General features: G+C 37.7%; 2 protein-coding genes across 2 annotated transcripts; one reads left to right on the top strand and one right to left on the bottom strand.

Moving 5' to 3' along the window:
- The first annotated feature begins 13,228 nt into the window (after positions 1 to 13,228).
- LOC117322607 (transmembrane 9 superfamily member 3-like) lies at positions 13,229 to 29,130 on the top strand. The gene is given in 16 exon segments (XM_033877549.1): positions 13,229 to 13,434; positions 15,073 to 15,168; positions 15,170 to 15,269; positions 15,577 to 15,699; positions 16,360 to 16,520; positions 18,057 to 18,134; positions 18,600 to 18,731; positions 19,169 to 19,335; positions 20,999 to 21,093; positions 24,224 to 24,354; positions 24,737 to 24,876; positions 25,595 to 25,663; positions 26,073 to 26,219; positions 26,388 to 26,471; positions 26,890 to 26,966; positions 27,327 to 29,130. Coding segments are annotated over 16 exon segments (1,758 nt in total). The 5' UTR covers positions 13,229 to 13,344; the 3' UTR covers positions 27,395 to 29,130.
- A 2,149-nt stretch (positions 29,131 to 31,279) lies between these two features.
- Positions 31,280 to 112,370, bottom strand: LOC117322619 (tolloid-like protein 2). Its single transcript, XM_033877561.1, has 18 exons — positions 111,752 to 112,370; positions 93,128 to 93,410; positions 82,321 to 82,532; positions 79,061 to 79,181; positions 68,973 to 69,151; positions 65,704 to 65,931; positions 55,482 to 55,691; positions 44,351 to 44,464; positions 43,934 to 44,079; positions 40,355 to 40,550; positions 39,348 to 39,470; positions 38,886 to 39,046; positions 38,433 to 38,616; positions 37,755 to 37,880; positions 35,372 to 35,713; positions 34,879 to 35,056; positions 33,929 to 34,001; positions 31,280 to 33,693 (listed from the first exon to the last, which is right to left on the bottom strand). The coding sequence occupies exons 1-18, from the start codon at positions 111,918 to 111,920 to the stop codon at positions 33,538 to 33,540; spliced, it is 3,201 nt and encodes a 1,066-aa protein (XP_033733452.1). The 5' UTR covers positions 111,921 to 112,370; the 3' UTR covers positions 31,280 to 33,537.
- Between the last annotated feature and the right edge of the window lie 838 nt (positions 112,371 to 113,208).

Raw genomic sequence — 113,208 nt, forward strand, 5'->3', positions numbered from 1 at the left:
ATATTTAAAAAAAAGTGAGATAACACCATATAATAGATATTAGATAAAGGGATTGACTAACAGGTTGGGAGTGATTGTGGCTTCTGTGTATGTCTTGGGAATTTGTAACATTCTACTTTTTAATCGAGATTATTTTTACGAACGAGAAAGTTTTTTTATCAGTTTATAATGAAACCTTTTATCATGTACCGTATTTTCTCTTTTACTCCCCCAATAATCATCACGCTAGGGTATGTTTTATGCCTGTGATGTACAGCTCTAAGCTGTGAAGTTCATGTAAGTGTATGTTTTTGCCCCCAAATTCTATGTTGACATATATTATATCCCTCGTCAACAACTAAGAAATAAATGTGACAAAGTTATATTTACACAGCTGCAAGTTATTTGATGTTTTAACATGCACATTATTTTCATTTATATCAAATATTGCTTATAACATTCACAATAACAAACTACTATACCAAATGGAACTTAAACATACAATAATATAGTTCAAACACTAATTACATTCAGTCATGATTTTGAAGTTAAAAAAATCAGTATTTGAAAGAAGTGAATCATCCACACTGAAATTAAAGTGAATGTCTTTTATATGCGTTTGATCGGAAACAAATGCACAGATTAAACACTGATCGGACCATACTGTGAATGAGGAAGAAAACAGCTCACATCCTTAAGTCATTCTTTGAAGTATATGAAAGCTATTTTATCAGAAATTTGATTTTAACAGCTTCGATGATATATTGCATATAATTTATCCTAATAAACAAAATATTCGGGATTGTGAACATGTCTAGCTATTTGATATCAATGAACAATGAAAAAAGGTGACGAGGATAAGTCTTAGAAACACAGAAACATATTTAAACGGAGACATTGTAAAAACTGTATATTTTTAAAATATATCTTATCCATATTCAGTATTGTTTCAAGAATGCACCGACATTTCAGGTACAAGATATAAATCAATTTAGTCCTTATCTGCTTGAAATTGTTCTTTCTCACATGATATATCAAATGAAGAAGTAATAAATATGCATTTTACACGTGTGTATAAGAGGTGAAAGACTAGTCTCGTTTACAGTTACTGTGTATTTTGTGTATTCTATATCTATAAATAGGGATATATATTTTGTCCTGCCCTAATCTGAATTTGGTACGAACAACATCATCGCAAAAAAAAACAATAAATAAGTTATAGAATAGTTATCTTTCCCTAAGGTGTGACAATGACATTTCATCTTTAGTGGTAAGATCTTCTTTGTCTTTGCCTTACTCGAGGCAAAACTCCAGTGCTATGATATACCTATCAATATAAGTATATATATCTACATATAATATCCTCAGTGGCCATCATCCAGTTTATTAATAAGCTTTGGGTTAAAGACTCAACCTTGATATGAACTGAATACAAGATGAATTGACCCCTTTACCAGGGTGGGTGGGTTGGAAAAAAATATTCTCCTTGTTCTCTTCCTACAATTAATTCCGAGCTTATGTCCTCTACCTCAATTCTACTGTGAAACAGTCTCAGGATGGTGAAGTTGACTATCACGTCAATTTCGCATTTTGCGATAACCACCGATGATCTGTACCAATGTTCAGTGCCTATCATTCTCCAGCATCCAGTTCATTAATAAGTTTTGGGTTAAAAACTCTGTCTAAATACTCCTGAATTAATACTCTCAACCATAACTTTCCGTGATAACCTCTCCCAATACTAAAAAAAATAATCTATTATACAATTTTAAATAGAAACAATTTTATTTTCAATATTCAAAGTAGCAATCGTATTCACCTCAAACAGTACCAGATTAGATAACACCTTCTTGCTATTAATTTGGTATTTCATCTATTTCAATTGAATTATCATTACTTAAGTTTTTTTCTATTCATTTAGATAAACAATCAGTATTACCCCTTCGGACAGTCATGTAATTTGACCAGGTCTGCCCCACTGTTTTTGTAAACCGGAAGAAATCTAGTAATTCCTTCACTGGGCAAACAATTTTATCTTCATATGCTTTTATCACAAAAGTATTGAACCTACACTTATTTCCACACAACGTCTTCCCATATGTATGGTGAAAAACCAAGCCTGATTCGTTATCAAGGACTTTTGTCTCCTGAGTAAACAGTAACTGAAAGATCACTAGCCCTATCTCCTGCAACCAATTTCAGCTTATATAAAGCTTGGTCTCTGTACAGCATATATTAGTTACGTCTTGATATATCCATCCTGTCTAATTCTCTTTATAAATAAGTATATAGTTTTTACCTCTCTCAAAAACATTGGCTTTGCTTGTTTCGGGAGAATGTGAGCCTTCGCCTGTTCCTCCTGAACAAACTTCAAGTCTGTGTACTGATATTCCCCGTCGGATTCAGATATCGAAGAGAGATTTTCCCCGTCGGAATTTTTTCCTGTCATTATAATTAGCCAATTAAGGTACTTTATAGCTGTAATCCAAACAAATTGTTGATTAATAATAGTTTATTGTAGTCAATGTTTAATGCTAAAACTCTGTCCATCGTGTTTTGATCGCGATTATTGGGTATTTTTGACAAAAATCATATCAAATTCGTCGTTTGAGTAGGGCAGTCGGATAATATTGAGCATCAATCAAACACGGCAAGTTTATGAGATTAACGAATTACTGATATGTATAAAGGAAATAGCGTAGAATTCCGTGGGTATCATCATATTTCCGATAGTATGTCAAAATGCCACGTATCACTATAAAACATACCCCAGCCATGCCCTTACGCCCTTCGGGTAGATACTCCCCGTCGGATTTGTATATACTCCCCGTCGGATTCTTAACTTCCGGTATCACCCGGTGATTGTTGCCCTTGCATTTTACTCATCGTTATGGCCCTCGCGTCCGCAGTGGTCGTAAACTTCCCTCCGCCTACATTTATCCTAATGATGGTCGTATCTCTGGCGATTACGGCATCGTAGAGGATTCGGAATGTAGGGTGAGAAGTTACATCTCATGTGACCTATCATTAACGATGGAGGAAAGTTTGGCACTGTGAACGTGAGAACGAATGTATTAGTTGATAATAGTACTGTTACGAATTTACAGTCTACCAGTCGTAGATTATCTATATATATCATAACATGAGTTGAGTCCGACGTAAATACGTATTTCATAAGAGAAATTTCCGACAACTTTCCTTACCACGCTTTGCCGGTGAGCATGCTGTTCAAAATGGCGAGATTCGTCAACTTAGATTCAGACACAATTCCAGACCAATTATCTTACCTTATATTGTAAACGAAGCATGCCTGAATCCTTCGTGATGTTATTAAGTTACTTATAATTGTGTTATGCATGTAAACCCACCACAAACATATGGAGCGCCGTTTTACTATTTATTCCCATTTGGTGATATAACCTATTCAAATGAGTGATATCACCTTTTCGAATAGGTGATATCACTTAAGAACTTTTTAAAGTGATATCACCTATTCGAATGAGTGATATCACCTATTCGAATAAGTGATATCACCTATTCGTTTCATTAAGTGATATCAACTATTCGAATAGGTGATATCACCAAATGGGAATAAATAGTAAAACGGCGCCCCATAGATATCACCTATTCGAATAGGTGATATCACTGATTGAATAGGTGATATCACCAAATGGGAATAAATAGTAAAACGGTGCCCCATACAAACATGGTTATTCTGCGAAATTCTGTGAGTGAATTCCTCGCTTGTGTACACTTTGGCGGACTTCAGAAGATGACGTCATTGCTCGACGCTGGTTGGCTGATGCAGTCCCAGCGGAAGGAATAAAAGCCGGCCGAGACATCAGCCACCGACTAACTCCGCCGTAGCCGGTCCCAAGCCTGTGTTGAGAAAGGAGGATGGGGAACACCAACTGACAACATCTAACAGTCACCCCGGACTAATGTTCTAACCTAGAGTCGCGAGTAGAGGTTGTAACCTAAATCGAGACTTTAAACCAGCAACATCAACATCAACATCAGCAACCGACTCACTTTCTCTGACCGCTACGAGCAGACAGACGTGTTGATCCAGTTGTACACTTTCATTACAGAATGTCTTCTGTACCACCAAAACGATGGGTACGCATTTATAAATGATACGCTAATCAATATTAGCGATGTTTTGGGTATTTGAGGCTTGGAAAGGTCTGTTGAAGTTAGTGTTTACCTTCGCAACCAAGACTGACGTGATGCATGATGGGATACTCCCAAAAGCAGACGATATAGTTAAAGAAGGAAACAGATAACCAACCAGTCCTTACGTAATCATTACATATACCAAACAATAGTTATCAGCCGATCATAGTTCACGATCCAAGGGAAGTAACTGGAATTAGAAATGGGCAACAACTACTATTTCTTATATTTATAATTAAGTATTCATAACGCCCAAAATATATTACCAGTAACGTGACAGTGGCTAACAGTATCAAAGTTATGTATTGTATCTAAGAGACCTATTATCCGTTTTAATAATAATAAATGTACCACTATTTGTATTTGACGTGTTTGTCAACTTATTTCAATTCCAAGATACTGGACAGGAGCGAACCTAAATTTATGTAACTCCTTCTGTTTCTGTATTTCTACCATAAAGGTTATCTACATAAACTGGGTTGGAAATACGGGAGCAGGGGGCGAAACGTTACAGTACTGTTTGGCGTTTTATTTTGATTCACCTGGTCTTACCCCCTTGCTGAAGCTAAGGAACTGGTGGGTCCTAACATGGACACTGACCCCATAGAATTCTGACAATTTCACGAGGTTATCCGCCTGCTGCTTGCGGAAGACCTGAACAAGGAGATCTCCATATCTTAAGGGCTTGACGGATTTGGCAGTACCAATGCGTCCTTTGATAGTCTTCTGTATGATGATGGGCGATAACGATGATATTTTCCCCTAACCGCCTTTGCTGATACCAGGAGATACTGGGGGGAAGGCATATCAGATTTTTTTTAATTATTATTCTGAAGCCGTTAAGGTTTTGTTATTTAGGTTATTCTTAACATTTAGTTATGGGAGTCCAAACGTGTCCAAGCTCCACATCGGGGTCTCTAAACTGTAAACACAGGGACTCTTTTCTGAAGCGGTAGAAAGTAGGTCAGCTAAGGAAAGATGTTTCTTGAGCTCCAAACACTATCTTCGTTTATTTATAATATAGCGCACGGACCGCAGCGATATTTCAGTGATCTTTTACGTCCATGAATGTGGCTGAATACTGCATGGTTATTTCAAACACCTCTGCACAGTCTGGCCAGTCAGAGCAAATGCTCACATTTCACATTCGCATTTTCTCTTTTACAAAGCAATTTCCCCTGGCAAACTTATGTTGTATAAGCGCTTTTCATGTAAATTTGATCAATTATGAAAGCAAAAATCATAGTCTACAATATAGGAATTAAAATTAGGTTGAAAATAAAATAAGTACTAACACAGAAGTAGGTAAGATTGGAAATAAATCAAGTTTTTCATTCATTTTTACATACAGTGACGTTGTTTAAATTATATAATACTGGACGGTAATTAAAATTTCATCTACTAATCCATTTGTGCACTACAACAGCAGTAAAAAACTAATTTTCGAACATATCTTTCAATTTAATCCATATTTCATCAAATCTTTCAATACATACTTTTTTTTTGAAAAGCAGCTGGTATCTCCAAAACGTAGTTTCCAATTTAAAATCAGTCACTATTTTTATCAAATATTCCTGTTTCTAAAAATTTTGCCAAAGTTGAAAGGAATGTGGACATTCCCAAAAAAGATGTTCTATGGTCTCAACTTCTGTATTACAGATATTACAGGTGTTATTGTCCGAGACTTTAACAGTTTTTAGATAACTATTTAAAGGAAGATTGCGGTGTTGTAGCCAGTATTGAAACCATTGTATTGTTGTATATTTGGTAGTTTGAAAGGGAATATTGTATATTTTTTTCAATCCATATTTTTAAAGGCATCGTGCTGATTCCATTTTTGTTCAATCAAACGTATATAAATGTCCTTACATCCTTTATTATTCTTTAATAAAATGTAAATATGACTTGTACCAATGGTCTTTCTATTGTATTTTCTGCCATTAAGAATACATTTAAATCCTTACATATTTGAGTGACCGACACATACTCTGATAAGCAAAACGTTTTCTGATTCTATACTAAATTTCTGTTTAAAATTGATGAAGGATAGAAATTTATTCTTTTGCTTTAGTAAACATTTCTAGCACCTTTATTAAACCAGTTTCTGTTAAAAAAAGAATTGTTGCCAATACAGAAATTTGGATTATGCTAAATCGGAAGGCTTAGAATTCTTGCGAAGTTTGTATTGTGCTGCTTTTGAAATTTTAACTCATGCCCGAAAAAACATTTTTCCAAAACTCATTATCAGTTCTAAAATGTTTAACAAAGTCAATACCTGTGTTGTCAGGGGTTGGAATAGATATAAACAAATGGTCTAGTTTTGGTATAATGATTGATTTCAATACTACTATCCTACCAAGAGGTGTTAGAATTCTCCGTGACCACTGACTTATGCTGGTCTATATATTTTTCAGAGCTTTAGAATAATTCATTTTAACCCTTTTTTCAAAGTTAACAGAAAAGTCAAGACCGTGTAAATTGAATTTTGTTTTCCCACATTTGAGTTTCCATCTGTGATGGTACACATCTGCACTAATTTTTCCGACCTATCCAAATAACTTCAGCAGCAATAACACAATTTAATCATCGAACATTTAAAAGGGATGGAGATATCATTTACCATTTATGCAAAATATGTTCCCCTTCCCACAAGGATATTTCTGACTAAATTGGGCTCAAATCCATTCATAACTTTACGAGTAGCGATTTAAAGAAATTGCCTCCATTTTAAAGTTCAACCGTTAAATTATCAACTTTAGCAATACAGTCATACGAGTTCATGATCATTATAATATCTTGACACACGACGAGACATTTACAGCCTTATTAATGGGACTAAAAAGTGATATACTGTCAAGATGTAGTTTTTTGGGGGGTTCATAGATGCAGTGACGAATATAGAGTATGTACGGTAGGTCCCTGATAGATGTCAGTAGAATGTTAAGAGTATTTCCGCCATCGGATCCCATGCCTATAGTGCAATCAACAGGTGTTGGTGTTGTCTATGTTTAGGATACAGTAACCCATGTTTATGTTGTCTATGTTTAGGATACAGTAACTCATGTTTGTGTTGTCTATGTTTAGGATACAGTAACTCATGTTTTTGTTCTCTATATTTAGGATACAGTAACTCATGTTTTGGCTCTGTATGTTTAGGATACAGTAACTCATGTGCGTGTTCTCTATGTGTAGAATACAGTAACTCATGTTTGTGTTCTCTATGTTTAGGATACAGTAACTCATGTTTGTGTTCTCTATGTTTAGGATACAGTAACTCATGTTTGTGTTCTCTATGTTTAGGATACAGTAACTCATGTTTGTGTTCTCTATGTTTAGGATACAGTAACTCAATCAGTGGTAATGCCCAAGTATGTGTTCTCTATATTTAGGATACAGTAACTCATGTTTGTGCTAACTATGTTTAGGATACAGTAACTCATGTTTGTGCTCTCTTTGTTTAGGATACAGTAACTCATGTTTGTGTTCTCTATGTTTAGGATACAGTAACTCATGTTTGTGTTCTCTATGTTTAGGATACAGTAACTCAATCAGTGGTAATGCCCATGTTTGTGTTCTCTATATTTAGGATACAGTAGCTCATGTTTGTGTTCTCTATGTTTAGGATACAGTAACTCATGTTTGTGTTCTCTATGTTTAGGATACAGTAACTCATGTTTGTGTTGTCTATGTTTAGAATATAGTAACTCAAGTTTGTGTTCCCTATGTTTAGGATACAGTAACTCATGTTTGTGTTGTCTATGTTTAGGATACAGTAACTCGATACAGTTACCCATGTTTGTGTTCTCTATGTTTAGGATACAGTAACTCATGCTTGTGTTGTCTATGTTCAGGATACAGTAACTCATGTTTGTGTTCTCTATGTTTAGGATACAGTAACTCATGTTTGTGTTCTCTATGTTTAGAATACAGTAACTCATGTTTGTGTTGTCTATGTTTAGGATACAGTAACTCATGTTTGTGTTGTCTATGTTTAGAATACAGTAACTCAAGTTTGTGTTCCCTATGTTTAGGATACAGTAACTCATGTTTGTGTTCTCTATGTTTAGGATACAGTAACTCATGTTTGTGTTCTCTATGTTTAGGATACAGTAACTCATGTTTGTGTTGTCTATGTTTAGGATACAGTAACTCAATCAGCGGTAATGCCCATGCTTGTGTTGTCTATGTTTAGGATACAGTAACTCAAGTTTGTGTTCTCTATGTTTAGGATACAGTAACTCAAGTTTGTGTTCTCTATGTTTAGGATACAGTAACTCATGTTTGTGTTGTCTATGTTTAGGATACAGTAACCCATGTTTGTGTTGTCTATGTTTAGGACACAGTAACTCATGTTTGTGATCTCTATGTTTAGGATACAGTAACTCATGTTTGTGTTCTCTATGTTTAGGATACAGTAACTCAAGTTTGTGTTGTCTATGTTTAGGATACAGTAACCCATGTTTGTGTTCTCTATGTTCAGGATACAGTAACTCATGTTTGTGTTCTCTATGTTTAGGATACAGTAACTCATGTTTGTGTTCTCTATGTTTAGGATACAGTAACTCATGTTTGTGTTCTCTATGTTTAGGATACAGTAACTCATGTTTGTGTTCTCTATGTTTAGGATACAGTAACTCAATCAGTGGTAATGCCCAAGTATGTGTTCTCTATATTTAGGATACAGTAACTCATGTTTGTGCTAACTATGTTTAGGATACAGTAACTCATGTTTGTGCTCTCTTTGTTTAGGATACAGTAACTCATGTTTGTGTTCTCTATGTTTAGGATACAGTAACTCATGTTTGTGTTCTCTATGTTTAGGATACAGTAACTCAATCAGTGGTAATGCCCATGTTTGTGTTCTCTATATTTAGGATACAGTAGCTCATGTTTGTGTTCCATATGTTTAGGATACAGTAACTCATGTTTGTGTTCTCTATGTTTAGGATACAGTAACTCATGTTTGTGTTGTCTATGTTTAGAATACAGTAACTCAAGTTTGTGTTCCCTATGTTTAGGATACAGTAACTCATGTTTGTGTTGTCTATGTTTAGGATACAGTAACTCGATACAGTAACCCATGTTTGTGTTCTCTATGTTTAGGATACAGTAACTCATGCTTGTGTTGTCTATGTTCAGGATACAGTAACTCATGTTTGTGTTCTCTATGTTTAGGATACAGTAACTCATGTTTGTGTTCTCTATGTTTAGAATACAGTAACTCATGTTTGTGTTGTCTATGTTTAGGATACAGTAACTCAATCAGCGGTAATGCCCATGCTTGTGTTGTCTATGTTTAGGATACAGTAACTCAAGTTTGTGTTCTCTATGTTTAGGATACAGTAACTCATGTTTGTGTTCTCTATGTTTAGGATACAGTAACTCATGTTTGTGTTCTCTATGTTTAGGATACAGTAACTCATGTTTGTGTTCTCTATGTTTAGGATACAGTAACTCATGTTTGTGTTCTCTATGTTTAGGATACAGTAACTCAATCAGTGGTAATGCCCAAGTATGTGTTCTCTATATTTAGGATACAGTAACTCATGTTTGTGCTAACTATGTTTAGGATACAGTAACTCATGTTTGTGCTCTCTTTGTTTAGGATACAGTAACTCATGTTTGTGTTCTCTATGTTTAGGATACAGTAACTCATGTTTGTGTTCTCTATGTTTAGGATACAGTAACTCAATCAGTGGTAATGCCCATGTTTGTGTTCTCTATATTTAGGATACAGTAGCTCATGTTTGTGTTCCATATGTTTAGGATACAGTAACTCATGTTTGTGTTCTCTATGTTTAGGATACAGTAACTCATGTTTGTGTTGTCTATGTTTAGGATACAGTAACTCAATGTTTGTGTTCTCTATGTTTAGGATACAGTAACTCATGTTTGTGTTGTCTATGTTTAGGATACAGTAACTCGATACAGTAACTCATGTTTGTGTTCTCTATGTTTAGGATACAGTAACTCATGTTTGTGTTGTCTATGTTTAGGATACAGTAACTCATGTTTGTGTTCTCTATGTTTAGGATACAGTAACTCATGTTTGTGTTCTCTATGTTTAGGATACAGTAACTCATGTTTGTGTTGTCTATGTTTAGGATACAGTAACTCATGTTTGTGTTCTCTATGTTTAGGATACAGTAACTCATGTTTGTGTTTTCTATGTTTAGGATACAGTAACTCATGTTTGTGTTCTCTATGTTTAGGATACAGTAACTCATGTTTGTGTTCTCTATGTTTAGGATACAGTAACTCATGTTTGTGTTGTCTATGTTTAGGATACAGTAACTCAATCAGCGGTAATGCCCATGCTTGTGTTGTCTATGTTTAGGATACAGTAACTCAAGTTTGTGTTCTCTATGTTTAGGATACAGTAACTCAAGTTTGTGTTCTCTATGTTTAGGATACAGTAACTCATGTTTGTGTTCTCTATGTTTAGGATACAGTAACCCATGTTTGTGTTGTCTATGTTTAGGACACAGTAACTCATGTTTGTGATCTCTATGTTTAGGATACAGTAACTCATGTTTGTGTTCTCTATGTTTAGGATACAGTAACTCAAGTTTGTGTTGTCTATGTTTAGGATACAGTAACCCATGTTTGTGTTCTCTATGTTTAGGATACAGTAACTCATGTTTGTGTTCTCTATGTTTAGGATACAGTAACTCATGTTTTTGTTCTCTATGTTTAGGATACAGTAACTCGATACAGTAACCCATGTTTGTGTTCTCTATGTTTAGGATACAGTAACTCATGCTTGTGTTGTCTATGTTCAGGATACAGTAACTCATGTTTGTGTTCTCTATGTTTAGGATACAGTAACTCATGTTTGTGTTCTCTATGTTTAGAATACAGTAACTCATGTTTGTGTTGTCTATGTTTAGGATACAGTAACTCATGTTTGTGTTGTCTATGTTTAGAATACAGTAACTCAAGTTTGTGTTCCCTATGTTTAGGATACAGTAACTCATGTTTGTGTTCTCTATGTTTAGGATACAGTAACTCATGTTTGTGTTGTCTATGTTTAGGATACAGTAACTCATGTTTGTGTTGTCTATGTTTAGGATACAGTAACTCAATCAGCGGTAATGCCCATGCTTGTGTTGTCTATGTTTAGGATACAGTAACTCAAGTTTGTGTTCTCTATGTTTAGGATACAGTAACTCAAGTTTGTGTTCTCTATGTTTAGGATACAGTAACTCATGTTTGTGTTCTCTATGTTTAGGATACAGTAACCCATGTTTGTGTTGTCTATGTTTAGGACACAGTAACTCATGTTTGTGATCTCTATGTTTAGGATACAGTAACTCATGTTTGTGTTCTCTATGTTTAGGATACAGTAACTCAAGTTTGTGTTGTCTATGTTTAGGATACAGTAACCCATGTTTGTGTTCTCTATGTTTAGGATACAGTAACTCATGTTTGTGTTCTCTATGTTTAGGATACAGTAACTCATGTTTTTTTCTTTATGTAATGTGTGAAATAAATATAAGTGGCATCTGCGGGTGCAATAAAAAGGTCTACCCTGTATCGTATAAATCATTTGTTGAGTAGTGTATTGCTGATCATTTAGACCACAGCCCTATTACAGATCTGAAAAATAAATACCTTGAAATCATAATTAAGAAGACCATGCACACAAAAAAAAACAAAAAAACAAAACCAAAGAAAAAAACAAAAAACAAAAAAACAGAAGAAGGAAGAAACTTGATGATGTAATGTCTGTTTGAACTGAAAAGCTCAAAGTAATGAAAAAAACACACTTGAATTTGACCTCTGAAATATGGCGCGGGAAGGATGTCATAATTAAATATGTTTGCCTAGGCGAATAGGTGATATCACTTAATGAAACGAATAGGCGATATCACTCATTCGAATAGGTGATATCACTTAATGAAACGAATAGGTGATATCACTCACTCGAATAGGTGATATCACTTAATGAAACGAATAGGTGATATCACCAATTCGAATAGGTGATATCACTTAAGAATATCTTTAAGTGATATCACCTATTCGAATAGGTGATATCACCTATTCGAATGAGTCATATCACCTATTCGAATTGGTGATATCACATATTCGTTTCATTAAGTGATATCACCTATTCGAATGGGTGATATCACCTATTCGAATTGGTGATATCACCTATTCGAATATGTGATATCACGTATTTGAAAAATGAATTGGTGATATCACCTATTCGAATAGGTGATATCACTGATTGAATAGGTGATATCACCTATTCGAATAGGTGATATCACCAAATGGGAATAAATAGTAAAACGGCGCCCCATACTGGCAGCAATACTGTTAGTCCTTTAAATACATAGAAGATATATATGAAACAGGGAATTCGATTGGTCTGTTATTTAAATCATTTTAATGCGTTAAAACAAAAGCTACGACTTTTAACGCGTTAAACGAATGAAGTCGTTTATCACGTTAAATGCTAGCTAAGTAACAAATTTAACGCGTTAAAATTCCATGAAAACATTTAACGCGTTAAGCTTTAACGCGTTAAAGCTTAACGCGTTAAAACTAGTTTTAACGCGTTAAATGTTATGTTTAACACGTTAAACACATTTAACGCGTTAAAGCTTAACGCGTTAAATGTATCTCGTTTTTGACATGAACGATAGCATACACACTTATTATTTCAGAAAAGGCTGAAACGAAAAATGAAGATAATGATGATGACTGATTGAGGTTGATGACATCATGATCGATGTACAATGTACAGGTGTCAAACTCATAAAAAATAAAATTACCTAAATTTTCTTCCAGGTTAGAACGAATATTCATACCCTGCCTACGTTACACTGCTCTCCGGTAGGGTATCTGACGACTACCATCTGTACTGTAGCCATACCGGTGTCAACTCATAAATAAAATTAACTAGAATCTAAATGTTCTTCATGAACATTGTCAACATCATAACAAAATATGCATAGTACTAAACTTACTAAACTAGATAGTAGAAATCGCGTAAACTTTACTGTAAATATTCTCTCCAGAATATCAAATTGAAGAGTAATCTCCCCTTCATTCTGGTTTTCTCCGTCGATCGGTGTGCGTGACGTGGCCAATGGAGTCTGCCATATTGGCAGTAGAGTCTCAGAAATATCGGTCTAGCATCGATCTCGAATCCAGCTGTAACTGAAGACATCAAAGAGAAAAAAGATGGGCAGTCAATGCCTCAGCCTTTTAGTAATAACATGCATTGTTATTTGTGTCTTTAACTCTGCATTTGGAGATGAACATAACCATCAGGTAAAGCCGCCCTCCTATGAATTTTAGTTTGACGTTGCTGAACCGGCTAAAGAATAAACATAGCCGTATGACAAATAGCTGCCATCACATAATTTCATCATGATATAACAGACGCATACATGTGAACTTGTTCCACAGGATATACTGATGTTGGTTTACTAAAAGTGACAGTTTTGTTATCTGGAAAAATGCATTTTTGTTCGTTTTGCACTTGACAACCAAAAAGAACTGTAGAATATTTTATAAACAAATTCATGTTGATGGCCTGCTCTAGTATATGAAATCGACATGTCTGATTATGAAACTAATCATATCGAAACAATATCCAATCTATTCGATTTTTAAAAGTAATGACATCGATAGCGATCTTCATTAATTTTTAATTTCTGACCAGACATGTTTTGTATCATCCCCCCCCCCCCCCCCCCCCTCCGCGCTCTTACGTTGAAAAACGCCTAGCACCCCCCACCCCTTTTCAATTCCTCACAACTTTCCCACTTCTCTACGCATGTTACCCCCTCCCGTGGATTTTCCCAAGCCCAAGTCCCCCTCCACCCAGGTCTGATCATGCAGACAGGATGCATATTTACAGTGAATGGTGCATTTTAATCCTGCACCTGATATGCAGATAAAGTTGAGAAGAGCTACTGTAGATAGCAGTGATGTTTTACAAATGATCTTTTCCGGGTATAATTTAATTAGAGTTGAAATGCACTCTGTCAGTGGTTTATTTATTGTTTACCAAGTGAGAGACCGAACAAATGAAGCACTTTATTTGATTTAACGTCCTCCACAGAAATATGTTAGTTTTTGACATTTTTTTCATTTTATGTTCACTATCTTAATAACAAATTTAGTAAGTGTGTTGAAGGGACACAAGAATGAGTTTTTTTATGTAAAATTTGTTGTATAAGTGGTTATTAGTCCCCTGCCGTTTGAAAAACGGGGGGGGGGGGGAGGACTTTAGCTTTACCCTCCGTCCATCTGTCTGTCTGTCACATACGCCATCGTCTGGACAACTCCTTCTAAAGTACTACCCTGATCTTAACAAAACTTGGTATACATGATCAGTATAACATGTAGTTGTGCATCCCACATTTTTTTTCTCGAAAAACCATTTAAAAAAAAATTGGAAATAAATACTAAAAATAGGTGCACTTCTAGCTCAGGCAGGGGACTTTGTATTGCTGTTGCTACTAATATTATATAGTGCTGCAGTCGGGGATTGGTTTTATTTTGTTATATACATGAAAATTCTTCCAAACCGAGTTTGATGTATTTGAGTTTTACTGTAATTTGTAAACTTCAGAATCAGAAATATATTGACTCATGATCAGGCCTTTAAAAAAAACCTATTCCCTATAACCATGTCAGCCATATATTTCTGTACCATCCCTAAATTTTTTTGTCATTTTTATGGAAGAACTGTTAATACCAAGATTCTATAATCTTAGTAAATTATATTTAAAAAAAAAAACAATTTTCCTGACCTACCTATTTTTGTGTCATGTTTGTGGAAAAGAATGCATTATCTTACAAACCTCGTCTCACATTTATTCATGCATTATTAGGTGAAGCTTACCTGTACTGGTGTGCTTATGTAAACTTTTTAAAATTTTGTATCTAATCTTGTTTTAGTATGAAGATGGAGAGGAAATTGTGTTATGGATGAACACAGTGGGTCCATACCACAACAGACAGGAGACCTACTCCTTCTTTTCCTTGCCATTCTGTCCAGGGACCGAAAGAAAATATTGGTCATTACCATGAAACCCTTGGAGAGGCATTACAGGGGACAGAACTGGAGTTTAGTGGTCTGGATATTGATTTTAAAGGTATATTCTGGTGTTGATATGTAAGATTTTATGTAAACCACTGTCAACAATAATCTATCAAACACTGATATATGTTTTGATAAAGTTTGTGCTGGCCTCCTCTTCGTCCAGTAATTTGAATATGTCACCCAGTATTGCAATAAAAAGTAAATTTAATTAACAGTTTTCCAGGCTTAAACAACATGTACTTTTTTGTTTGAGAAATGAATATTGTTATAATACCTGTTAGAAAAAGAGGAATTTGGGAGTACAGGAAAAAATTGTATGGTGCTGTGAGGAGCTTATATATTGCATGTATTTATTTCAGGTGACATGAAGAAGACAGAGTACTGCTCTGTTACACTGACTGAAGAGAAATACCAGGCTTTTGTCTATGCTGTCAAAAACCACTATTGGTATCAGATGTACATAGATGATCTACCTATATGGGGTAAAAGCATTTAAATCTGACACTCATGTCCTGGTTGTCGTTTACTTCGAGACATTTTTCATAAAATTATCATTTTGTTTTAACTTAACATTGAAACAAATTCCCAAGCACCTGGGGTCTTTGAATGATTAGTAAGTGTTTATCGAGTAAGTAGAAATTTGTCCAATCTGTCTACAGAACTATTTTTCTTTACAGTAGTCAACACTATCATTTAGAGACGCGCAAGGCTTATATTTATTACAGGAAGAAACTTTTTTTATAAAACTGAATTAACGGTTGTAAGCATTAGTTTACACCTTACAAATATTTTGCACTTTTCAAAAAAAACATTTGGCAAATTTTCAAGTTGTGTTTATTATTCACGTGACCACATTCAACAAGTATGGCAATGTTATTTATGGCAGTGTTAGGCACTCGCACATGCTTATATAGTGTTCACTGTTCTCTACTTAGTTTGTAATATTGAATGTACATGTTCAATATTACATAAGTCATGTGATTAAAATTCTGCTGTACCTGCTGCCTGTTATTAAATAGTCTCTGAACATTGTATTTTGTCACCGTTAGAGATCAATTTATATTTGAGTATTGGTTATATATCTGATAAAATGAAAAAAAATGTACAGCTTTGATAAGTAATGTTATTGTTTTATTTTATAGGAATTGTAGGTGAAATTGATGAAGGAGGTGATGGCTTCTACATCTGGACACATAAAAAGTTTGACCTAGGTCAAAACAATCATCAAATTGTTGATGTTAATCTAACAAGTGAAGCAAAGAAAAAACTTGTACTTAATGAGAAAATATCATTCAGCTATGAGGTACGTAAATATGTTGTACCGCAATCTGACTACTAGGTTAGATTGTGTTTCTTTGTACGGTGAATGACAACTGCTGGGATGATATTTCATTTGAACCCTGATTTCTGATAAACAATGAATTCAGATCATTGACTGAGCAATTTGTCATTTACCACATTTTGTCCATGAATAAGTGTGAATTTAAGGTCAAATAACAACGGATTAAAACAAAATGGCCTGATAACAGTACGATAGAATTAAAGAATGTCGTCCGTAAACGACTTTAGCTGTTGATTGGACATTGAACAATACTGAAATCAAAATGAACTAAACAAAGTAAAATAGAATTGAGACATTTCATATCCCTGTTCATAATAAACAATTGTTTAACTTCACAACAAAATACATATATCTATTGTTACAAGTTAGGAACTGTTTTAGATGCCCTGAAAAAAGTTTGCAATTGGCTTCTTTTTTTTTTACTTTGAGACATAGTGAAAATTAGAAGTGATGATGTAAAATGTGAACCTGCTTTCGGATTTATACAATGAAAGTTCAATATTCTCGACTGCTGTACCTGAATTACATTGCTGTTGAAGATAATTCAGCTAAATTTCAGTAGTTTGCTAGTGATTATGCGATATACATATTTACAATGTCATGAATTAGGAAATGGCTAACTATGATGATACACTTGAACCCTGATTTCTGATATGCAATGAATTCAGATTCTTGACTGAGTGTGGCCATTTCAAAAGCATAATGTAAGTAAGATGCTGATTACTGAAATAATTATATCTCCAAAAGTTATGTCCTTTTTGGGCAGCAGACGGCAAGGCTTTTTTCTGAGGGCTTTTGGGGGCCGATAATGGGCCCCATTCTCGGTCGAAATTATTTCCTTTCTAGGCCAAATTCCCAAAATGAACAGTTTACTGCTGAAAACCTCTTTCCCAATTTATCAATTTTCTTCCCAAAATGAGACATAGGGAGGCATTTAGGGTACTTTTTTTAAGGTTTCCCATTTACAGTTGGTACTTGTTATAAATGCAATGGGATTTCAACTAATCTTGCTGGCAATAATCCTTACACATTGTAGATGTGCATAATCTATAAGAGGTGAATTTGTCTCCCCTTTTAGGAAAGCTATATAAATTGACCCTGAACCTGTGTTAAAATACTAAATTAATTTCATTATTCTACAAAAAACCTCATTAGCAGGTGGTATGAGTTGGCCTGTGGATGACTGTTATAGTTAACCGTAGTAACAGAAAACTTACTAAGCTACTGACTTGATTTCTTTAGATTTTACTGACAAAATTCCTAAAGAAACAATCTTAAAATAAGGCACTTTAAATTTGTTTTTGATAACTTAAGTCACACTTTGAATATAAAAAAGGCTGCATATTAAACATGAACAAACTTTATGTGGTGTGCAGATCAACAGTTATGGCTCTGATGATATTTGGTAACAATTTCATTTCCAGTGAAGGTGACCTCATTATTTAAAACTTGTTAATTGACCTTTTTCGTCATTAATTCTCAACTCTCAACTTTTAGGTGAAATGGCATGATTCCCCTGTTAAATTTGCTGACCGATTTGACAAGTATTTGGATCCAAACTTCTTTCAACATAGGGTAAGTGTTCTCTGTGCTATCTTATTACGTTTGTAAATTTTTTTGTAAATAATTTGTGAGTAGGATAAGATCACAATGTAAATTAAATTTAAGTGCAAGTCCAAAGCTCTTCAATCAGTTTCTCACTAAATCGTCCTCTGGACAGAGATACCTTGGAGTATGAAGGGGTTATTGTATTTATTTAAGACCTATGAACATGGAGATGCAATCACACCACAACCTTACATTCTGATTTAACTACAGCAGATTGTGTAAGATAACACCTCGTTTATTTCCATATATTGTGATATTCATTGGTTATTTTCATGTTCATTAAGACGAAGCCAAATGTATGTTAATTTGTCAATTTATCTTTTCATGTCACTTGACCGATTCCCCTAGTAGCATTGTTATTAAACTGTTTTGAGGCTAAGCGCCTGGTCGCAGCTACATAATGACTCACAGTTTCCCTTGTTTTGTTTATAGATCCACTGGTTCAGTATCTTCAATTCCTTCATGATGGTCATCTTTTTGGTTGGGTTAGTCAGTATGATTCTGATGAGGACTCTAAGGAAGGATTATGCTCGTTACAGTAAGGAAGAGGACTTGGATGATATGGTATATTTAGTTCTGTTTATATATCTAACCATTGTACAAGTTACTGGTTTTAAAACTGTGTAATCAATAATAAATTTATCTCAACTGGTAGTGAGAATCTCTTCGTGTATTACTCCTGTAAATAAAAAAATGATGTATGGTTTCAGAAGAATAGTATTTGAATGACTTGAGATAGAAATTGAATCTTGCACATCAAACTATTAATTGTGTAGCTATATAAGCAAACCAGCATGATTTTTTTTCTATTTCAAAATATTTTATTTTGTCTTAATTGCAACTTCATCACTATTATCATTTTCTGCTCTTCACCAATCATGTATTCTGAGAGCAAAAGCTTTTTGCCACTGTGGTAAAATACTTTATGCTTCTTAGACTTGTATAGTTGAGTAGCAAACTAAGGTGTTGAAAGTTTTGAACACTTTTAACTTGTATTTCAGGAGAAGGATCTAGGAGATGAGTATGGATGGAAGCAAGTCCATGGAGATGTGTTCAGACCAGCCTCTCACTCCATGCTGTTCTCAGCTTTAATTGGATCGGGCTATCACATCTCTTGTGTGGCTCTCTGTGTCATCATCTTTGCTATCCTGGGTGACCTGTATACTGAGTAAGACAATGATTTGATAATATCTACCTGCTTTTAGTTTTGCCATGTCTCCTGAGCCTTTGTTTTTCTGTGAATAGGGTATTAACCCTTACCACACTATCCTGTATTAATATTATGTATCACCGCTGCATTTTTCTTTATCAATTAGTCAGGTACTGACCATAGGCTGGTGTTTTTTTTTCCGGGTACTCCAGCTCAAAAACTTGGCACATCCTTAAATGACCCTGGCTGTTAAAAGGACATCAAACAAACACAAACTTATTGGTTATTAGGGGTGGGACAGTTCATGATTTATTCGGTTCAGTTAAGGTTTTTTTTTCTCTTTGGTTCCATATACATGTATAAATGTAATTTTTGCAATACCATACCCATACAAACAGGGTGTTTTTGTAAGGCAGAGATATGAATCAACCAACATAATAATTCCAAAAATTTTAAATAAAATAACATGTAACAAAAAGAATGAGATTATTAATTAATTTACAGCAGTGTACCAGGCTAGTCCAAATTTTCTGGCGATCTTACTATGTAAATCAGCTTTAGAGGCGATATTAGCATCAGAACCCTTGAGGTTATGTACCAGGATAACAACACTTGAAGCACAATATAATATCTGTTAGTCTTTCATCTATCAAATGAAAACTACAGCTTAAATTTTCATTGTTCATTAGAATAAAATGTTCAATTTCAATTTTTTATTTCAAAGTAAATGCCTCTGTGTTAATGTAGCTGACCAACCTGACTTCAATTTTTTTATTTGTTTGAACATTGACGCAGGGTTTGGACGTTTTCTCCTGGCTGATCTCCTCTTGCACGCCATATTTCCGCTTAAGATGGGATGATATAATAGCTGTAGTGCTGTGCTTATATTTCAAGGGCTTTCCACACATGTTACACACAGATGATTTCTAATTATTTCTACCCTCCCACTCATTTCTGGATCAGCCAGAAGGTCATGATCTCTTGGAACTGTCATTTTAATTTGTCGATCTTTGACAAGATTAACTCGTATATACATCCAAAAATTAAATTAGTCGGATGATTCACTTTCACTGCCAGAATTTATTAACACTACAAGAGTATCTCCCTCATCTTTCTGCGATGAAACCATTCCCGCCATGTTTACAAAACAAATGTTGCGGACTTATCACCTGCTCCATTATCGGTCTTTATCTTGAAAGTTTTACATAAACTCCCTTATAGAAAACAGACGCAAAGAAGACCTAGATTCAGTCGTACTAGAAAAGAATAATTCCAGATGTGTTCCAAATGTTTTTAACCATGAACAGGTGGTACATTCCAGAGGTTACACAAATACGGCATTTGCCATGATTGCCGTGATTAACTGCCAGAGTCAAATGAGTGAATACGGCTTATGCAATTGTAAGCGTGGCAAGGGTTAAGAAATTTACTTTATATTGTCATCGGGAATTTATAGCAGATTGATAATTCTGCTTTCTAACTTAATACTGGAGAGTGCTAACCAGATATGCATGGAGTTGTAGAATCGTGCTACCACAACCAGTCATAGATAACACCAGACGTAATTGGGTCCTTGAACAGTTTAAATTTGTGTTTCCATGCAATTCATGCTGTGCAAATGTCTTTATGTCTGGCATTAAACTGATTTTACATATTCTTATCATTTTTTTCTTGATTTCAGACGAGGTTCTTTGCTAAGTACTGCCATATTTGTTTATGCTGCAACATCACCGGTCAATGGATACTTTGGTGGAAGTCTTTATGCCAGGATGGGAGGTAATCAAGATTTAGCTCCCCTTAACCGTAGCAGGAATTTTCTTACATTTTTTTTTGTCCAGGGTCCAATGAATTGTGAATATTTATACAGTAAAATAAGGGGAAATAAAAATTCATACATTTTTCAGTTTCTGTCAACAAATTTGCTTGAACCTAATTTAGTGTGAGAAAAAAAAGAAAATAGATCAGATAAAATAGACAAATAAAATGACTATTTCTAGATTTTGTGTCTGGATGTTGGTTTCCTTAATTATCAAGCATGGCCAGCAGCATGTTTATCACACTGCCTACTTTTTAGCTCACCACCTGATGATGGTGGACCGTTAATTTCGTCCTTGTGTGGCCCTCATCAGCCCTAAAAAAATTCTTGCACGACTATTTCTGAAAACTTTGTGTAGGTATCAGTACCCCTCTGCCTCTAGTTGTGCTTAATCAGTTTCTAGTCTTATCTGGAAAACAAAATGGCCAAAAGGTGACTCTTGAATTTCCACAATTAAAGTTTGTTGTCGCTATTTCTTGCGTAGTATAGGAAAGATTTTCTCATACTTAATAGCGAGTTTTCCTTGCTCTGTCATTAGCATTACTTTTCAAGTATAGTGTATGATCACAATCGAAAACTCTGTTATTGAAAAATAACCGAAAAATAGTATTTTACATCAATGCAACAGAAATAACTGGATGATATTCTGATGTTTACTTTTGAAATTAAATTTTCAAGGGATTAAAATATTGTTTTAACAACACTTATGAACATTAAAGTTTTTGGAAGTTCCCATCTCTTATCGAGCAAAATTACATTACATCTTGGGGGGGGGGGGATGACCACTTAAGTATGAAGTTTCAGTTGCAAATTGGGAAATTTAGTAAGAAATTCTGAGGGAAAATGAGCGGAATAAGCCATTATTCAGAAATGGAGCAAAGTTCTATTGTAGGAGTTTTTAGCCCACCATCATCAGATGGTGGGCTATTCAAATCGCCCTGCGTCCGTGGTCCCTCCGTCCGTAAACAATTCTTGTTATCGCTATTTCTCAGAAAGTGCTGAAGGGATCTTTCTCAAATTTCATATATAGGTTCCCCTTGGTTCCTAGTTATGCATATTGCATTTTGAGACCGATCGGAAAACAACATGGCCGACAGGCAGCCATCTTGGATTTTGACGAGTGAAGTTTGTTATCGCTATTTCTCAGAAAGCACCAAAGGGATCTTTCTCAAATTTCACATGTAGGTTCCTCTTGGTGCCTAGTTATGCATATTGCATTTTGAGACCAATCGGAAAACAACATGGCCGACAGGCAGCCATCTTGGATTTTGACAATTGAAGTTTGTTATCGCTATTTCTGAGAAAGTATTGAAGGGATATTTCTCAAATTTCCTATGTAGGTTTCCCTAGGTGCCTAGTTATGCATATTGCATTTTGAGACCAATCGGAAAACAACATGGCCGACAGGCAGCCATCTTGGATTTTGACAATTGAAGTTTGTTATCGCTATTTCTCAGAAAATACTGAAGGGATCTTTCTCAAATTTCATATGTAGGTTCCTCTTGGTGCCTAGTTATGCATGTTGCATTTTGAGACCAATCAGAAAACAACATTGCCGAGAGGCAGCCATCTTGGATTTTGACAATTGAAGTTTGTTATCGCTATTTCTCCGAAAGTAATGAAGCGATCATTCTCAAATTTCATATGTAGGTTCCCCTCGGTGCCTAGTGATGCATATTGCATTTTGAGACTAATGGGAAAACAACATGGCCGACAGGCAGCTATCTTGGATTTTGACAATTGAAGTTTGTTATCGCTTTTCTCAGAAAGCACTGAAGGGATCTTTCTCAAATTTCACATGTAGGTTTCTCTTGGTGCTTAGTTATGCATATTGCATTTTGAGACCGATTGGAAAACAAAATGGCCGACAGGCAGCCATCTTGGATTTTGACAATTGAAGTTTGTTATCGCTATTTCTCCGAAAGTACTGAAGGGATCTTTCTCAAATTTCATATGTAGGTTCCCCTCGGTGCCTAGTTATGCATATTGCATTTTGAGACTAATGGGAAAACAACATGGCCGACAGGCAGCCATCTTGGATTTTGACAATTGAAGTTTGTTATCGCTATTTCTCAGAAAGTGCTGAAGGGACCTTTCTCATATTTCATATGTAGGTTCCTCTTGGTGCCTAGTTATGCATATTGCATTTTGAGACCAATCAGAAAACAACATGGCCGACAGGCAGCCATCTTGGATTTTGACAATTGAAGTTTGTTATCGCTATTTCTCAGAAAGTAATGAAGGGATCATAATCAAATTTCAGATGTAGGTTCCCCCTCGGTGCCTGGTTATGCATATTGCATTTTGAGACCAATCGGAAAACAACATGGCCGACAGGCAGCCATCTTTGATTTTGACAATTGAAGTTTGTTATCGCCATTTCTCAGAAAGTAATGAAGGGATCATTCTCAAATTTCATATGTAGGTTCCCCTTGGTGCCTAGTTATGCATATTGCATTTTGGGACCAATAGGAAAACAACATGGCCGACAGGCAGCCATCTTGGATTTTGACAATTGAAGTTTGTTATCGCTATTTCTCAGAAAATACTGAAGGGATCTTTCTCAAATTTCATTTGTAGGTTCCTCTTGGTTTCTTATTATGCATATTGCATTTTGGGACCGATCAGAAAACAACATGGCCGAGAGGCAGCCATCTTTGATTTTGACTATTGAAGTTTGTTATCGCTATTTCTCAGAATTGCTGAAAGGATCTTCCTCAAATTTCATATGTAGGTTCCCCTTGGTTCCTGGTATTGCATTTTTGGACCAATCTGAAAACAACATGGCCGACAGACAGCCATTATCGCTAAATCTTAAATTTGTTATATAGGTTCCCTTTGTTTGAAAAGTACCAGAGGGCTATTAGTAAGACTTAGAGGAAGGGAAAAGTATAGAAAAGATCAATCTGACATGGAACCTATAAAGATCATTCAATGGTGGGCGCCAAGATCCCTCTGGGATCTCTTGTTTGGTTGTAATAAGATGTGTAAGCATTTATGTATGCATTGAATCTGTTTAAAACCATAGTTCTGTATTGAGAGACTTAAAGAAACAACTTGAAAGAATCTGAACAAATCTTTTCATTGCAGGCAAAATATGGATCAAACAGATGCTGGCAAGTGCATTCATGATGCCAACGCTTGTTTGTGGAACAGCTTTCTTCATCAACTTTATTGCAATATACTACCATGCATCAAGAGCTATTCCATTTGGTACCATGGTAAGGAAATTTACTTCAATGGAAATTTGGTAGTTTGAGATTGATTTTTGAATTCTGCATGTGTCAAACTAGTATATGAGAAAACAACTAAAGGTTTTTACCTGGAAAGTTGAGGGTATTATTATTGTAGATTCATAATTGTACTGGTTTAAGTCCCTCAAAATTTTAAAAGGAGCATTGCATGGTATAGGGAATGCCTGTCGAGAGCAATATTGGCCTCAAAATAATGGTTTGAAATGTAAAATGGTATAGTTTGATGTCATTGTAGATACTTTCTGAAGGATGAACAGACTGTAAATAAACTTATTAATTTTTACAACATGTACAGTTACGTGGAGGTAGCACCATCTCTAATCACTGCTTCCTCCTTTCTGTCTTTTAGGTGGCTGTGACTTGTATCTGCATCTTTGTGATACTGCCGCTGACCCTGGTGGGAACAGTGTTAGGGAGGAATCTGGCAGGCCAGCCCAACTATCCCTGTCGTATCAATGCTGTACCACGGCCTATACCTGAGAAAAAGTGGTATGTAAATGATTCTTGATTTGATTATAATGAATACAATACAAATATATGGGGTGGCACACAGCAGAACTTTTTCTAACCTATCAGTTGTCCATTTTCAATTAAAAAATATCATGGTGAGGTTTAAGCAAATTTCACTGTTTTGTTGTTATTCCCTGCAAAATGCGTTTGCGGGGGATATTAAATTGGGCTCTGTCCGTCCGTCCGAGATTCTTTTCCAGGCTATAACTCCATAACCGTTCAACGCAGCTCCTTGAAACTTTCTGTATATAGCAGACTAGTGCCCTAGTGCCTTTTGCTATTGCGGACCTTCCATTTTCGGTATTATTTCTGTCACCATGGAAACTTAGTCAAAAATACCAAATTACTGTTTCCTTTCGTTTCCGGGCTATAACTCCACAACCGCTCAACGCAGCTCCTTGAAACTTTCTGTATATATCAGACTAGTGCCCTAGTTGTGCCTTTCGCTATTGCGAACCTTCCATTTTCGGTATTTTTTCTGTCACCATAGAAACTTAGTCAAAAATACCAAATTACTGTTTCCTTAATAACTGTTACTTTGAGCTTGATATATACATGTATTTGGGTTTTCATACCAACTGCGGGGCGCGGGGGATAATGCCAAGCTTTGCGGCTCCTTGTTTTTTTACACAATCCAAAATCTAAGTGGATAGATTATTAATCTTCATTCTTGTTAATTTCTTGATTATTGTAACAGGTTTATGGAGCCTGCTGTGATAACTGTGCTTGGAGGAATCCTGCCATTCGGCTCTATATTCATCGAGATGTAAGTTTTATTTTACTCTCTTAATAAACACTACATAATTCAAATCTTGGGCTAATATCCAATACATAACTGTTTTAAATATAATGCGTGTCGTTTTCATACACACTTTTAATTTTTCTATCTTTTATGAAACTTGTGTTTGTTTTCATAACTTACACAAAAGTTTAACTTCTGTTTTTATAAATGTTTGAAGTTCCACTCAAAAAGGGTGAAAAAGTTAAACATTCATTCTATTACACCTGATTTCTAATGTGTCGCAGAGTTCCACATTTTCAAAAGCATCAATGGAACATATCTTGTAAGAGTTAAGTTCAGCAAATGTGAGGTAATTTTGTGTAAGGGAGGTAAGGGCCTTTGTTTGTATTGGCATTGTGACTTGGTGACCGACGTAGTTCTGGTTTTCTTGCAGGTACTTCATCTTCACATCCTTTTGGGCCTACAAAATATACTACGTCTATGGATTCATGTTATTGGTGTTTCTTATACTCACTGTTGTAACAGTGTGTGTGACCATTGTTTGTACTTACTTTTTACTGAATGCAGAGGACTACCGCTGGTAAGAACACTCACATTTGAACAAATAGAAAACTTTTTGATGTATATAATAATGTAATATAACTATATAAAAACCTTTTGAAGTATGTGATAATGTAATATAACTATATAGTGCTGAAGGTTAACTGATAAAAAAGTGTTTTAAATAAGGCCTACCTTTCTTTTCTAGGCAATGGACAAGTTTCCTAGCTGCAGCATCAACATCAGGATATGTCTATCTGTACTCATTTTATTACTTTTTCTTTAAAACTAAGTAAGTACTAGCCTGATAATAGATTTTAATTAATTGCCATTAAAGTCTACTGTTGAAGTAAGATAGGAAAGAATATATGCTGAGGATGTGGTAAAATTGTGAACAATGTAGATAACAAAACAGAAAGAGAGTGAGGATAACTGATAAGAGTAATACAGCCTTCAATTATTGTGACTTATTTCTACCTGAAACTTACAAATGCATATGCCTTCTTAAATTTGGAAAAAATGGTTCTATCTTAAGATATGATAGATATTCATAGTTGAAAAAGGCAAATATATCGCAGATATTCATGGTTGAAAAATCCTCCTGATTTTGGCACTTAACAGAGCAAATATATCGCGATATAAGAACATGCTTTTTGTGTATCTATCATGTATTTCATTTGTTGTCCATTGACATGTGAATTTTATTACAGAATGTATGGCTTGTTTCAAACAACGTTTTACTTCGGATATATGGCCCTATTTAGTTTAGCTCTTGGAGTTATGTGTGGTAAGTGTTTTTTCTTGCAATTTGTCGACCAAAGTATCTCTGATACCACAGTATAAAAAAAAACTCGAAAGGAATGTAGAATGTAGTTAAAATTGTGGTTTGTGTGGATAATATTATATTAATACCTAATTAAGATTTCTTGGTGGCACCTAAAAGATGCCTTTGATTAGAATAGATAGAGATATTTGATATGGAAAAGTACTTGTGTAGTAATAAGATAGGTTTTATAGATTTGATAAGCATATGTGGTTGTCCTGCTTGAATCTTGAAATGCCATTTGAGAATCTTGTATAGTTTGAAGCCTGATCATAGAGAGATCATTACAGAAGACTTCAGTATTATCTCATTGACTTATTTCAGGTACATTTGGATACATTGGAACCAGCTTCTTTGTGAGGAAAATCTATTCGACTGTGAAAATTGACTAATTTTGTAGTGATGTTAGAAGGTATATGGCTGGCTGGCCACTTGACCTCACCAACAGCTGATGTGATACAGTGTGTGACTGGTATACCTGACTTGGATGGCTGTGAATAATGATGAGGATCTGACCAACTGTTATGCACTGTTGTGTTGCAGAATGGATGAGTTCAACAATTAGACTGTTCCAAATCTCGGTTTCAACTTTGAGAAGTGATATGTACAGTTATGAGTGATTTTGGTAAATCCAACCAGTGTTCTGCAATCGTGAATAGATAGGTGGTATCTGTAAGACTGCTGTTCTTTGTTAAGACTTTTATACATAAGCTTATGTATCTGGTATGTTGTGCAGTTTTTGTTTCTGAATGAATATTATTGTCAATGTTTTAAAAACAATGGAATGCATTTATTTATATCTTGAGATGCCAATGTTTGGAATTAGTTGAGTTTTAAATCTAAATTCATCATCGCTTTGCTCACAGTTGGTAAACCCATAGTCCTCGCACTCATGATGGGCTTTCCTGTATCAGAAAAATGACTGCTGGTTGGACAGGAGTTTTAGATAAAAGATATAGAAGTGATGTATAGAAAGAAATCTCCTAACTAAAATTATGGAAAACCATTAAAATCTACAAATATGCTGACTCAGTTGGGTTATTGGAAATCAAGCTACATTTTAGTACAACATAATTTTTTCACTACCAAAATATTATCAGCCATAGTCATAATTTATAGTTGATATATCAATGCATTAAATATAGCAAAGAATGTGTTTGAATGATGGTGTATTTAGAATGCTGTGTTGATAGTGTGAACTTCATGGAAGTCTGTTTCATTGATTCATGTCTGAGGGAAAACTGTTTAAACACATTACCATGTCAGCTTAACATTTAATATATTTATATATTGATGTAGCAAAACTTATATTTTGCTGTACTATAGAATTTTAGTTGGTTTTAATTGTAACCAGCTGTATTTAGTTACTGATATCAGAGGAATTTCATCTATGGCTTGACCATGTGAGAAGTGTATATCTAAGATTGGAGTGCTTGTTAAATAATTTTGTTGTAAAATGTTAAATTATTTCTTCAAAGTTTATGTCTGGTGTATGAACTTTCTGTGCATGGGGGAGTGAATGTATATATATTCCAAAGATAATGGATGATATGTTGTATGAGGAACTAAAACATTTCCAGCGTGGTTTTCAGTGTAAATGAGAATACATGTAATACAGTGTGAAAGGCATGACTTGAAAAGTTATTAGACTAGTGTGCTGTACATATTGCAAGATTATACTGCTAGCAAATAACGCAGAGGATGCAGATTATATTGCTAGAAAATAACGCAGAGGATGCCATTTTATAAGTCGCTGATTAACTTGTTTATTATTGGAGCTGTAAGTATCAGTATTGACACTAAGAACAGGAACATCACTGTGGCCATATCAAGGTTACTCTGACGTTTGGTTTGTATATCATGTGGGGGTCATTTCTTCATATTGGATCATGATTTCATCACGTCATTGACTTAAAAGTTTCATGTAGTATCTGGTTTCAAATCTATTTGGTGGTAAATATATTTGTACATATGTAAGATAAAAACCATGAATGTGAAGTAAAACCATGAAAGGAAGACAATCTTACTTTGTTATATTCTGTAAACAGTTCAAAATGATGTATTGTTTGCACCGGGAAATATATGTATATCAAAATTTTATTATGTCTGAATAAAGCTATATATATATATGAAGACAGTAATTTGTAAATGCATCTTAAAGTAATTCTTATTCCTTCGAAACCATTCCGCATCTCTGTTTGTTATTCAAACTAAGAAGTATATTTGTAAACATGGGCAAAACAAAAATTCAGGAATGTCAATAAAGTAATATTAAAAGATATGCCTGTAGAAATCTTTATGGTGTGACGATTTTCTATATCTGTAGAAGTGCTAATTACACGGTGCAATTGAACATTTTTACATAGTGCATACTCTATGCTTGTGGGCAAAATTTACCTACTTATATTATTTTGTATAAATTTTCCAAATGCTACATTTGTAGCAAAATGAAAAAAGTGCATTGACCAGTATTAATTTGATAAATAACTGATTCCCTGGCGTCTGAAGCTCCTGTCGGTGCTCATGACTAAATCAACATTGCTTTTTATCTGTTGCCTATAGTTTATAGATTTGGGGTCCTCGTGTATCGTCTGGGATAAATCTACATGTAGTGGTCCAATGTGGAATGTGGCTAACAGAATCAATGTAGATACCTACAACCTCAACACTTATGATCCTAAAGCTCTCATCGGAGAGCAAAACTATCGGTATAACGTACCACGACCGCGTTACTCAAATCACTGTCTTGTTTATGTACACGTAGTTGATTTGTGCAAGACCTTGAACACTGAAAACCTTGATAAATTCCATCATGAAAAACTATGAAAAAAAACAACTTCCAACTTACATAAGATATGTATATACTTCACTTGACCGGCTATCTAGAGGCAATATATTTCGCAAGGAACTAGTATTAATGGTATAGGGAGGGAGTTTATACCTCGCCATACTTCCTTCATGCCGTCTAAAGTATGATGTAAGCTGATAACCCCGAGGACATATTCAATTCTACTGTAACTTATTAGATCCTAAGGCCACTCTAACTTCCTGCTGACTACACTTGTCTACACAATGTTTCTGACGAATAAGATAGGAAAACAATATGTAATATATATATACATTTTTGTATATCGCATTTTATTTTCCGATCTTATTCGTCAGGGACATATGCCTCGTTCAACGAGACCATTTACGGTGTACTGCTATGACCAACTACCTTTTCCACCAACTCTTTATATCAATTATTCAACCTAGTAATCGCAGTTGTCCCCCGTTAACCTAAATTTTACAGAAATTGATCTCCAGTCTATCCTTCGTCCGCTTATCAAATAATTGCAGCCTTTTCTAATTGGAATTAACATTTGCCGGTATTAGTTTGTCCGATCGGTACGTTTTCAGTCGAACCTGGGCAGTAAAAGGCCATTATTATATGAGAAATTCTAAATTCAGATAACTGCCATCTTTTGGTTTATAACTCCTAAAGGTTTCCCTAAGGTTAATGGTCACACACTAAAACGTAAGATTTCTAACGGCACATTTCTTCGTTACGTAATCCAGCATACTCGCTTTCATGCTTTCCGATTACTTGAGGCGTTTTGACTTTAACCTTAAAGCAAGCGTATCATGTGCACGTCATATAACCAGCTTGATTCAATCTGATGGAGTTGTGTGTGTTGTAGATATATACGGCCGGACTGACGACATAACTAAATAGTTCTAGTCTGTGTAGTATTGTAGGGGATATATACGGTCAGACTGACGACAGAACTCTCTAGTTCTAGTCTGTGTAGTGTTGTAGGGGATATATACGGCCAGACTGACGACAGAACTCTCTAGTTCTAGTCTGTAGTGTTGTAGGGGATATATACGGCCAGACTGACGACAGAACTCTCTAGTTCTAGTCTGTGTAGTGTTGTAGGGGATATATACGGCCAGACTGACGACAGAACTCTCTAGATCTACTCTGTGTAGTGTTGTAGGGGATATATACGGCCAGACTGACGACAGAACTCTCTAGTTCTAGTCTGTAGTGTTGTAGGGGATATATACGGCCAGACTGACGACAGAACTCTCTAGTTCTAGTCTGTGTAGTGTTGTAGGGGATATATACGGCCAGACTGACGACAGAACTCTCTAGTTCTAGTCTGTGTAATGTTGTAGGGGATATATACGGCCAGACTGACGACATATCTCTCTAGTTCTAGTCTGAATGTGTTCTCATCATTACAGGACAAGCTGTGATTCTATAATCCATATGTTACAATGAAGGAATCAAATCTCTTCAAAATGACATTTATTTCTCAAAATAATTTACAATATTTAAAAAATTAAATGAATATTAATATGAAATAGCTAAAAGCTACAGGTATTTGATGAGGTTCAAATCTATGTAACGTTAAATTTTACAACATGTAAAAGTATAATGTTCATTCGAACAACATTTAGCGTGTCAAGTTATGTTAATGTACAATACGTCACACGTAATTTTTACTTTTGCAGCATACAAATGTAATGTTGACGTGTTCAACATATACATGTAATGTTGACGTGTACAGCATACACATGTAATGTTGACGTGTTCAACACATACACATGTAATGTTGACGTGTACAACACATACACATGTAATGTTGACGTGTACAGCATACACATGTAATGTTGACGTGTACAACACATACACATGTAATGTTGACGTGTACAGTATACACATGTAATGTTGACGTGTACAGTATACACATGTAATGTTGACGTGTACAGCATACACATGTAATGTTGACGTGTACAACACATACACATGTAATGTTGACGTGTACAACACATACACATGTTATGTTGACGTGTACAATACATACACAAGTAATGTTGACGTCTACAACAAACACGTTATGTTGACATGTACAACACATACACATGTAATGTTGACATGTACAGTATACACATGTAATGTTGACGTGTACAACACATACACATGTAATGTTGACGTGTACAACACATACACAGATAATATTGCATTTGACATGTGAACGGGTAACGTTGACTCTCACAACATGCATACGTTTAATACTTACTGGTACGTCATGTGTACATATCAATCGGATTAAAATACAGATAATCATTACTCACTACGTTATACATCAAAAGTTGTACATCATGTTTAATTGTTATGTTGACTCTGTGGAACAGGAACATTTGTTATAAGATTTTTTATCTTTCCTTATTACATAGAAAAATTAATGACCATGGAATATGATATAATTCGTGATATGCCTAATCTTACATCCAAATTGACATATAACACAAAGAAACAGCGATAACGAACACCTGTTACTGTACCAAACTTTCTATCAAAGCCGTCGAGTTAACATCGTGTTATATACCGACCTCTATTACATGTGCGCCCATATAGGGATAAAAGCAACAATTGTTTTTTAGTCCAGTGAAGAGGAGCTCTATTGGTTCATACAATGGAAACTAATTTGAACTTTTATCTGGTAAAACCACCGGCTTTTTATCATTGTATGACCCCACAGATGGAGTTTCTCTACCCTTCATATCCTCCTACGAAGTATTGAGTCTTGTTCCCGTTAGTTCCTATCATGGCTAGTTACGGATTAATATTACAACGATAAACTTTGAATTGTAAACAAAAACTTGTAAAACAAATAGGATACATACCGTGTGGGACTCCGATGCATGTCTAGTTTGTAATATTAAATCTCTAAATCTTGTACGCTATATGTTGTGCATTGCACTTATCGATTGAGTGGAAACACAATTAACTTTAAAAGTGTTCACGAAAATATAAAAACGCAATTTACCGGTAGATTGGTCTTATTAAAACAGCAACAACCAAATTAACGTGAAAGATGTTCTAACACCATCACAAACTGTTAAAAGGAACAATCATAAAGCTTGATTGCAGAAGAAAAAAACATTAACACTAACATCTAACATGGTACAATAATTAGTATATATGAATATGCTCCAAGAAAATGTAAATACGATGTAATGACACTAGTTTTAATGTGCTACCCTTACACTCTATACATAACACAACCATCTCTTAGATACTAATGTATAATATGTACAACTCCGAACAATGTCACATTCAACAATATACACGGTTTTGATTATTGCATTTTCTTTTCCATTTCTCCCTACGACACACAAAATATACAGAAATGTGACTTCTTCAGCTCGAGTTACACCGAGGTAGAGAAGTAGAGTGTTGATGCTGAGCTAACACAGAGCCCTCAATCTCTCCCTTCAATCTCAATCACCCACAATATTTCCACATTATATCTACGGCTTTGGACCATGCTCACAAAATGACCTGCTTAAAACTGTCAACATTTATGTAGATTCTCATATAACATGTGGACAGGAGTCTACACCGTGACCCGAACATCAGCAGACCAGTGACTGAAGGAAGGTAGAGGCTGTGGGTGTCCCTTGTCTAAAACCTGCTGTGGACTGGCTCGGATCAGTTGGAACTCTTAACGAATCCCTGGATAGAAAGGCAGGCTGGTCCGGACTAGCGGAGAATGGGGAGCTGTTTCAGCCCTCCTATGCCCTCATCCTCCGGACTGGTCTGGAGATATATACCAGAGAATCCCTTCCAGTTGATGGTATCGTCAGATTTGAAGCGAATCAGTAGATACTCTCCTGACGATATGATCTCCGAGGGAACCTAGATATCACAAAAATGTTACAAAATAAATGAAATCAGCATTTACCTCCTATTATATAACAGATCTTATATTTGTGATGCATACATATCTGTATAGAGACCGAGAAGATTGAGTACGGATTCCACTTAATACACGTGTTTATTGACTTTACATATATTGGCGTACTGGTTCTTATCTATGTTATTAACAGTCTGTTAGGTATTCACTAACTGTTTATACCAGGCCTATACAAACCTTGCTCCCACAATATCTGTCCACCAAGGGATCGGTGTCATGCATTCCGTCATAAATCTCCACATTATCGTACCTGATAATAAAATAGGTTTCATTAACCTAATTGAACATACAATTAGTTTGAATCAACCCTATTAGTGACCAGAGGCTTATTTTTACAGAAGAAAATTAAATGTTTGGCTGGAGAGTAGCTCCTCTGTCTCTGAATTATTGTTATATCGAATTATCAAACATGTTTATGGGCATATGCATTTAAATACATTGATATAATTATACTACTAGTGAGGTGAGGTCTAAATACACATACTGTATATATACATTGACTTTATATTAGGTGATACTTACTTTAGTTTGATAACAGGTTTTTAACTTATCAACGCAGTCCCATACCAAATTACATGTAAAACATATCAACAAGCTCAGAAGGTCCATACCCACCCTCATGTAAAATATCCCCATAAGGTCCATACCCACCCTCATGTAAAATATCCCCATAAGGTCCATACCAACACACATGTAAAACATCCCCAGAAGTTTCATACCCACACACATGTAAAATATCCCCATAAGGTCCATACCCACCCACATGTAAGACAATGTCACAGTCATTTCTGTTTCACATTCCACACAACATATTGGTATATTGTAGTTGATATCTTGACTCCACAAAAAGTTGTTTGAGAGCTAAACATTAGTTTTCTTTGCAAGGCTATTATGCATCCATCATTTTAAGTCTTGAACCTCTGCCGTAGACTTTGCCGACTTTGTTGCATGATTTAAAGAAAATGAACAACGTACGCTTCACATCACAGAGTATCACATACGAGCTAATGTACCCATCGTAATGAATAGAACACTCGTTGTGCCATTGCAGAGAAGGTATATTTTACAATGTTGTCATTCACAACGGAATCGTATTGTAACCTCCCTGTTTGATATAGGAAACTCACCCGCATTCACTTTCGTCTTCTATTTCAAACGTGACAAAGTAGAACTTGATACGCTTGTTACTTTTGGCCTCAATCACCCACTCGCACTCCATCTTGTTGTCATAGTTCTGGTCGCCGTATTTGGAGTGAGAGTACAGCCTCTGTTGGCCGTCCTTAGCTGTTAGGTGGCCACCACATTCTATACAGAAACAACATAAATCTATCATCTTATCTTTGTTTTCCTTGATATCAACATTCGTTACTAGCAAATGCAAATATATAACTCGTGGCTACTGTTTAATAGCTTCAAGTGTGGTTGAAATTACAAGTTGGAAATTCATATGATTAATTAATGTAGGAACGTATCCTAAGGGAACCAGAATTACACGAACATATTCAAATTCCTTGATAAACGATGAATTTCCCGAACATGCTAAGGTAGATTGTATGAAGCGTATATAAAGAAAGAAATCTGTTAACAGTTTATATACAGCCATGTGGATTTTCAGTATACCTGTCTTGTGGATTGCGTGGAAACCTTTACGTTGTACTGACGCGTCAGAGTAGAACACCATGTACATGACGTTACTACTGGAGCTGATTGGCCGAGGGATACTACTACCACAGAATCGCCCTAGACTGCGAGCATTGGAGTCCTTGCCGTCAAATATCTCGATATGGTCGTATGTACACTCTTGGTGGGGCTCCAATTCAAAGTGCTGGAAGACCAATTTTATCCGATGCCCCTCAGTGGTGGTGAATTGCCACACACAATCCTTTCGGCTCGGGTAGTAGTCCGGCCAATTAGGACTGCTTATCTCTCCTTGAGGATCACTGATTGTATGTTGACAGCCACCTAGTACAATAGATATGGGGATGTTAATGAGATATGGACTCTTGATACGTGCCATCCCAACTTCATCACGATATATCATGCTATACAACTGCTGATATACCAGAAAATGCGAAAGGTCAAGAGTACTATCAGGGAAGATAAGCAACCCTATTCGTCCTGTCAGGGACGAAAACGGCGACAGCATCACAGGAGAAGAAGCACAAAGAGCAAGATGGGCAGAATATTTTATGGAGATCCTGAACAGACCACCGCCACCAGTACCCCGACATACCCCGGTCAGGCAACTACTAGAACCAACATTAACCCACCATCGAAGCAAGAGATAATGAAAAAAAACCAAGTCCCCCAAATTTGGTAAGACAGCAGGATCAGACGGTATTGCACCAGAAGCCCTGAAGGCAGCTATCCAAACATTTACGGACATGTTGCACCCTTGTCAAACTTCCGAAGAAGGGCGATATATCAATGTGTACCAACAGGAGAAGAATTACATGTATGCTCCTATCCATACCTGGAAAAGTGCTGTCGAGAATCATTTTGGAGAGATTCAAGACCGCTCTAGACAGGACCCTGCGAGACGAACAGGCTTGCTTCCGTCAAGACAGATCTTGTACGGACCATATCGCCAAGATGAGAAACATCATTGAGCAGTCCCTCGAGTGGCAGACCCCCTTGTACACCGTTTTCGTGGACTTCCAGAAGGCATTTGACAGCGTGGACAGGGAGGTCATCTGGAAACTGATGCAGCACTACAGCTTTCCCCCAAAAATACACCGTTATCCTCAAGCAATTGTATGAGGACGCCACCTGCCAAGCCATACACGAGGGAAAGCTGACCGACCTCTTCCAGGAATAGACTGGTGGTAGACTAGATTATGCGACAGTCCACAGCAGGCCAGAAGGTCGCAATCCAAAGGATATTCAATAAACAATGACCTCGAATTTGCGGACGACATTAGCCTCCTCTCCCACAGACTACAACATGCACAAGAAAAGCTATAGCGAGTCTCAGAAGAAGCCAAGAAGATCGGTCTTAGAATCAACACTGGAAAGACAGAGATCTTATGCATTAACCAACAGCGAGACCCAGTCCGACTTCAGCAGGATGATATTACAGAAGTGGAGAAATTCACATTGGCAGAATCGTAAGCAAGGGCGGCGGAGCAGACGAGGACATAAAACGCGGCATCAGCAAAACAAGATAAGCCTTCAAAACCCTACAGCCAATCTGGCGATCTTCAGCCCTCTCTCTTCACAGCAAGATTAGGATTTTCAACACCAAAGTCAAATCAGTCCTTTTTACGGCTCTGAAACTTGGCGTACAACCAAAACCGACACGAACAAACTACAAATATTAGTAAACAGTTGCCTGCCCAATATACTAAACATAAGGTGGCCAGAGGTCATCTCTAATGAGGACCTTTGAAATAGAACTAAACAAACACCAGTCGGAGAAGACAAAGAGAAAATTGATATAGATTGTCCACACAATGCGTAAAGCACCAGCAAACGTCATTTGACAGGCATTGGGCTGGAACCCCCAAGGAAGAGGAAAAGTTGGCTGACCCAACCAGACTTGGCGAAGGGGCACGGATGCTGAAAGGAACCATAAGGCAAGTAATTTCTATCAATATATCTTCAATGATCAAGAAGTTATGTCCCGGAAGAAACTTGTGCTTATTTACTTTGACCTTATGTCAATGCTGCAATGATCCAATGATCCAAGTGGATTTCATCAGTGGGTAATAAAATGTATACAACATCTTCCATTAAGATATCTTTGATGGTTAAAACGTTATCGCCCTGAAAATCATTATTGAAAACTTATCTGACATTGAGGTCAAGGTTAAAGTGACCAAACTGAACATCGACATCAGATGATGCAAGTATACAGTTATAGCAAGTATATAGTTCGGTCAAGATATCTTTAGAAGCTATAGCATGGAAAAGAAATCATTAGAAGAAGCAGTACTAATACAACATATCTCCATTCCAAGGGGATGTATAGATACATGGAACAGTTACCTGTCAGCGGCCTTACCTTCTTTACAGTCATGATTGTTTTCATGTAGGGTGAATCCATTATGACATGCGCACTCGTAGCTCCCAACCGTATTTTTACATATGTGTTGGCAGCCTCCATTGTTTACAGCACATTCGTCCATGTCTGCAAACAAAACATCACCATGTTCATTGTTGTCTATAACAACATCACTGAATGGATCGTTAATTTATGTATGTAATTATTTTCCTCCGTTAAGAAGCGCTGTATATGTAATGACATTACACATGGATACCACCAAACAATCAAAATTGACGACGTGTCTGTAATTGTTAAAGTTTGTCACAGTAACGACACTTTGCAGCGATGTTGGGAAACTTTGGATTGATAAAGACTTAGTGAATAAGGTACTGGATGACGTATCTATACATTAGGGTGACGTGTACAATGGATTTCACTGAAGATATGCGAACACATCAACGATTAAATTTTATTATATATCAGCAATTAAATCGACACGACTTTAATATAGATAAGCTTTAGAATATAGTATGTAATATATTACTGTCACATCTCCACGCTAAGAAAACTAACTGTCGAGAGTAAAGATACAGATAAGATAATACCAACATATTAAGGGCGACAACTTCGACACAACCCGTAAACGAAAAAAAAAAAAATGTTGAAATTGAATCTACTGTAACACGAGTACCTTACCTGTAAAGAAAACAGCTTGAAATCCTGTTTTCTGCACAGAGTTATCTGAGTTAAACTCGATTCGGAGTGTGTTGCTCTCGGAAGTGATGGGCATTGGTAGGTTGGAGCCACAGAAGATGCCATGTACCACCGCTTCAGTTCCTACTCCACTGCTCACCCTCACCGAATCGTACTCACAATCTTGCTGTCACATAAACACATAAGTCCATTACTCCTTGTGTCGGTACGTATCGTATTAACTATTATATACATCATATACAATATTCCATTTTGACTGTGTTTCATTCAGCTGAACATGGGCAAAATGCCTATCAGTCCTGAAACGACTTTGTACTATTAGTTTACTAATATAAGGTGATGTCATGATTTATAGGCTGGCGTCATGAATGCTAAATCACAATGTTTAAAACTGTAAGTGTAAGTTATACGAAAAAGAGAAGAAACTGTACTCACATTGTTGCCCTCCATGTCAAAATGTGTGAAGTTGAGTGTGATTCTGTACTGGTCTGGAGCTACGATCTCCCAAACACACATCTTATTGGGGGGATAGAGGTCAGGGAAGGAAGGGCTCTGAATTGTACCATTTGCCAGGTCTATGTAACCTCCACACGCATCTGGTAAGAATAACTAAAATACTAACCTCTCTTCTAAATGTTATTATAGATATAACCAGTTTTATGACATAAATGTTAAAATTTTTGATATAACCAGTTTTATGACATTAATGTTCACAATTCTGATATAACCAGGTTTATGACATACATGTTTACACTTTTGATGTAGGCATACATATACCCAGATACCTTGTGATAACATATAAAGCGAAGTTATTATTTATCTGAAATGACGATTATCACTGAGGCGTCTTTGAACAGATACATTTAAAATGTCTTCATTTATATTTCTATATTTTACCTTCACACTTCTTGCCGTCGGAGTGGAGCTCATACCCAATTTTACATTCACACTTAAAGTTGCCGAGTGTGTTGACACAGATGTGGTCACAGCCGTGGAAGTCGGTCGCACATTCATCGTATTCTGTAATATTATAAGTCACGTGTCATCATCCCTAAAAATGTCACTTGTCATATACTGTGATACGCATATATTGTCGTGTGTGATAATCGTAGCATGCCAAGTACTAGTAGTACAAATCAATTAAGATAACCGTTCACCCTAATTCAAAGGTTCCAGGTGTTTTATCGTCCTTTTAGAAAATCTTACATGGCCGACTAACATCAGAGCTCCTGCCACAGTGAAAAATAGGAGGGGGGACCTGCCCTTGACCCGCCCTCAGGTCGAAGGGAGGGGGACCCGCCCTCAAGTCGGATGGAGGGTGACCGGAGGGGGGACCCTCCCTTGATCCGCCCTTGACCCTTCCTTGACCCTCCCTTGACCCACCCTCAGTTCGCCACTTCATCGTATGCGTTCTATTATTCAATAACGTTGCATGAATAGAAAACACATATATCAACCTGACATACACCTGACCATACCGGTATACATGTCAAAACATATAATTAGGATATTTTTGCTCATTTCCTAATCGAACTCAAAGTTTCATATCATTTAGCGGCCATATTTGTAATGTGAATCACATGATCAAAGTCTCACAGGAAACGCCAGGTCACATGAACGCGGTCAATACAAATATGGCTGCGAACTGTTTGGAAATGTAAACAGACATGTATGCCCGGTCAGGTATGTCGACAAATGATCGATGTATCGTTATATGTGTGTTATTTAATGATGTCAGTCGGCCTATATCAGATATCTAAAAGGCCGATGAAACATCAGAAACCTTTGGATTACGTAAACTCTATCACAAATCACACTTTGCGATGAAAAACTCCTTTTATCAACATATGCTCCTGTTCTCACTTGTCGGTTTATTATATATGTAATAGAGAGGTACAACTTACCCTTTACAAATGAAGCTGCGAACCCCGCCTTTTGTACAGATCCGTCCGATACAAACTTCACATATAACTTATTCCCGGTAGATTTGATATCTTCCGGAATTTTATAGCCACAGAACCGACCAATCAGAGGAGAGGTGTCCTCGTGACCGTCCCGTATCTCAAGGTAGTCATAGACGCAATTGTCATGGTTCTCAATCTGTTTCAACAGAAAAATAGTCAATCTGTATAACTCGTGGCCATCATTTATTTCAAGGTAGTCATAGACGCAATTGTCATGGTTCTTAACCTGTTACAACAGAAAAATAGTCGATCTATAATACTCGTGGCCATCCTTTATCTCAAGGTAGGTACTGCCGTAATTGTCATGGTTTTCAATCTGTTACGACAAAAATACGCTATAATAACTTTCACACATTTATCCTAAACCCCATTTTAACAAGTATCGAGTATTTATAATACTTGATCGAAACTTATAAATTTTAGACAAAAATGCATAAACAGAAGGCAGTGTTAAATACTTTCACACATATCTGGACAACCTTGACTCTATTATATGTCCACTTCTCACGTTTTGGAAAAATGTCACTTAATTTAGTTTAATAGACTAAGTAAGAAGGATTGAAATAGCGAGGAGTCCATGATCAGGATGTGTGTTTAATACATTGATGTTGTTGGCACAGACATCTAAATTTCTTGCTTGTTTATGCTGTCAAAGAGATTGACGTAAGTGTTATACCTGTTGGTGTGTAGGTAATTACCTACAGCCATATCGTAGAACGCAATTACCTGTAGATCAGGTGTGGTCTATTAGGATCACAGACATGTTCATGCACCTGCCTGCCACAAACATAATTTCTTCTCTAATAGTGAAATAATTAAATAGCAGCTACTATCTGGAAAACAGCCAGCTTTACATTTCTTTCATAATATTTACAGAAGAGTTTCGGAACTCGGTAGGTACACTTTCTAGATACCCTCTAGAATTTTAAAGGAAAGTAGTCAAATCAAAGTCCAAGACAACCGATCCTGGAGAGGATATGATACAACTGATCCTGGCGAGGATATGATATAACTGATACTGGAGAGGATATGATACAACTGATCCTGGAGAGGATATGATACAACTGATCCTGGCGAGGATATGATACATACAACTGATACTGGAGAGGATATGATACATACAACTGATACTGGAGAGGATATGATACAACTGATCCTGGCGAGGATATGATATAACTGATACTGGAGAGGATATGATACAACTGATCCTGGAGAGGATATGATACATACAACTGATACTGGAGAGGATATGATACAACTGATCCTGGAGAGGATATGATATAACTGATCCTGGGGAGGATATGATACAACTGATCCTGGAGAGGATATGATATAACTGATCCTGGGGAGGATATGATACAACTGATCCTGGAGAGGATATAATACATATAACTGATACTGGCAAGGATATGATACAACTGATCCTGGAGAGGATATGATATAACTGATCCTGGGGAGGATATGATACATACAACTGATACTGGCGAGGATATGATACAACTGATCCTGGAGAGGATATGATACATACAACTGATACTGAAGAGGATATGATACATACAACTGATACTGGAGAGGATATGATACAACTGATCCTGGAGAGGATATGATACAACTGATCCTGGAGAGGATATGATACATACAACTGATACTGGAGAGGATATGATACATACAACTGATACTGGAGAGGATATGATATAACTGATCCTGGGGAGGATATGATACATACAACTGATACTGGAGAGGATATGATACAACTGATCCTGGAGAGGATATGATACATACAACTGATACTGGAGAGGATATGATACATACAACTGATCCTGGAGAGGATATGATACATACAACTGATACTGGAGAGGATATGATACATACAACTGATACTGGAGAGGATATGATATAACTGATCCTGGGGAGGATATGATACATACAACCGATACTGGCGAGGATATGATACAACTGATACTGGAGAGGATATGATACAACTGATCCTGGAGAGGATATGATACATACAACTGATACTGGAGAGGATATGATACATACAACTGATACTGGAGAGGATATGATACACCTGATACTGGAGAGGATATGATATAACTGATCCTGGAGTGGATATGATACATACAACTGATACTGGAGAGGATATGATATATACAACTGATACTGGAGAGGATATGATACAAATGATACTGGAGAGGATATGATACATACAACTGATACTGGAGAGGATATGATACATACAACTGATCCCGGAGAGGATATGATACATACAACTGATACTGGAGAGGATATGATACATACAACTGATCCCAGAGAGGATATGATACATACAACTGATCCCGAAGAGGATATGATACAAATGATACTGGAGAGGATATGATACATACAACTGATACTGGAGAGGATATGATACATACAACTGATACTGGAGAGGATATGATACATACAACTGATACTGGAGAGGATATGATACACCTGATACTGGAGAGGATATGATATAACTGATACTGGAGTGGATATGATATAACTGATCCTGGAGAGGATATGATACATACAACTGATACTGGAGAGGATATGATACATACAACTAATACTGGAGAGGATATGATACATACAACTGATACTGGAGAGGATATGATACACCTGATACTGGAGAGGATATGATATAACTGATCCTGGAGTGGATATGATACATACAACTGATACTGGAGAGGATATGATACAACTGATCCTGGAGAGGATATGATACATACAACTGATACTGGAGAGGATATGATACATACAACTGATACTGGAGAGGATATGATACATACAACTGATACTGGAGAGGATATGATACAGCTGATCCTGGAGAGGATATGATACATATAACTGATACTGGAGAGGATATGATACATACAACTGATACTGGAGAGGATATGATACAACTGATCCTGGAGAGGATATGATACATACAACTGATACTGGAGAGGATATGATACATACAACTAATACTGGAGAGGATATGATACATACAACTGATACTGGAGAGGATATGATACAACTGATCCTGGAGAGGATATGATACATACAACTGATACTGGAGAGGATATGATACATACAACTAATACTGGAGAGGATATGATACATACAACTGATACTGGAGAGGATATGATACAACTGATACTGGAGAGGATATGATATAACTGATACCGGACAGGATATGATATAACTTATTAAAAGGCTCCAGAATGAGACAAACGATCCCGCAGAGGATATGATGAGTACCGGATAAATGGCCCCATACAGAGACAACAGATCCCGGAGAGGATATGATGGTTACTGATAAGAAGGTTCCAGTCATGTTCCATGATAGTACTTTACTGATAATACACCCAATTGTGACAAGTCTTCCTCAACGTATCAAACTCAGGAAAGTCATCTGAATCTTTAATACATAAAAAAAATTAAACAAAAAAAACAAAACAAAAAACCACAGAGTTTAGTCATGCCTTGGCGATAGGTAAAATGTCGCTCTCCTACCTCAAAAGACTGGAACTTAAGTGCGACCGAGTAGTCTTCCTCAACGGTGATTTTCCAAATGCACTCTTTATTTGGTTTGTAGTCGTCAGGGTAGTTTGGACTGGTTAGCTGACCATTTTCTTTATAGATCTCACCACCACAAATAGCTGTCGAAAATAAAAACTGGCATATGAGCTGCCACTGGTAGTCAATAAAGAATCTGCTGATAAAACACATGCATACTGTGTAACACATAACGTTCAAGTCACAAAAATGGTCACATTTTGAAAGAGGTTCATGACAGATATCTATGAACATGTTTTTATTAATATTTTAAAACGTTTTATGATTTATTTCAGCATTTATTCTTGTATTATTACGTACGACGAAAAATTAATATCTTAATTTATATTCTGAATCTGTGACCTTCGACATTACCTTCATACTGCGCACTAAAACCTGATCCTTGACCTCTGCTAGACCTGTATTCAAGCCACATGCGACTGTCTGAAGAGATGAGGGTTGGTGGAATTCGATCACCGCAGTAACGACCTGAAAACGAGAGCTTTTATTAGTGGTAATTTAGTGGAATTTATGATATTCAATGTCATTTCTGCAGGAACGCAGGGTGCTTCCTTGTTACCTGTCAATAACGAAATCACCAGACACATGTAACAACACCACTATTATTTAGGTGTACACTTCATATACCGAAATCCTATCTTAATACCACCACTGGATAACAGGTGTACAATTATCATATATCACAATACCCACTCAATACCAACACTGGATACCAGGCGACAAAAATGTTATTACCATATACTACAATATCCACTTAGTACCACCACTGGATAACAGGTGTACAATTATCATATACCACACATCACAATTTACCAACAAGAAATGTACCATAGGTCAGTCAATATTTTATCCGTGTGACCTTGGAGAAAGTCAGTTAGTGTTTTACCCTAGTGGCCTTTGAGAAAGTCAGTTAGTATTTTATCCGTGTGACTTTGAGAAAGCCAGTTAATATTTTATCCGTGTGACCTTGGAGAAAGTCACTAAGTATTTTATCAGTGTGACCTTGGAGAAAGTCAGTTAATATTTTATCCGTGTGACTTTGGAGAAAGTGAGTTAGTGTTTTACCCTAGTGGCCTTTGAGAAAGTCAGTTAGTATTTTATCCGTGTGACTTTGGAGAAAGCCAGTTAATATTTTATCCGTGTGACCTTGGAGAAAGTCAGTCAGTATTTTATCCGTGTGACTTTGGAGAAAGTCAGTTAGTGTTTTACCCTAGTGGCCTTTGAGAAAGCCAGTTAGTATCCGTGAAGTCACTTAGTATTTTATCCGTGTGACCTTGGAGAAAGCCAGTTAATATTTTATCCGTGTGACCTTGGAGAAAGTCAGTCAATATTTTATCCGTGTGACCTTGGAGAAAGCCAGTTAATATTTTATCCGTGTGACTTTGGAGAAAGTCACTAAGTATTTTATCAGTGTGACCTTGGAGAAAGTCAGTTAATATTTTACCCGAGTGGCCTTTGATAAAGCCAGTTAGTATCCGTGAAGTCACTTAGTATTTTATCCGTGTGACCTTGGAGGATCTTGGAGAAATTCAGTAAGTAATTTATCTCAGGCATTCATTGCCTTTATGTCACGTTACAGTTCGTTTTGAAGAAGTCATTTATAGAACAAAATATCTGGAGATCCTAATCTGCTTGGCTACATGGTAGCTGTTTGAAGAAGATTTACCCATTTCGGACCCCTCAGAACCAATATGAGCAACATCACTCGTTATATTACATTTGACATCCAGCTGCAAACAATGTATTATAGCAAAGCTTAAATACAGTAAGTCTGCCGATAAAGATATACACTGTCTTATTTCGGGCATTGACCGTAAACTCTAAGGGGAGCTTTGGTTCCGTTATATAACAATTGATTCAAAGGTTCTAAGAACCAGTATCTTTCACATGCCAGCCGTGCTTGAACCCTTGAAGTGTGAATTCTTTACATAAACTTGACAGTTAGTAACGTTACTGATCTAGTGATTTGATGTTACTTGTCTTACCACAGGAAAAGAATGCAAATCATTACAAAACATGGACTTTCTATCATTACAAATCTTGGACTTTCTATCATTACAAATCATGGACTTTCTATCATTACAAAACATGGACTTTCTATCATTACAAATCTTGGACTTTCTATCATTACAAATCTTGGACTTTCTATCATTACAAAACATGGACTTTCTATCATTACAAATCATTGACTTTCTATCATTACAAATCTTGGACTTTCTATCATTACAAATCTTGGACTTTCTATCATTACAAATCTTGGAATCTTCTAACCTGTTTTAATGAATTCTATTGATACTTAATCCTGACAACAAATAATATAACACCCATAACATTGCAATAATTTGTTGTTTTTTTATAGCTTACCGAATCCACGACGACTTTGTGAGTCAACTTTGTACCTCCTGATCAATACTAGCCTGTCAAGGTTACGATGGATAAAGTGCCAATTACACGTCAAAATCTGTCCATCTAGCACGGTCTACAGCACTCTACCAGCCGATATCCCTAGCTATAATCAACCAAAACATAGCACCACACACATCTGACCATAACACAAAGAACTTGAGGAATACTGAAAAATGCTGCAAATATTGTTATCAGATAATGTTATTTTTCATCCAAAGGTTTGGTTTACATTGTTTAACATGTTATCAACAGCTAAGATACTTTAAAGACGGCCTCCCAAGTGTTCGATATGCATGTATACAATGTATGTGTGTTTTGGGAGACTGCAGTATGTTCGTGCTTGTCTCCTTGTGATAGTGTGGAACTGATGCCGACTTTATAGTGCTACCTCTTTGAGGAAAACTATCGAAGACAACCAGCAGGATACCTTACCTGGCCATATTATCCTGACAACTGACAAACAAGTCGTCCCACTCCTTAAATGATGAGAGTTACGTAGAAGCAGTAGCTACCAGTTATATAGACTTTGGTATGTCTCGGCCAAGGGACAGAACCAAAAGCCTTCTTCAGAGTTGCTAACACTCAATTAAAGGTCAAATGTAAGGCGTTTCATATGAAACGTTAGGGAGAAACAAGTTTTACAGGAAGAGAAGGAAAGACAAGATCCCATATTTAGTTCCTTCCTAAGATCATACATGGGGGCAGCAGGTAGAATTCTTACGCCCTACCTACAGAGCGTTCAATATCAGCAGTGTCTAACAGAGACATGTCTGATACGTTAGATATTAGCAGTGTCTAACAAAGACATGTCTGATAAGTTCTATATTAGTAGTGTCTAACAAAGACATGTCTGATAAGTTCTATATTAGCAGTGTCTAACAAAGACATGTCTGATAAGTTCTATATTAGCAGTGTCTAACAAAGACATGTCTGACACGTTCTATATTAACAGTGTTTAACAGAGACATGTCTGACACGTTCTATATTAGCAGTGTCTAACAAAGACATGTCTGACACGTTCAATTTTAGCAGTGTCTAACAAAGACGTGTCTGACACGTTCAATATTAGCAGTGTCTAACAGAGACATGTCTGATAAGTTCTATATTAACAGTGTCTAACAAAGACATGTCTGACACGTTCTATATTAGTAGTGTCTAACAAAGACATGTCTGACATGTTGTATATTAACAGTGTCTAACAAAGACATGTCTGACACGTTCTATATTAGTAGTGTCTAACAAAGACATGTCTGACATGTTGTATATTAACAGTGTCTAACAGAGACATGTCTGATAAGTTCTATATTAGCAGTGTTTAACAAAGACATGTCTGATACGTTGTATATTAGCAGTGTCTAACAAAGACATGTCTGACACGTTGTATATTAACAGTGTCTAACAGAGACATGTCTGACACGTTCTATATTAGCAGTGTATAACAAAGACATGTCTGATACGTTCTATATTAGCAGTGTATAACAAAGACATGTCTGATACGTTCTATATTAGCAGTGTATAACAAAGACATGTCTGACACGTTCTATATTAGCAGTGTATAACAAAGACATGTCTGATACGTTCTATATTAGCAGTGTATAACAGAGACATGTCTGATACGTTCTATATTAGCAGTGTCTAACAGAGACATGTCTGATAAGTTCTATATTAGCAGTGTCTAACAAAGACATGTCTGACACGTTCTATATTAGCAGTGTATAACAGAGACATGTCTGATACGTTCTATATTAGCAGTGTATAACAAAGACATGTCTGACACGTTCTATATTAGCAGTGTATAACAAAGACATGTCTGACACGTTCTATATTAGCAGTGTATAACAGAGACATGTCTGATACGTTCTATATTAGCAGTGTATAACAGAGACATGTCTGACACGTTCTATATTAACAGTGTCTAACAAAGACATGTCTGACACGTTCTATATTAACAGTGTCTAACAAAGACATGTCTGATAAGTTCTATATTAGCAGTGTCTAACAAAGACATGTCTGATAAGTTCTATATTAGCAGTGTCTAACAAAGACATGTCTGACACGTTCTATATTAACAGTGTCTAACAAAGACATGTCTGACACGTTCTATATTAGCAGTGTCTAACAAAGACATGTCTGACACGTTCAATATTAGTAGTGTCTAACAAAGACATGTCTGACACGTTCTATATTAGCAGTGTCTAACAAAGACATGTCTGACACGTTCTATATTAACAGTGTTTAACAAAGACATGTCTAACACGTTCTATATTAGCAGTGTCTAACAGAGACATGTCTGACACGTATATTAGCAGTATCTAACAAAGACATGTCTGACACGTTCTATATTAGCAGTATCTAACAAAGACATGTCTGACACGTTCTATATTAGCAGTGTATAACAAAGACATGTCTGATACGTTCTATATTAGCAGTGTCTAACAGAGACATGTCTGATAAGTTCTATATTAGCAGTGTCTAACAAAGACATGTCTGACATGTTGTATATTAACAGTGTCTAACAAAGACATGTCTGATACGTTCTATATTAACAGTGTCTAACAAAGACATGTCTGATACGTTCTATATTAGCAGTGTATAACAGAGACATGTCTGATACGTTCTATATTAGCAGTGTCTAACAGAGACATGTCTGATAAGTTCTATATTAGCAGTGTATAACAGAGACATGTCTGATACGTTCTATATTAGCAGTGTATAACAAAGACATGTCTGATACGTTCTATATTAGCAGTGTCTAACCGAGACATGTCTGATAAGTTCTATATTAGCAGTGTATAACAAAGACATGTCTGACACGTATATTAGCAGTATCTAACAAAGACATGTCTGACACGTTCTATATTAGCAGTGTCTAACAAAGACATGTCTGACACGTTCTATATTAGCAGTGTTTAACAAAGACGTGTCTGACACGTTCTATATTAACAGTGTCTAACAAAGACATGTCTGACACGTTCTATATTAACAGTGTATAACAGAGACATGTCTGACACGTTCTATATTAACAGTGTCTAACAAAGACATGTCTGACACGTATATTAGCAGTATCTAACAAAGACATGTCTGACACGTTCTATATTAGCAGTGTCTAACAAAGACATGTCTGACACGTTCTATATTAGCAGTGTTTAACAAAGACGTGTCTGACACGTTCTATATTAACAGTGTCTAACAAAGACATGTCTGACACGTTCTATATTAACAGTGTATAACAGAGACATGTCTGACACGTTCTATATTAGCAGTGTCTAACAAAGACATGTCTGACACGTTCTATATTAGCAGTGTCTAACAAAGACATGTCTGACACGTATATTAGCAGTGTTTAACAAAGACATGTCTGACACGTTCTATATTAGCAGTGTCTAACAAAGACATGTCTGACACGTATATTAGCAGTGTTTAACAAAGACATGTCTGACACGTTCTATATTAGCAGTGTTTAACAAAGACGTGTCTGACACGTTCTATATTAGCAGTGTCTAACAAAGACATGTCTGATAAGTTCTATATTAGCAGTGTCTAACAAAGACATGTCTGACACGTTCTATATTAGCAGTGTCTAACAGAGACATGTTTGACACGTTGTATATTAGCAGTGTCTAACAAAGACATGTCTGATACGTTCTATATTAGCAGTGTCTAACAAAGACATGTCTGACACGTTCTATATTAGCAGTGTCTAACAAAGACATGTCTGATACGTTCAATATTAGCAGTGTCTAACAAAGACATGTCTGACACGTTCTATATTAGCAGTGTCTAACAAAGACATGTCTGATACGTTCTATATTAGTAGTGTCTAACAGAGACATGTCTGATACGTTCAATATTAGTAGTGTCTAACAGAGACATGTCTGATACGTTTTATATCTGTCAATCACAACATTATGTAATATGTGTCAGATGAACAGATGCATTACTGCATATTCTTATATAATTTTCAAATTATTAGACGAAAGCAATTTCCCAGTCCTGATATAAGAGAAGTGCAACTGCACTCATAACAAGACACACATAGGGCCTATATCAATTTCCTGGATGTGTGGAAGTCATTATGGCATCATGCTATCGTAAAAGAGAAATTTGTATTCTCCTCCTTACATCCATTGTGTATACGGTTTAGTAGAAATTCCAAACATCATCCTATTATGATCTGGGTCGGGGGAGGGGATCTGGGTGTTCCATGTGGCGATGTCTGACCTACAATGTACCCATTCCTCTATTCCGATAGCATTATTGACTTTAATCTAAAATCTCTAGTATATACACGTATGGTAAGGGGATGGTTATTTCACGGTAATTATCTAAAGGCGGAAGCCACCCTGAGGTCATTCCTGGTAGAACTGAAGGTGATCACGGGATGAAACTGGCGCATGGCCATCCCTGTTATTAACCCTACCATAACCATCAGTTGTATATCTGGTTATGGGATGAGGATTTGGACATTTCTCAGATTGTGAACAAGTGCCAAAGTCCACATGGGGCAGATCCTTTAAAAATGATAGTATGTCCGACTCTTACACTGCTCTATCACGTATGTCTTTATAGCTGAGTCGTCTGGAACATACCAGCGTGTCTTGTTGAAGGATGAAGCACAATGACCGTGTAGGGATTTGAACAAGCGACCGTTCGATGACGTAACCTATCACTGGAGTTACCACTGTCAAGATCCTACCACTGGAATTACCACGGTCAAGATCCTACCACTGGAATTACCACTGTCAAGATCCTACCACTAGAAGTACCACTGTCAAGATCATACCACTGGAATTACCACTGTCAAGATCCTACCACTGGAATTACCACGGTCAAGATCCTGCCACTGGAATTACCACGGTCAAGATCCTACCACTGGAGTTACCACTGTCAAGATCCTACCACTGGAGTTACCACTGTCAAGATCCTACCACTGGAATTACCACTGTCAAGATCCTACCACTAGAAGTACCACTGTCAAGATCATACCACTAGAATTACCACTGTCAAGATCCTACCACTGGATACCACTGTCAAGATCCTACCACTGGAGTTACCACTGTCAAGATCCTACCACTAGAAGTACCACTGTCAAGATCATACAACTAGAATTACCACTGTCAAGATCCTACCACTGGATACCACTGTCAAGATCCTACCACTGGAATTACCACTGTCATGATCATACCACTGGAATTACCACTGTCAAGATCCTACCACTAGAAGTACCACTGTCAAGATCATACCACTGGAATTACCACTGTCAAGATCCTACCACTGGAATTACCACGGTCAAGATCCTGCCACTGGAATTACCACGGTCAAGATCCTACCACTGGAATTACCACTGTCATGATCATACCACTGGAATTACCACTGTCAAGCTCATACCACTGGAATTACCACTGTCAAGCTCATACCACTAGAATTACCACTGTCAAGATCCTACCACTGGAATTACCACGGTCAAGATCCTACCACTAGAAGTACCACTGTCAAGATCATACCACATTACCACTGTCAAGATCATACCACTGGAATTACCACGGTCAAGATCCTACCACTGGAATTACCACGGTCAAGATCCTACAACTAGAAGTACCACTGTCAAGATCATACCACTGGAATTACCACTGTCAAGATCCTACCACTGGAATTACCACGGTCAAGATCCTACCACTGGAATTACCACGGTCAAGATCCTACAACTAGAAGTACCACTGTCAAGATCATACCACTGGAATTACCACTGTCAAGATCCTACCACTGGAATTACCACGGTCAAGGCTATACCACTGGAATTACCACTGTCAAGATCCTACCACTGGAATTACCACTGTCAAGATCATACCACTGGAATTACCACTGTCAAGATCCTACCACTGGAATTACCACTGTCAAGATAATACCACTGGATACCACGGTCAAGATCCTACCACTAGAAGTACCACTGTCAAGATCATACCACTGGAATTACCACTGTCAAGATCCTACCACTGGATACCACTGTCAAGAACATACCACTAGAAGTACCACTGTCAAGATCCTACCACTGGAATTACCACGGTCAAGGCCATACCACTGGAATTACCACCGTCAGGAGTTTTTAATAAGAATAGTATTTGACATATTCTTCAATTCTATATTAAAAAGAAGGAACACAGGTAGACCTTAGTATATTAAACGCTTCTTTACCCCACAAACAGCTGGAAATTTTAAGTGAGTATGGCAAAACGTTCTCATTTCAGTTATATTACTGCTACAAATACAGTCAGTACTATGCATTGCAGCCTACATTTTTCTTTAACAAACATTTATTTTTCAATTTTTTATTTCATTTATTGGGACCTAATTTGGATAAATTCCGTCATTCCTTCAATAGATGAAGAATTTTTAAGAATATCCAATATTTCACCTATTTGCCCCAACATTCTTGATACAGAAGAATAAAAACCAACAAATTTATACATAACGTCTTTTACCCAAGGAATCCTGTCTATTCCTGTTATTCCTAGGAAAAAAAGAAGATTTTGAAGACTGCGATATTTCCCGTCTTGGGCCCCGCTCCTCAGGGTCATGGGTCATTCGCCCAAGGGTACTCCAGACTAAATTTTGGTATAAATCCTTTCATTCCTACAGAAGAATTTTGAAAAATCTGCTAGATTTTCCCTATTGCGCCCTACCCTTTATGCCCCCATTATTTAAGGCTGCTTTTTAGTCAAATATGAGTAATTTACAACGCAAAGCTCTAGAGGAGCTTATAGCTTAAAGCCATACTGCCCACTTTAAGACCTGAACCCGAGCCCCATTATTTGTATAATTTTCAAACCCCACTTTCCCTACTACTCCCCTTGTTGAAAACGGGACAAATTCGACACTATACAGTATAAACATGACACTATACAGTATAAACATGACACTATACAGTATAAACATGACACTATACAGTATAAACATGACACTATACAGTACAAACATGACACCATACAGTACAAACATGACACCATACAGTACAATCACGACACTATACAGTACAATCACGACACTATACAGTACAATCACGACACTATACAGTACAAACACGACACTATACAGTACAATCACGACACTGTACAGTACAATCACGACACTATACAGTATAAACATGACACTATACAGTATAAACATGACACTATACAGTATAAACATGACACTATACAGTATAAACATGACACTATACAGTACAAACATGACACCATACAGTACAAACATGACACTATACAGTATAAACATGACACTATACAGTATAAACATGACACTATACAGTATAAACATGACACTATACAGTATAAACATGACAATATACAGTATAAACATGACACCATACAGTACAAACATGACACTATACAGTACAATCACGACACTATACAGTACAATCACGACACTATACAGTACAATCACGACACTATACAGTACAATCACGACACTATACAGTACAAACACGACACTATACAGTATAAACATGACACTATACAGTATAAACATGACACTATACAGTACAAACATGACACTATACAGAACAAACATGACACTATACAGAACAAATATGACACTATACAGTACAATCATGACACTATACAGTACAATCATGACATTATACAGAACAAACATGACACTATACAGTACAAACGTGACATTATACAGTACAAACATGACACTATACAGTATAAATATGACACTATACAGAACAAACATGACACTATACAGTACAAACGTGACATTATACAGTACAAACATGACACTATACAGTATAAATATGACACTATACAGAACAAATATGACACTATACAGTACAATCATGACACTATACAGTACAAACACGACATTATACAGTACAAACATGACACTATACAGTACAAACATGACACTATACAGTACAAACACGACATTATACAGTACAAACATGACACTATACAGTACAAACATGACACTATACAGTACAAACACGACATTATACAGTACAAACATGACACTATACAGTACAAACACGACATTATACAGTACAATCATGACACCATACAGTACATATATGACACTATACAGTACAAACATGACACCATACAGTACACATATGACACTATACAGTACAAACACGACACTATACAGTACAAACACGACACTATACAGTACAAACATGACACTATACAGAACAAACATGACACTATACCGTATAAATATGACACTATACAGTACAAACATGACACTATACAGTACAAACATACACTATACAGTACAAACATGACACTATACAGTATAAATATGACACTATACAGTACAAACATGACACTATACAGTACAAACATACACTATACAGTAAAAACATGACACTTTACAGTACAAACATGACACTATACAGTATAAATATGACACTATACAGTACAAACATGACACTATACAGAACAAACATGACACTATACAGTACAAACATGACATTATACAGTACAAACATGACACTATACAGTACAAACACGACACTATACAGTACAAACATGACACTATACAGAACAAACATGACACTATACAGAACAAACATGACACTATACAGTACAAACACGACATTATACAGTACAAACATGACACTATACAGAACAAACATGACACTATACAGAACAAACATGACACTATACAGTATAAATATGACACTATACAGTACAAACATGACACTATACAGTACAAACATACACTATACAGTACAAACATGACACTATACAGTATAAATATGACACTATACAGTACAAACATGACACTATACAGTACAAACATACACTATACAGTAAAAACATGACACTTTACAGTACAAACATGACACTATACAGTATAAATATGACACTATACAGTACAAACATGACACTATACAGTACAAACATGACACTATACAGAACAAACATGACACTATACAGTACAAACATGACACTATACAGTACAAACACGACATTATACAGTACAATCATGACACCATACAGTACACATATGACTCTATACAGTACAAACACGACATTATACAGTACAAGCATGACATTGTACAAATACCACAAAAACCTACCGAGGAGAGGCGATCGGATGTAATGGCCATCACGGATCTCCAGGTAGTCAGTTTCACAGCCAACAGATTCTGGAATGTCAACAGCTGTAAAGTTGAGGACGATCTTCTCGCCATGGGTAGCGGATATCCTCCAGTGACACATCTCAGCCTCGTTAGCCTTGGGTGTGTGGGAAAAGTCCGCAATAGATTCCTGGAGAGTCCTGCCACATTCTGAAATCGACACAAAAATTAAAAATTGCATAGGTAGTATTGCCCGGTATTGTAATGTCCTCAAATTTCACCTTTAGATATTAATAATGACTTAACAAATTAAATACTTTGATCTTGTCCATCGGCCGTTACCTCAGAATCAAAGACAGAACCGGCTCTAAAACATCAGCCACTTACCTTGACCTTAACTTACAACGTAACCAACAGATATAGCTTACAGATAAGCTGTATGATTAGCGTGTTGATTTCAATTTCCAAATCGTTAATTTTCCATTTCTAGACAATATCATACTTGCTTCCTCACTGACGACGGCATATACTAGTTGAATCACTATTAAAGGACTTCAGACTTCCGTGACAGATGTCCACTGCTGACGCGAAATTTAAGACAGGTTTTCGAGGGACTTCATCAGATTGATGAAGATCACGAGAGACATTTATTTTTACATTTACCCAAGTGTGCACGCAGAAGAAGCAGAAGACGACATTTATGGTTGACCTTATAGGCTTTAGCGATTATGAAGTCAGACATATTCTATGTCTAACATATCAATTGATACAGCCGCTGGTTCTTATTACCAGGATGTGACGTAACAAGGAGTTTACCTAGATGTGACGTAACAAGGAGTTTATTTAGATGTGACGTAACAAGGAGTTTGCCTAGATGTGACGTAACAAGGATTTTACCTACATGTGACGTAACAAGTTTTTTACCTAGATGTGACGTAACAAGAAGTTTACCTAGATGTGACGTAACAAGGAGTTTACCTAGATGTGACGTAACAAGGAGTTTACCTAGATGTGACGTAACAAGGAGTTTACCTAGATGTGACGTAACAAGGAGTTTACCTAGATGTTACGTAACAAGGAGTTTACCGAGATGTGACGTAACAAGGAGTTTACCTAGATGTGACGTAACAAGGAGTTTACCTTGATGTGACGTAACAAGGAGTTTACATAGATGTGACATAACATGGAGTTTACCTAGATGTGACATAACATGGAGTTTACCTAGATGTGACGTAACAAGGAGTTTACCTAGATGTGACGTAACAAGGAGTTTACCTAGCTGTGACGTAACAAGGAGTTTACCTAGATGTGACGTAACAAGGTTTTTACCTACATGTGACGTAACAAGGAGTTTACCTAGATGTAACGTAACAAGGAGTTTACCTAGATGTGACGTAACAAGGAGTTTACCTAGATGTGACGTAACAAGGAGTTTACATAGATGTGACGTAACAAGGAGTTTACCTAGATGTGACGTAACAAGAAGTTTACCTAGATGTGACCGAACAAGGATTTTACCTAGATGTGACGTAACAAGGAGTTTACATAGATGTGACGTAACAAGGAGTTTACCTAGATGTGATGTGACGTAACAAGGAGTTTACCTAGATGTAACGTAACAAGGAATTTACATAGATGTGACCGAACAAGGATTTTACCTAGATGTGACGTAACAAGGAGTTTACATAGATGTTACGTAACAAGGAGTTTACCTAGATGTGATGTAACGTAACAAGGAGTTTACATAGATGTGACGTAACAAGGAGTTTACCTAGATGTGACGTAACAAGGAGTTTACCTAGATGTGACGTAACAAGGAGTTTACATAGATGTGACGTAACAAGGAGTTTACCTAGATGTGACGTAACAAGGAGTTTACCTAGATGTGACGTAACACGGAGTTTACATAGATGTTACGTAACAAGGAGTTTACCTAGATGTGATGTGACGTAACAAGGAGTTTACCTAGATGTGACGTAACACGGAGTTTACCTAGATGTGACGTAACAAGGAGTTTACCTAGATGTGACGTAACAAGAAGTTTACCTAGATATGACGTAACAAGGAGTTTACATAGATGTTACGTAACAAGGAGTTTACCTAGATGTGATGTGACGTAACAAGGAGTTTACCTAGATGTGACGTAACAAGGAGTTTACCTAGATGTGACGTAACAAGGAGTTTACCTAGATGTGACGTAACAAGGAGTTTACCTAGATGTGACGTAACAAGGAGTTTACCTAGATGTGACGTAACACGGAGTTTACCTAGATGTGACGTAACAAGGAGTTTACCTAGATGTGCACAGAGAAGAAGTAGAAGACGTTTACTCTTCCGGAACGTTTTTATTTTTCTTCAATGTGTTTTCATATATATATATATTGTTTGTGTTGCCATCATTTTGTCAACTTTGAATATCATCACGTAATGAACTTGCTGCAAACACTTTTTTTGTATATAACAATCAATACAGTAAAATTGTTTTGTTTTTGTCGTAACACACCTGCATCACGCAATAGTCATCGTTATATTGTCGTACCTTTCCTTCTAGATAATACCAGTATCTCGTGTACCTGACCATGTATATAACCTCTCTTTCGTGATAATGTCAGCAGTCTGTCAAATCTGATCAGTTCTGTACGCCCGATCTATAAACATATGGCCTTCCTGATAATGAAGACGAGCATGTTATGTTGGATTTACAAATAAGAAGCAGGTGATCTGTAAAGTATGCATTTGATGTCTAGTCTGGTATTGAGCTCAGACAACAGGTGCTAATGGCTGTACAGATCGCTAATGTCGGACTCCAATATACCCCCTCCCTAACTCAATTTCCCATTATACCCCCTCCCCATTATATACCGTCCCTAACTACCTCTCCATTAACACTCCTCTATTTTACCTCTCACCAACCCCCTCTCTGTCTATATTGTACCTCTCACCAACCCCCTCCCTGTCTATATTGTACCTCTCACCAACCCCCCTCCCTCTCTATATTGTACCTCTCACCAACTTCCTCCTCTCTCTATTTTACCTCTCACGAACTCCTTTCCATCTTTCTATTATACCTCTCACCAACTCCCCTCCCTCTCTCTATTTTACCTCTCACCAACTCCCTCCCTCTCTCTATTATACCTCTCACCAACTCCCCCATCTCTCTATTATACCTCTCACCAACTCCCCCTCTCTCTCTATTATACCTCTCACCAATTCCCTTCCCTCTCTCTATTTTACCTCTCACCAACTTCCTCCTCTCTCTATTTTACCTCTCACCAACTCCCTCCGTCTCTCTATTATACCTCTCACCAACTCCCCTCCCTCTCTCTATTATACCTCTCACCAACTCCCCTCTCTCTATATATTATACCTCTCACCAACTCCCCCCTCTCTATTATACCTCTCACCAACTCCCCTCCCTCTCTCTCTATTATACCTCTCACCAACTCCCCCCTCTCTATTATACCTCTCATTAACTCCCCTCCCTCTCTCTATTATAACTCTCACCAACTCCCCTCCCCCTCTCTCTATTATACCTCTCACCAACTCCCCCCCTCTCTATTATACCTCTCACCAACTGCCCCCCTCTCTCTATTATACCTCTCACCAACTCCCCTCCCTCTCTCTATTATACCTCTCACCAACTGCCCCCCTCTCTCTATTATACCTCTCACCAACTCCCCTCCCTCTCTCTCTATTATACCTCTCACCAACTCCCCTCCCTCTCTCTCTATTATACCTCTCACCAACTCCCCCTCTCTGTTATACCTCTCATTAACTCCCCTCCCTCTCTCTATTATAACTCTCACCAACTCCCCTCCCCCTCTCTCTATTATACCTCTCACCAACTCCCCTCCCTCTCTCTCTATTATACCTCTCACCAACTCCCCCCTCTCTATTATACCTCTCACCAACTCCTGTCCATCTCTCTATTATACCTCTCACCAACTCCCCTCCCTCTCTCTATTTTACCTTTCACCAACTCCCTCTCTCTTTATTATACCTCTCACCAACTCCCCTCCCCCTCTCTCTATTATACCTCTCACCAACTCCCCTCCCTCCCTCTATTATACCTCTCACCAACCCCCCTCCCTCTCTCTATTATACCTCTCACCAACTCCCCTCCCTCTCTCTATTATACCTCTCACCAACTCCCCTCCCTCTCTCTCTATTATACCTCTCACCAACTCCCCTCCCTCTCTCTATTATACCTCTCACCAACTCCTCTCCATCTCTCTATTATACCTCTCACCAACTCCCCTCCCCCTCTCTCTATTATACCTCTCACCAACTCCCCTCCCTCTCTCTCTATTATACCTCTCACCAACTCCCCTCCCTCTCTCTATTATACCTCTCACCAACTCCCCTCCCTCTCTCTATTATACCTCTCACCACTCCTCTCCATCTCTCTATTATACCTCTCACCAACTCCCCTCCCCCTCTCTATTATACCTCTCACCAACTCCCCTCCCTCTCTCTATTATACCTCTCACCAACTCCCCTCCCTCTCTCTATTATACCTCTCACCAACTCCCCCCCTCTCTCTATTATACCTATCACCAACTCCCCTCCCCCTCTCTCTATTATACCTCTCACCAACTCCCCTCCCTCTCTCTATTATACCTCTCACTAACTCCCCCCCTCTCTCTATTATACCTATCACCAACTCCCCTCCCCTCTCTCTATTATACCTCTCACCAACTCCCCTCCCTCTCTCTATTATACCTCTCACCAACTGCCCCCCCTCTCTCTATTATACCTCTCACCAACTCCCCTCCCCCTCTATTATACCTCTCACCAACTCCCCTCCTTCTCTCTATTATACCTCTCACCAACTCCTCTCCATCTCTCTATTATACCTCTCATTAACTCCCCTCCCTCTCTCTATTATACCTCTCACCAACTCCCCTCCCCCTCTATTATACCTCTCACCAACTCCCCTCCCTCTCTCTATTATACCTCTCACCAACTCCCCTCCCTCTCTCTATTATACCTCTCACCAACTCACCCCCTCTCTCTATTATACCTCTCACCAACTCCCCTTCCTCTCTCTATTATACCTCTCACCAACTCCCCCCCTCTCTCTATTATACCTCTCACCAACTCCCCTCCCCTCTCTCTATTATACCTCTCACCAACTCCCCTCCCTCTCTATTATACCTCTCACCAACTCACCCCCTCTCTCTATTATACCTATCACCAACTCCCCTCCCCCTCTATTATACCTCTCACCAACTCCCCTCCCCCTCTCTCTATTATACCTCTCACCAACTCCCCTCCCTCTCTATTATACCTCTCACCAACTCCCCCCTCTCTCTATTATACCTCTCACCAACTCCCCTCCCTCTCTATTATACCTCTCACCAACTCCCCTCCCTCTCTCTATTATACCTCTCACCAACTCCTCTCCATCTCTCTATTATACCTCTCACCAACTCCCCTCCCTCTCTCTATTATACCTCTCACCAACTCCCCTCCCTCTCTATTATACCTCTCACCAACTCCCCTCCCTCTCTATTATACCTCTCACCAACTCCCCTCCCTCTCTATTATACCTCTCACCAACTCCCCTCCCTCTCTATTATACCTCTCACCAACTCCTCTCCATCTCTATTATACCTCTCACCAACTCCCCTCCCTCTCTATTATACCTCTCACCAACTCCCCTCCCTCTCTATTATACCTCTCACCAACTCCCCTCCCTCTCTATTATACCTCTCACCAACTCCCCTCCCTCTCTATTATACCTCTCACCAACTCCCCTCCCTCTCTCTATTATACCTCTCACCAACTCCCCTCCCTCTCTCTATTATACCTCTCACCAACTCCCCTCCCTCTCTATTATACCTCTCACCAACTCCTCTCCATCTCTATTATACCTCTCACCAACTCCTCTCCATCTCTATTATACCTCTCACCAACTCCTCTCCATCTCTATTATACCTCTCACCAACTCCTCTCCATCTCTATTATACCTCTCACCAACTCCCCTCCCTCTCTCTATTATACCTCTCACCAACTCCCCCCCCCCCTCTCTCTATTATACCTCTCACCAACTCCTCTCCATCTCTCTATTATACCTCTCACCAACTCCCCCCCCCCCTCTCTCTATTATACCTCTCACCAACTCCCCTCCCTCTCTATTATACCTCTCACCAACTCCCCCCCCCCCCCTCTCTCTATTATACCTCTCACCAACTCCCCTCCCTCTCTATTATACCTCTCACCAACTCCCCTCCCCCTCTCTCTATTATACCTCTCACCAACTCCCCTCCCCCTCTATTATACCTCCCACCAACTCCCCTCCCTCTCTCTATTATACCTCCCACCAACTCCCCTCCCCCTCTATTATACCTCTCACCACTCCCCTCCCCCTCTCTCTATTATACCTCTCACCAACTCCCCCCCCCCCCTCTATTATACCTCTCACCAACTCCCCTCCCTCTCTATTATACCTCTCACCAACTCCCCTCCCTCTCTATTATACCTCTCACCAACTCCCCTCCCCCTCTCTCTATTATACCTCTCACCAACTCCCCCCCCCCCCCCCCCCTCTATTATACCTCTCACCAACTCCCCCCTCCCTCTCTATTATACCTCTCACCAACTCCCCTCCCCCTCTCTCTATTATACCTCTCACCAACTCCCCTCCCTCTCTATTATACCTCTCACCAACTCCCCTCCCTCTCTATTATACCTCTCACCAACTCCCCTCCCTCTCTATTATACCTCTCACCAACTCCTCTCCATCTCTATTATACCTCTCACCAACTCCCCTCCCTCTCTATTATACCTCTCACCAACTCCCCTCCCTCTCTATTATACCTCTCACCAACTCCCCTCCCTCTCTATTATACCTCTCACCAACTCCCCTCCCTCTCTATTATACCTCTCACCAACTCCCCTCCCTCTCTCTATTATACCTCTCACCAACTCCCCTCCCTCTCTCTATTATACCTCTCACCAACTCCCCTCCCTCTCTATTATACCTCTCACCAACTCCTCTCCATCTCTATTATACCTCTCACCAACTCCTCTCCATCTCTATTATACCTCTCACCAACTCCTCTCCATCTCTATTATACCTCTCACCAACTCCTCTCCATCTCTATTATACCTCTCACCAACTCCCCTCCCTCTCTCTATTATACCTCTCACCAACTCCCCCCCCCCCCCCTCTCTCTATTATACCTCTCACCAACTCCTCTCCATCTCTCTATTATACCTCTCACCAACTCCCCCCCCCCCCCCCCTCTCTCTATTATACCTCTCACCAACTCCTCTCCCTCTCTATTATACCTCTCACCAACTCCCCCCCCCCCCCCTCTCTCTATTATACCTCTCACCAACTCCCCTCCCTCTCTATTATACCTCTCACCAACTCCCCTCCCCCTCTCTCTATTATACCTCTCACCAACTCCCCTCCCCCTCTATTATACCTCCCACCAACTCCCCTCCCTCTCTCTATTATACCTCCCACCAACTCCCCTCCCCCTCTATTATACCTCTCACCAACTCCCCTCCCCCTCTCTCTATTATACCTCTCACCAACTCCCCCCCCCCCCCTCTATTATACCTCTCACCAACTCCCCCCTCCCTCTCTATTATACCTCTCACCAACTCCCCCCTCCCTCTCTATTATACCTCTCACCAACTCCCCTCCCCCTCTCTCTATTATACCTCTCACCAACTCCCCCCCCCCCCCTCTATTATACCTCTCACCAACTCCCCCCTCCCTCTCTATTATACCTCTCACCAACTCCCCTCCCCCTCTCTCTATTATACCTCTCACCAACTCCCCTCCCTCTATATTATACCTCTCACCAACTCCCCTCCCTCTATATTATACCTCTCACCAACTCCCCTCCTCCACCTTTACCATCTCACTCTTACCCTTTTTATACCCTGGTTTCCAGTTTGTCTTGTACACAGAAGTCAGTCACCCCATAACACCAGCACCCCTCCTCTCAACATTAGCGAGAAACGGTAAATATCATTGTGTGCTGAAGGTTCAAATGTTCATTTACACGCGCAGAAGATTTAATAGAACTTCAATACTATGCCACTCTACCATATATAGATAAAGTATACTCATAGATATAAAGAAAAGCGAGAGTCAACGTAGATAATGTTAAAGTAGATGAATGTTACGTCATAGATATGATGTTCGACTAACGTGAAGTAGGTAGTTACTCTCAGAAATATATTGTGATGTTGATCAAAGTAGAGGGGTATTAACAACAACCTGACAGCTACATCTGGTAAGCTACGTCATCGCCGCTACTTCTATCATATACATATCATATTGTTTTTATTTGTTGTTTAATGATCATTTAAAACAAATTATATCCGCCATCAATAAATATGGAGGTGGGCTTGAAATGTTTGACTGACTCATGCGGAACTTTTCCCCAGTCAGCCTGGATTAAGGTGCATCATACTTAGTAACTGTATCACCAGTCGGCCTGGATTAAGGAGCATCATCCTAAGTAACTGTATCACCAGTCGGCATGTAAAAGGTGTGGATTGACTTGTAGATAGTTTGACTTCTGATCAACATGACCACACTTAAAATGTAAATCTGCGCTAACATACATCCCTACACACCAGATCTGCTCTTTCTACTGCAGGAAGTATGCCACGCTGCCACATTTATTGGCATTCTCCCCCAACATGACAACAACCTGAAATGGGTGCAGAGAAATTTATATGTTTTTGACTAAGGACCGACTGGTGTGTTGTGTAGGAACTAGAGTACTAATCGGGTGTGACACACAGGCCTGCTGTGTGTGGGTAGATGTAACAGGATGGTTCTATTGGGAGGATATAATGATGATTGACTTCTAGTTAGCACATCATCGCTGACGATAGAGCGCTGTAGGGGGTTCTGGACTTAAAAGCTCCCTACCATACACTGCAGGACTTTAATCTAATCAGTCTGTGTACGTCCTACTGAAAATTATGACTGATCTAAAAATTAAACGCAAGTGTGTGTATACTCAGTGGCATCTAATATTAACCTGTTGAATTAATAGAGTAAATGTTTAACTTTCTCTAAAGGCAGGCTTATTTCTGGCAATGCCGACTCTATATTTGACCCCGCAACCCTGACGTACCGAGGTTTGTAAGTGGAAATATAAAGTATATTTTATACATTATAAACATCTCTTTTTTTCTAGACACAAATTACTGCTACTAGTACATGTTTAACAATCTCATACACGAACTTCTTACATGGTACGATTCCTGTATCGTATGTTTAACCTTGCAGTATCACAAACTAATTACACACATTTGTTATTTCCTAACAATTGCTTTAGTGATCAGAAGCTAATTACACCAAGTTACACCAAAGACATAAAACAAATAACTGTCCCTATTCAGGAAACGGTATATGTGTGTCTCCATAAATTCTTTGAAAATTAAAAAAGAAGTGTGTGTGTCATTTGCCTCTCTAACTCGACCACAATCTTTTGATGTGTAGAACAATAAAATAAACCTGTTCATTAACAAAATATGTGGCCTTTTAAATAGTCATGCAACCTTTGGTCCTTCTTCCTTGATCAATGATGACCGAAAGCAAATCAGGTGAAGAACGTCATGTTACGATAATACAGAATAAATATGATACACATTTGCCAGGGGCTTATGAGAACTCGTTACACTTTACATATTTAATACGGACTGACAGACAGACCGGTCGACAGTGTAGTTATAAGTGGCGACCGACATCAACCCACACCCCCTACTATGTACATCTATCTGGACCTAGAGCGTCGGACCTTATTGATGAACCTAAGCAACAATAAGTGTGAGACTGGACACAAGTTAAAATCTTTAAATGAAAGTGGCGAAACAAACAACTTTACAAAGGATAAATGTCTTATGACTGAAGGATACCAATATAAAACAAGTGGCCCAATTATTTTTATGTCGAATATCAGCTGATACAAACCATGTAATCCTGGTAATAACTTCTCAATTACAACCGAGATAAGTGTCCAGAGTTTCTCTACAAACTTCAAGGCTACGCAATTAAAACAGTTTTATCCAGTGTCGTGTTCATTAGCATAATTAGGTTAAATTGTACCAGTCTCCATAATAGTTAATAAGTCTACCACAGCAAACAGTTGTCGGTATCTGTATCCCACCACGATAAAGTAACAGGCATTATCTGAAATGTTCAAATGCCCTTTTTGATAACTTAAGAAACGTCTGAACTTACTTTGGCATTTGTAGAGTTTATTTGCTTGTCTGATGTCCCCGGAACTAAGACGGACCCTCTGTCCTATCTCGGGATATACGTCCGTTTTCTTCCTTGGCAGGATGGTATCCACATAGGTGGCTCTTGCGAATGTGTTCGTGGCATAGTGCATTATACTTCCATAATCGTATTCCTCTCCGAGAGAATTCACTTCACTCTCTGTTAACTTATTAAAGTTGTATTCCTGGCCTGAATAATCACCATAAAACAAAACCATTAGGGAATGTGAGAAGCAATCTATACGCAGAAAACATAAAAATAATTCATCAGAAAATCTGATTTACCAATAACATTATTTTCAAAGACAAACACCATACACTATAAAATAGAGACAAACACCACACACTATAAAATAGAGACAAACACCATACACTATAAAATAGAGACAAACACCACACACTATAAAATAGAGACAAACACCATACACTATAAAATAGAGACAAACACCACACACTATAAAATAGAGACAAACACCATACACTATAAAATAGAGACAAACACCACACACTATAAAATAGAGACAAACACCATACACTATAAAATAGAGACAAACACCATACACTATAAAATAGAGACAAACACCATACACTATAAAATAGAGACAAACACCACACACTATGAAATAGAGACAAACACCACACACTATAAAATAGACAACCCGACGTTCAGAAACAGTGTGAAGACCTGCATTACTAACACAATGATAGATTACAATTTCAACAAAGGAAAACAGCAATATAAAAAGCAGAATACAATAGAAATATAAACAAGCAGAAAACAGCAGAATTATTAACAAGGAAAATACAGTATCATTATAAACAAGGAGAATACAACAGCTTTAACAACAAGGAGAAACAGCAGAATGATAAACATCAATACAACAGAATTATACACAAGGAAAATATTGAATAGTGATAAACAAGGAGAATACAGCAGAATTATAAAATATGAGAATACAGCAGAATTATAAAATATGAAAATACAGCAAAATTATAAAGCATCAATATAAACAAGGAGAATACAGCAGGATCACAAACAAGAGGCCCGTGGGCCTTTACCGTGACCTGAGATTTGAAATATTCCAGTTAATTCATTTAACCCTTTTGGCCCCATCCATCAAACCTAGGGGCCAGTCAGGGCCAACATGTGCATAACATCAAACTATCATCCCATGCTGACAATGTTAACCAAATAAGGATGAATTCCAATACAAATCCAACAAATAATAGTCAAAAATGTGTTTCCCTGTATAAACTACAGTAAAATGTACCCCCTACCCAGGGGCTAATGTGAGACCCCAGAGGCTAATGTGAGACCCCAGGGTCATGAATTTCACAATTTCGGTCAAGCACCTTAAGACCCTTCCATCCATGAAGAGTGTTTGAATCTATCATATCTGAGAGTAGAGAAGAAGATTTTTTGAAATGTCAGTCAATTTGACCCTTTGAGCCCCGCCCATCAGACCCTGGGGGTGGGGACCATATAATTCACATATTTGGTTGACCTTAAGCCATAGAAGCTTCCTGCCAAATTGCATTGAATTTGGTTCAGCAGTTTTTTTGAGAAGTCGAAAATGTAAATTTATTTACAGACGCACAAGGCACGAGGCACGATGGACGACGCACGACGCACAACGCCCAACGACGGACAAGGGGCGATTAAAATAGGTCATTTAAGACTTCGCCTCAGGAGACCTAAAAAGCAGAATACAGCATAATCACGAACAAGGAAAATACAGCAAAATTATAAATAAGGATAACTAGTACAGACAAATGTACATTTTTAATTTTTGCAGTAATCAATGTGTATTTCAAACCTAGAGGAGATAATGTTTATTTCAAACTTTGAGTAAATAATGAGTGTTTTAATCGCGGAGTAAATAATGTGTGTTTTAATCGTGGCGTAAATAATGAGTGGTTTAATCGCGGAGTAAATAATGTGTGTTTTAATCGTGGCGTAAATAATGTGTGTTTTAATCGTGGAGTAAATAATGTGTGTTTTAATCGTGGAGTAATAATGTGTGTTTTTATCGTGGAGTTAATAATGTGTGTTTTAATCGTGGAGTAAATAATGTGTGTTTTAATCGTGGAGTAAATAATGTGTGTTTTAATCGTGGAGTAATAATGTGTGTTTTTATCGTGGAGTTAATAATGTGTGTTTTAATCGTGGCGTAAATAATGTGTGTTTTAATCGTGGAGTAAATAATGTGTGTTTTAATCGTGGAGTAAATAATGTGTTTTTTAATCGTGGAGTAAATAATGTGTTTTTTAAACATGGAGTAAATAATAATGTGTGTTTTAATCGTGGCGTAAATAATGTGTGTTTTAATCGTGGCGTAAATAATGTGTGTTTTAATCGCGGAGTTAATAATGTGTGTTTTAATCGCGGAGTAAATAATGTGTGTTTTAATCGCGGAGTAAATAATGAGTGTTTTAATCGTGGAGTAAATAATGAGTGTTTTAATCGCGGCGTAAATAATGTGTGTTTTAATCGTGGAGTAAATAATGTGTGTTTTAATCGTGGCGTAAATAATGTGTGTTTTAATCGTGGAGTAAATAATGTGTGTTTTAATCGTGGAGTAAATAATGTGTTTTTTAATCGTGGAGTAAATAATGTGTTTTTTAAACATGGAGTAAATAATAATGTGTGTTTTAATCGTGGCGTAAATAATGTGTGTTTTAATCGTGGCGTAAATAATGTGTGTTTTAATCGCGGAGTAAATAATGTGTGTTTTAATCGCGGAGTAAATAATGTGTGTTTTAATCGCGGAGTAAATAATGTGTTTTTTAATCGTGGAGTAAATAATGTGTGTTTTAATCGTGGAGTAAATAATGTGTGTTTTAATCGTGGAGTAAATAATGTGTATTTTAAACATGGAGTAAATAATAATGTGTAGTTTAAACGAGGAGTAAATAATGTGGATTTTAAACATGGGGTAAATAATGTAAATATTAAACGTTTAGTTTATATTTAAGATCCGGTATTGGAAAGCGGAAAATGGATAAAACAAACAAAAATTGCATGAAAATTCATGTTTTATTTTGCACATATACACTATTCACCTTGACCGCCGCTATTATTCCGAGGTAAAGGACATTTCGAGGATAGCAATTGTTCTGACTTGACCTTAGTACCAACGACCGGCCCAAATACTAATTATCTTGATGTGTTTACTGCGAAATCTCTGATTTCATTAGTAAGAATTACAGCCAATGGTTCATACGACTCACCTGGCATAATGTTTTTGTAAATTATCTGTACATGGTCGTCCCTGTCTGGTCGAGTGTGCTCGTGCCAAAATCCAATTACATGGCCAAGTTCGTGGACAACTATCCCAAATTTGTCACAGTTCTTTCCAATAGATATCGCTTGGGCACCACTTCCTCTTTTGCCGACGAAAGAACAGCACCTAAAAAATTGAGATAATATGACCCTATGAGATAATATGACCCTCTGAGAGAGAATGACCCTCTAAGATAATAATGACCCTCTAAAATAATTTCTGTTCAGCGTTCATATTACTCATCGACACATCTTCGGGTCTAAGCAATAATGCACTGTTCCAAAATATCGACGTTGATTATCGGGTAATCTATATAAATATCCATCACAGTACATTCTGGCTAGGCGATTGGGTGCTCTAGATCGTGATTTCGAGGCCCGGTCAGGGCAGGAGTCATAAAGTTATCTTCCTTCGTCAATTGTGTTACTATAATATATATATATAATATATATCGTCAAAGTAATCATTTTTTTTCAGTTTTATAGTGTATCAACTTAATAAAAAGCGGAGAAGAAGCTGAATTGTAACATACTCTTTACCAGGTGTGGACATCTGCTGATCACTTAGACTAAACATTAACGATTATAAGAATCATCAGTTTTGCCGTGCTGATTTTAACTTGGAGTCTGTTATGCTTCCAGATTTAAAGTGCAAGTGAGTAACATGTAAAATAGAATCGGTCTCAACTATCTCCTGATAGATTTCTGCAGCAGATCATCAAAGTATAATTGAGTAATGGCAAACCGGTAGACGTAAATAACCACCATCTGACAAACATTTTAATGTGTTTACAAACCCCGTCCAACTGGCTGCATGCCAATCAAGACAATGTATTACACTCTCAAAAGATATAAGTAAGATTTCTATAGGGATAAAACACTATACCTAAATAAATTTGCAATTAGATCGAGCCTCCCACGTGTAGGCAACCAGCAGGAAGTTTAGTACATATCGATGAATAGCTGAAATCTGTTGAACACGTGCTGCTTATATGAGGGGTGTTTTACATTAAAATTATTAGGTAGTACTACATCTGTACATCTACACTGTATTACTACATCTGTACATACTGTATGTTACTACATGTATACATACTGTATTTTACTACATCTGTACATCTACAGTAATTACCACTACACGTATCTAAGATACTACATCTATACATACTGTATGTTACTACATGTATCTAAGTTACATTATACATTCTGTATGTTACTACATATATCTATGTTACTACATCTGTACATTCTGTATGTTACTAAATCTGTACATACTATATATTACTACATGTATCTAAGTTACTACAACTGTACATACTGTATGTTACTAAATCTGTACATACTATATGTTACTACATGTATCTATGTTACTACATCTGTACATTCTGTATGTTACTACATGTATCTATGTTACTACATCTGTACATTCTGTATGTTACTACATGTATCTATGTTACTACATCTGTACATTCTGTATGTTACTACATGTATCTATGTTACTACATCTGTACATTCTGTATGTTACTACATATAGCTATGTTACTACATCTGTACATTCTGTATGTTACTACATATATCTAAGTTATTACTGTAGTTCTGTAGTTACCCAAAGTATGATATATCAGTCCTGATTGTTTTTAGACTAGTTGTATACCTTTAAGCGGGATATTTTGGACTATGATTAGGCCCGATATGTCCTGGTGACACTACACTTATACATCAGGACGACTGCAGGCCACACAAGACCAGCCGACCACAGCTGAAACCAGAGTTTGTTCATTCGATTTTCCTAGATAAATGGAATGATAAAAGAATGCCGAGCATTTCCAGGAAAGCGTTATCGCTACTTTACATCACCTTTACCGTGCCCGGAGTACCAGAGAAATAAACAATAAGTGTCAATCCACCATCTCTAAGTCAGAGAGCTCAAGGTCAGAGATACAGACGTGCTCTATTACCATGTAATTGGTTACAGTTGTGTGGCTTGTTTGGCTCTGGTGACCAGGTGACACTGCCTATAAATCATATGACTGGCCTGATAGACCATTACTGGAGCTGGTCAGTGGATGAAACTGACCTCATAATGGTGGATATGTTCCCTCTCTGACCCATACCCTACTGAACCTAAATCAATACATTCTTATGGTCATCACCTATATTTACTGGAATCATCGGACATTAGACAGAGAGCCATTTAAGATGCTATATAAAGATTTCCAATAAATACGTGTATCTCTATGTAGGGTCTAATATTACCATCTCTATCGTAGGTCTAAGATTACCATCTCTAACTTAGGTCTAAGATTACCATCTCTACCTTAGGTCTAAGATCATCATCTCTATCTTAGGTCTAAGAATACCATCTCTATCTTAGGTCTAAGATTACCACCTCTATCTTAGGTCTAAGATTACCACCTCTATCTTAGGTCTAAGATTACCATCTCTATCTTAGGTCTCAGATTACCATCTCTATCTTAGGTCTAAGATTACCATCTCTATCTTAGGTCTAAGATTACCATCTCTATCTTAGGTCTAAGATTACCATCTCTATCTAGGGTCTAAGATTACCATCTCTTTCTTAGGTCTAAGATTACCATCTCTATCTAGGGTCTAAGATTACCATTTCTATCTTAGGTCTAAGATTATCATCTCTATCTTAGGTCTCAGATTACCATCTCTATCTTAGGTCTAAGATTACCATCTCTATCTTAGGTCTAAGATTACCATCTCTATCTTAGGTCTAAGATTACCATCTCTATCTAGGGTCTAAGATTACCATCTCTATCTAGGGTCTAAGATTACCATCTCTATCTAGGGTCTAAGATTACCATTTCTATCTTAGGTCTAAGATTACCATCTCTATCTTAGGTCTAAGATTACCATCTCTATCTTAGGTCTAAGATTACCATCTCTATCTTAGGTCTAAGATTACCATCTCTATCTAGGGTCTAAGATTACCATCTCTATCTTAGGTCTAAGATTACCATCTCTATCTTAGATCTAAGATTACCATCTCTATCTTAGATCTAAGATTACCATATCTATCTTAGATCTAAGATTACCATATCTACCTTAGGTCTAAGATTACCATCTCTATCTAGGGTCTAAGATTACCATTTCTATCTTAGGTCTAAGATTACCATCTCTATCGTAGGTCTAAGATTACCATCTCTAACTTAGGTCTAAGATTACCATCTCTACCTTAGGTCTAAGATCATCATCTCTATCTTAGGTCTAAGAATACCATCTCTATCTTAGGTCTAAGATTACCACCTCTATCTTAGGTCTAAGATTACCACCTCTATCTTAGGTCTAAGATTACCATCTCTATCTTAGGTCTCAGATTACCATCTCTATCTTAGGTCTAAGATTACCATCTCTATCTTAGGTCTAAGATTACCATCTCTATTTTAGGTCTAAGATTACCATCTCTATCTAGGGTCTAAGATTACCATCTCTTTCTTAGGTCTAAGATTACCATCTCTATCTAGGGTCTAAGATTACCATTTCTATCTTAGGTCTAAGATTATCATCTCTATCTTAGGTCTCAGATTACCATCTCTATCTTAGGTCTAAGATTACCATCTCTATCTTAGGTCTAAGATTACCATCTCTATCTTAGGTCTAAGATTACCATCTCTATCTAGGGTCTAAGATTACCATCTCTATCTAGGGTCTAAGATTACCATCTCTATCTAGGGTCTAAGATTACCATTTCTATCTTAGGTCTAAGATTACCATCTCTATCTTAGGTCTAAGATTACCATCTCTATCTTAGGTCTAAGATTACCATCTCTATCTTAGGTCTAAGATTACCATCTCTATCTAGGGTCTAAGATTACCATCTCTATCTTAGGTCTAAGATTACCATCTCTATCTTAGGTCTAAGATTACCATCTCTATCTTAGATCTAAGATTACCATATCTATCTTAGATCTAAGATTACCATATCTACCTTAGGTCTAAGATTACCATCTCTATCTAGGGTCTAAGATTACCATTTCTATCTTAGGTCTAAGATTACCATCTCTATCTTAGGTCTAAGATTACCATCTCTATCTTAGGTCTAAGATTACCATCTCTATCTTAGGTCTAACATTACCACCTCTATCTAGGGTCTAAGATTACCATCTCTTTCTTAGGTCTAAGATTACCATCTCTATCTAGGGTCTAAGATTACCATCTCTATCTTAGGTCTAAGATTACCATCTCTACCTTAGGTCTAAGATTACCATCTCTATCTTAGGTCTAAGATTGCCATATCTACCTTAGGTCTAAGATCACCATCTCTATCTTAGGTCTAAGATTACCATCTCTACCTTAGGTCTAACATTACCATCTCTATCTAGGGTCTAAGATTACCATCTCTATCTAGGGTCTAAGATTACCATCTCTATCTAGGGTCTAAGATTACCATATCTATCGTAGGTCTAAGATTACCATATCTACCTTAGGTCTAAGATTACCATCTCTATCTTAGGTCTAAGATTACCACCTCTATCTAGGGTCTAAGATTACCATATCTATCGTAGGTCTAAGATTACCATATCTACCTTAGGTCTAAGATTACCATCTCTATCTTAGGTCTAACATTACCACCTCTATCTAGGGTCTAAGATTACCATCTCTTTCTTAGGTCTAAGATTACCATCTCTATCTAGGGTCTAAGATTACCATCTCTATCTTAGGTCTAAGATTACCATCTCTATCTTAGGTCTAAGATTACCATCTCTATCTAGGGTCTAAGATTACCATCTCTATCTTAGGTCTAAGATTACCATCTCTATCTAGGTCTAAGATTACCATCTCTATCTAGGGTCTAAGATTACCATCTCTATCTTAGGTCTAAGATTACCATCTCTATCTTAGGTCTAAGATTACCATCTCTATCTTAGGTCTAAGATTACCATCTCTATCTTAGGTCTAAGATTACCATCTCTATCTTAGGTCTAAGATTACCATCTCTATCTTAGGTCTAAGATTACCATCTCTATCTAGGGTCTAAGATTACCATCTCTATCTTAGGTCTAAGATTACCATCTCTATCTTAGGTCTAAGATTACCATCTCTATCTTAGGTCTAAGATTACCATCTCTATCTTAGGTCTAAGATTACCATCTCTATCTTAGGTCTAAGATTACCATCTCTATCTTAGGTCTAAGATTACCATCTCTATCTTAGGTCTAAGATTACCATCTCTATCTAGGGTCTAAGATTACCATCTCTATCTTAGGTCTAAGATTACCATCTCTATCTTAGGTCTAAGATTACCATCTCTATCTTAGGTCTAAGATTACCATCTCTATCTAGGTCTAAGATTACCATCTCTATCTTAGGTCTAAGATTACCATCTCTATCTTAGGTCTAAGATTACCATCTCTATCTTAGGTCTAAGATTACCATCTCTATCTTAGGTCTAAGATTACCATCTCTATCTTAGGTCTAAGATTACCATCTCTATCTAGGGTCTAAGATTACCATCTCTATCTTAGGTCTAAGATTACCATCTCTATCTTAGGTCTAAGATTACCATCTCTATCTTAGGTCTAAGATTACCATCTCTATCTTAGGTCTAAGATTACCATCTCTATCCTTAGGTCTAAGATTACCATCTCTATCTTAGGTCTAAGATTACCATCTCTATCTAGGTCTAAGATTACCATCTCTATCTTAGGTCTAAGATTACCATCTCTATCTTAGGTCTAAGATTACCATCTCTATCTTAGGTCTAAGATTACCATCTCTACCTTAAGTCTAAGATTACCATCTCTATCTAGGGTCTAAGATTACCATCTCTAACTTAGGTCTAAGATTACCATCTCTATCTAGGGTCTAAGATTACCATCTCTATCTAGGGTCTAAGATTATCATCTCTATCTTAGATCTAAGATTACCATCTCTACCTTAGGTGTAAGATTACCATCTCTATCTAGGGTCTAAGATTACCATCTCTATCTAGGGTCTAAGATTACCATCTCTTTCTTAGGTCTAAGATTACCATCTCTATCTTAGATCTAAGATTACCATATCTACCTTAGGTCTAAGATTACCATCTCTATCTAGGGTCTAAGATTATCATCTCTATCTTAGATCTAAGATTACCATCTCTACCTTAGGTGTAAGATTACCATCCCTCTCTTAGGTCTAAGATTACCATCGCTATCTAGGGTCTAAGATTACCATCTCTATCTAGGGTCTAAGATTACCATCTCTATCTAGGGTCTAAGATTACCATCTCTACCTTAAGTCTAAGATTACCATCTCTATCTTAGGTCTAAGATTACCATCTCTATCTTAGGTCTAAGATTACCATCTCTATCTTAGGTCTAAGATTACCATCTCTATCTTAGGTCTAAGATTACCATCTCTATCTTAGGTCTAAGATCACCATCTCTATCTTAGGTCTAAGATTACCATCTCTATCTAGGGTCTAAGATTACCATCTCTATCTTAGGTCTAAGATTACCATCTCTATCTTAGGTCTAAGATTACCATCTCTATCTTAGGTCTAAGATCACCATCTCTACCTTAGGTCTTAGATTACCATCTCTATCTTAGGTCTAAGATCACCATCGCTATCTTAGGTCTAAGATCACTATAACTATCAGGGACACTTTACTTTAAATCGTTAAATTCTGTTTTAATGTGCAAAATGAGAAAAATGAAATATATAACACGAAACATATCGACATATCTCTGTTAAACTATAAAAGAACAAAAAAAAATCCAATATACTACTGTCATACTATCAAAAACGAAAAACATTCGACATATCACTGTTATACTTTGAAAAAAAAAATCATCCGACATAACAATGTTATACTATGAAAAACGAAAAACATCGGAGCAATCATTATTATACTTTGAAAAACGAAAAATATGCGATATATCACTGTTATACTTTAGAAAAAAACATCCGATATATCAATGTTATACTATTAAAAACGAAAAACACTCGACATATCACTGTTATACTATGGCAAAAAAACATAAATCACTGTTAAACTATGAAACAAGAGGATAAATGGGCCTGTATTGCTCACCTGGCTCTACAGCAACTTTGAAGTTGATCTATATCATTTCTGCATATACTATGCTGATTACCATTTTATTCAAATATCAGAGTAGGCTAGGTCTATTCATGTCAACAAATTTTCTACTAGTCCTTCATTCCAGCGTACTATTGACCTAATATCAGGCCTCCAAGTCTCTTGGCTATCGAAAAGTCGTCTTTTTAAAAAGATTTTAGCCTATTTGACCACTATGACTTTTTAATGTACGTCAATGTCATTTATTCGAACAAACTTGGTAACCCTTTAGCCCAGTATCCTACATCCTACAAGCCTAATATCAAGTCCCTGAACATCTTGGTTATTGAGAAAAAGTTAACTTTTTTAGCCTATTTGATCCATGTTACCGTCATTGAAGGTCAATGCCATTCATTTGAACAAACTTGGTAGCCCTTCAACACAGTATGCAACAGGTCCAATATCAAGTACCTGGGCCTCTTGGTTATTGAGAAGAAGTTGAAGATTTTAGCCAATTTGGCCCCTGTGATCTTGAATGAAGGTCAAGGTCATCAATTTGAACAAACTTTCATCTCAGCATACTACAGACCCAATATCAGGTATCTAGGCCTGTTGGTCTGTTGAGAAGAAGTTAAAAATGTAATTTTTTTACGATGTACGACGCACGATGCAAGACGCACGACGCACGCACGACGCACGACGAACGACGCCGTACAAAAGGCGAAAAAAAAAAAAGCATCGATATATCACTGTTATACTATAAACAAGAGGCCCGTGGGGCCTGTATCGCTCACCTGATTGGAATCGACCAAACGTCAAAATAATGTTCATGTTCATTTCGTTAATAACTTTATTTGTCGATCTAGAACAATACTATATATGGTTATAGTGTGGGGTCCTCGACTGATTTAAAGAACCAAAAATGAGGTCCAGCCTCTCTAAGGTTGTGAAAAGTCCCTAGGGATTTTTTTTGTTTAAAGAAATAAGTCCCTTGGGTTGGGGAAAGACCATTGAGCCTACTTTTACATCAGGATTGTGTTTATCCCTTAACGTCCAGAAATGTTATACATGGTTATGGGATGGGGATCTCAAAAGTTTCAAAATATAACCAAGACACAACTGGTAAATCCTTAGGGGTGTGGAAAGACCCTAGCACCCATTTTTACATCAGGATTGTGTTGATCTCCTGATGCTCAACAATGCCATATATGGTTATGGAGTGGGCTCTCAACAGTTTCAAAAACATAACTAAGAAACTAAGTCCCTATGGGTAGGGAAGACCGCAGGGCCTATATCTACAACATGATTTTGTTGATCTCTTTATGCCCAACAATGCTATATATGGTTACAGGGTGGGTATCTAAATGGTTCTAAGCTATATCAAAGAAACTAAGTACGTAGGGATGTGGATAGACTCCAGGGCATATTTTGGGTTGGTCAGAGTTACCATTAATGAAAAATATGTTTCCCTTCCCAAGGATGTTTCTGACCAAATTTAGTTAAAATCTGTTTAGTACTTTATGACTAAGTAGCGATTTAAAGGACCTCTATTTTCCATATATGGCTCTGCACCCCAGTACGTTAAAATCTATTCAGAACTTTTACAAGAAGCGATTTAAAGGGATTGAATTACCTCTATTTATCATTTTGGGCCCTGCCCCTCTGGTCCTAGTGGAGATCAAAACCACCTTTTATGCAAAATCTGTTCGGCCTCCCCCAAGGACGTTTCTGAATAAAATTGGATTCAAATCCATTCATAACCCTATGACTAGAAGGATTTACCTCTATTTCCCTTATTGGGCCCGCCACTCCGGTCCTTGGAAGGTCCAAGCCAACATTTATGCAAAATCTGTTCCCCTTCCCCCAAGGATCTTTCTGACAAAATTTGGTTCAAATCCATGCAGGACCTTTTGACAAGTAGCGATTGAAAGGAATAACCTCTTTTCCCTCTATTGAGGCCTGCTTCTCTGGCCCCTTGAGGTCATAGTCACCGTTTAAGCAAAATCTATTCCCTTTCCCTCAAGGATCTTTCTGACCAAATCTGGTTCAAATCCATGCAGGACTTTTTGACAAGTAGCGATTGAAAGTAATAACCTCTTTTTCCTCTATGTGGGCCACGCTTCTCTGGCCCCTTGGGGGTTAGTCACCATTAAGCCAAATCAGTCCCCCTTCCCCAAGGATGTTTCTGACTAAACTGACCTTTGTTTTTATTCCACTAAGTATTTTATGACTAGCAGCGATTTAAATCAAATGTTGTCGGACGACGGACGACGGACGGACGGACGCCGCCCCATGGCATCAGCTCACAAGACCTTCGGTCCAGGTGAGCTAAAAACGAAAAAAACATCCACCATATCATTGTTATACTATGAAAAACGAAAAACATTCGATATATTACTGTTATAATATGAAAAAAACATCCGATATATACTAGCTAATCACTAGGTTAACACTAGATTATCACCAGTTATCACTAGTTTATCATCAGTTATCACCAGTTTATCACTAGTTATTACTAGTTCATCATTATATCAATAATGGAGTGCACTGAACCCCTAGGTTTTCTCTAGGTTTTTCATTTGAACTGCCTGAACTGAAGCACTAGGTTTTCTCTGATTTTCTATAATATCGGACATGTCTGAACTGAACCACTAGGTTTTCTCTGATTTTCTATAAGATCGGACATGTCTGAACTGAACCACTAGGTTTTCTCTGATTTTCTATAAGATCGGACATGTCTGAACTGAACCACTAGGTTTTCTCTGATTTTCTATAAGATCGGACATGTCTGAACTGAACCACTAGGTTTTCTCTGATTTTCTATAAGATCGGACATGTCTGAACTGAACCACTAGGTTTTCTCTGATTGTCTATAAGATCGGACATGTCTGAACTGAACCACTAGGTTTTCTCTGATTTTCTATAAGATCGGACATGTCTGAACTGAACCACTAGGTTTTCTCTGATTTTCTATAAGATCGGACATGTCTGCCAGTCGGTGCTCTTACCCACACGGTCGCTCGGTAAACACTATGTAGTTATTGTGCTCCGGTTGCTTCTCGACGAACGACACACAAGTGTAGTTTTCCCAGTGTCTCATGGCTAACTTAAACAGCGCCTTATGTTGGCCTAAAACAAGATAATGATAAATCAATCAATTTACACTACATATTTATGCCATCATTATTTCAATAAATTATTATTTAAGCAAGAGATCCCAGAGGGATCTTGGTGCCCGTAATTTAATAGTCTTTATTGGTTTTATGTAAGACGGATCTTTTCCCTACGTTTCCCTTCTAGATCCTTTAACAGTTTATAACGGTTATAACACACATTCTGTGAACAAGAAACAGCGATAACAAACACCACCGTCAAAACAAAGCTGGCCGCCTGACGGCTGTTTTGTGTTCAAAATCAAACTCAAAATTAAATGGGCAAAAGGGACCAACACATCAAGTTTGATAAATATCTTTTCGGTGCTTCTGAGGAAATAATGACAGCAAAGTTCACATGTCAAAAATCAAAGATCTTCACCTGTTAGTCATTTTGTTTTTCAATCAGTCTCCAAATTCAATATGCACACCTAAATACCAAGGTGAACCGACCTACAAAACCTAGATACCAAGGTAAACCGACCTACAAAACCTAGATACCAAGGTAAACCGACCTACAAAACCAAGATACCACAGTGAACCTGTAAAACTTTATTGGGAAAATGCGATAACAAACTTCAACTGTTAAAATTCAAAATGGCCACATGTCAACCTTTTTGTTTCCTATCAGTCCAAAAATCCAATACACAAAATTAAGGACTATTGGGTCGCTACACGTAACATTTGAGAAAGATCCTTTTTGTCCTTATTGAGAAATAGCGGTAACAATGATGGTTTATTGACAGACTAACCACGGATAAAAGGTGATTTGAATAACCCACCATCATCAGATGATGGGAAAAATACTGAAAATCCCCTATAAAAGACCACTGTAAAAAAAACCTCTTATATACCTTGTAATCCAGTTACGAAAATAAGAATTTCACCCTAAATCTGACTTAAATAGATAAACAATAAGTCAATCTAGACTTAAATAAGTACATATAAACAACTTTAAGTCAGATGTGACATAAAAAGGTATATTTCTAATCAAGGGTTGACATGATCTGGTCAAAATAAGTAACTCTCTATAACCTTTACAAAACCTAATATGAAGGTTATTCTAACCATAGGCCCAGGATTGATTGGCGAGAGATATCCGGATATCACCAATGCTGTAAGGCACACGGAATATATCGATCAGCTAGTCCGAGTCAGGCATTATCAAACTATATATACTGATTAAAGCTCTTCCATTGTTGGTTATAATCTTTCTGTCTGGAAAAGGCAAAATCACATTTTGAAAATGCCCCGACTTAATGCACGGGTTGTTCGAAACCTACACTATTTACTGACCTGTAGGACGTTACAGCCATCGGCTGTCTGACCCATATTGTCAAGGCAAGGATTTAAAAGTAACAATTTTACGGGGTTTTTCTGAGAAATCATAAATGTTAATGTCTAAATTTACAGAAGGAAGACTTGATTGACAATACGGTCACGTAAGCTGGGCGGTACAAATATTCCTAAAAGACAGAGATGTGTTCACGAAACCGACCATTATTATCGTACTTAAACATTGAACCAAGCACAGCCGGGCTAACATGATTATATAACAATCACTGTTATTTAATTATCTAACCTTATTTAATAACAATCACTGTTATTTAATTATCTAACCTTATTTACTGAACGGCACTTATTCCAAGGATTAATTATTCATAGTTCGTCTTTAATTTAAATCTTCAGGATAAATATGTGTTCACGAAACCGACCATTATTATCGTACTTAAACATTGAACCAAGCACAGCCGGGCTAACATGATTACATAACAATCACTCTTATTTAATTATCTAACCTTATTAAATAACAATCACTGTTATTTAATTATCTAACCTCGTTATATAACAATCACTGTTATTTAATTATCTAACATGATTATATGACAATCACTGTTATTTAATTATCTAACCTCTTGTTAACGTAACAATTACTGTTATTTAATTATCTAACATGGTTATATAACAATCATTGTTATTTAATTATCTAACATGATTATATAACAATCACTGTTATTTAATTATCTAACCTGATTACATAACAACCACTGACATTGAATTATCTAACATGGTTATATGACAATCACTGTTATTTAATTATCTAACCTCCTGCTAACGTAACAATTACTGTTATTTAATTATCTAACATGGTTATATAACAATCATTGTTATTTAATTATCTAACATGATTATATAACAATCACTGTTATTTAATTATCTAACCTGCTAACATAACAATCACTGTTATTTAATTATCTAACATGATTATATAACAATCACTGTTATTTAATTATCTAACCTGCTAACATAACAATCACTTTTATTTAATTATCTAACATGATTATATAACAATCACTGTTATTTAATTATCTAACATGATTATATAACAATCACTGCCATTTTATTATCTAACCTGATTACACAATTTTGAAGGTTGACCGGAGTACGTAATTCATTTAAAGATGGGGGAAAAGAGAACATGTCAAGTGTCACCTTCAAGGAAAACCATGATTGTTTGTTTGTTAAAGTTGGAACAAGTACAAAGAAAACGCCACGAGGAGAAATAATTGAGTATAATTCGATAAATATCGTTCTTGTCTGAAATATGGCATTTGATCAGACATATTTTCTGAACACTGCCTTGAATGTTACAAAAGTACAACAACAGACGTTTGTACTTGACACTTTTCCTCTGAGTGGAATCGAGACAACTTTAAGAAACCTCTTGTTATATCTACAACAAGACAACAGATTGGAACACCCAACAACTTCATGGTAGATTGTCTTATATCCGAAGGAAACACATGTAGCTGTTGTGGACAGTTACCTAATGTCTGTGGGTGGTTAATGTTGTGAACAGTGTAATAAAAAAGAATGTATGAATGCCAACTCCCTTTACCACAATGCTTCACAAGTTTTCGCTGTGTTTTAAGTAGTATTACAATGTGTTCTTATTGTGGGCAAAATTGCCAAGTACAAAACTATACACACTACTTTACTTTGTATCTCAGCGAATGCAGGGCAGCAAGTGGACAGTGATAACTTTAATTATGAATATGTGTTTGATGCTGTTTCTATGTAGAGGACAAACACATTCCTATTTGTTGTGTACTTACCACTGAAGTTGGCCTCTATCTCGTACGGTATAACACCGTAATCCCAGAGGCGTTCTGGACGAGCTGTAGCGGCGCGCCGAGTTCGTCTCTGGATCAGATTCTCCGAAGACATGCCCAATGTTCTCTTAATTTTTCTCTTGATTTTTCTTCTAAATCTCTGTTCCTTCCTCTTTTTCTTTTCTGCTTTTCGTAGTGATTTGCATTTTTTATCGCTGCAAATAAGAGTGTAACTTGTTGACATTGTTTACAGTTGTGGTTGGTAATAACGTCTGAATATGTCCTGCTATCACATATATGTGTATACGATAAAACAAAACGTCAACATAAGTTTTATCATCAGTTCGTCTATCATTCTATATCATACATACGTGGCATTGATTTTCTGGCCCAAGGTCGATTCATTTCAAATTTGGGCGTGATTGCAATAATCTTGTGAAGAGGACTTGGCTTTCGAAGATTTAACATCCAACATTCCTATTTTGGGCATTTGTCCTACATCCTTACCACGTTTTTTTTCTGCCCTTCTGTATCGTTATCCATATGGCCTTAAGTCTTGTTGGTTGAACAGACTTCATTGTAACCTCTCCATACTTTAAGAGAGGATATCAATGTTCCCATTCTCTACCCCCGGAAGAGGAGGAAGCTTGCCTCTGTTTCCAAGACCATGTCCCGACCCTCTTCCCCAGGAAGAGGATAGCAATACTTACCTCTGTTTCCAAGACCATGTCCCGACCCTCTTCTCCAGGAAGAGGATATCAATACTTACCTCTGTTTCCAAGACCATGTCCCGACTCTACCCCCGGAAGAGGAGGAAGTTTGCCTCTGTTTCCAAGAATATGTCCCGACCCTCTTCCCCAGGAAGAGGATAGCAATACTTACCTCTGTTTCCAACACCAGGTCTCGACTCTACCCCCGGAAGAGGAGGAAGTTTGCCTCTGTTTCCAAGACCATGTCCCGACCCTCTTCCCAGGAAGAGGATATCAAGACTTACCTCTGTTTTCAAGACCATGTCCCGACCCTCTTCCCCAGGAAGAGGATAGCAATACTTACCTCTGTTTCCAAGACCATGTCCCGACCCTCTTCCCAGGAAGAGGATATCAAGACTTACCTCTGTTTCCAAGACCATGTCCCGACCCTCTTCCCAGGAAGAGGATATCAATGTTTGCCTCTCTTTCCCAAACCGACCCTCTTCCCTCGGGAAGGGGATATCAATGTTTGCTTTTGTTTCACACATCAGGTCCAGACCATTCACCCTTGCACAAGCTTCACCACCTGTTCATGTGAATTTAATCCCTTTGGCCACATAACGTTCCGGCTCGTATCTGACTAAATTTCCGTCATATCAAAGGCTTACTAGAATTCCTACGTTACTTCCTCCTTTCCTTGTGTTATATTAGTTATTTTTTATTAATTGTTTTAGTATTTTATCTATGTTTATTTCACTCTGGCTATCTCATGGGGAGCATTTATAAATGCTTTGTCTGTTGTTCAAACCAATTGACTGATACAACGGACAGTTTCTGTGCCAATTTCAATCAAAACAAACCGTTTTAACTAAAAGTAGATTTTTATAGAAAAACAAGTTGTTAATGACGAATGATTGAATGTAACAGATTCTAACGGGTAGAAATGAAACATTGCTGACAATACTATCTTCCTACTAAGACAACAACTTGTTCGACAGACATAGTTTTCGTACTAAATCTAAAAAGCAATTAATACCAGAACCTGATTGACATCGTCAGGCATTAACTCATACTTACGTCTCTACTTCCCCATTAGAGTGACATTTCCGAGCACTTTTATAGACTACACATTCGTCCTACTTCATAGACTACACATACGTCCTCTACATATGTTCTACACATACGTCCTACTTGATACACTACACATACGTCCTACTTGATACACTATACATACATCCTACTTTATAGGCCACACATACGTCCTACTTTATAGACTACACATACGTCCTACTTTATAGACTACACATACGTCCTACTTTATACACTACACATACGTCCTACACATACGTCCTACTTTATAGACTACACATACGTCCTACATTATAGACTACACATACGTCCTACTTTATACACTACACATACGTCCTACACATACGTCCTACTTTATAGACTACACATACGTCCTACATTATAGACTACACATTCGTCCTACTTTATACACTACACATACGTCCTACACATACGTCCTACTTTATAGACTACACATACGTCCTACATTATAGACTACACATTCGTCCTACTTTATACACTACACATACGTCCTACTTCATAGACTACACATACGTCCTACATTATAGACTACACATACGTCCTACTTTATAGACTACACATACGTCCTACTTTATAGACCACACATACGTCCTACACATACGTCCTACTTTATAGACCACACATACGTCCTACTTTATAGACTACACATACGTCCTACTTTATAGACCACACATACGTCCTACACATACGTCCTACTTTATAGACCACACATACGTCCCACTTTATACACTATACATACGTCCCACTTTATAGACTACACATACGTCCTACACATACGTCCTACTTCATAGACTACACATACGTCCTACACATACGTCCTACTTTATAGACTTCACATACGTCCTATTTTATAGACTACACATACGTCCCACTTTATACACTATACATACGTCCCACTTTATAGACTATACATACGTCCTACTTTATAGACCACACATACGTCCTACTTTATAGACTACACATACGTCCTACTTTATAGACTACCCATACGTCCTACTTTATAGACTACACATACGTCCTACTTTATAGACTACACATACGTCCTACTTTATAGACTTCACATACGTCCTACTTTATACACTACACATACATCCTACTTTATAGACTACACATACGTCCTACTTCATAGACTACACATACGTCCTACTTCATAGACTACACATACGTCCTACTTTATAGACTACACATACGTCCTACTTTATAGACTACACATACGTCCTACTTTATAGACTACAAATACGTCCTACTTTATACACTACACATACGTCCTACTTTATAGACTACACATACGTCCTACTTTATACACTACACATACGTCCTACTTTATAGACTACACATACGTCCTACTTCATAGACTACACATACGTCCTACTTTAGACTACACATACGTCCTACTTTATAGACCACACATACGTCCTACTTTATAGACCACACATACGTCCTACTTTATAGACCACACATACGTCCTACTTTATAGACCACACATACGTCCTACTTTATAGACTACACATACGTCCTACTTTATAGACCACACATACGTCCTACTTTATAGACTACACATACGTCCTACTCTATAGACCACACATACGTCCTACTTTATACACTACACATACGTCCTACTTGATACACTACACATACGTCCTACTTTATAGACCACACATACGTCCTACTCTATAGACCACACATACGTCCTACTTTATAGACTACACATACGTCCTACTTTATAGACTACACATACGTCCTACTTTATAGACTACACATACGTCCTACTTTGGACTACACATACGTCCTACTTTATAGACTACACATACGTCCTACTTTATAGACCACACATACGTCCTACTTTATAGACCACACATACGTCCTACTTTATAGACCACACATACGTCCTACTTCATAGACCACACATTCGTCCTACTTTATACACTACACATACGTCCTACTCTATAGACCACACATACGTCCTACTTTATACACTACACATACGTCCTACTTTATAGACTACACATACGTCCTACTCTATAGACCACACATACGTCCTACTTTATACACTACACATACGTCCTACTTGATACACTGCACATACGTCCTACTTTATAGACTACAAATACGTCCTACACATACGTCCTACACATACGTTCCACTTTATAGACCACACATACGTCCTACTTTATAGACCACACATACGTCCTACTTTATACACTACACTTACATCCCACTTTATAGACTACACATACGTCCTACACATACGTCCTACTTTATAGACTACACATACGTCCTATTTTATAGACTACACATACGTCCTACTTTATAGACCACACATACGTCCTACTTTATAGACCACACATACGTCCTACTTTATAGACCACACATACGTCCTACTTTATAGAATACACATACGTCCTACTTTATAGACCACACATACGTCCTACTTTATAGACTACACATACGTCCTACTCTATAGACCACACATACGTCCTACTTTATACACTACACATACGTCCTACTTGATACACTGCACATACGTCCTACTTTATAGACTACAAATACGTCCTACACATACGTCCTACACATACGTTCCACTTTATAGACTACACATACGTCCTACTTTATAGATTACACATACGTCCTACTTTATAGACCACACATACGTCCTACTTTATAGACTACACTTACATCCCACTTTATAGACTACACATACGTCCTACACATACGTCCTACACATACGTCCTACTTTATAGACTACACATACGTCCTATTTTATAGACTACACATACGTCCTACTTTATAGACCACACATACGTCCTACTTTATAGACCACACATACGTCCTACTTTATAGACCACACATACGTCCTACTTTATAGAATACACATACGTCCTACTTTAAAGACTACACATACGTCCTACTCTATAGACCACACATACGTCCTACTTTATACACTACACATACGTCCTACTTGATACACTGCACATACGTCCTACTTTATAGACTACAAATACGTCCTACTTTATAGACTACACATACGTCCTACTCTATAGACCACACATACGTCCTACTTTATACACTACACATACGTCCTACTTGATACACTGCACATACGTCCTACTTTATAGACTACAAATACGTCCTACACATACGTTCCACTTTATAGACTACACATACGTCCTACTTTATAGACTACACATACGTCCTACTTTATAGACCACACATACGTCCTACTTTATAGACTACACTTACATCCCACTTTATAGACTACACATACGTCCTACACATACGTCCTACTTTATAGACCACACATACGTCCTACATTATAGACCACACATACGTCCTACTTTATAGACCACACATACGTCCTACTTTATAGACTACACATACGTCCTACTTTATAGACCACACATACGTCCTACTTTATAGACCACACATACGTCCTACTTTATAGACCACACATACGTCCTACTTTATAGAATACACATACGTCCTACTTTATAGACTACACATACGTCCTACTTTATACACTACACATACGTCCTACTTGATACACTGCACATACGTCCTACTTTATAGACTACACATACGTCCTACTTCATAGACTACACATACATCCTACTTATTAAACTACGCATGCGTCCTATTGTAAGGTTTTCAAGAATTTAACAGGCCGCATTTTATAAATCAGGAATTTCTAAACGTCCGCAAGGCACTTTTTATAGGCCACAATGCTCGACAGAACACCTTTTACAGGTCAGGAGTTAATGTTGTATAATTAGATAGGGCACTTTTATAGATTAGGAAATATTGCATGCTTCGACAGGGCGTTTTTTTTATAAATAAGGAAATGTTTTTAATTCGATATTTTTTATAGAATAGAAAGTGTTGTATACTTCAATACAACACTTTTATAGATCAGAAATGTTGTATACCTCAAGACATTTTTTGAAAACCAGGAAATGTATACTTCAAGAGGACACTTTTATAGATTAGGATATGTTGTATAATTCAACAGGAAATGTTCGCATATATAGTAGGAAATGTTGTATATTTCAACTTATAGATAAGAAATGTTGTTAACTTTGACATGGCGCTTTCATTTATAAGAAAATGTTTTATACTTCAACAGGACACTTTTATAGGCCCGTCAATGCTGTATACTTCGATATTACATTTAATAGGCCCGTCAATGCTGTATACTTCGATATTACATTTGTATAGGCCCGTCAATGCTGTTTACTTCGATATTACATTTTATAGGCCCGTCAATGCTGTATACTTCGATATTACATTTGTATAGGCCCGTCAATGCTGTTTACTTCGATATTACATTTTATAGGCCCGTCAATGCTGTATACTTCGATATTACATTTGTATAGGCCCGTCAATGCTGTTTACTTCGATATTACATTTAATAGGCCCGTCAATGCTGTATACTTCGATATTACATTTGTATAGGCCCGTCAATGCTGTATACTTCGATATTACATTTTATAGGCCCGTCAATGCTGTATACTTCGATATTACATTTGTATAGGCCCGGCAATGCTGTATACTTCGATATTACATTTTATAGGCCCGTCAATGCTGTATACTTCGATATTACATTTGTATAGGCCCGGCAATGCTGTATACTTCGTTATTACATTTTATAGGCCCGTCAATGCTGTATACTTCGATATTACATTTTATAGGCCCGTCAATGCTGTATACTTCGATATTAAATTTGTATAGGCCCGTCAATGCTGTATACTTCGATATTACATTTTTATAGGCCCGTCAATGCTGTATACTTCGATATTACATTTGTATAGGCCCGGCAATGCTGTATACTTCGATATTACATTTTATAGGCCCGTCAATGCTGTATACTTCGATATTACATTTGTATAGGCCCGGCAATGCTGTATACTTCGATATTACATTTTATAGGCCCGTCAATGCTGTATACTTCGATATTACATTTTATAGGCCCGTCAATGCTGTATACTTCGATATTACATTTTATAGGCCCGGCAATGCTGTATACTTCGATATTACATTTTATAGGCCCGTCAATACTGTATACTTCGATATTACATTTTATAGGCCCGTCAATGCTGTTTACTTCGATATTACATTTGTATAGGCCCGTCAATGCTGTTTACTTCGATATTACATTTTATAGGCCCGGCAATGCTGTTTACTTCGATATTACATTTGTATAAGCCCGTCAATGATGTATACTTCGATATTACATTTGTATAGGCCCGTCAATGCTGTTTACTTCGATATTACATTTTATAGGCCCGGCAATGCTGTATACTTCAAAAGGACAATTTTATAGGGCAGGGAATGTATATTTCAGCAGAGCACTATTTATAGACCAAGAAATGGTGTATACTTCGACGGAGCTTTTTTTATAGACAAGGTAATGAATAAATCGACAGGACATTTTTATAGGCCAAGAATTGTTGTATACTTCGACTGAGCATTTTGACAGGCCAGAAAATGTTGTATACTTCGACTGGGCATTTTTTATAGGCCAAGAATTGTTGTTTACTTCGACGGAGCATTTTTATAGGCCAAGAAAAGTATACTTCAACAAAGCATTTTATAGGCCAGATAATGTTGTATACATCAACAGGTTATAGGTCAGGAAATGTTGAATGCTTCGATATTACATTTCCATAGACCAGAAAATGTTTTATACTTATAGAGGGCAATTTGTACAAGCCGATGTTGTATACTTCGACAGGGCACTTTTTATAGTTTAGCAAATGTTCTATACTTCGACAAGGTGACCATTAAAGAGGAGCGTTACAAAAAGCTCATATTTTGATTTTGGTTTAAACCATTGACTGAAATTGATCTTCGTGTTATAAGACAATCGCATGTGCTGGTTAACTTTTGTAACTTTATTTTCATGTAACCATTTAACATGCCTCGTAATGAGGAGTGTTAGATACCTATAAATGTATTACTGTGTATAGTGTTGTGTTTGTTTGTACAAATAAACTTAGTCACCTAAAAAGCTATCCATTTCATTGCGATGCACACGGATCTCCTGCAGTGATAATAGGAATGATTCACCTGATGGGTGAACCCACAAGGAAATGTCGGAAATGAGGCAGAACACGTGTTTCTATCCCTCAGTAAGCTTTTTGTATGTCACTACTGTTTTTACTGTCCCTCCCTATTCGTGTAACACTGACAGGAGACTCCCTAGATAAACCACTGTTATTTGGGAGGTGTTAACAGTTATATCCGAGTAAAATCATCTCGTTAAAATGTTACAGGTACGACAGTCAGATATATCTACAGTTGACCTTCGCAGATCTACAGTTGACCTTTGCAGCAAGCTGGAACGTGGTACAAACTAATGCAAATTGGGCTTGTTGTTTTGAGACAAAGTCCAGAATTGCTATGGTCTAACAAGCTAAGCTAGGGTAACACATCTGGGCCATATCGCCGCGCAGGAAATGGGAATAAAAAGCAAATTATCACTAACTCGACATCGGTAACGCGTGTATGACATGAGATAAGGCGCGTGTCTAGCTCGGTACTGGCTATTAATATCAACCTGTTGGTTCATATATATAGTATATAATACTAGCCTGCTGGTTCATATATATAGTATATAATACTAGCCTGCTGGTTCATATATATAGTATATAATACTAGCCTGCTGGTTCATATATATAGTATATAATACTAGCCTGCTGGTTCATATATATAGTATATAATACTAGCCTGCTGGTTCATATATATAGTATATAATACTAGCCTGCTGGTTCATATATATAGTATATAATACTAGCCTGCTGGTTCATATATATAGTATATAATACTAGCCTGCTGGTTCATATATATAGTATATAATACTAGCCTGCTGGTTCATATATATAGTATATAATACTAGCCTGCTGGTTCATATACATAGTATATAATACTAGCCTGCTGGTTCATATACATAGTATATAATACTAGCCTGCTGGTTCATATATATAGTATATAATACTAGCCTGCTGGTTCATATATATAGTATATAATACTAGCCTGCTGGTTCATATATATAGTATATAATACTAGCCGGTTGGTTCATATATATAGTATATTATACTAGCCTGCTGGTTCATATATATAGTACATTGTATATAATACTAGTCTGCTGGTTCATATATATAGTATATAATACTAGCCTGCTGGTTCATATATATAGTATATAATACTAGCCTGCTGGTTCATATATATAGTATATAATACTAGCCTGCTGGTTCATATACATAGTATATAATACTAGCCTGCTGGTTCATATACATAGTATATAATACTAGCCTGCTGGTTCATATATATAGTATATAATACTAGCCTGCTGGTTCATATATATAGTATATAATACTAGCCTGCTGGTTCATATATATAGTATATAATACTAGCCGGTTGGTTCATATATATAGTATATTATACTAGCCTGCTGGTTCATATATATAGTACATTGTATATAATACTAGTCTGCTGGTTCATATATATAGTATATAATACTAGCCTGCTGGTTCATATATATAGTATATAATACTAGCCTGCTGGTTCATATATATAGTATATAATACTAGCCTGCTGGTTCATATATATAGTATATAATACTAGCCTGCTGGTTCATATATATAGTATATAATACTAGCCGGTTGGTTCATATATATAGTACATTGTATATAATAATAGTCTGCTGGATCAGATATCTGACCTGTCCACACATTCGGTTCTTCATTGTTCATTCGTTCATCACTTTTTGCTCCTGGTTTGTAACTAATAAAAGGCATCATGGACCGATACGGTCCCCTGACTTTTGTTGTGTCACGTGAAATAATAAACAAAGCAAAATTAACCTTTCTTGTAATTATGACAACTGTGACTGGCTTTGCTGTTGAAGCGCGGCAGCAATATATATTTTATATCTGCAAACAGTCGCCATATCTAGTACCCAGTATACCATTGTATAACGATAAGCATAAATGTTCTTTCAAAAAGATTATTGTATTTTGCATTTCTTTACCGGTTTTAGTTCGCTTTTTGGCAATAAAAGGTTTCTGTACTTCGAGGTTAAGTCGAAAATGCTAATTGTTTCTAGATACACAACGACAAAAGGCGATTATAGTAGAACTCACCTTCCCTTCCCGAGTACTGGTTTGTGATCTAAACTATATAACTCACCTTCCCTTAATTAGTGGTTTGTGATCCAAACTATATAACTCACCTTCCCTTCCCGAGTACTGGTTTGTGATCCAAACTATATAACTCACCTTCCCTTCCCGAGTACTGGTTTGTGATCCAAACTATATAACTCACCTTCCCTTAATTACAGGTTTGTGATCCAAACTATATAACTCACCTTCCCTTCCCGAGTACTGGTTTGTGATCTAAACTATATAACTCACCTTCCCTTAATTACAGGTTTGTGATCCAAACTATATAACTCACCTTCCCTTCCCGAGTACTGGTTTGTGATCCAAACTATATAACTCACCTTCCCTTAATTACTGGTTTGTGATCCAAACTATATAACTCACCTTCCCTTAATTACTGGTTTGTGATCCAAACTATATAACTCACCTTCCCTTAATTACTGGTTTGTGATCCAAACTATATAACTCACCTTCCCTTAATTACTGGTTTGTGATCCAAACTATATAACTCACCTTCCCTTAATTACTGGTTTGTGATCCAAACTATATAACTCACCTTCCCTTAATTACTGGTTTGTGATCCAAACTATATAACTCACCTTCCCTTAATTACTGGTTTGTGATCCAAACTATATAACTCACCTTCCCTTAATTACTGGTTTGTGATCCAAACTATATAACTCACCTTCCCTTAATTAGTGGTTTGTGATCCAAACTATATAACTCACCTTCCCTTAATTAGTGGTTTGTGATCCAAACTATATAACTCACCTTCCCTTCCCGAGTACTGGTTTGTGATCCAAACTATATAACTCACCTTCCCTTCCTTCTCCTGACCTTAAACTATAAACTCACCCCTTGGCACACTTTCTAAGCGGTATCTTTTTCTTCTTGTTTTTCTTCTGTTTTCTCTGTTTCCTTTGCTTTTTATGTTTTTTAGATTTTCTACCATTATTTTTTTCTAGTTGATCAATATTTTTTTCTAATGTGGTATGAGGACCTATCCTGTGAATTGTTGACGCCCGGGGGTCGTCTATTTGGAGTCCATATATATCTCGAGGCTCCTCGTCAGATTTGGATAGTGTTTTAGCATACGCTATATCTTCATCTGCTAAGGCTATATCTCCTATAAAAGCAGCTGAAATGGATAAAAAAAAAACAACATTATAGTGATTATATATGGCATACAACTACAACCTAACTATACCTGTAATGTCAAGGTTAGTTAACCTTCCAACATATTACTGACCTAGCGGAACATAGCGGAACAAACTCTACCCTCTCTTGGATAACTGGTTTTTGTTTTCATACGAAGCTGATCATATTAAAGAGACCGTGCCTGTTGATTTTTAATGTCCCTTCAGATAAACGTGATACTTGTCTTTAAATAACCTGAAACTATAAACGGTATATACTCTTCTAAAGCAATTCAATATTTACTGACATCGTATCAAACAAGGCCAAAATCGTCAGGATTTGAATGTCCAGTGTGGAATGTAGCAGGATGCCTGCTTCCCCCACGTGACTTGATTTCAACTAGAGCTGCATGGTGTCGACACGCTTGCTTTTCCGAAACTCATGGTATTAGTGTCCTTGTAATTTTACAAAGATCACCGTCCAAATCTGTATTTGTACAAGATTATTTTGCCTTGAATTAGCTGTAACCGATTTTGAGTTCGAGTCTCCATTTCATGTTCATTGACAACGTGGTACACATAACTAGAATATACACGTAAATATAACTTTTAGTAACATGTTAATGCTGATTATCGCACACATAAACACTATATACATTCAGACAGATTATCACTAACATATCGACACTACATCCGGGACATTCAGACAGAACATCACTGACGTCGACATTACATCCGAGATATTGTGACTGATTTATCAATTATATTAACACTAGTGGCAGGACATTTGATAAGATGATGGCGTATGTTTTAACAAATATACGTAAGAAAGTTTTCATCAGTAAATTTGGGGAGCTGAAATAGCAGTTCGTGCATAGCTGATTAGGGATTGGGCGGATTGAAACCAGATCATTATGTGAAATAATGATAGGTTACGGCACAAGTTATGATGCGAGTCGCCGACGTATACACAGTGAACAGTGACGTCAATAATGGAATTGGTAAAATGCCAATTAAATCTGTCCAGCTTGTCGTCCGTTTCGGGTAGTACGGTTAGGCTGGCTAATGAGCGAGTCCATATATTGCCCTCCGCTAATTACAAGGAAGTGGGAACACAGCGCTTCAGTCCGTGTAGACACAATCCTTAATTCTAGGGGAGTTGTGGTAAGGAAACATTAACGGTAGGTTTAGCCTGTAATATATCCGTCTGGGTAGAAAACCTTACATCATACCAAAGAAAAATGGTAACCCTATTGTTTTTCTTTGAGGGTGACATATTGAGTCCAAAATTTCTTTTTTTTTTTCTTTTTTTTTTGAATACCATCGTGCGTAGATTCCCTATCATACACAATCACGTGGAGATATTCCATTATATAATATTTTATATAATTATCTGGTATAAAGGAAAGGATATTTCTAAATACACCGTACCATAAGGATTCCCTAATACACAAAAGAAAATACCTGGCAACATGGAGGTTTACAGTTACACAGCAATACTGGGATTTTTTTGCTACAAGATAACATTGGCAATTTCTAGCTAACATAGTATAGTGTACCGTGGGGATATCCTAGTATATACGGTAACGTGGGGATACCCTAGTATATAGGGTAACGTGGGGATACCCTAGTATATAGGGTAACGTGGCGATACCCTAGTATATAGGGTAACGTGGGGATACCCTAGTATATACGGTAACGTGGGGATACCCTAGTATATAGGGTAACGTGGGGATATCCTAGTATATACGGTAACATGGGGATACCCTAGTATATACGGTAACGTGGGAATACCCTAGTATATACGGTAACGTGGGGATACCCTAGTATATATACGGTAACGTGGGGATATCCTAGTATATACAGTAACGTGGGATACCCTAGTATATACGGTAACGTGGGGATATCCTAGTATATACGGTAACGTGGGGATATCCTAGTATTTACGGTAACGGGGGGATACCCTAGTATATACGGTAACGTGGGGATACCCTAGTATATACGGTAACGTGGGGATACCCTAGTATATACAGTAACGTGGGGATATCCTAGTATATACGGTAACGTGGGGATATCCTAGTATATACGGTAACGGGGGGATACCCTAGTATATATACAGTAACGTGGGGATATCCTAGTATATACAGTAACGTGGGGATACCCTAGTATATACAGTAACGTGGGGATATCCTAGTATATACGGTAACGGGGGGATACCCTAGTATATACGGTACATGTAACGTGGGGATACTGTTAACTTTGAAATTTACGCAAGGGGGAAATTGATGATTATTTTTATATCAATTTGCGTAATCTTTAACTACAAGCTAAAGTGGATCGATCGCGAAACACTCCCCCCCCCCCCCCCCCCCCCCCCCCCGCGAAAATAATCACGTTCCAGTACCCTGGTATACTTGATCGCATTATGACTTCCTTCTGTCCAAGGTCATAAGAATATTATGTAGTTTATTTCACAAGATCATTGTGATTCATTCATTTCTGTTGGTTTTGAGATAATGCCAGTCAAAAATGAATTCCCCCGCAAAGTTTTCCATTGCCTTAGCTTACGAACCTATTGTGTTCATGGCCCTGTCACTATGGGACTATCCTGCCCAGGGGGGATTACTTTTAAATAGAGGGCATTGACTGTCTTGTAGGGGACACGCGTATTTTGTATGGCAAACCTACCATTCATCGGTCTGTATTGAATGAAACTGTTTTCTCACGGTGTAATGCAGCCTTGTAGTGCTCAACATCATTGAACTCCGCCAAAATTAGCGGTCGGTGGGGTAGAGTAGATCTGACCACTAGGGGGTGTGTAGATTAATGACTCTCGCTGATGGGTAGACTTACCAATTGACATACATGTAATTAGTTAGAATCATAGTTAATTATTAACTTAAAACTCGTCGTAGGTGAGAAAACGAAAGTAGTAGCTTGGTCTATTAGGTTTCGTACTGTAAAGTCTCGCTACAAGTAGTGTACCCGACGTATTTACATAAACAACGATACGTATTTTGATGTCTTTCATTAGGTACACAACATTTGTAGGTTCCATTTGCCTTGTGGGTTATTGATTATTTTAATTATTTATTAATTCTGTCTTCACGGTATATAAAACATATTTGCCATTATTTTGTCCTGTTTACGAGCCTGGTTCGCAGATGTATCTGTGTAGCGTGTTAAACGAAGAGCTGTGTGTTTCCTGTCTGTGAAGTCAATGGTATAACGCGCCATTCAACGTGTGAAACAAATGCAGTGTGTTTTGGGGTAACATCCTTCGACCGGTTACTATGGTGTTCTTTGGTCTGTGATCTTTTGTATATCAGGTGGCTGACTGTGGACGACTCCTCGAACCTGACAGGGTGACGGGGTTCAAATAAAAGATATTCCTCGCGTACATTCCAGTTTCCGTGCGACGTATCGACCAGCACTCGATTTATAGCACATACAAAAAGTAGGACAAGATCAAAGTAGCGACAATTTCAAACCGCACAATTAATTCTGTAAATACATGTGTGTCCAAGTAAAGCCATACTAGTTCTCCCGCGTCGTAAAGTCAACCAGCCAAGGTATTAATACTGTCGTCTTTGGAACTCGGAAACAACTGAACATTAGGTTGTTTGTATGGACGTTTGATTACCTACATCTAAACATCAGCTCACAAGGGGTAACAGAAGTATTGTCCTCTGGACACAATACTCTAGTGTGAAGGAAGATTTGTCATACACAAGATATGGACTGACGCGTCATTTTCCAGTATTACATATACCATGTGTGGCAGGTTTTCATTATAAATAGTGTCGCCTTCTAGCTTCACGAAGGTGGGATTTTCTTTTAGCTCAGTCGGTAGGGCGGGTTCGATCCCCGTTGGATGCACACTACTCTCTTTCATTTTACATTTGGTGCCGTTGACCACTCAAAGTGCTAGCTATAGGAGGCTTCACTGGAGACAGAACCTGGGTTGTGTGCTCGGGGCGAACATATTGGAAAGGGAGAGTAGTGTGCCAGGTTTACTTGTAAATAGTGTACATAGTGATAGGGTCGCCTTCTAGCTTCGTGCTAGGGGGACGAAGCTAGGGGGAATTCCCTTTAGCTCAGTCAGTAGAGCGGCTCTCTTTCCCGTTACAAACGGTACATGGATATCCTTCCGTTATAGGGGCAAGTGACATTCACGCTCTACGGAGAGGGAGGTGGAATAATACGGATGTTCTCGTGTATATGAAGACTGAGTCACGTTCCCGTTATGATATAAGTCGTCTTCCGGTTATCATATAAAGATTAAGTCATGTTCCGGTTTTAACGTTTGGGTCGAGTAGTGTTCCTGTTATTATATAAAGGTTGAGTCGTGTTCCTGTTATTATATAAAGGTTGAGTCGTATTCCCGTTATTATATAAAGGTTGAGTCGTGTTCCCGTTATTATATAAAGGTTGAGTCGTATTCCCGTTATTATATAAAGGTTGAGTCGTGTTCCCGTTATTATATAAAGGTTGAGTCGTGTTCCCGTTATTATATAAAGGTTGAGTCGTGTTCCCGTTATTATATAAAGGTTGAGTCGTGTTCCCGTTATTATATAAAGGTTGAGTCGTGTCCCCGTTATTATATAAAGGTTGAGTCGTGTTCCCGTTATTATATAAAGGTTGAGTCGTGTTCCCGTTATTATATAAAGGTTGAGTCGTGTTCCCGTTATTATATAAAGGTTGGGTCGTGTTCCCGTTATTATATAAAGGTTGGGTCGTGTTCCCGTTATTATATAAAGGTTGAGTCGTGTTCCCGTTATTATATAAAGGTTGAGTCGTGTCCCCGTTATTATATAAAGGTTGGGTCGTGTTCCTGTTATTATATAAAGGTTGAGTCGTGTTCCCGTTATTATATAAAGGTTGAGTCGTGTTCCCGTTATTACCTAAAAGTTGAGTCGTGTTCCCGTTATTATATAAAGGTTGAGTCGTGTTCCCGTTATTATATAAAGGTTGAGTCGTGTTCCCGTTATTATATAAAGGTTGAGTCGTGTCCCCGTTATTATATAAAGGTTGAGTCGTGTCCCCGTTATTATATAAAGGTTGAGTCGTGTTCCCGTTATTATATAAAGGTTGAGTCGTGTTCCCGTTATTATATAAAGGTTGAGTCGTGTCCCCGTTATTATGTAAAGGTTGAGTCGTGTCCCCGTTATTATATAAAGGTTGAGTCGTGTTCCCGTTATTATATAAAGGTTGGGTCGTGTTCCCGTTATTATATAAAGGTTGAGTCGTGTTCCCGTTATTATATAAAGGTTGAGTCGTGTTCCCGTTATTATATAAAGGTTGAGTCGTGTCCCCGTTATTATATAAAGGTTGAGTCGTGTTCCCGTTATTATATAAAGGTTGGGTCGTGTTCCCGTTATTATATAAAGGTTGGGTCGTGTTCCCGTTATTATATAAAGGTTGGGTCGTGTTCCCGTTATTATATAAAGGTTGGGTCGTGTTCCCGTTATTATATAAAGGTTGGGTCGTGTTCCCGTTATTATATAAAGGTTGAGTCGTGTTCCCGTTATTATATAAAGGTTGAGTCGTGTTTCCGTTATTATATAAAGGTTGAGTCGTGTTCCCGTTATTATATAAAGGTTGAGTCGTGTCCCCGTTATTATATAAAGGTTGAGTCGTGTTCCCGTTATTTTATAAAGGTTGAGTCGTGTTCCCGTTCTTATATAAAGGTTGAGTCGTGTTCCCGTTATTATATAAAGGTTGAGTCGTGTCCCCGTTATTATATAAAGGTTGGGTCGTGTTCCCGTTATTATATAAAGGTTGAGTCGTGTTCCCGTTATTATATAAAGGTTGAGTCGTGTTCCCGTTATTATATAAAGGTTGAGTCGTGTTCCTGTTATTATATAAAGGTTGAGTCGTGTTCCCCGTTATTATATAAAGGTTGAGTCGTGTTCCCGTTATTATATAAAGGTTGAGTCGTGTTCCCGTTATTATATAAAGGTGAGTCGTGTTCCCGTTATTATATAAAGGTTGAGTCGTGTTCCCGTTATTATATAAAGGTTGAGTCGTGTTCCCGTTATTATATAAAGGTTGAGTCGTGTTCCCGTTATTATATAAAGGTTGAGTCGTGTTCCCGTTATTATATAAAGGTTGAGTCGTGTTCCCGTTATTATATAAAGGTTGAGTCGTGTTCCCGTTATTATATAAAGGTTGAGTCGTGTCCCGTTATTATATAAAGGTTTGAGTCGTGTTCCCGTTATTATATAAAGGTTGAGTCGTGTTCCCGTTATTATATAAAGGTTGAGTCGTGTTCCCGTTATTATATAAAGGTTGAGTCGTGTTCCCGTTATTATATAAAGGTTTAGTCGTGTTCCCGTATTATATAAAGGTTGAGTCGTGTTCCCGTTATTATATAAAGGTTGAGTCGTGTTCCCGTATTATATAAAGGTTGAGTCGTGTTCCCGTTATTATATAAAGGTTGAGTCGTGTTCCCGTTATTATATAAAGGTGAGTCGTGTTCCCCGTTATTATATAAAGGTTGAGTCGTGTTTCCGTTATTATATAAAGGTTGAGTCGTGTTCCCGTTATTATATAAAGGTTGAGTCGTGTTCCCGTTATTATATAAAGGTTGAGTCGTGTTCCCGTTATTATATAAAGGTTGAGTCGTGTTCCCGTTATTATATAAAGGTTGAGTCGTGTTCCCGTTATTATATAAAGGTTGAGTCGTGTCCCCGTTATTATATAAAGGTTTAGTCGTGTTCCCGTTATTATATAAAGGTTGAGTCGTGTTCCCGTTATTATATAAAGGTTGAGTCGTGTTCCCGTTATTATATAAAGGTTGAGTCGTGTTCCCGTTATTATATAAAGGTTGAGTCGTGTTCCCGTTATTGTATAAAGGTTGAGTCAAGTTCCCGTTATTATATAAAGGTTGGGTCGTGTTCCCGTTATTATATAAAGGTTGAGTCGTGTCCCCGTTATTATATAAAGGTTGAGTCGTGTTCCCGTTATTATATAAAGGTTGAGTCGTGTTCCCGTTATTATATAAAGGTTGGGTCGTGTTCCCGTTGTTACATGAAGGTTGAGTCGTGTCCCCGTTATTATATAAAGGTTGAGTCGTGTTCCCGTTATTATATAAAGGTTGAGTCGTGTTCCCGTTATTATATAAAGGTTGAGTGGTGTTCCCGTTATTATATAAAGGTTGAGTCGTGTTCCCTGTTATTATATAAAGGTTGGGTCGTGTTCCCGTTATTACATAAAGGTTGAGTCGTGTTCCCGTTATTATATAAAGGTTGGGTCGTGTTCCCGTTATTACATAAAGGTTGGGTCGTGTTCCCGTTATTATAAAAGGTTGAGTCGTGTTCCCGTTATTAAATGTAGAAGGATCCCGACCCTAGAACCAATGGTTCATACCACGAGTTGTACCCTCCCGTTATAAGTGTGTAATCACCCAATCATATAAATCACTCCCGTTATTTCCTCAATCAGCACTTCCAGCCTAACCGGAAGTTCCCATCCCGGCAGCGGGTAGCCATGTGCAACGAGTCCAATCTTAAAACAATTCTGAGCTGGCCAGGCCTGCCTATTGTCCTATAACAAGATCTTTAGTAATATCAGAGGGGCTTAATGCACCAAAGACTCCGATATATCAGACTACCTATTTAATCATAGTATGGTCATCCAAAACAGGTATAATAAGGACTTCCGGTGACTGTAAGGTGTAATCGTGTAGCAGAACTCAATACACATAATGATGAACTAGCTGTTCTAGAGAGTAGAAATATAACACAAAGAATATCAAACTGTTAGTGCTAATATACAAACGTAAACTAAAGATAATTTAAAGTTTATTTTAAAGCAGATACTTCAGGACCAATTTATTCAGAAATAGTTTATTGATGTAGATGTGTCATCTAGAGGACAGATGTACTCCTGTTTAATTCTAAATTTCAAATTATTTTGCACAGTTTTAAATTCCGTACATCAAATTTCCATTTGGCCATAGAAATGGGGGATGGGCTGGTATACCTCGTAATGATCGAATTTGCCCTCCAATGGTGTTATGATGAGTATCATTACTTACTTATCTGTAATCATGAATTAGTATGCCATACAGACAGGTATCTATAGAGGTATGTAATAGAGGTATGTAACACAGACAGGTATATATAGAGGTATGTAACACAGACAGGTATATATAGAGGTATGTAACACAGACAGGTATCTATAGAGGTATGTAACACAGACAGGTATCTATAGAGGTATGTAACACAGACAGGTATCTATAGAGGTATGTAACACAGACAGGTATCTATAGAGGTATGTAACACAGACAGGTATCTATAGAGGTATGTAACACAGACAGGTATCTATAGAGGTATGTAACACAGTACATTTTATCTATAGAGGTATGTAACACAGACAGGTACATTTTTATCTATAGAGGTATGTAACACAGACAGGTATCTATAGAGGTATGTAACACAGACAGGTATCTATAGATGTATGTAACACAGACATGTATCTATAGAGGTATGTAACACAGACAGGTATCTATAGAGGTAAGTAACACAGACAGGTATCTATAGAGGTATGTAACACAGACAGGTATCTATCGATGTATGTAACACAGACAGGTATCTATCGATGTATGTAACACAGACAGGTATCTATAGAGGTATGTAATACAGACAGGTATCTATAGAGGTATGTAACACAGACAGGTATCTATAGAGGTATGTAACACAGACAGGTATCTATAGAGGTATGTAACACAGACAGGTATCGATAGAGGTATGTAATACAGACAGGTGTCTATAGAGGTATGTAACACAGACAGGTATCTATAGAGGTATGTAACACAGACAGGTATCTATAGAGGTATGTAACACAGACAGGTATCTATAGAGGTATGTAACACAGACAGGTATCTATAGAGGTATCTATAGAGGTATGTAACACAGACAGGTATCTATAGATGTATGTAACACAGACAGGTATCTATAGAGGTATGTAACACAGACAGGTACATGTATCTATAGAGGTATGTAACACAGACAGGTATCTATAGAGGTGTGTAACACAGACAGGTATCTATAGAGGTGTGTAACACAGACAGGTATCTATAGATGTATGTAACACAGACAGGATTACGGAACACACATACAGATAACTGCGATAACGTAGCTTTGGACGACGGACGGACAATTTCTAACAGATGGTACGATTCCCTTCCATTGACGGTAGTGTTGCAAAACAGTGAACCTCGAAAATGCTACAAATAGCGGATATCGTGTAACTTTGGAGTAATAGTTAGTATAATTAAACATTTTAATACAATTTTGCAATATATTAGCCTACCGCTAAACTGGAAATCTTTAATTCACATATTCTGATATTATACTGCTCGGAGTTGTCTCCGTCATCCGCCATGATACTTCTCGAAGAACTCTCGTGAGGATGCTGACCCAAATATGGTACCCGTGACCATATATGGATGAAGCTACTACGATAAAAAATACAGAACCAGAGATATTTAACCAGTGTTTTGTAACTCTTGTGAAGAAAGCGAATCTTACTTTGCGTAATTAAAGAATTTCAGAATAAATCGACCTTCCTTACCGAGGTATATAACTCCGAATCTGTTTATCTGTTGAAATATCGCAGGAAATCTCATTAGCATCAATTTATTTTGATTTCCTTATAAGGAAATTGACCTTTACGCTTGTATCAAAGATGGCAGTATGTTTGAACTGATACTCCGTGTGTCTTGCTCGTTTTGGATTTTACTATTAATTGTCAAACAAATTGACGTAATGTGCAGGTTTGTGGATTGAACATTGATAATAGATACCAGAATCATCAATTTACACGTGTGCTTTTATCCGAGAAAATTATAACTACAGCTAAATACTGCCCGATGTGAATCACATCGGGGCTTGCTACACTATCGGCAATGGGAGGGACTTCATACCCTGCCGGAGAGCAGTGTAGGCAGGGTATGAAATATTCGTTCTATCATACAAACAACAACACGTTTCCCGGATTACGAATAACAGTTTGGCTGACTACCAAGCATTGCGTGATTTCTCTATTGTGATGTTTTTACATACAACACAATAAACAATATCAGCTTCGATCCTATACATTCATTTAATGATTTAAGTTTCCAGACAAAATTATTCCAATAAAGAAACTTTAACAATTCACTGAAATGGTATTGTTAATTGATTACGTCGTTATACCTGTTCAATGTGGCTGTATTGTTTAAGTTTGTTTGACGTTTTAGGTAGAAGACAGTACTAGAGAACTCTGGTCACCGACATTAACTATAAAGTCACATGACATTATTTGGAATTTGATATAAAAAATATATAATGTATTGAATTACGGAGCCACTGTACATCCTCACCTCACTCAGACAGTTTGACATTATTCTTTCGACCTAGTTTGTTTACTTCCATTGCTCAATGATCAATGCTCTTAGCATCACTGATGAGTCCTAGAAGCAGAGCTGTATGTTGTCCCTAACATCAGTGACGAGTCCTGAAGGGTTAACTGTTTAATTTAGTTAAATCCAGTTTTGGCACTGCATTATACAGCTCTGATTATGTATTAAAAGGTACTAATTTCCTGTCTATCTTTTGAAGAAGAAAAAACAAACAAATAAACAAAAGAAAAAATGTGTGGGGTGGGGGGGGGGGGGGGGGGGGGGGGGGGGACTATAATAGAATTTATAAAGAGGTACTGTTTAAGCTGATGACGAAATTATACAGCTTCACTAACAAGGTATTGTTTAAGTTGATAATGAAAGTAAACAAATTCACTACGAAAATAGCTGTGTTGTATGAAATGATAGAAGCACACTATCTCGTCAATATTTGTGAAAATAAAATCATTGCTTTTTCGTTCGTTAAGACTACATATATATATCGGCTTTGGGTGATCAGAGTCGACGTTAATCAAAAACGAACACAACTATTGGATGACGCTGACCACGTGATCTACGACAATGCGTTAGTGATGTGTTCTAGTCGTACTACAAGAAGATCTGATGGTTTCGATTTGTCTTGTGGTACGTTATGGTAATGTTTGGGGCAGACAGACCCCGTAAACATGTCTGGACGGGTCAAAACTACATCACATATTGAGTATAATCATTGACGATGCATTGGTTGCCAACCAAAATTAGATTGTATGAAGCAGAGGGTCGACTGACCGGTGAATGGATGGTCGTTGACGAGCTGGTAATGACACAACTTACTGTACGGGATAAATACTAATTTAGGGACAGCTTGTCTGGTGAGGATTCCATCCGCTGTTCATTTTAATCCGTGACAATTCATTTTGGGTGTTAATCAATATGTAAAGAGAATTAAAATAACAAACGTGGTGTCCGCCGCTCTCAACACATTTACACAGAGAGCAACATATCGGTATCACCTTCTGTTCGTGTTGCTTGATTCCCATACACAGTTCCGAGTTGCTTGTGCAACAATGGCCCACATCGACTCGTCATGCGCGAACACGTCCAGCGCGCTGTCCCTATGCCACATTGGTTGGGCGTTTGTATAGTGATATTAACACCACAATACCGGTTCACTTTCGTCTGAGGTAGTCGTTAATATGATGTGTTGTTCTTGATCCCAGATTTGTCTGGACGAATCCACACTGTCTGGGCAATCAGTGTTCACCAGGAAATCACAGGACAAAGACCCAATTTATACTTGGTATGGCACTGACACTTACTCCAATGACTGAGAATCCAATAAGATTATCGTCGTGTTTAGCGGAACAGGGCAAACAGTCTACCAGGAGCCCCTTTCATCGGTCTGTGAGGAATCTTTTTGGTGTCGAAAGTTGTAAAGAAATCTTCATACGTTGCTGATATCGCTGGTAGTTAAAAGCGGCATCCAGAATTCCTAGTTGATGGACTCGTATTTTGCTGCTTTTCTATGTTAAAAGCATTCCTTTCTCCTTATCCTTCTTTAAACAACAACAGTACGTCTTCATTATCTCAAGCCTTCTACGTGATTGGTATAATTTAAATTTGTGGCTTTTGATTTAACAGAGTTTGTTTTTCTTAATACGTCACGTGATTTCTAGTAAAAATATATAAATCTCTGTCGAGGTCTCCTCCGGAACCCGCAGGATCGATATACGCCGAGGACAAGCGCCTGAGTGACCCTTCATATGTCTATAAATAGCTCGCTTTAATGTTACGTTTCAAATGTTATCAGACCTCGGAAACAGGAAATAGTGTTAAGAGTCCAAATGCAGTCTTAATCGTTCATGACTCTTTACAGAACAATTAACATAAGGTTGTATTCATCAGTTAGAATATATCTATCGCTACTGTCTGGAGTTCTCTTTGGTAAATTATCGGCATTTTTTTCAACGTATTGGCGAACTCTCTAAATCCTTTTGCAGTATGCTCTCTAAACCCGACCTGACAGCCAACGAGTGGTATACTCTCTAAACCTGATGTGACAATCCACGAGTGGTATACTCTCTAAACCTGATGTGACAATCCACGAGTGGTATACTCTCTAAACCTGATGTGACAATCCACGAGTGGTATACTCTCTAAACCTGATGTGACAATCCACGTGTGATATACTCTCTAAACCTGATGTGACAATCCACGAGTGATATACTCTCTAAACCTGATGTGACAATCCACGAGTGATATACTCTCTAAACCTGATGTGACAATCCACGAGTGGTATACTCTCTAAACCTGATGTGACAATCCACGAGTGTTATACTCTCTAAACCTGATGTGACAATCCACGAGTGATATACTCTCTAAACCTGATGTGACAATCCACGAGTGTTATACTCTCTAAACCTGATGTGACAATCCACGAGTGATATACACTCTAAACCTGATGTGACAATCCACGAGTGGTATACTCTCTAAACCTGATGTGACAATCCACGAGTGGTATACTCTCTAAACCTGATGTGACAATCCACGAGTGTTATACTCTCTAAACCTGATGTGACAATCCACGAGTGGTATACACTCTTAACCTGATGTGACAATCCACGAGTGGTATAATCTAAACCTGCCTCACAATCCACGAGTGTTATACTCTCTTAACCTGATGTGTCCATCAATGAGTGGTATACTCTTTAAACCTAATGTGACAATCCACGAGTGGTATACTCTCTAAACCTAATGTGACAATCCACGAGTGATATACTCTCTAAACCTGATGTGACAATCCACGAGTGTTATACTCTCTAAACCTGATGTGACAATCCACGAGTGATATACTCTCTAAACCTGATGTGATACTAATTCTTATTTATACGCCGATTGGACGTTACACAACCCAATCCAGCATGGGGTGTCAGATATGATAAATTTGATCTAGTTACCCTATAACTAGGTTAGGCCCAGACACCCTATAACCTGGTGTGGCCCAGACACCCTATAACTAGGTTAGGCCCAGACACCTTATAACCAGGTGTGGCCCATACACCCGATAACTAAGTGTGACCCATGCACCCTATAACTAGGTGCGGCCCAGACACCCTATAACCAGGTGTGGCCCAGACACCCGATAACCAGGTGTGGCCCAGACACCCGATAACTAAGTGTGGCCCAGACACCCTATAACCAGGTGTGGTCCAGACACCCTATAACCAGGTGTGGCCAAGACACCCTATAACCAGGTGTGGCCCAGACACCCTATAACCTCGTGTGGTCCACTATAACCCGGTATGGCCCAGACACCCTATAACCTCGTGTGGTCCACTATAACCTGGTATGGCCCAGACAATCTAGTGTGGTCCACTATAACCCGGTGTGGTCTAGACAATTTACATATATATAAGGTGGTATGGTATAGACACCCTATAACCCGGTGTGGCCCAGACACTCTGTAACCCAGTGTGGTCCACTATAACCCGGTGTGGTCCATTATAACCCGGTGTGGTCCATTATAACCCAGTGTGGTCCACTATAACCCGGTGTGTTCCACTATAACCCGGTGTGGTCCACTATAACCCAGTGTGGTCCACTATAACCCAGTGTGTTCTACCATAACCCGGTGTGTTCCACTATAACCCGGTGTGGTCCACTATAACCCAGTGTGGTCCACTATAACCCGGTGTGGTCCACTATAACCCAGTGTGGTCCACTATAACCCAGTGTGGTCCACTATAACACGGTGTGTTCCACTATAACCCAGTGTGGCCCAGACACTCTATAACCCAGTGTGGTCCACTATAACCCGGTGTGGTCCACTATAACCCAGTGTGGTCCACTATAACCCGGTGTGGTCCACTATAACCCAGTGTGGTCCACTATAACCCAGTGTGGTCCACTATAACACGGTGTGTTCCACTATAACCCAGTGTGGCCCAGACACTCTATAACCCAGTGTGGTCCACTATAACCCGGTGTGGTCCACTATAACCCGGTGTGGTCCACTATAACCCAGTGTGGTCCACTATAACCCGATGTGGTCCACTATAACCCAGTGTGGTCCACTATAACCCGGTGTGTTCCACTATAACCCAGTGTGGTCCACTATAACCCGTTGTGGTCTAGACAATTTACATATATATAAGGTGGTATGGTATAGACACCCTATAACCCAGTGTGGTCCACTTTAACCCAGTGTGGTCCACTATAACCCAGTGAGATCCACTATAACCCAGTGTGGTCCACTATAACCCAGTGTGGTCCACTTTAACCCGGTGTGTTCCACTATAACCCGGTGTGGCCCAGACACTCTATAACCCGGTGTGTTCCACTATAACCCGGTGTGGTCCACTATAACCCAGTGTGGTCCACTATAACCCGGTGTGGTTCAGACACCATACAACCATGTGTGGTCCAGTATCCGAAAATCTTGTGGGGTCCAGACATCTAACTGTCCAAATAAATAGTCTTCCGCTCCGAAACACTCGTTGTGAAAGCTTGAGTGATATATAGCATGGGATTCCTATGTAGGTAGATCGTATACAGTTCCTACATTCCGTCGACTAACATGAATGTGAGCCGGGTAAGTTTCTGGTTATGAAAAATATCTCATAAAATATCTATTATGCGTTAAATCATATGCACACATTTTGATAGAAATATGCTGATAAAGGCTATTCGGTATCTCACCATAAGTAATACATACAACACAAAGGCTTCCATTGACGAGTACTTGTTCTCAAGTATCCATGTCATAGGACGTACCGCAGACATCCCGAGAATTCTAAACATATACCGTCACGGAATCCCGAACAGGTTAAAATGTCACAACTACCTCACAACACGTCATACCTACTCTCATTGTGTAAATAACTATATGTGGGCATTGTTTCTGTGTACTTACTGCAGAAATTTATATTAAATATGGTGTACAATATAAATATATATATAAATACATATTTCAGTGGGAAACATGGTTTGGGCGTAGTTAGAGCGACACGACCCTTCACTGCAATATCTAAAATGAGTTAATACCCCTAATCGGTATAATTCATTGTTCGACCGTCTCTGAGTTCTCTAGAAAGTGGAGTTCTTAGGACTGTTATCTGGGGGGTAGTATGTAGTCTATCTGTTATATGGGGGGGTAGTATGTAGCCTATCTGTTATCTGGGGGGTAGTATGTAGCCTATCTGTTATCTGGGGGGTAGTATGTAGCCTATCTGTTATCTGGGGGGTAGTATGTAGCCTATCTGTTATCTGGGGGTAGTATGTAGCCTATCTGTTATCTGGGGGGTAGTATGTAGCCTATCTGTTATCTGGGGGTAGTATGTAGCCTATCTGTTATCTGGGGGGTAGTATGTAGCCTATCTGTTATCTGGGGGGTAGTATGTAGCCTATCTGTTATCTGGGGGGTAGTATGTAGCCTATCTGTTATCTGGGGGGTAGTATGTAGCCTATCTGTTATCTGGGGGGTAGTATGTAGCCTATCTGTTATCTGGGAGGTAGTATGTAGCCTATCTGTTATCTGGGGGGTAGTATGTAGCCTATCTGTTTTCTGGGGGGTAGTATGTAGCCTATCTGTTATCTGGGGGGTAGTATGTAGCCTATCTGTTATCTGGGGGGTAGTATGTAGTCTATCTGTTATCTGGGGGCTAGTATGTAGCCTATCTGTTATCTGGGGGGTAGTATGTAGCCTATCTGTTATCTGGGGGGGGGGGGTAGTATGTAGCCTATCTGTTATCTGGGGGCGGGGGGGGGGGGGGGGTAGTATGTAGCCTATCTGTATCTGGGGGCTAGTATGTAGCCTATCTGTTATCTGGGGGGTAGTATGTAGCCTATCTGTTATCTGGGGGAGGGGGTAGTATGTAGCCTATCTGTTATCTGGGGGGGGGGGGGGGGGGGGTAGTATGTAGCCTATCTGTTATCTGGGGGGTAGTATGTAGCCTATCTGTTATCTGGGGGGTAGTATGTAGCCTATCTGTTATCTGGGGGGTAGTATGTAGCCTATCTGTTATCTGGGGGGTAGTATGTAGCCTATCTGTTATCTGGGGGGTAGTATGTAGCCTATCTGTTATCTGGGGGGTAGTATGTAGCCTATCTGTTATCTAGGGGGTAGTATGTAGCCTATCTGTTATCTGCGGGGTAGTATGTAGCCTATCTGTTATCTGGGAGGTAGTATGTAGCCTATCTGTTATCTGGGAGGTAGTATGTAGCCTATCTGTTATCTGGGGGGGGGGTAGTATGTAGCCTATCTGTTATCTGGGGGGGGGGGGGGGTAGTATGTAGCCTATCTGTTATCTGGGGGGGGGGGGGGGGGTAGTATGTAGCCTATCTGTTATCTGGGGGGTAGTATGTCGCCTATCTGTTACCTGGGAGGTAGTATGTCGCCTACGAAATGATATCAACTATTCAATGACTATACTCTACGACATATACACACTGATAACCCTACGAGACAAAGAAACAAATAACCCTACCAGACAAACACAATAATAACCTTACAAGACATGCTTACTTATAACTCTATAATACATACACACTAATAACCCTACAAGACATACACACTAATAAAACCACGATATACATTAATACTCCTACGATACTTATACAATAATAACTCTACGAGACATACACACTACTAACCCTACCACACATACACACTAATAACCCTACCACACATACACACTAATAACCCTACCACACATACACACTAATAACCCTACCACACATACACACTAATAACCCTACCACACATACACACTAATAACCTTACGAGACTTATACAATAGTAACCCTACGAGACATATACAATAATAACCCTAAGAGACATATACACACTAATAACCCTACCACACATACACACTAATAACCCTACGAGACACATATATTAATAACCTTACGAGACTTATACACTAATAACCCTAAGAGACATATACACAATAATAACCCTACCATTCATATACACCAATAACCCTACGAGACATATATACCAATAACCCTACGAGACATATATACTAATAACCCTACGAGACATACACTAATAACCCTACGAGACATACACTAATAACCCTACCACACATACACACTAGTAACCCTACGAGACATATATACCAATAACCCTACGAGACATACAATAATAACCCTACGAGACATACACACTAATAATCCTAAGAGACACACACTAATAACCCTAAGAGACATATACACAATAATAACCCTACCATTCATATACACCAATAACCCTACGAGACATATACACTAATAACCCTACGAGACATATACACTAATAACCCTACGAGACATACACACCAATAACCTTACGAGACATACACACCAATAACCTTACGAGACACACAATAATAACCCTACGAGACATACACACCAATAACCCTACGAGACATATACACTGATAACCCTATAATACATACACACTAATAACCCTACAAGACATATACACTAATAACCCTATAATACATACACACCAATAACCTTACGAGACATACACACTAATAACCCTATAATACATATACACTAATAAACCCTACGAGACATATACACTAATAACCCTACGAGACATACACACCAATAACCCTACGAGACATACACACCAATAACCCTACGAGACATACACACTAATATAAGCGTGCAATAAGTTCTACGATAGTTTGGCATCATTGCTGGTCACCTTGACTCCATCATTAGGTATCAATGACTTCAATATTTGAGACGTTAGTCGCATGGTAATTGGAAATATCGATATTTTACAAGTAGGTAGCTTTAAAATGGTTAATCAATTAAGTTAGTGGTCCGAAGTCGATGTTGGTCGTACTGCCGGGCGACTTATTAACATCGGATGTCAGGACCATCAGGGTGTGATGGGGAGACCAGTATCCGTGTGACCAGGTAGTAAGGTATAGTACATACCGAGGTAAACAAACGTATACGTACCTGCTTTGCATGGATCCATATATAGATCGGAGGAGGTTTTGTGAGGTATATTCCGCTTCAAGCGTTTGTTGTATAAATGTGAATAGGAATACATCGACACGCCAACTATCCTATCCAAGTACAGCGTTAACACAGAGAAAGTTACACAGATCACGTGTTTAACATTCATTTTGGTCCTGGTGTCTTACTGATAAGTTTTAAACAAAAATCTAATCACATATAATAGAGATATATCAAAATGATATCAACACATTTGAGATGTAAACATTAGAAAATATCCCCAACACGTCTCATGCTCGCGTGCGGTAGAGGACGGAGTGTCTCACACACTTTATATTTCTCATGAGAGTTTCATACTTGCACCAGTAGTGCTGTCCGTGTACATAGGCCGTCTGTACACTTCCTTACCGCGGGAGCACGCTGCCTCAGTCCGCCTCCGAGCTCTCTACCTCCTCCTGTCTGCCGCTCTGCTTACATACCGGACAACGAACCGAACGCACCCGCGCCTGTTCAATCAACTGTGTCCCTCTGTCAATATTCATAAAAACTAGCCAATGACAGGCCAAAGTCACTCAGACTCATTCGGGGTGCCGTAACTCCCTTTGAATTAAAATAATTGTAAGAATTGCTACATACAAAGAAATTGATAAGTCAGAAGAGGGAATGGACACACGCACCATTTAACGCTAATTCCTAATTTCCTCGTCGGTTCGGACAATACATCATTTCGACACACATACCCACTCGCCGAGGCGTTCCACAACTTTTTATGTTTCTATTGATTTTATTTTTCTTTGTTTATCCGGACGAAAACTCCCATAGGTTTAGTTGGTTTTTATTCCAGATGAAGCCGACATTTAGTTCTATGTCTGATATAAATACCAAATATTGTGTAAAAATGATTTAAATACCAGACAACGGTCTGTTTATACCATCTGTTAAAGCTGATTATCACCTGTGTACGTTTGCCATTTTCATTAAATGCGTAGTGGAATTATTATGGGGAAGGCTGCTGTAGAAACCGAGGCACCCCTGGGAACAGGTGCCGGAGTCAGTGTTACATTGATAAATCACTACATAACTTCTCCGGGAATCTAGAACTAATACTAGGCCAGGGGGCGTGTCCCATGACCGGGGGTTGTGTTACCCGCCGAGAGTGGCCATTGTGTCCGAACACTTCCGAACGATTAGCGGTCTCGCATATACAAACATAGAACTAAAGGAAAAGAACCCCTGCAGAAATATCACGGCTTTCTCGTATTTAATGTTTAACTTTACTAACTAGTCTAGTTTCATTCTAAAGAGAACAAGTATATTATGAAAGCTGGACTTAATCTAAAGAAAGTTAATCCGCCAATGAGCGTGATTTCAACTGTGTTTACTAATTGCATGGTTCATAAGGTCAAAACACAGTTTGTAGTCTAAGTCGGCGGTTACTGCTTCAGGGTGCGGCTTAA

Source organism: Pecten maximus, chromosome 1, assembly GCF_902652985.1.
Source record: "Pecten maximus chromosome 1, xPecMax1.1, whole genome shotgun sequence".
Lineage (NCBI taxonomy): Eukaryota > Metazoa > Mollusca > Bivalvia > Pectinida > Pectinidae > Pecten > Pecten maximus.

Excerpts from the sequence above, each read along its gene's own strand:
- LOC117322619 (XM_033877561.1), bottom strand. The coding sequence starts at position 111,920 with ATGAATGTTAAACACGTGATCTGTGTAACTTTCTCTGTGTTAACGCTG. Across the intron at positions 65,932-68,972 it reads TTACAAAAACATTATGCCAG|GCCAGGAATACAACTTTAAT; the intron begins GTGAGTCGTATG and ends GTGATTATTCAG. Across the intron at positions 34,002-34,878 it reads GAAGACGAAAGTGAATGCGG|GTACGATAATGTGGAGATTT; the intron begins GTGAGTTTCCTA and ends TTTTATTATCAG.